The following is a 140,009-nucleotide window of genomic DNA, read 5'->3' as shown; positions in this document are numbered from 1 at the left end:
GAGACCTGGAGCGGCGGGGACGGCAGTGAGCACCCCCGGGGCTGGGCGGGTCCCCCCAAGAGAGCCGAGGGTCTCAGACCTCAGAGTGCTCAACCTGGGAGTGCGGGGGGGGGGGGGGGTTGTCTTGCGCTGAGACGCAGCCCGGAGAAGACCCCGAGCCGGACGCCCCTGCTTGGGACGGCGGAGTCCCCCGAGACTGAGCAGTGGCTCCCCCTGGGGGGAGCGGGGCTGTGGGGGGCAGTCGGGAGCGATGGGGGGGGGCGTGCAAAGGAGCTGCTCGTTCAGCCTTCCGGGGTGCCCTGGCTGGAAGGAGCCGGTTTCTCGGTGTCTGCTGTGATTGTGCTCAGGTGCCGCTCACCTGAGGGTCGTGGCTGCGGGGTTCACTGGCCAAGGCAAAGCCGGGCGGGGGCCGTGGACGGAGGGTGCAGGCAGACTGCTCCTTTTGGGGTTTGCGCCGAACGCCTTCGGGGCTGCCCTGCGGCGGTGACAATGCGGAGCCTGTGGGGTGTGGGCTTAGCCTCGGCTGCCTGAGGGGGGCCCTGGGGAAGGGGCGGGATGCCTGCGCGGCTCACCTGAGCCTGGGGGGCTGCGGAAATGAAGGCTGCGGCCGAGGGCCAGGAGCAGAAGCGGACCCCCGGGGCGCAGCAGCGGAAAATAAGGGAGGGGGCATGCGGAGGGGGGGGCGGGCGGGGTCGAGGGCTCCAGGGACCCAGTCGGCCGGGCTGCGCTTTCGGGGGATCTGGCGCCCCCTACCGACACCTCTGCCGTGGCCCATTTTGTTTGTGCCGGCGTCGGCCGGTGGGGTGCGCGGGCCTTCTGGCCGCACCTGGGGCCGCACCTGGGGCCGCACCTGGAGGCTTCTCGGCTCTGCTCGGTCGTGCGCGGGCTTCTCCCCAGCAGGGATGCCGGTTGCCCCGGGGCGCCTGGGCTGGGGTGTCTGGGAGGTGATTTGCTTTTCCTGGCAGTGGGCGCGGTCCCCCGTCTGCCTGTGGCTAGAGAGGGGGTGTCTTCCCGGAGAAGTGACCTCGGGCCCCCGCCCGCGACGGCTTCGGGGCGCGCGCTGCTCCTGGAGGTGTGAGTGTGTGCGAGGGTGGAGGTGACGCCCGCGTCTGACGCAGCGTGGGCAGGTAATTTTCCATTCGATGCCCCTGTTTCTGCTTTTTCTTGTCATCTCATTCTCAGAATGCGCCTGATCATTGTCCTTTGGCAAGTGCTCTGTACTCGGGATCCCACATTTGCCTTTTGCAAGGGCGAGGTACTGAGATTTGTAGACTTCACCCTCTGACAAGAGATCCTTGGAGCAGAACTTTTGGAGACTTACTAAAATATGTCTTAATTCTCAAAATTGATACATTATTTCCCCTATGTCTAACTCCACTTTCAGGCTATTATGTTTCAAATTTGGGGGGATATTCTTTTCTTCTAGCACCCAATACTATAGTTGTCTTATATTGAAAGTTTTGTAATTGCCTTAATTTTTTCTCATTTTAAGATTTTTCTTTCTCAGCATTATAATTAAGATTTTTGCATTCATTATGCTGAGCACTTGCATAGAGTCCATGGTAAAATTCATTTTATGATATATTTCCATTTTTATTATAGAATTTCAATAAAGTAGATGATTGATACCTCTTTGTTCTACAATTTATTTACCCTGGATGTCAGGGGGAGACCGTAGAAGAGGACAGCCAAAAGGAAATCAGGCCTGAGCCAGCCACTGTGGAAAAGAAGCGCTTTCTGCTGGCTCTTGTGTTAGAAAAGCACCTGTCTGTTCCCCACTGTCAGCTGCTCCTGGGCTCTTGCAGGGGAACAGTGACAGGAGCTGCTCCTTAGACATGGGTTGGCAGCTACAGGTCCCCATCTCAGTTAACACTGTTCCCCAAGGGGCTTGCAGATGAAACAAACACGGTGCTTCTCCTAATTCTACCCAAATCCCGTGTCCCAAAAAATGAACAGGACTTCAAATACCAGATAGCCAACAACAATACGGAATGTTTCCCAATTCCTACTCCCCCAGGCCTGACACACCACAGGAGCCCCAAATTGAGGGAGACTCACAGACTCCCTCCCAAACTGAGGGCAACTGGACTCCCTCCCTGATGGGGACTACACACTCAAATGTGTATAGGCGAAGGACTTGGCCTGCACCCCTGGGGAACTGACAGCAAATGCCAGGGGATCGAGGTTCGCCACCCAGGTTCCATCTCCTCCAAGGTGAATCCAGGGGACAGAGAAGAGCTGTGTCTGTCCTGAGGAGGACTTAGGAAGTTCCCCCAGAGGAAAAAACCCCACAGCTGCTGGGACTACCCCCCCCCCAGGTCACTCCCTCTGAGCACCAGGTCAGGATGCCAGCTGGGATGCCCAGGTAACAGGGTGGCCTGGAGCAGCTGCTCTGCGGGCAACTGCTCAGTCCCCGGGAAGTCAGAGTTGGGGTTGGCAGAGCCCAAGTGGCATCCAGCTCGTGGCTCTGGCCTGCCCCATTGGTACCGACCACAGGCCTCAGTTTCCCTCAGCCAACAAAAGGAAATCAAGTTTGGGGAAAAGGAAAGTGGTTGAATTATTTGTGGACAAAGGAGGGCAGCAGACTCACGTCTGACAGACCACCACCGTCCTGCTCTGGGGCAGAGGGCAGGGGTCTTTATGCAAAAGGGGAAGAGGAGGGAGGGTCTGCAAAGGGGCCAGAGAAGTAGTTGGGGAGAGATGGGTGAGCTCCAGGCTGCTTTTTTCAGCTCCTTGGATGGGAGAAGACAAACCTGTCAAATTAGGGCAGAACTGCAAGACATGGCGGAGACCAACTTGTTCATTCCTTTCTGAGGGACTGGTCACGTGTAACTGCATCTGATGTGCTCCGGCAGCTCAAAGAAAAACCTCAGATTTATAATAAAATGCTTCTCTAGTTACGTTTCCTCCTTGATTTTTTAAGCTTGCTTTCTTTATGCATGCAAGAACTGGGGTGTAGGCCAGAGGTGCAGGGTGTGAGAGGATTCAACAGAGACAGAGTGGGGAGCAGAACTGGTGGATGGACTGAAATCCACAGCTGAGGGGGGGGGGCAGCGGGGAGACTGGGGAGGCCTGCTGCACCCTGTGGGTTGCTCCTGGTCCACGCGGGTGGAACTCATTCTTTAGGGTCTGGCCAGGGCTGGAGAGAGCCGTCTGTAACCACCTTCCACCCCGCCAGCTCCTTCCCTGCACAGGCACTGGCTGCCTGCCTGACCCAGTCCCGCCCCTAGGCCTGGGCTTCTTTGCCCTGACCGCCCTCAGCAGAGGCCTCACCACTCAAGGCCCCCACCTGGCCTGCTACCAGGAGACGCCAGGGGGGATCTCCAAGCAAAGCAGGGGCGCATGCACCCTGCCCAGCCTCCCCAGATCTCCAGCTGCTGCAGCACCAGGACTCAGAACTCTCTTAGCACCTCCCCTGGCAGACCCTCACCCACCTCCCCCTTTTTTACTCCCTTGTCTACAAGCCCCGGCCCTCAGCTCAAGAGCAGGATGGGGTGAGCAGACGCGAGGGGCTGGCTCCCCAGAGCACCCACAGTCACAGGCTTGCTTTCCCCAGCTCTGGCTCCCTGCCACTGGGGAAGAAAGGAGGCTGGAGGCGGGGTCATGGCCTAGGGGAGGTGGAAACCATGGGAAGCTCAGCGCAAACTTGAGAACCATTTCCACCTCAAAAGACACCAGGGCAACACCACAGGGAAGCCCCAGAAGTGAAAAAAGTACCTGCTCACACAGAGTCTGGACTCCAGCATCACATCTACCTTCCGCACACTCACACCTCCAGGAGCAGTGCGTGCCCCAAAGACGCCCTGGGCAGGGGGCTCGAGGTCGCTTCTCTGGGAAGACACCCCCTCTCCAGCCACCGGCAGATGGGGGAAAAGCAGGCATGAGGTGGCAGGCATGAGGGAGGCTGACTGAGGCTAACTGAGGCTGAGCCTAGTGCCCTTGGGGCTCACCTGGCCCAAGCCAGAGTCTTCCTGTTGGGCTGAGGCTCAATCCCAGGTGTTTCAGTTCATTTTCAGGCTTTCCCCTCACCTAACAACAGCAACTCAGCAGAAAACAGTCACCTTGAAGGCCTCCCTGGTTGGCCTAGGGGTTAAGGCTCAGCGCTATCACGCCTACAGCCTGAGTTCGATTCCCCACTCAGGGAGCTGACGAACATAGAGCGCAGCAGGCCTCTCTGTCTTGCCTGCTGCAGCATTATATGTTCTGTCTCTGGTGAATCCTCTCTCGCCTATCCCCCTTCCCGGGCCGCCCCTGGCCCACCCCACTCTCCTCCTCCCACCCCCCCCCAACTCTTTCCCCCACAAAAATGTACCTTGTTGGACTAACCTCATCCTCAGGATCAAGAACCCTGCCTGGGGGACAATGTCTTCAGCAAAATCCCACTCCCTTTAAGGTGAAGCCAGAGAGCGTGCAGTGCCAACAGACCTCCCTAAGCAAGGAAAGGATAAGCCCCACTTCCAACTCCAGAGCACCTGGCACAGCAAAGAATGAGGCAGCAAAGGGATAGACCCAGACCCAGGCTTAGTGAAAATGGAGATGGCTAGAGGAAGTGAAGCCTGTCAGTGCTGGGCATGTGTGGGTCAGGTGTGAGCAACAAGAGGAAGAGGAAGGCCCTTACACCGGTGCAGACAGGGCTCAAGCGGGGCAGTGGGACATTGGGTGAGGCTCCAAGGCATAGGGGAAGAGCTGGCCACCCCACCCCTACTTAACACCAGGAAAGGCTGGCCCCGGCACAAACACTTACGCCTGGGCGAGGCCAGACCTCACTGACAGCACAGGCTGCAAGAGCCAGGTCTCAGCAGTGAAATGCCAAATCCTAGTCCAGAGGACCCTCTACCACATAGTACAATCTCCCCTTTTAATTTTTATTCCACCAGATCTACGGTGCACAGATCTCAGGGTGTAGTCTTAGGAGTCAGTCTTTTTTCAGGGCTACAATGTATGTAAGAGAAGCAACAATTGGGGGGGTGCAATTGTATGGGGAATATAACCAAAATGATAATGCGTACATCGTGCAAAAAATGAAAAATGATGTAAGAATTATATAAAATAAAATATTAAAAAAAGAGAAGCAACAATTAGTCAGCAGCATTGTCCATGAAGGTCCAGTATGCCACTTTCCCATTCCTGGAAAATAGTCCATTATCCAATCCAAAAGGAAAAATAAAAAAACAAATATCTGGAGGCATTAGTCAAAACAAGACAGCAAATATATCAAAATCACAGGGGGAAAAATCTTAAAATTGGTTCAAATTATCTAATATAATGATTTTTTTTAAAGATTTTTTTATTTGTTTATTTATTTATTTATACAAGCACTGGGTACAGTCAGAAGCGCGGGAGGGTGAGAGAATCCACCAGAGCCAGAGCGGGGAGCAGAGCAGGCAGAGTGACGAAGTCCACTGCTGAGGGGAGCAGCGGGTGGCAGGAGAGGTCTGCGTGCCATGTGAGACCCTCGCCAGTGGCCAGGGAATGAACTGGCACTGCAGAGGCTGCGGGCAGCCCAGCGCTCACCTGCTGCACCTCCAGGTGAGGCCCTGTTCAAATTATCTAAAAACAAGTTCTCTCAACCTTGATCCCAAATTGTTTCAACAGCATAGCAAAAGTTTGCAAACTAAATCTACTTTTAATCCATATCGCCTATTTTTGCATACACTCCCAGGGCACAATAGCCAAACAGCAAGGGCAGCTGGCTCTGCCGGAACACTCCACATAGGATCAGAGCGAACTCTTGGCGTCCGGTCCACGTGGGCTTCAAGAACAAAGTTGGTCTCGCCAGACTCCACCTGGGCTTCCTCTTCTCAAGGGTACCAGGGCTTTTGTTTTTTCCAGGTCGTCCAGTCCTGCCCAGGGAGGCAGCTTCCTCACCTCCCTTGGTGGTCTCTGGAGCCCTATGGACAAAGCAGCAGGTTCTCCTCTTCTTGGTCCAGCTCTGTCTCAGCTTCTTGGAAGATCGCCTCTCACAGCCACACAATGACACTCCTCTCCAATTGCTTTTGTTTTAAGCAGACAAAGTCCCTATGGAAGTGATGCAGAAATAGACACTGACCTGAGTAGTAAAAATCACTACCACTCGTTCCATGCTGTGTCGGTATCAAGAGGAACGAAAAGGCAAACACGAGTTAGCCCTGCTGGAAAAAGAAAAAATAATAATTGAACATTGCCACATTCCTAGTCAGTCAAAATAAGCAAGCTTTGTTGAATCAGAACAAAATGCAACAAAATTACCAGTATTATGCCAAAACTTAGTAAAAATCAGTTGTATCTCCAACTGTCTATTCAGTCTGGAACACACTGGAATGTAGGGAAAACAATTTTTTTAACCCATCAAATTCCATCAATAGGAATCTGTTGAGGCCTTTCCTTCCTATTTTCTCCAGAAACAATTGCTGTAGGCATCAAACCATTGACGTATACAATACAAGGCAACAATCACCACTGACAATTTACATACCTGTCAGGGACTGAGAGGTTTATACACGTTTTAGAAAATCAATGTGAACATTTCTGTACATGTCAAAGTTTCCCCATTTTCCCAAGTGACAAGGCTTCCCTTCTAGTTTCACTCTCCTAGGGAAGCCAAATAGGACAAATTCATCTGATGCCTTTCCCAGGAGGAAAGGGAGAAACTCTGTGGGGTGTCCCAGGAGCTCTACTGAGGTTCCACAAGATTTCCTTGTATCAACCAAATGACAGGCTACCAAATTTTTACTTGAATTTAGATTTCTGCCATTTTTAATGGCCAATAAGTTTAGAAATTTTCCAACCAACCTGGCAAGCTTCCTTTACAGCTGACTAGAAAGTTCAAAGTAATTTTGACAAAACCAACTGAGCCTGATCTCAGAAGTCCGGGTGTGATCAGAAGAGGCCGCAGAATTCAGAGGAAGAAAAGGCCTCCTTCAAGTGGAGAACACTCTCTTCAGCTCACTTGACATCCCATTTTCACAGTGACTGGGAGACACTGAATCAGCTGTCTGACTAAACACATAATAAGAAAAATAGCAAATTTTTAAATAACCAAGACCTGATTCCAGACACTTGCTTGAATTCCTTACACAGGCACAAGGTTCAGATTCACAGAGCTATGTGCACAAAGATAGGACCAGGTAAGGGAAGTAGAAGCCCCACTCCAGGCCCACTGCTCTCATGGGGACAACCCAGCCCTTCCAGCCACCTGCCAGTGTTCACCAAGTCAGGGTTATCCCAGGTTGCCCACAGCCAAAGTGCCTGAGCTTACCCTGGATGTCAGGGGGAGAGTGTAGAAGAGGATCCTCACAAGGAACTCAGGCCTGAGCCAGCCAGTGTGGAAAAGGAGCGCTTTCTGCCTGGCTTTTGTATTAGAAAAGCACCTGTCTGTTCCCCACTGTCAGCTGCTCCTGGGCAGGGAAACAGTGACAGGAGCTGCTTCCTAGACATGGGTTGGTAGCTACCGGTCCCCAACTCAGTTAACACTGTCCCCAAGGGGCTTTCAGATGAAACAAACATCCAGCTCTCACCATTTTAACCACATTCCTGGCTTCCAAAAACGAACAGGAAACTCCAAGTACCAGAAACCCAAGGAAAATTCCCAATGTTTCCCAATTCCCACTCTCCCAGGCCTGACACACCGCAGGAGCCCCAAACTGAGGGAGACTCACAGACTCCCTCCTTGACAGGAACACTGATTGCTCCCAAATGTGTGCAGGGGAGGGGCTCCATGGGCGTGCACCCCGGGGAGCTGACACCAAAGGCCAGGGGACCAGGGTTTTCCACCTGGGTTCTGTCTCCTCCAAGATGAATCCAGGGGCAGAGAAGAGCTGAAGAGCTGGGCCTCTCCTGAGGAGGACTTGGCATGTTCCCCGGAGGAAACACCCCACAGCTGCTGGGACTCTCCCTCAGCCTGGAGAGAGGGCGCTCCCTCTGAGAATGGGGTGGGGTCTGGAAGACATCCGGGATGCCCAGGTAATGGGGGGGCCTGGAGCACCCCACTGCGGGGTGGGGGAGGCAACTGCTCCATCCCCAGGAAGTCAGAGTTGGGGCTGGCAGAGCCCAAGTGGCATCCAGCTCCTGGCTCTGGTCGCCCCATTGGTCCTGACGCCGGCCTCAGTTTCCCTCAGCCGATGAAAGGAAACCGAGTTTGGGGAACAAGGAAAGTTGTTGAAATGGTGGACAAAGGAGGAGGGCAGCTGACAGACCCCGTCCTGCGTTGGGGCAGAGGGCAGGGTCTTTATGCAAAGGGGAAAAAAGGGGAAGAGGAGGGAGGGCCCGCCAAGGGGCCAGAGAAGGGGTTGGGCGCTTTGGGGGAGCTCCAGGCTGCTTTTCTCAGCTCCTTGGATGGGAGAAGACAAACCTGTCAAACGAGGGTGACTGCCAGAGAAGGGGGAGACCAACTGGTTCATCCCTACCTGAGGGACGGGTCACGGGTAGCTGCATCCGACTCCGCAGCGCAAAACAAAACCTCAGATTCATAATAAAACGCTTCTTGAGTTACACGTTTCCTCCTTGATTTTTTTTAGCTTTTTTTCTTTATGCATACAAGAACTGGGGTACAGGCCAGAGGTGCGGGGGTGCGAGAGGAGTCACCAGAGACAGCGTGGGGAGCAGAACTGGCGGATGGACTGAAATCCACGGCTGAGGGGGGCAAGCGGGGAGACCGGGAGGTCTGCTGCGCCCTGCGGGCTGCTCCTGGCCTGCACGGTGTGTGTGTGGGATGGGGGGACACGGGACTCATCCTGCAGGGGCTGGCCAGGGCTGGAGAGGCCCCTCTGTAACCACCCCGCCCCCCAGGAGGCCCATGAAGGTGCCCTGAAATGGCCCCCAGTTCTCATGGGGAAGCTGAGCACAACCTGAGCTGCAGGAGAGACGGCGCGGCCTTTGCCATCACCACGGAGTGAAGCAGCTCAGGGCCGCGTCCTCCTGCCCCCAGGGACGGTGCGGGGCTCCTGACCCCCAGCTCCCTCCCCGCGCGGGCTGCTGCTGCCCGCCCTCCGGGTCCGCCCCAGGCCGGGGTTTCTCTCCCCGACCACCCTCCGCAGAGGCTGTGCCACTCGAGGCCCCGCCTGGCCTGCGACCAGGACACGCAGGGGGGGCGCCACTCAGAGCAGGGGCGCACGCACCCCGCCCGCCTCCTGATCTCCAGCCGCTGCATCACCGGGACTCGCCGAACCCTCTTAACACCCCCTGGCCGACCCTCCCCCTCTCCCCTTCTTCGTCCCTGTCTACAAGCCCCGGCCCCGCGCAGGACGGGTGAGCAGACAGCAGGGGCTCCCCGGCTCTCCTCCCCCAGCTCTGGCGGGTCCCGGGACCAGGGAGGGGACCCAGCCGCCGACCTCGCGACGGAAGCAGAGGGAACCTTCACAGAGTCAAGGCAAACCGAGAGCCCTTTCCACCCAAAGACACCTTCGCCGCACAACAGGGACGCCCACACTCGAAAAGAGGACACAGACGCGGGCGTCACCCCCACCCGCACACACTCGCACCCCAGGAGCAGCGTGCACCCCAACACGCCCGGGGCAGGGGCCCGAGGCCACACCCCGGGAAGACACCCCGCCCCCCAGGCACAGGCACACAGGTGACCCCGCCCATGGCCAGGAGGCGCAAATCTCCCCACCCAGGCATCCCACCCGCGAGAGCCTCCTGCAGCCCGACGTCCCTCCGGGGAGAAGCCCGCACTGACCCGGAGCCGAGGAGCCGCCAGGGGGCGCAGCAGCTGCTGCCAGCAGCCCCGGCCGGCCAACTGCGCAGGCGCGAATGGAGACACAGTGACGGCGCGGAAGCGTCGGTAGGGGGCGCCAGAGCCGAGGCGAGCCGGGCCTGAGCCCCGCCTGAGCCCCGCCTGAGCCCCGCCTTGCCCCTTCACCCCCTGGACCCTCTTACCTTGTTTTCAGTTGCTTCGCTCCCATCGGTCCTCTTCTGCTCCTTGCTGTCTGCAGCAATTTCACTCTGGCAGCCCCCAGCTCAGGTGTGCCCCGCAAGCATCCTGCCCCTCCCACAGGTGCCCACCCGCAGGCTGCGGCCCGAAGCCCGCACTCCCGAACACCCCTGTTTTCACCACCCCAGGATTGGCGCAAACCCCAAAAAGAAGCAGTCTTTCCTCACCCCTGAGTCCGCACACCATTTGCTGCCTCCACAGCCCCCACCTGGCTTTGCCTTGGCCAGTGAACCCCGCAGCCACGACCCACAGGTGAGCGGCACCTGAGCACAATCACAGCAGACACCGCAGAAACCGGCTCCTTCCAGCCAGGGCACCCCGGAAGGCTGGATGAGCAGCTCCTTTGCACGCCCCCCCCATCGCTCCCGACTGCCCCCCACAGCCCCGCTCCCCCCAGGGGGAGCCACTGCTCAGTCTCGGGGGACTCCGCCGTCCCAAGCAGGGGCGTCCGGCTCGGGGCCTTCTCCCGGCTGCGTCTCAGCGCAAGACACCCCCCCCCACCCCCAGCTGCGCGCACTCTGAGGTCTGAGACCCTCAGCTCTCTTGGGGGGACCCGCCCAGCCCCGGGGGTGCTCACTGCCGTCCCCGCCGCTCCAGGTCTCGTCCCCCCGCTGCCGGCGGCCCCCGCGCTCAGGCAGCCCTTGGCCGGGGGCACCGCCCGCCTGGGGAGAGCGCGCTCCCCGCGGGCCGCTCCGGGCCCCTCCCCGCCGCGGGCGCCCCCACAGGCCAGGCCCCCCCACCCCGCCCCTGAGGCTCCTCCGCCCTCACCCTCGCTCTCCAGCCCACGGGCCTCGCCCACGGGTGCCGGGAGGAGGATCAGCTGCTCCGGGAGCATCCGCAGCCGCGTCCCCCACGTTTGGGGCTCGAGACCTGGGCGCCCGCTTCTGGCGCGTCTGGGCGGGTTTTTGAGACTCTGCTGCGGGGAACCAACCCCCCACCCCGGCCGCTTCAGGTCACCCCGACTCTCCTCTCCGGGGGCGCACAGAGGATCCCCTCGCACCCCCTCCCCGGGCGCCACGGAGAAAGCGCCCCCCTGCCCCCGCCCCAGCCGCTGGCGTGCTCGGGGGTCCCGCGGTCCGTGGCGGGGGCCCCGTCAGCGACGGGCGAGCAGGTGGGGCGTCGGGCTCCTGCTCCCCCCCGCTGCGTCTGCGGCTCGGGGGTCCCGGGAGGGTCCCGCCGGCAGCTCCCCCCTCCACTCCAGGTCTTCGGCGGCAGCTCCCGGGCCGCGCCTGCCTCCCGGGGTCCGTGGCGCCCCCAGGCTCGCCCTCCCGCCGCGGGCAGAGCTTCCAGGGACGCTCACCCCAGACCTGCTCCGAGCGGGGCCCAAGTCCGTGCGCGGCCCCCGCCAGATCCTGCCGCCCGGGCCGGCTCCGGGGGCTCCGGGCACACGGGCAGAGGGTCCCGGGGCTCCCGGGGGCCTTTCGCGATCTCCCCGACAGCGCAGCTGGGCGCCGGGGGCAGGAGGCCCGGCCCGGGTGAACCCCGACTCTCCGCGCTCTCGGGCGGGCGCGGAGCTGAGGGCCCGGGGACGCGGGGCTGAGGTGGGGGGCTGACGGGCGGGCCCCCCCCAGCGCCCGGGGGATCTGGACTCTCTCCGGGCTCTCCGGCGTTCCCGGGGGGGCGCCTCCAGCCCCGGCCGCTGCTGCGCGTCCTTCCCGCGGCCGCTCGGCTGGGGCCCGAGCCCGCCCGGCCCTCGAGACGCCGCCTTAGAGGCTCCGCCCCGGCCCCAGGTGTGCGCCTCGCCCGCCCCGCCGCGGCGGCCCCGCGGAATGCCCGCATTCAACCCCCGCAGGGAGCTGACCCGCGCGGCGCAGGAGACCTCTCCGGTCTTGCCTGCTGCTCCCCTGGGCAGTGGATTTCAGTCAGTCTGCCTGTTCTTCTCCCCACTATCGCTGCTGAATCCTCTCACTTCCCACACCTTTGGACTATACCCCGGCTCTTCTACGCAAAAATAAATAAAATCTTTAAACAAAATTAAAACAAACTTTGAATTAGAAATTGGTAGAGATTTTACTCCATCAAAATATCATGCCAGTTAGTATTCATCAAATTGTGGAGTAACAGGCGCTCGAGTCTGTGAAATAAACTCTTAAGTAAATTTAGCTGATTTATTGAGTGCAAAATCCATATTCCTAGAGAGTTTTTGCTTGTGTTGCTAAATTTGCTTTCCTAAATGTTCTACTTATTTATATTCCTACCACACTGTTGGCAACACCAGCCATTATCATACTTTGTTTTTGGAAACCTAACATAAATTCACAAGTACCCAGACTGAGAATCAGATACAGGAGCTCCTGTTTTGTGTTATGTGAATCACTCCTCCTCTGCTACACATAGATTAATTTTGTCTGTTTTTGAAATAAATATTATTTAGTGTATACTAAAAAAAAATCATCCCAAGATCTTGTATTCATGAAGAAATAGATGGTTATTTTCAAACACAACTCCAGTTAAAATACAATACTTTCTCTCTTACCATAATTAATATTACATGCATTATAAAATTACCTACTAACAGCTGGGGTTGTTGCTTTAAATTAACAGAAGACTCTGGGTCAATGGTGTCCTCAATTTGAAATCTGGATATAAGCATGTATTTATCAAATATTATCAAATAGGAAAATGAACTCTGAATCACATAAGGTCACTCTTTCCATAAATAAGATATTTCTTTCCGGGCCTCCCTGGTGGCGCAGGTGGTTGAGCGCTGCACTGTGAAGCTGTCTGCAGCCTCTGCAGCACCGGTTCCATCCCAGCTGACCGAAGAGATGCCCACATGGCGGGGAAGACCTTTCCTGTCTCACCCGCTGCTCCCCTTAGCAGTGTACTTTCTCAGTCTGCCTGTTCTGTTCCCCGCTGTCTCTGGTGAATCCTCTCACCCTCCCATACATCTGGCCTGTACCTCAGTTTTTGTATAAAAAAAAATAAATCTTTAAAAAAATTTCTTTCAGTCAGGTTTTTCCTTTGAGACACAGCCCCAATCCCTTGTTCCTTGCTCATGGATCCCTGATCCTGTCCAGAGCATCAATGTGCCAAGTGCAGAGTAATGAATCAATGTTCTTTGTTTTTGGCTTGATTTTTTCTTTTTCTTTTTGAAGATTTATCCATTCATGCATACAAGAACTGGGGCACAGGCCAGAGGTGTGGGGGGTAAGGGGACTCACCAGAGTCAGAGTGGAGAACAGAACAGGCAGACTGACTGAAATACACTGCTGAGGGGAGCAGTGGACAAGCCAGGAGAGGTCTGCTGAGCCACTGTGGGCAGCTCTCTGGCCAGCTGGGATGGAACTCGTGCTGCAGTGGCCACAAATACGCTCATAGCTTGTATCTTAACCCCTTGCACCACCATGGAGGCCCGAATAAATGTTCTTTGATGTCAACAGTTCCTCAGTCCCTTCACCAGTTACAACCAACAAGACATATCAATGCAGGGAAAGGAGTCTGAGAAATCTTCCTCTTTCCCTATAGAGATACATAAACTAACTTACCCCTTTCTTTTCTTCTGTGAAATGGTTGATGTCTGGAGCCTCAGCAGCCATGTTGTGATGATGAGAGCCCAAACACAAAACCAGGACAGTAGAGCAGAAAACAGAAAGAGCTCAGTTCCCGCCGAATGCGCCAAGGAACCCTGTGACAGAGGACTCCATTGTTAAAGCCAGTGCTAGTGTGGTTTCTGTCACAGGTGCTGGACTCGCGCCCCCGACACCAGTTCCCCACACGATGTTAAGGCCTTGGTGATGGTATGGCAGCAATACGGTGTGCAACATATCACAGTCCTAAATGTAATAAGGATGGCTTTTTCCCTTCCTCAAGATGATGACGTTTAGGGTACAGCCCGAAGTGGAGAGGACCAGAGACTAATATAAATAGTGACTGAGACATCATTTTCTCTACCCTCATCCCAATTCTGTAAAATAGTAAACCAAATCTAATTTTAAACGATTTTGCCTATATTTGCATAAACTCATAGGGCAGAACAACCAAGCATAATGTTGCTGGCTTTGCTGATAATTCCACAGGGTCTAGAGTGAGCTTTCTAACGCCCAGTCCCTGCGGGCTTCATCAAAGTCACAGTGATTTTCACCTGTGATTTTCTCTTCACAAGGTTCCCAGGCTTTTTCCAGGGTTTTTCCAGTCCTGGCAATGGAGGCAAGCTCCCTCCCCTTTCATGGAGGTCTGTGGAACCCGGTAAGCAAGGTGGCAGGCTCTTCATGACTCGCTCTTCTCAGCTCAGCTCCAATCTTATTTCCAAAAGCAGCTCAATCAAAGCCTTGTAACAAAACATGTTTTTCATTTTCTAGTTTAAGGAGAAATACATAATATTCCCTATTGAGATTATGCAAAGACAGACAGACACTGTCCTGAGAAGCACAAATATTGCCTACACATCTGGGGGATGAGAAAAGCAAATGTTCCAGTTTGCTCATAAAAAGACACAAATGGCCACTGCTAAGACCACAGCCCAGTTGAAAGACAAGTTCTCTAGAGATAAAAAAAACATTAAAAATCAATATATTTTTTCTTTTTTTCTTTACATATTTTATTTTATATAATTCTTACATCTTTTTTCATCTTTGCACAATGTATGCATTTTCATTTTGGTTATATTCCCCATACAATTGCACCCCCCCCTTATTTTGACTCTAGTCCTTCTTTTCCCCGCCCCTCCCCCCCTTTATAGTTGCTTGTTGATTTTGATTTTTACTTTGTATTAAAATCAATATTTTTAAAAAGTCATTAAATATTATCCAAATCCTCCTCAGTGTGCTTTTCCCCGTGTATTAAGTCTCCATCTTCTGTGGGTAATTTTCCTAAATCCAATTTTTTATAGGATCTCTAGGTATTCTCAGTTCCAAAACATATCTATATTGTCAGTCTCTTTTTGTGAGTTTTTTGAAGACAAAGTTTAGCAAGTAACCTTTAGAAATAACAAAAACTTGAAAATGACCATACCTAAATTTATGGTATAAGAGAAAAGACAAAGATGTTTGCTCAATTTTGTTACACACACACACACACATTTCAGAATAATCAGAATCGTCCTACAATATTATACTGGAACATACTAGGTTTTAAAAATTGCGTACATTTTAGAATACTTTAATCAATTTTTACGTATGCTGAAAAAGTGTAACTTTTCCCCTGAATGACAATGTTATTTCTATGAAGTTTTAACATCTCTGGATCCATCCAATGTGTTTTAGCATTTCACTACAAAGACAATAATTTATTAAGAGTCCTAAGACACATCAAATCATTTGGCTGATCAAAGGCTTTACTATTTCTGAAATTTGACTTCAAGAAAATATTGTCACAGGCTTAATAAATATATGCAGATTTTTATAAAACAACACTAAATTACCCAGAGTGATAACTAGAGAATTTTAAATTTAGATCTGTTGGTACAATGCTCAACAATATTGACTGGACTATATTTTTCAGTTAACCAAGTCTGAGGGTAAAAGAAAACCAAGATTTTAGATTACCTAAACAGTCTTTAATTTGTCATCCAAAACTAGTAAAAGCCGTTGAAGAATACTTGAGTCTTTACTGCAGGTGAAAAAGAAATTAAAGTTTGGTTTTATGTAAGTACACTGCTATAATAAACTTAAAAATATTTAAAGCAAGTCATTCTAACACATAATATGTTTTTAAGATACCTCTCTCATACCTTCAACATTTTTTAGCACCATTTTCTTAAAGATAGCCATTTTGCTTTGACACTAAATTTTTCCAGATTTAGCATATCTGTTTTATTTTTATTTATTTTTTGTAGAGAGGGATTTTTATTTATTTATTTATTTAAATGTAAGATTTATTAATTTATTTATACAAGCACTGGGTACAGTCAGAAGCGCGGGAGGGTGAGAGAATTCACCAGAGCCAGAGCGGGGAGCAGAACAGGCAGAAGGACCGAAGTACACTGCTGAGGGGAGCAGCGGGCGGCAGGAGAGGTCTGCGTGCCATGTGGGACCCTCCTCCGGTGGCCGGGGAGCAGCCGGGGATCGAACCGGCGCCACAGATGCTGCAGGCAGCTTCGCAATGCAGTGCTCAACCACTGCGCCACCGGGGAGGCCCCAGATTTTCATTATTAAACTTAGTAGATCCTTAGTTTTATAGGAGAAATATACCACCATTTAAATAATGATAAAAAGAACAGATTTAAGATAGAGATATCAGCTGTAGTTTTAGTTTTTCTTAGGATAGGAAGTTCAAATTGCAGAGTTACAAAAATAAACAATTTCCTATACCAGAGGTTTTGTTGTTGTTGTTGTTGTTGTTTTTGGCTAGGACAAGGGAAGGAAAAATTAATTAAAGTGCTTACCTGGGGAACAAAGTTACTTCTTTTAACAGGAAGAAACTGTGGGTTAGTCATTTCAGAAAAGAATTTTATCAAAGGAAGTCCGGTTATAAACAAAACTACATTTATCTATCTCTGTTAACATACCAGGTCAATAATTCTTTTTGACTACTCCAAGTTTTTTTTTTTCCTTTTTCTAATTAAACACATTTAAATATACAATATAAGTATTAACTCCCAACATTACAAATTTAAGACATATTTGCTTTAATTAAACCATTACATTTTGAATTAGTTTTTGCTTACAATTTTAAATCACGATCTCAAAATTTATTTTTTTAATTAGAATGTATTAAGCATCATTTATAATTATTTTATTTTTTAAAGATTTATTTATTTATTTATTTATTTATACAGGAACCGGGGTACAGGTCAGAAGCATGGGAGGGTGAGAGAATTCACCAGAGACAGAGTGGGGAGCAGAACAGGCAGACAGACCAAAGACACTGCTGAGGGGAGCAGCGGGCGAGGCAGGAGAGGTCTGCCATGCCATGTGGGTTTCTCCCTGGCCAGTGCGGAATTGAACCGGAGGCTGCAGATAGCTTTGAAAGATGGCGCTCAAAGGCTGCGCCACCGGGGAGTCCCTATAATAATTTTAACACATCAACCCTCTAAAGACAAAAGACACAAAGGCAAAGACACAGACTTAGAGATCTCTTTCATTTAGAATTTGGGCCATTTGGACTAATTTTTTTGTTAAAAGATTTATTTATTCATGCATAAAAGAACCAGGGTACAGGCCAGATATACGGGAGGGTGAGAGGATTCACCAGAGACAGAGCAGGGAATAGAATAGGCAGACTGACTGAAATACACTGCTGAGGGGAACAGTGGGCTGGGCAGGAGAGGTCTGCATGCCATGTGGGACCCTTGCAGGCAGCAGGTAACCGGAGCTGCAGATGCCGCGGACAGCTTCACAGCCCAGCGCTCAACTGCTGCGCCAGTGGGGAGGCTCTCCCTATCAGTTTTGGTTTTTTTTTTTGAAAATTAATGGAGATATTTAATAGACAGTGCAAACCATAATTTCATCTGAATATAAATGTATGCACGTTTCCAATGAGTTATCTATCAGTTATCACAAACAGCAACAAGGACCTTAGAGCCATGTTAGAAAAATGTATAGCTGGAATTTAATTCTAACAATCTCACTTGCTCTCAAGAGAACACCATCCCATTTCAAATCAGTCTCACAAACTCCAAAAGACCAGGGGAGCAGGAGTGAGGAGTGGGCCAGAGTAGTAAACACAGGGGCCAGTCACAGGTGATGGACAGAAATACAGTTCTTGAGGAAACTAAATCAGATGCATTATTACAGCTAAGAACAAGGAAAAGCCTATGGCTTTTAAAAAACGACTTTTCTGCCAGTACCATACAAGTCTTACAAAGAAATGTGGGACAAGTCAATAGACTTAAAAGGACGAGGCTACATTTTCAGATCATTTAAACTGCAAACGGTCGACCCTTTCCATTGAGGTTCAGCAGTGGAGTTAGCTAGTCCAGAAGCTCAATGTTGAATTTGCAAATACAGTTTATTTTACAGAAATTCAACATTATAAACAGCAGGTACCTCCCACCCCTCCCGCTCCTGTCCCCACAACTGGTCCTGCTGGGTGCAGACCATGCTATGCAGAGAGTGAGCAAGATGTGGCCATACTGCTTTGGGGGGAGATTCAAGAGTGAATGGCACCTGCCTGCACCACGTCCTGCCTGTCCTGTACACGCACACGCCCGCCTGCTGCGCAGGCCACCAGAGTCTGTCTGGCCCAGCCTGCACTGGACCAGTTACATGGACCCAGCCCAGGTCTCCAATTCCTTCACGTCATCATCTTCCTCTTCCTTCTTCTTGGTGGGTTTTGATGGAAGGGTTATAGAAGGAACATTTGGTAGAGGGACTGTTTCGGGTCCACTGATTTCCAGCAAATTCTTGTCTATTCCTCCTGTTCTAGTTCTTTTAATTCTGCCATGAGCTCATCCTCATCAAACTCTTCTCCAAACCCAACAGGCTTTGAAAGAGCTGTTGAAATCTCTTCCACCAGTTCTTGCTGGTCAGCAATGTCCTGCATTAACTCATCAACTTTATCGATGTCCATGTTGTCGTGGGCAGCCTTCATGGCTTTGGCGGCATAGCCCATATTCTTGAGCACCTCGGTGTTGATATTAGCGTTCTCTAGGGCCTCTCGCTGGAACTCAGTCGTTGAGAGCATACCATCGATCTGTGCCAGCTGCTTTTCGTACCTCTTCTTGCGCTTCAGTGCCTGGAGGGCAGCGCGCTTGTTTTTCGTGCTGTGCTTCTTGGCGGCCGTCAGCTCCTTCGCGATTTTCTTATAGAGGAATTCCTGCTTCTTACTTAGCATCTCCTCCGTGTCCCGCAGCCATGGATGGCCTCTTGGGGGGTCGGGCCGCCCTTGCCTGCCTTACCCCCTCCCGCCCCAAAGAACTTCCCAAACACCGACAGGTTTGCTGCTCACAGCTCAGGCCTGTGCTGCCAACTCAGGCTCCTCTGGGCTTCGCGCCCTCTCCCGGCCCCCACCCCCACCCCCTGCCTCCGCAGGCCTCTCTCCCTATCAGGTTTTTAAGGCCACATTTTTCCTTAAGTTCCTAGAAGGGATTTTGCATGTGTGGACAGTTTCACCAAAACTATATCCCTTTTCAAGACAAAGATAGACGAATTCCTAAAACAATTTAAGTGTTCCAAGTTTAGTCAATAGAGCTATTTAAGGTTTGCTTGCTGTTTTTTTTTTTTTTGTAATCAAGGTTTCTAATATGAGATGGAAACTAAGGTCCTTACATGTTATAACAGGTATCTCATTTTAATCATTTTAAAACCTCTTAAATCAAAGATTGCAACTATCTTAAAGACAAGCATAGAAAATTCAAATTGCTTTGCAAAGTCCTGGTTTCTGTTTGACCTCACAGATTAGGCCTGGTCCTAGGAAAGATAAAAGATACCTTATCCATGGGCCATGAGAAGGACAGGAGAAGAGATAGATTAAGATCTTACTTTGCAGTTTGTCTGTTCTTAGGCTCTTATCAGAAATTTGATAAGGAATATCATTTACAGAAACCCAAGATGTAGTTTTTGATTACTAAATTGATCATTAAATAAGAAACTTAGATTTTTAAAGAAACCTGTAATATTTATTTTTTAAAGACTTATTTATTTATGCATACAAGAACTGGGGTACAGGCCAGAGGTGTGGAGGGTGAGAGGATTCACCAGAGACAGAGTTGGGAACAGAACAGGCTGACTAACTGAAATACGCTGCTGAGAGGAGCAGCAGGCGAGACAGGAGAGGTCTGCTGCGCCATGTGGGTAGCTCCCTGGCCAGGCTGCAGAGGCTGCTGATAGCGTCACAGTGCTGTGCTACCCTTTGTGCCACCAGGGAGGCCCTAGATGTCTGTTTTGTTTTTTTTTTTTTAACTGGCCCAATTTTATAAAGGATTTTGCAAATTGTCGACAGATGGGGCCAGCTTGTCACAATCCCTGTCTGTGAAAGGCCCAGGAATGGGAAGTTTAGGTGTCAGTGGAGTCTCTCCTGACACACAGCCCAGTGATCCGGAATCGCACTTTAACGGGGAGCTAGTCCCTCAGGCTGTTGATGCGCATGAGCCAGGGCACTGCCCACTGGGGAGAGTCTCCTCCAGGGCAGCTTGGTCGATGCGAGCCTGCTCCGAAGTCCCGAGTGTCCTGGCTCACAGGCCGGTGCACCTGATGGCCGTTTGGAACAACCGAGGGAGCCAACCTGGGGATGCCGCTGCTGTGGAAGCAGCCGAGAGGACTAAGGATATGATTCCAGCCTGAAAGTGCCTCTATGGTGGTTGTGGGGCTCCAGGAAAGCCAGAACGATTTGACTGAAGGGAGAGCTGCCAGCCCGGGGGCTAGTCAGGTGACTGGAATCCAGGCAGGCATATGTGGTTTAATCCAGAAAACTGTTTGGACAAAATGGAAGGAACAATGCAAGGGCTGCCGAGAGTGCCCTTGGAGAAGGTGGTATTATCTTGGGACTATAGGGGAAGAGTTGGAGGAAAAAGACACAAATAGGGAGAGGAAGTGCAGACCTCACAAGCCCAGAGATCTTTCTCCAAAGCCTGAGCCCTTAGATATTCATTACCCTGGCAGGGGCACATTTGCACTCTAAAGCAGGGAGTATAGAAGCTGGAGACTCCAGAGCAGTTCTCTGGGGTGCCAGAGTCAGGCGGGATCTATTCCTCCCAGAAACTTTGAGTCTCAGTCCAGGCTTTGTCCAGCGCCACTTCAGCTGATTCCCAGGTCAGCCTGACAGTTTTACTGGAAGACATTGCAAGACCTGGGATGCGATCATCTCTTTAGGCGAGATAACTTACACAAACACACACTTTTGTTTTCTTTTAGGCAAGATGACATTATATTTTAGTTGCCTTACAATAAGAAGCCAAAAGTAAACCTGAAAGTTGAGTGATTTTATAAAAAATGACTTTAGGGGCCTCCCTGGTGGCGCAAGGGTTAAAGACACAGCACTATCAAGCTATCACCAGCCACTGCAGCATGAGTTTGATGCCCAGCCAGGGAGCTGACCCACATGGCGCAGCAGACCTCTCCGGTCTCACCTACTGCTCCCCTCTGCAGTGTATTTCAGTAGATCTGCCTGTTCTGCTGCCCACTCTCTATGATGAATCCTATCACACACACACCCCAACTCTGATCTACACCCCAGGTCTTGTATGCATAAATAAATCTTTTAAAAAAAAATGACTTTAGGGACCTCCCTGGTGGCACAAGGGGTTAAGACAGAGCACTATGAAGCTACCTGCAGCTACTGCAACACAAGTTTGATCCCTGGCCAGAGAGGTAACCCACATGCTGCGGCAGACCTCTCCTGTCTGGCCTGCTGCTCCCCTCACCAGTGTTTTTGGTCCCTCTGCCTGTTCTGCTCCCGACTCTGCTCCCCACTCTGTCTCTGGTGAATGCCCTCACCCCCACACCTCTGGCCTGTACCCCAGTACTTGTATGTATAAATAAATAAGTCTTTAAAAAAATTGTTGTAGAGCAACCCCAATACAAAACGGGATGCCTGACTGTGGGTCCTCACCTGCGCGCTTAAAAGGACTTATCAATGCTCTACTGCAGGCACATGCGAAAGGTTCATAAAAGGTTTATTGACAAGGGAAGGGGAAATGAGGAAATGTACAGCTCAGGAAGAAAAGTGGGAGACAAAGTTTTAAATGAGTCCTACCCGATCCACCAATCAGGAATCCCAAATGGCGCTCTGAGAGCTGGCCACCAGCCAGGAGCCATGAAGCCAGGAGGCCAGCGATACCGAGCCCCCCAAGGCCCACGTGTTTGGTTTTTATATCCAACCTGGCTGCCCAACTCCACCCTCAGGTCCCAGCCACCTTCCCTTTGGTGGTGATGGGATTTGTCTTTCCCAATGTCTTGATGGCTTTAGTCTGGAGTGGGGGTGGGGTCCACAAAGCCTGTATGGGATTAGCTCAGGACAGCCTTTCCCCCTAACAAAAGGACTTTAAATGCTCAACAAATTCTCATTATAAAGCTTAGCAAAACCTGAGTTGTAGGAGAGATTTAACCACCATTGGAACCATGATTAAAAGAACAAATTCAAGAGGGGATTGGGGCTCACCCAGTGCAGGAGAGACTGGCAAAGGTGGGTTCCACCTCTGCTTTGTTAACCCCTGAGGGTTAGTTGCCATATTATCCTCTCATCGGATTGTCCTTTCTTTTCTTTAAAATCAGAAAGATAAACTTGTTAAATGAAGAGGTAGTGTTACAGGGCAGGGAGAGGGGCAGCCCAGACCCCGCAAACCTGCCTGCTCTAAATGGGTTCAACACAAAGCATGAGACCTTAATGGGAAGGAACTTTAATACAATTAGGAAACAATACAGGAAAGGCAAAAACTAGTTTCTAAATCAAGTACCCAAAGTTACCCGTGCCCTCCGGGTAAAAGTCCACCCAAGCAGGATTGGCCCAGAGCAAAACCCCAAAGCATGCCCCAAGTCTAAAGCACCTTCCAGTGGGGACCCACAGAAAAGGAGCAGAAACAACCAGACAAGTCTGGAGGGAAAAGAGCAAAATCAAAATCAAGATTAAAACCGCCATTGTCACCTCCCCACGGGTCTCACCCAAATCTGTGTCACCCCGTCCCCGACCAAAAGACAAGCGCAGTTTCTTCACGTGTCTCTCGGCCCCACGAGCCTCCTCCAGGTCTCCTCCTGGCTCCATCCTGCTTCCTTCCTTCCTCAGTCTCCTCTGCAGCTTCTTCTCTCCCTGCCCAGCTCCCCCCTCCCTTGGGTGGGGCAGGAACCTGGACCCTCCCTCTTTCCTGGGGACCCCCTTGTTACAACAGGGGTACTTATCAGGTGGGAGCCAGCCCGCCCCTCCCTGCCTCAGCAGCAGGGCCCGGCTGCTGTGTTCTCACAACTCCTTTTGCCTGGGAGGCGCCTCCAAAAGGACCGGCCATTGGAGCAGTGACGCAACGTGCTTCCCTGCGCTGTTTGACACGGCGGCGCTTCTCATCGGGTCGGTGTAAACACCCCAGACCCGGCCCCCCGGGCTTCCTGCCCCCCAGTACAGCGACCCGGGAGTCCTGACTTTCTCCCTGAAATAAACTTTCCACCTTAAAGTTTGCTTCTCTGTGTTACTCACCCGAGCGCCTGCGAATTCCTTGTCACGGCTGGTGGGACGAGACCCCGTGGCGATTCGGGGGCTCCGTCCCCGGCGCGGGGACGCAGCGCCCCGGGGAGTCCGGGAGAGTGTGCGGTGGGGGAGGGGCGGCTCCGCCTTTTCCCCGGGGGCGGGGCCGGAGCGGGCGGGGCCGGAGCTGTCCCGGGAGAGGGCGTTTCTTCTCTCCTGGTGACTACACTGCGCTGAACATTATTCCCGGCGAGCGGGCCCAGGAATCGGCCGCCCTGAGCGCGTCCACAGCCTCCCGCGCGCCGCCGCGATCCTCCCCCCGGCCCCGGCGGGGACGGCCCGGCCCTCACAGGTGCCGTCGGGGGACCCTCCCCACCCGCGGGCGCGGGGTTGGGGGGCGGGGGGAGCCGGGTCCTCCTGCGGGACTGAGGAGGCTCGAGTGGGCGCGGGGTCCTGGGGTTCCCGCGGGAAGGGGTCCCCGGAGCCCCCTCTGCCCGCGGCGAGACCGAGACGCGGCCCCGACGGCGGGGAGGTCACTGCGCCTGCGGGGACGCGGGGCGCGGGGGTCCACTGGCGCCTCTGGGCGGGGAGGCCTCGGCGCTGCGAGCTGTCAGCGGGGTGCTCCTGTGAGAACCGCAGGATTTGAGGGGCCCCGCGATGCTGCCGCGGTCGGAATCTCCGTGTCCAGAGTCCGCGCCCAGGACGCTCGGGCCCCGGCTGCGTCTACCGTATGCTCCTCTCCTCGCCCCGCCCCGGAGCCGGGCTCTGGGCTTGAGGCGCCTCCTTTTTAGGTTTTTGGGTTGTTTTTTTGTTTTTTGTTTGCTTTTTTTCTATTCCCGCCCTCCGTCAGGGGCGCCGCGTGCTGGGCTCTGAGCTCCCGGGCGGGCGCGCAAGGACGGGAGCGGGCGGAGAGCTTGCTGATTTTCTCAATTCTAGTCAAACCGAAAGCCTAACTGTGGAACTCTGCTTCTCACAGTCAGAGGCGCGGGAGGGTGAGAGGATCCACCAGAGCCAGAGCGGGGAGCAGAGCAGGCAGAAGGACCGAAGGACACTGCCGAGGGGAGCGGCGGGCGGCAGGAGAGGTCTGCGCGCCATGCGGGACGCTCGCTATTGACTGAGGATCGAACCAGCGCCGCAGAGGCTGCGGGCAGCTTCACAGCCCAGCGCTCAACCGCTGCGCCACCGGGAAGGAGACTCCAGAGAGAAATAAAGGGCTTATTTAGAAAGGGTTTCCTTTTTTTTTTTTTTTAATAGAGGCATGTTTTATTTATTTATTTGTTTTTGTTTGTTTTGTTTATACATGCACTGGTTTCCAAAGGCAGAGCGCGAGCGCTCCCGCGCGCCGGAGCAGGAGAGCGCGAGATAATTAACAACGAAATTAACGGGCCAAACCCTGTGCGTCCCGCCAGCCGAGGGCCCGCGGCGCCAGCCCGGTCCGCAGACGCCAGAAGCGCCCCAGGGGCTCGTCTCTCCCTCTGGGACCCGCAGAGCGGCTGGTCCGGGCCCCCAGCGCCCCCCGCCCGGGAACCCGGTGCCGTGACCCGGGACTTCCAGGAGGGGAAGGAAGGAAGTTATGGCTGCTGGGGGAGGAGAGGAGCTCATAGTTCCCCTGTCCCCACAATCACACGAACTGGAGAAGGAATTTTATGGTGTTACCCTGAGGAGAAAGGAGACGGTTATTCAAAACATTTTGGGGTTTGTTTTTTCTCTTACCTCGTTCTTAATTTTTGGACAGTGTTTGACTGCCCACCTCTCCTCGGCTGTAGTCCCGGTATTTATCCCTCCACCACAGCAGCCATGACCGTCACCACAGCCCCTGTGCTCTTCACTTCCCACTTTTGTTTTTTTTTTAAATATCTGTTATAGTTAAATACTTGCAAAAGACTTCGTTCCACTGCTGAGCTCTTTCCTAGGTCGTCCCTAGTAATTGGGAGCAGGAATGAATAGTGTCCACTCTGGTTATGTATAAATTCTACCCCAGGTGTGACTCCAGGCACAGGTGACTCTCACCAGTTGCTCTCTCACCCTCTCAGCAGGAATGGCCCTGGCATCTCACACCCTGTGTTTCCTTTTGCTGCTGCTGCTGGGACCAGCCTGGAAGCCTGTGGGCTGTGAGTGTCCTGGGGTCTCCTGCGGAGGAGGGTAGAGGGAGGACCTGAGCAGAGGGACTTGGGCAGGTCTCAGCAGGGGGCGCCTGTTCCCTTCTCTGAGAGAGAGCCAGGGTGTGGTCTGTGCAGACAGGCTCCCCTGGATATTACACCCAGGTCTCCAAACTCAGCCTAAGACACCTTCTGTCCCCTTGAGCTCACAGGAGGCAGCTCACCCTCCTGCCTGCCCAGTCCCACCTTCTCCTCCAGGAGCCTTTCCTGAAATCTGGGACCATCATGAGTTCCACATGTCCTGTGGTGTCTTTTCCTCCTTTCTGTGGAAAGTTCTCTCAGCTAGATTTTAAGTCCCAGGAGAACATACAGGGTCTTATATTTTTGTGCCTCAAAACTCAGAATATGGAGCCTCTCTGATGGCACAAGGGGTTAAGTCACAAACTATGAAGCTATCCACAGCCATTGCCACAGGAGTTTGATCCCAGGCCAGCCAGGGAAATACCCACATGGCTCAGACCTCTCCTGTCTCACCCACTGCTCCCCTAAGCAGTGTATTTCAGTAGATCTGCCATTTATGCACCCCACTCAGTCTCTGGTGAGTTCTCTCAACAATCTCTCCCCGCCCAAACCACCGCTGGCCTGTACCGAGTTCTTGTATGCATAAATAAATAAATCTTTAAAAAAAAAAAAACTGAGACTATGTCACTGAAGATAGTTATCAGTGGAATCCTCCTGGGCACAGAAGCTCTAGGATGAGGGATTGGGGGAGACTCCTCCCTCTGCAGCAGGCCCTGCCCAGGGGTCTTCAGGCCTCACCTGCATTTTTCTCTCATAGATCATCATTCTCTTCACTTCAACCTCACTGTCACATCTCACTCCCCACCTGGGCAGCCCTGGGGTGCAGCCCAGGGCTCAGTGGATGGAAGCCCTTTCCTTCAGTACGACTGTGACAGCCACAAGGTCACGCCTCTGGGTCCCCTGGGGGAGAAGGTAAAGGCCACCGAGACATGGACAGACTTGACCCAGACACAGAGAGAAGTGGGGAGAGAGCTCAGGATGATCCTGCTTGACATCACACTGGAGAAAAACAGGATGAGTGGTGAGTGTGGGGAGGGCCAGGGGGCTGGATTCCGGGGCCAAGAGGGGAGGGAGCAGCCCAGCTGGGGAGGGTCTTTGTGTGAAAACTGAACACTGTCCCACCTTAGACACTCGTGAACCTGATAGGCAAGGAGGGGCAAGACCTGGAGAGAGAAACCCAGGCCCCTAACTGTGCAGAGACACTGACCCCCATGCCCTACTTGGGGGGAGATGGGGCAGCCACAGTGATGCCAGGTGTTTGTGTGTGGATGGCAGGTCCCCTCATCCTGCAGGCCAAGCTGTCTTGTCAGCGTGAAGCACATGAGGCCCTGGTGCATCCTGGGAGTTCAGCATCCATGGACAGAGGGCCCTCCTCTTTGACATGATGAGCAGGATGTGGTCGGCCATTGGCCCTGGAGCCAGCGGGGTCAGGGAGGAGTGGGAGAACAACCAGCAGCTGACAGAGTATTTGAGGAAGATCTCCAGGGGAGACTGCAGTCACTGGCTTCGGGAATTCCTACCACACTGGGAGGATATGCTGGAGCCCACAGGTAACTGAGCAGGGCGGGAGGATGTGGGAACTTAAGGCTCTGACCTTTCTTGGGGGGTGTGAGTGTGTGATTGAAGGTGTGATGGATGGATCATCAGATTTCTTGGTGGACTCCTGTCTGCAGAGTCAGAGACCCCATAGGATTGCACTCCCTCCTGTCTAGAAACATTGGAACTCAAAGTGTTTTCTTGGTTAAAAACCTCTCCCAAATTTCAACTATGCTTCACTTCTGTACCATACAGAATATGGAACAAACTTTTTTCCAACACATTAGTGAAGAGTTGTATTCCTTCCTAAGCATGGGTCAGCTTCCAACATGTCATCCCCTGTGCTTTCACTGTCATGAAATAGATCTGAGACTTTTTAGTGAAAAGAAAGAAAAGACAGGCAGTGCCCAGTGTAGGGTGGGTGTGGAGAGAATGAACCCCATGGCAGGAGAGAGTGTATGGAGATGGAGTCAGTGAGGAGGGTGACAGGTAGTGTGAGGTGAGGGGATGTGTGCTGGGGCAAGACCTGCTTGAAATGTGGACAGTCAGGGATAAGGACCAGGTATTGTCAGATCGATTATGTGCAATTTCCATTTCTAATTCTGAAGAAATTTTGACCCCAGGAAGATATTTTTAAAAAACATCTCTTCCAAGCTTTGCTTAGGGATCTGAGGTCTTGTCTTCTCTCTGGTCCAGCTGGGCAGTGCTGCTCTCCATCACTCCACATTTCTGTGCACTTCTGACCAAAGCTGTGAGCACAAGGCAAGATGAGGTCTGGGGATCATCCACACAGATCTGGCCTCCTCAGCCGGGGTCACTATGTCTTCTCTCCTTGCGCTCATCATTGTTCTTTTTTTTTTTTTAATATTTTATTTTATATAATTCTTACATCATTGTTCATCTTTGCACAATGTACGCATTTTCATTTTGGTTATATTCCCCATGCAATTGCACCCCCCCTTTTACTCTAGTTCTTCCTCTCCTGACCCCTCCTCCCCACCCCCCCACCCCCAGTGTGTCTCTGGTTTATAGTTGCATGTTGATTTTGATTATTGCTTTGTATTGATTAGTCTTTTTCCTGGTCTCTTATTTAGGTTTTCTAAATTCCTGCTATGAGTGAGACCATCTGATATTTTTCTTTTTCTTTCTGACTTATTTTGCTTAGCATGACCCCTTCTAGTTCCATCCATGTTGCTGCAAACTGCATGTGTTTATCTATTTTGATTGCTGAATAATATTCCATGGTGTATATGTACCACATCTTCTTGATCCAGTCATCTATTTTTGGGCATTTGTGTTGTTTCCAAAGCTTAGCTATTGTAAACAGTGCTGCTATAAACATAGGGGTGCAGGGGCCTCCCCGGTGGCGCAGCGGTTGAGCGCTGGGTTGCGAAGCTGCCCGCGGCCTCTGCAGCGCCGGTTCGATCCCCGGCTGCTCCCAGGCCACCAGAGGAGGGTCCCACATGGCGCGCAGACCTCTCCTGCCGCCCGCTGCTCCCCTCAGCAGTGTACTTCGGTCCCTCTGTCTGCTCTGCTCCCCGCTCTGGCTCTGGTGGATTCTCTCACCCTCCCGCGCTTCTGACTGTACCCAGTGCATGTATAAACAAAACAAACAAACAAACAAACAAATAAATAAATAAAATATGCCTCTATAAAAAAAAAAAATAAATAAATAAATAAATATAAACATAGGGGTGCAGGTGTTCTTTGGAATTGATGTTTCTGTGTCCTTTGGGTAAATACCTAGGAGTGGAATTGCTGGATCATATGGAAGCTCTATGTTTAGTAGGTCCAGAAATCTCCACACAGCTCTCCATAGTGGTTGGAAGGGAGTTCAGTGGAGGGAAGGGCCTGCACAGCTTCACCACTTCTGTGTGTTTATTATCTCCCAAGGGCCTTACAGTTGCTAAGTATGTGGAATTTAAGAGAAGTTCATTCCCAGAGTTGGAGGAAGAAGGAAGAGCCCAAAAGTGCTATCAAGACCCAGCTGCTTGGGCCTCCCTGGTGGCGCAGCGGTTGAGTGCTGGGTTGCGAAGCCACCCGCAGCCTCTGCAGCGCCGGTTCAATCCCCGCCTGCTCCCCGGCCACCGGAGGAGGGTCCCACATGGCGCGCAGACCTCTCCTGCCTCTCCTGCGCAGACCTCTCCTGCTGCTCCCCTCAGCAGTGTCCTTCGGTCCTTCTGCCTGCTCTGCTCCCTGCTCTGGTTCTGGTGAATTCTCTCACCCTCCTGCGCTTCTGACTGTACCCAGTGCTTGTATAAATACAAATAAATACAAATAAAAAATATTTAAAAAAAAAAAAAGACCCAGCTGCTTGTCCAAAGGGAGGCGCTGTTCAGCCTCCCTTGCTCCTGCCTCCTGGGCTCCTCCTCCTGCTCCTCATCTGCAGGACACCCCCGCCCCCACAAGGCCCTTCAGCAAGTGTGTGAGTCAGGCCTGAGCAGGGGTGTGCACACACCAAGGGATAGTACTGACCTCACTGTGAGTCAGGAAACCAACCAGAGAATGGGGTCTAGTAGCTCTTCTGAGGTTAAATCATCCTCTGTGGTGTGCCGGGCGGGGTGTGAGGAGGGGGGTTAAGTGAGGTTGTGGTTGTGGGGTGGGGGGGGTCCCATGTCTTGTCTCCCCAGATCTCATCACTGCCAGAGCAATTTCCCATCTCGCCTCCGACATCTCTTCCTCTCCAACACCCTGAGGTCAGCCAATCTGTTCTCACTGCTGGTCCTCAAATCATGCCACAGGCATTCAGTTCTAGCACTTTCCATTGTCAGGCATTCCTGTCCCACTGGACAGGAGCTTGCAGACGTTCAGAGCCCGGCATGCATCACCTCCTGTTGTCTTTCTGACACCCCCGTGCATCAGGCTTCTGCAGATACAGACAGAATATGGGTAGAAACACTGATGTGGGGTGAGTGGAGGGGACACTTGGGGGAGATTCTTGCCCCTCAGCACACATGGGGGACTTGGAATGATCACTGGGGCTGGGCCCTCATGTCTGCAAATCTCATCTACCCTCCATCTGGGGGCAGCAAATCAGGAGGCCACTCTGCCCCTCGTTCCTTTACATGTTGTCTTCGGCAGCCTCTGCACAAGCAGAGGTGTGCTGACCTCGGGTTCTGGGGGCCATGTGAGGGCTTTTGCTGGCTGTGTACTCAGGCAAGAGGGTGAGGTGTGAGGCCCTCAGAATGTTTCAGACCCTCAGGATGAAGATGTGGAGGCCCTGCTGTTCCGGGACCATAGGTGCACCCAGGGCGCCTGTGTCCCTCCCCCCTGCTCTTCTTATCCCCTCTTCCCACTCCGTGTCCTGCCATTTCTTCTGCTCCTTTCCTGGCTGAAGCTCACCTGGGCCACCACCAGTTCCCTGATGAAGGGGGACTCAGAAGAGGGCTGGGCTACTCCAGGCTAGAAAGTTCCAGAGCCTCCAAGTTTCCTTAGGGATCTATCTCAGGGACTCTCACTGAGCTCCGCCTAGGAACACTGTGGCGGATGAGGGAGAAGCAGGACTCAGTGGCTGAACTAGGGCCCCGCCACCATCACCTGCGACCTGCCCCAGAGGGTCCTGAGGGGGCCTCGGCTATCAGCCTTCACATAGGGCCGGGGTCCCTGATGACTCCACTGGTGGCCCCAGCAGGGAGCTCACACACCTGCTGTCCAGCGCATGTTCCTGAAGCGGCAGCCTTTCTTTTCCTGCTCCCGCCTCCACCCCTTGCTAGCCCCATTGTTTTCACTTCCACTCTGGCGGTCAGAGTCCTTCCTTTTCTCTTAAACCTCAGATGTCAGGCCCAAGCACACTCTCCCGAAATCTGTCAGGTTGAACAGCTACTGTCTAGATTCTGTTCTGCTGGAGCCAGACCCTCATGGAGCCAACTGGAGAGCGCTGGGGAGGTGGGAAGAGGGCCATGGGGAGAGGGTGGCCCCACCTCCAGGTCAAGGCCAGTGAACAGCAGCTCCAAAGACACAAAAATGCAAAACTTCCCCCTGACAAAACCCCCCTGAGAGAGAGAACTGAGCCCAACACAACCTCCCCCAGCCCGCAGGGGGCCACTCATGGGAGATGCCTCTGGTGGCAGGAGCTTTGCTGCTTTTGAGTCAAACAGATTTGCTTTGCTTTTGCCTCCAGTACACGTTCGCTGTGCACACCCCACTATCTCTTCTCCTGCTATCAAGGCGCCCACGGGCTCCCCTCCCTACTGCACACTGGGGAGGCCGAGAACTCTGGGGTGAGATGACCAACTGCCGGTGTTGATTTTCACCTTTGCCTCCCTAGAGGCCCCTGATAGCTGCTAATAACTCACCTCCTCTCGCGTTTCCCAGTCTGCAGGCCTGCTTTACTTGTAAGCTACAGACCAGTGCTCAATGTTTAAAATAAAGGACCAAGAAACTATGTAGTGCACATACATAAATCAAGTCTGAGAATGTAAAACAAAATGCTGACGGTGGTTATCTCTGACTAGCGGGTGGTAGGAGGATTATTAGTTCATTTGTTGCTCCACATTTTATCATTTTATACAATAAACATTATTTCCATACTATAAAACATCATTTTGTGCGCATGCTCCCACAGCCATGTCCTGTAGCCCGGGGGTCAGGAAGCCATATTGTCACAGACTGCCCACACGTGAGCCACACCCGGCTCACTCTCCAGACCAGCAGCTGTCCTGGCTCCCCACTCGGCTTCCCCTGTCCCTCCTCCAGGCCTTAATTCCTTCCTCCCCATCCTGCTCCAGGCCTGCCTCCTCCAGGCCTTAATTCCTTCCTCCCCATCCTGCTCCAGGCCTGCGGAGTAGGAAAGGCAAGTCACCAGCCCTGGCAAGGGCCCCAGCCCGAGGCCCCTAACTCCCGCCCCCAGTGGAAGTTTTTTTTTTTTTTTTTTTTTTTTTTTTTAAAGGGGAGGGTAAGAGAATTCACCAGAGCCAGAGCAGGGAGCAGAGCAGGCAGAAGGACAGAAGTACACTGCTGAGGGGAGCAGCAAGCAGGTGGCAGGAGAGGTCTGTGCGCCATGTGGGACCCTCGCCCGGTGGCCAGGGATTGAACCAGCGCTGCAGAGGCTGTGGGCAGCTTCGCAACCCAGCACTCAACCGCTGCGCCACCGGGGAGGCCCACCCCCAATGGAAGTTTAGACAGGAGTCAAGTTCATGTCTTCCCCGTCACCAACTCCCACCATTATGTAGCATGGTTACATAATGCACAGGATCCCCACCCAGCAAACTCCAAAATAAGAAAGGTGGAATATGGAGAAACAGCATTTTATGGCATAATCCATTCTTAGTAAGTACTTAAAAGGTTAAGTAATGACCACAGAGAACATCCAGAAGCCAAAGACGTGCACAAAGCACATGCAAAATGTTGTCTCTTTTTTTATTACTATCTAATTCTTATATCATTTTTCATTTTTGCACATGTATGCATTTTCATTTTGGTTATATTCCCCATGCAACTCCCACCCCCCTTATTTTGACCCTAATCCCTTCTCTCCTCCCCCCTCCCCCAAGCCCCGGCCCAGTGTGTCTCTGGTATATAGTTGCTTGTTGCTTTTGATTTTTTTCTTTATTATAATTAGTCTTTTTCCTGGTCCCTTATTTAGGTTTTCTAAATTCCTGCTATAAGTGAGACCATCCGGTATTTTTCTTTTTCTTTCTGACTTATTTCGCTGAGCATGATCCCTTCTCGCTCCATCCATGTTGCTGCAAATTGCATGAGTTTATATTTTTGATTGCTGAGTAATATTCCATTGTGTATATGTACCACATCTTCTTGATCCAGTCATCTATTTTTGGGCATTTGGGTTGTTTTCATGCTTAGCTATTGTAAATAGTGTAAATAATATTGTAAATAGTGTAAATTGTTTTCATGCTTAGCTATTGTAAACAGAGGGGTGCAGGTGCCCTTTTGAATTAATGATTCTGTGTGTCATTTGGGTAAATACCTAGGAGTGGAATTGCTGGATCATATGGAAGCTCTATCTTTAGTAGATTGAGGAATCTCCACACAGCTCTCCACAGTGGTTGGACCAGTTTGCACTCCCACCAACAGTGCAGGAGAGTTCCTTTTTCTCCGCATTCTCGCCAACATTTGTTGTTGCTGTTTTTTTAATACGTGTCATTCTCACTGGTGAGAGATGGTATCTCATGGTAGTTTTGATTTGCATCTCCCTGATTACAAGTGATGTTGAACATTTTTTCATATGCCTGTTGGCCATTTACATTTCCTCTTTGGAGAAGTTTCTTTTTAGCTCTTCTGCCCATTTTTTTGACTGGATTATTTACTTTGTTTTTGTTGAGTCTCACCATCTCTTTGTAGATTTTTGTGATCAGTCCTTTAGCATTAGTGTTGTGTGCAAAACTGTTCTCCCAGTCAGTGTGGTTTCTCTGTTTTTGTTATTGTCTCTTTTGCTGTGCAGAAGCTCTTTAATTTGATGTAGTCCCAGCTGTTGATCTTTGTCTTCACTATCACTGCTTTGGGTGATGTGTCTTTAAAGATGTTTTTGAGGTGCATGTCATGTAGTGTTTCGCCTATATTTCCTTCCATATGTTTTATGGTTTAAGGTCTTATGTCTAGTTCTTTAATCCATTTTGAGTTGTTTTTTATGCATGGTGTGAGGTAGTAGTCAAGCTTCATTCTTTAGCATGTAGCGACCCAGTTTTCCCAGCACCATTTATTGAACAAACTTTCTTTGCTCCATTGCATAGTCTTTGCTCCTTTGTCAAAGATTAGTTGACTGTAAATCTGTGGGTTTATTTCTGGATTTTCTATTTGGTTCCATTGGTCTGTGTGTCTGCTCTTGTTTCAATACCATGTAGTTTTTATAATTATGGCTTTGTAGTATAGTTTGAAGCCTGGGTGTGATGCCTCCATTCCCTTCTTTTTTTTCTCAGGAGAGCTTTGGCTATTTGCGGTTTTTGGTGGCTCTGTATGAATTTCAAGATGATGTCTTTTGCATCAAGATTTATTTATTAATTTATGCATAGAAGACCTGGGGTGTAGGCCAGAGGTACAGATGGTGAAAGGATCCACCAGAGATAGAGTGGGGAGCAGAACAGATGGATCTACTGAAATACCTGGATCCAACTCAGTCCATAGCATGATAGTGTTGAGACTTAACCCCTATGCCACCAGGGAGACCCCAAGACGATGTCTTTTCTGAAAAGGAATGGAGCCAACTTCGTGAGAAATGGGACTGATGTTGTCCACTGGGAATGTTTTCTTCCCAGGGGAAAACACAGATCCACAGTGATACTTGTGACAAAGGGGATGGAGACTGTATTTGGTCAGTCCCGGTGTCCAAGCCCACAAATTCCTGACAGCAGAAGAAAACCGGTTGATAATGATGGTGACGTTCATTGTCTGGAGTGGGAGTTACATGCTGGTGGCTACCAACAGAGTCTTCCCAGAAGACTGGTGCGTCATTTGCTTCAGTCTAAGCAGCAGGAGTTGCTCTAATTCAGAAATTCTGTTATGGCTACTCTGTGCCAGCAGCAGAACACGGTACCATGAGAGTTTGCGGGAAAGAGCGTGAAAAAGATGCTTTTGATGATAGTTTTATCAGCGATGCTCTCGGTGCCACCGGACCCGAAAGAGCATTCCGGGACCTGCCAGATCTAGGGAGACATTCACATGGGGGAGCAAGGAAACCTTTCCTCGAGCGGACTGTTAGTTGGATTTCCCGCTATTTTTAGAGTCAAAAACTTGGCCCCAGAACATGAAAGCTTCAACTTCAGCGGAGCGTTGGCGTTGGCGGTGTGGGGGTGAGGGCTGGAGGCGGGGTGACCTGGGAGATTCCTCTTCAACCCCAGCAGGAGCTGCCGACTTTATGGGTGATCGTTTGTTAAGATGATTGAATCAAATGGGTCTTGGGGAAGAGCATGTCTGCAGAAAGGAAGGAGGAGGATTTGCCATCGCTGCAGGCTCACTCCAGGCTCCTGCAGGCTCCTGCAGGCTCCTCTCCGGGCGCCGCTGGCCGGGCTCTCCCGCCCCAAGCGCAGGCTCCTCATGGACGCTGTGGCTGGTGCCGAACCGGCGAGACACCCCCTCTCCTGTCTGCCCGCCTAAAATTCAGAGCAGGGTGTTCGAGGCGGGGCTCGGGTGTTTGGCTGAAGTTGGCCGCAGCGCAGCCTGATTTACAAAACGCACAAGGACGCGCGAGGCCTGCAACGCCCTAGAGCGGGTGTTGAACAAGCTTGTTCTCCGGCAAGTGAAGGGCTATTTGGAGGCCACCGCGGAGTTTAGAATTTTACCCAGACATTCCTGCGCCGCGGAACTTGGCGAGTAAGGTTGTCAGTTTACATTGGGATGTATTTTGTTCATGACTTAAAATTCTTATTTCTTAAATAAAGTCTCCGTGATTTAGCAGACTTACTGAATTTTCATGATTTTTTATGATTACAAACCTTCGAGAAAACGCTTGAAAGCAAAATGCATTGCCTCGTCCATCAATCAGCAAGTAAATCATGGCGTTAACAAAAAAAAGTTAACTACGGGCTGGAGGCTGAGACCGTGACTGTGACTGGACAGTGACAACCTGGGGCCAGGGACTCGGCCCCTTCCCGCCACGGTGGTCTGTGATCCTTCCTCTCCGTCTCTCTATCAGCTTCTTTCTGGAATTGCGCTTGAGTTTTGCTTCACTTCTCTCGCATTTCTCTCTCTCTCCAACTCCCCTACATGTTCTTAATTGACTAGTGAGCCCGTTAGGGCAAATAGCGATCTGAAGTATTCAAATAAAAATGTGAAAACTTTTGTACTTTGGATATTTGTTTCATTTCAAAATAACCGCATACAAGACATTTTACAGAACAAGCACGTGGATTTCTTCTGTAGAGTCATCATTTTACTGTATGTGAAAAATGTAAACAGCACTTTAGAGGATTTTAGTCCGGAATAAAATAAGTTTTAAATGACTTAAAATGCACATTTAGAACAATCTGGTTAGGACAGAACGTCATCAGCTCCTGAGTCTGCAAAGCCTGGTCTGGCGAGCGGGCCCTGTTCTTTGGCTTTATTTCCACCTGTCACATGACCGAGGGGGCAGAGGAGGTGCCTGGGCTGCAGCGCATGGCCCACCCCTGCCAGGGACCTTGGCCTTGACCTCAGGGAAGGCAGGCGGACACCTGACTGAGGAGACTGGGATGAGACCTCAGCGTGGCCCAGCTCAGGGTCACTTGCAAGACCTGCTGCTGAACCTCCTTCCTTCCATTTACTATCTTTACAGATGTGGAATTCATGCTTGGGGAGTTTAAGAAACAGGTGCTCTCCAGGTCTTCATTTATACAGGTAGAAACATTGCTCCAGGCAGATCCCACCCCCTCCTGGGGTCATGAGTGTGGGTGCTGGGAGTTGGCTTTGAGGTGAGCCAGAGGTGTCCAGTAAGGCCCATTCTCTGCCCCTGGTGGTCCTGCCAGGTCTCCCTCTGCCTTCCTCCTGTTCTCCCAGTCACATGTCCACAGCACCCAGCCTCATGGGTTGAGTCAACCAGGGTGTCTCCTTCCAGGGACCCAACCAGGTTCCTGTCCCCACCCCTGGGCATGGGCATCTCCCCAATCACTGGCTCACATGGACTCACCAAGCTCTTCCCACTCAAACCTGAGCTCCCACCCGCTGTGTGTATTTCACCTTTAAACCACCCAGAAAAGGTCCTGCTGGGTACTCCAGTGAATGAGGCTACAAACTTCTCATCTCATTTAGACCTGCTAATTCAGTGTGTAAAGACAGACCCTGCACCAGGGCCAGGCCTCCTCCACTTGCCCACATGTATGGTCAGGTGGGGGTGTTGGCAGTGGGGGCTGGTCCTGCCTGGACAGTAAATGTGTGCGGTAGAAGAGCTTCACCCATTTTGCTCACTTAACGGGAAAGGGCTCAAGCTCCTGGGGCACAGTGGGACTCAGGGGGTTTCCCTTGTCTCACACCAGCATCCAGGGGCCCTGGGCCTCCAGTCACCTCACTCCTGCTACACTCACTGCCCACACAGGGCCAGGACAAGGAGGCACTAGGGCTACCCCACAGGGTGATTGGACTGACCACGTGATGAACTAGTGGGGGCAGGTTTCAGCCATGCGGTCAGGGGTGTTGTATCCACAGATGGTTCTCAAAAAAGTGAGCCCCCACATGAAGACATTCCCTCAGCTCAGTTCCCAAGGAAATTCCAATTATCACAGAAGACTGAGCAGCAGCATTTACTAGACCCACCCTGTTTTACAAGGTGACCCAGGCACACATTACTCCAATGGCCACAGGTAGTGTGGAGCACACAGATGGTCGCCTCTCACGAGGCAAGCTCTTCTTCTGTGGGCTCCAGGGCAGGACACACAGAGAAAGTATTTAGCCTAAGAGTGAGGAAGACATAGGAAGTGATCTTTGTGCCCAGCTCTAAAGCAAGACAGTGCTTGCTAACAGAAAAAGGAATAAACACCAGCCAGAGAAATGAGCCAGAGCAAAGCCTGGAGGCCAGATGGTAAGGAGCAGCAGGTGGGCAGTCCAAGGGTCCCAAAGGGGAGAGGAGAGAGATGTCAGGAGTGGGAGAGGGGACAGGGAGAACTGGGGAACCCCCAGCAGTCATGAGGTTCAGGCAGACAAGTCATAGCAATGCACACACTCACACAGATATACCAGACACACACACTCTCTCTCGCTTTCTCTCTCTCTCTCTCTCTCTCTCTCTCTCTCTCTCTCTCTCACACACACACACACACACACACACACACACACACACACACAATAGAGTTTGGCTTAATCTTAGAAGAGCTGCCTCACCCTGTTTTCTGCTTCAATTTCCTCACAGGGAAGGTCTGTCCCGGGGCGTGTGCACATCCTGCTCAGGCCTGACTCACACACTCTAGAAGGGCCTGGGGGCCTGCAGATGAGGTGCAGGTAGCACTGAGGATGCAGGATCACGAGGCTGAGCACCAGGCAGAGCACTATCTGTACACAGGAGCGGGTCCTGAGGAAGAGCTAGGGAGGCTCATAATTGTGTCCCGTCATTGTGTTCATTGTGCTGTTTCCTTTCTTCTATCACAGTTTTTCCGTGGAACAATGCAACAGTGAACAGTCCTGTGTCTCTGTGCATTTGGTTCCTGCGCAGGCCTGGCAGGGAGATTCCATGTTGCAGGAGGAGTGCACTGCCCCCGGGACTAGGTGGCCTGGAATTATGTTCCCACGATGGTTCAACTCAGGCCAACCACGCCAGGGAGCTCCTGATATTTCATCTCTGTCCTGTGCTCAGGGTTCAGGTATTTTAAATATTGGAAATGTCATGGATTATAGGGTATTTTTTGCACTTTCTATTGTCTTAATTCTTTGGGAGATTTTCTGCCTCTTTAGACAGTGTGTTTTCCATCCAAGAACTCCTCATATTGTCCTCCCGTATCTTTGGAGAATTTGAAATGTTCTCACTTACTTATAAGAGCTCTTTATATGTTCTGGATACTCAATCATTGTCATGCATGAATTAAACAAGTTCTAGAAGTGGAATAACTTCTGCTGTGAAGACCTACTTCTCACTGAAGGAGGAGCCCCGAGGTTGAGGCATCACAGGAAGGTCACTGCTGGGGGGTGTGCTGGTAAGAGCAGAAATATTCTCCCTCTTTCAGAGACAGATGATGATCTGAATCCAGTTGTCAGGATAAGGTTTCCAGGAGATGGACTTTTTGATAGTCCATATAAGAGTGGTGCTGACGTTCTGTTTCCATAGGAACTAGCAGGAGCCCCGGTTATTTACTCCACGCTGCAGTGGAGAGATTATGAGTGTCACAACTTCCTGTAGGTTATAAAACACAATTCATAAGTAAAGCCTTTTAATACAATATTTAAAAACAATGATACATTACAAGTAAACATTGTTTAAAAAAAAAAAAAAACAGTAGTGAAAATAGACTCAGCCGTCCTAGTTGGACCTCCCAGTGCCTTGCTCTACAACGGGGACTCTCAGATACTCCCTAAATGAGCACTCCTAACTCCAGGCCAGGCCACTAGCTTCTCAGGAGCAGACAGAGACCAGAGCCACAACCTCGCAGGACCTAGCTATTCACCATGGGCCCCACAGCACCTTGAGAAGCAAGCCACCCAGCGCTCACCACATGCGGCCTCTGGATACAGCAGGAATCTTCAGCAACCCCCTCCTGGCCACCAGAAACAGGCCCTGAGCCACCACTCCTGGGAGGGGTGAGGTCCCAAAGACTCAGCCTCCAGATTCAGCATTCCCCTGCCTCCCAGCCACCAGGGTAAGCCTAGGGGTGCTTTGGGGGCCTGTAATACCCCACTAGTTGTACCAGAACAGGGCAACTCCCAGAACAGGGCCTCCCTGGTGGCGCAAGGGGTTAAGGCGCAACCTATGAAGCTATCGGCAGCCTCTGCAACACAAGTTTGATCCCCGGCCAGGGAGCAACCCACATGGCATAGCAGATCTCTCCTGACTCCCCTGCTGCTCCCTTCAGCAGTGTATTTCAGTCAGTCTTCCTGTTTGTTCCCCACTCTGTCTGTGGTAGATCTTCTCACCCCCCTACCTCTGGCCTGTACCCCAGTTCTTGTATGCATAATGGAATAAATCTTAAAAAAAAAAAAAAAGACCCAGAACACTAGGAGAGAAGCACTCATACATGACAAAAGCCCTAACAAAAGGACAAAAGTCCTAATAAGGTAGGACAAAAGCCCCACCCCATTGCAGACCCAGAGCAAACAATGGGTAGAAGGAAAAATAAAAATAGCTAAGAAAAACCTCAGGGGAGCAATAAACCCCAGCGGAAAAAGTCAAACTCCAGAACCCAGCAACACTGACACAGAATTCTTCTCCTTGTCAGAAGAAGAACTCAAAATTGCCATCATCAAGAAATTCGAGGAACTCAAACAAAACTCAGAAAAACTAATCAGTCTCTACCTCACACCAGTGAGAATGGCCCTTATTAAAAATCTAGAAATAACAAATCTGGTGAAGATGTGGTGAAAAAGGAACCTTCTCACACTGGTAGGGATGTAAACTGGTCCAGCCACTCTGGAAAGCTGAGTGGAAATGCCTCAAATCATTAAAAATGGAAGTACCACATGACCCTGTGTTTCCACTCCTAAGAAGCTACCCAGAAAACATAAAAACACTAATTCAAAAGGAAATCTAAACTCGAGGATCTATTGCAGCACTAGTTACAATAGATAGACATGGACACAACCCAAATGCCCCAAAACAGACAAGCAGGTGAGGGGGATGTGGCCTATATGCACAATGGGATACTACTCAGTGATCGAAAGGATAATCTCTTGCATTTTGGGGAACAAGGATGGAGCTGGAAGGGATGATGCTAAGTGAAATAAGTCAGAAGAAAAAGATAAATATTGGATGGGCTCACTTATGTGTGGAATATAGAGAAATTGAACAAAGAGTCCGGAACAACACAAAACTTGCAAGCTGCTATGTAGGGCTGTGGCCCCAACTCCATCCAGAATTTTGAGTCTGTCTGGGAGTCTTCTCACCCCTGTTCCTGGGACTAGACCCAGCCCTCTCCTCTGAGCCCCTGAATGGAGCCTCCTTCCCTTTGACACATCATCTAGGGACCCCATGCCGCTGCTTGGTGAGCCCAGCAAAGCCTTGTACAACCAGGACCTGTGTGCCTGCTGCCCCCCTTCATCCACCAGGGGCCCCACCCGAGTAGACGTCTGACCCCAGTCAGGAGGGACTCGCTAAACCCTCAAAACATCCATAGGCCCTAAGCCTTGGTGTCCCCTTCTCACCATGGGCTTTACAGCAAGGGGGGCTCAGCTCTCAGGGCTGAGCTCCTGCAAGTTCTTCCTCAAGTGACACGAGCCCTTCTCACCTGCTCTCCTTTTCATCCTGAGCAGGTTTGGGGAGCAGAGGGGCCCGACTGGGGATTCCATGCCCTCCTCACACTAGACTCCCACCTCACAGAGTGGCAGCATTGGGAGCGAGGCAGGACAAGAGAGAGATTACTCCAAGTCCAAATGGGTTGAAGCCATGAGAAGCCTGGAGGGGCTACGACGGAAGCCATGCGCAACCCCGGTGCAAAGGCAGTCTCCTGTTTGTTTAGAACAAGTTCAAAAAAGTGGGGCAAGCACCTAGGGAGTGCACACGCATGAGGATGCTGGGGATGCTACCATCCCGTGCAAGCTAGGGTGGGGTGACCAGCTGCGATTGCTTGGGCACCCCATCGTTTCTGCTCGTGGAAGCACATTGCTTCATTCTCTACTCTCCCTAACTTTCTGCACCTTAGGAGCCAGGCATTGTAGCTGATCTTGCCAATCTGGCCAGAATGTCTGCCTGCTGTTTTCAGCGGATTCTGGTTTCCCAATACGTTCCTCATACCAGGACTTCTGTCCTTGGGGAGAGGCCCCTGCCTGATTGTACATCCGGCTGACCAGCAAGAACTCCAGGAGCCAAGACAAGAGCCCCAAGAACAAGGCCTGGGATCCCACACCAGGCCATCCGCCTCCCGCCCCACCAGCCTGCACACGACGCCTTCATTACTGTGAAGACCGGGAAGCCAAGGAGGATGGTCACAGGAACGAGCCAGGGCAGGGACCCATCCCCGGGCCTTGGGTGCGACAGTGCCTGGGCCCTGCTGGGTGGCGCTGAAGGAAACACAGAGGGAAACCCTGGCCCGGACCCCACATGGCAGGAGAATCCGCCCAGCCTCGCCTGCCCTAGCTACCCAAACACGCAGAACTTCTCTTCCCTCTGGCAGCTGCTCCAGCAGGTCTGGGGGGGAGCAGAGAGAGGAGCAGTCCCCTCCCCAGGGCTAAGCAAACGCGCTCCAGAGACAAGGCAGGGAGTCCGGGAGGAACTAACCACATGCGGTTAACTCTTGAGAGAACAGCCCTGAGCCCGGGCGGGGCGCTCTGAGGGGAGAGCGGGGGAGGACGCGCCCCCGGAGCAGAGCCGCGGGAGACAGCGCCGCCCCCAGAGCAGGGTGATGGGAACAGGGGAGAAAAGGGTAAACACCCCTAGACCCGGCCCCCCGGGGCTTCTGCCCCCCAAGCACAGCGACCCGGAAGTCCTGACTTTCTCCCTGGAATAAACTTTCCATCTTAAAGTTTGTTTCTCTCCGTTACTCACCTAAAATGTCTGCGAATTCCTTGTCACGGCTGCTGGAACGAGACCCTGCGGTGATCGACCTGCTGGGTGACAGCGCGGCCGGGAAATCCCCGCGGGGACAGGAGACAGCCTCGGGAAACCACAATTTCTCTTGCAGCAGACTCGTAGAATAACGTGGTTTTCCTTGTGTCCAAGCGGAACCCAGGGGCGGGCCCTGCGCTCAAGGGGTTGGTCAGTTCTGTTAAACGAGGCCCAGTTAGCCCAGCGATTGGCTGGCGCGGCGTCATATCTGCAGCCGCCCGCCGGGTTCGCGGCACGGACGGCGCTCGCGGCACGGGCTGCGCTGCACCCAGACCTCGCGCCGCTGCAACCGCGCGGCCCTCACAGGTGCAGTAGCGGGACCCGCGCCCCTCGGCCCGGGACAAAAGCGCAGCGCCCCGCGGGGGTGGGGTTGGGGGGGGCGGTGAGCTGGGGTCCTCGCCCGCCCGATCGCCCCTGCTGGGCTCCGAGCCCCCGGGGACGCGGGTGAGGACGGGGCGGGCGGGGAGCAGCCCCCCGAGTCCAGCCCCGGGCGCGTCCCCCCGAAGCGCCCACCCGAGGGGGGCCGGGAGGGCGGGGGCGCGCCGGGCGCGGGGGAGCCGCCTGGACGCGGGTGCGGGTGGTCAGCGGAGAGGAAGGTTCTAGACTTTCTGCTGGGATTCTGCTCCCCGGCGCCTGGAGGGGTCGCCGCGGGCGGGGCAGGGGCGGGAGGAGCGTCTTCCTCGCCTGAGCCCCGGGGCTGTCCCGGGGCGCCTCGCGGAGACGGGGTGACTGGGCGCGAGTTCTCAGCCTGGGATTCCAGGCAAGACCAAAGCCACTCCAGAGAGAAATAAAGGGTTAATTTAGAAGGACTTAGAAAGACAGAGCAGGGAGCGCGGACCCAGGCCGGGGAGTCCCCGCGCAAGGGCGGGTCACTGAGCTGGGGAACATGAGGCAACAAGTTCATTGGTCACACACGGTGCGTCCTGCTGTCCTGTGGCATCGCGGCGCCAGCCCGGTCCGCGGACGCCAGAAGCGCCCCAGGGGCTCGTCTCTCCCTCTGGGACCCGCAGAGCGGCTGGTCGGGGCCCCCAGCGCACCCCGCTCGGGAACCCGGTGCCGCGACCCGCGACTGGCGGCTCCAGCGGCCGCGTCCACAGGAGGAGGGTCCCCCCAACCCCCCGCGCCCCCCGCGCGCGAGGCCGGCTCTGCGGCCCCCACCCCGGCTGCGCGAGGACGCGGCGCTGCCGCCTCAGCTGGGCTGACGGACCCTGGGGAGCCTTGGGGAGAGAAAATCCTCCTCACTGAGGAGAAGAGAGTTGGGAAGACCCGGAGTGGGGGAAATAGATGGGGAGATGGAGGAAGTGGAGGGAGGATGGGGGAGGGGAAGAAGGAAGCTGTGGCTGGTTGGGGGGGAGAGGAGCCCTCAGATTCCCCCACCACAATCACACCACTGGAGAAGGGGTTTTATGGCGTTACCCTGAGGAGAAAGGAGAGGGTTATTCAAAGTACATTTTGGGGGTTGTTTTTTCTCTTACCTTGTTCTTAATTTGCACAGTGTTTGATTTCCCGCCTCGGTGCAGTCCCGCTACTTTTCCCTCCACAGTAGCTCCCATGAGCCCTCACCACAGCCCCTGTGCTCCTCACTCCCCATTTTTTTAAAAATTTCTGTTATAGTTAAATATTTGCAAAATACTTCGTTTACACGGCTGAGCTCTTTCCAAGGTCGTCCTTAGTAATGGGAGCAGGAATGAAGAGTGTCCACTCTAGTTGTGTATAAATTCTACCCCAGGTGTCACTCCAGGCACAGGTGACTCTCACCAGTTGCTCTCTCCCCCTCTCAGCAGGAATGGCCCTGGCATCTCACACCCTGTGTTTTCTTTTGCTGCTGCTGCTGGGACCAGCCTGGAAGACTGTGGGCTGTGAGTGTCCTGGGGTCCCAAGGGGAGGAGGGTAGAGGGAGGATCTGAGCAGAGGGACTTGGGGCAGGTCTCAGCAGGGGGCGCCTGTTCCCTTCTCTGAGAGAGAGCCAGGGTGTGGTCTGTGCAGACAGGCTCCCCGGGATATTATACCCACTTCTGGAAACTCAGCCTAAGGCACCTTCTGTCCCCTTGGGCTCACAGGAGGCAGCTCACCCTCCTGCCTGCCCAGTCCCACCTTCTCCCCCAGGAGCCTTTCTTGAAATTGGGGACCATCATGAGTTCCACATGTCCTGAGGTGTCTTTTCCTCCTTTCTGTGGAAAGTCCTCTCAGCTAGATTATAAGTCCCAGGAGAACAAACAGGGTCTTATATTTTTGTGCCTCAAAGCTCAGAGTGGGAACTCCCTCATGGCGCATGTCACAGACCATGAAGCTATCCACAGCCTCTGCCACAGGAGTTTGATCCCCAGCCAGACAGAGAACTACCCACATGGCTCAGACCTCTCCTGTCTTGCCTGTTCCTGCCCCCAGCAGTGTGTTTCAGTGGATCTACCTGTTCTACTCCCCACTCTGTCTCTTCTCATCCCCCGCCCCACACCTCTGGCCTGTACCCCAGTTCTTGTATGCATAAAAAAATAATTCTTTTAAAAAAAACCCTCAGAATATGTCACTGAAGATAGTTATCAGTGGAATCCTCCAGAGCACAGGAGGGTCCATGGTGGCTTCAGAGTATTTAAGCCCCAGAGAGTTCAAGGTGGAGCAGCACTGACATGATGAGAGGCTGGAGGACAATTCCTCCCTCTGCAGCAGGCCCTGAACAGGGATCCCCAGGGATTCACTGGCATTTTTCACTCGCAGATCATCATTCCCTTTGCCTCAACCTCACTGTCACATCTCACTCCCCACCTGGGCAGCCCTGGGGTGCAGCCCAGGGCTCAGTGGATGGAAACCCTTTCCTTCAGTACGACTGTGACAGCAACAAGGTCACGCCTCTGGGTCCCCTGGGGGAGAAGGTAAAGGCCACCGAGACATGGACAGACTTGACCCAGACACTGGGAGAAGTGGGGAGAGAGCTCAGGATGATCCTGCCTGACATCAAACTGGAGAAAAACAGGAACAAGAGTGAGTGTGGGGAGGGGCAGGGGTTGGAGACAGGGGCAAGAGGAGAGGGAGCAGCCCAGGGGGGAGGGGCTTTGTGTGAAAACTGAACACTGTCCCACCTCAAACACTCCTGAACCTGATGGGAAAGGAGGGGCAAGACCTGGAGAGAATAACCCAGGCCCCCAACTGTGCAGAGATATTCACCCCCCCATAGTACTGGGTGAGATGGGACAGCCACAGTGATGCCAGGTGTTTGTGTGTGGATGGCAGGTCCCCCCACCCTGCAGGCCAAGCTGTCTTGTCAGCTTGAAGCACACAGAGGCACTGGTGCATCCTGGGAGTTCAGCATCAATGGACAGGCAGTCCTTCTCTTTGACACGATGAGCGGGATGTGGTTGGCCATTGATCCTGGAGCCAGCGGGGTCAGGGAGGAGTTGGAGAACAACCAGCACCTGACAGAGTATTTGAGGAAGATCTCCAGGGGAGACTGCAGTCACTGGCTTCAGGATTTCCTACCACACTGGGAAGAAATGCTGGAGCCCACAGGTAACTGAGCAGGGCGGGAGGATGTGGGAACTGCCTATAAAGCTCTGGCCTTTCTTGGGGGGTGTAAGTGTGTGATTGAAGGTGTAATGGATGGATCCTCTGATTTTTTTGGTGGACTCCTCCTTTCTGCAGAGTCAGAGACCCCGTAGGATCCCACTTCCTCCTGTCTGGAAGCTTTGGGATCAAAGTGTTTTCTTTGTAAAAACTGTACCAAAGTTTAAACTATGCTTCACTTCTGTATCATACAGAATATGGAACAAACTTTTTTCCAACACATTAGCGAAGAGTTGTATTCCTTCCTAAGCATGGGTCAGCTTCCAACATGTCATCCGGTGCTTTCACTGTCATGAAATAGATCTGAGATATTGAGTGACGAGAAAGAAGAGACAGGCAGTGCCCAGTGTAGGGTGGATGTGGAGAGAGTGAACCCCCTGGGTTGTGCGGGAGAGTGCACAGAGATGGAGATAGTAGGAGGGTGACAGACAATGTGAGGTGAGGGGGGTGTGTGTTGGGGCAAGACCTGCTTCTCAGTGACCTTGGAGGTTCCAGAGTGAAATGCGGACCCTTAGGGATGAGGAGCAGGTATTGTCAGATCATGTGGAGTTTCCATTTCTAATCTGAAGCAATTTCCACCCCAGGGAGGAGGTGTTTTTTAAAAACATCTCTTCCAGGCTTTCCTCAGGGATCTGAGTCTTGTCTCCTCTGTGGTCTTTCTGGGCCGTGCTGGTCTCCATCACTCCACATATCATGACAAAAGCTGTGAGCACAGTGCAAGATGAGGTCTGCGAACCAGCCACACAGATCTGGCCTCCTCAGCCGGGGTCACTATGTCTTCACTCCTTGTGCTCATCATTGTTCTCAAGTGTTGTGTCCAGTCTGTCCTTGAGTGGGATTTCGTAGAGATAACCACTTAATGGCGACTGGCAGGGGTAGAATCTAGATGATGGTGTTCCCAGTGTAGAGCAGACGTGGAGAAATTGAACCCCCTGGGTGGCTGGGGAGAGAGTACAGAGATGGAGAATCAGTGAGGGTGACAGTGTGAGGTGAGGGGGTGTGTGTGCCTGGGCAGACCTTCCTGTCCCTGACCCTGGAGATTCTAGAGTGAAATGTGGACCCTCAGGGATGAGTTGCAGGGAGGGACTTGTGCTAGAGAGCTCGTCGGGGATCAGCTTCCTTGGCTTGTCCAGTCCTTCATCACTTGATGAACTAGAGTGGCTTTACAGGGAATAACATTTTATTTGTTGCATTGTAATTATTTCATTTATTGTACTGAATTATTTTATCTCTTATGTTTCATTTATTTTAATTATTTTATTTGTTGCTTTATTTTTATCTAGTTTTGCGTTGAACTAGAATGTTGGCCAGAGGTTGGGAGGTGAAAGGATTCACCAGAGACAGTGTTGGGAGCAGAACAGATTCATCTTCTGAAATACACTGCTGAGGGGACTAGCAAGGAAGACAGGAGAGGTCTGCTGCCCCACGTGGGTCTTTATCCCTGGCCGTGGATTGAACTCAGGCCATCCTGTGGGCCTTCTGGGTGGTAGGTCACCAGGGAGGCTCTATTTTAGCTCTTATATGATTTTATTTATTTTATTGATAGGATATTAAGGATTTCTTTTTGAGTTTTCAGTTCTTTTTATCCTAATATTTTATTTTATTTCATTTTCTTTTATTTGGTTTTCTTTTCTTATCCAAGTTACATGGGCCCACCAGATGACTGACCAGGGTGATAGTGGCTGGTGCTGAGTCCCAGGGCAGTTAGGGGTGATCAGGCAGCTGTAGGGACAGCACAGGCAGGGCCTCTGGAGACTTAAAGAGGCTTCTGGATAAGGACAGAGACATGAACAACTTACTCTTGAAGATGTGGCTTTGGCAGGTGGCAGTGCATGGGGAGATGCCAGGGATGATAGGTATAGGGAGGAAGTGTGGTTTTCTGAGATCAGTGTGCATGAGTGTGTGTGTGTGTGTGTGTGTGTGTGTGAGAGAGAGAGAGAGAGAGAGAAACTGGGTGTGAGTCTGCCTGTGGGAGCAGCTGATCCTGCACAGGGAGCGGCTCTCAGGAGACCCTGGTCACAGGGGTGTTCTCCCTCCTTCCCCTTCTCCTCCCGCCATCTCTCCCCCTGGGACATTGCTCTGGGGATTCTAGCTGACCCCACACACGGGGGAGTCATGCTCTTCTCAGAGGTTTCCTTCTGACTCTCCCTTCTCTGAGAAACCCTCCCTCTGTCTCACCTGCTGTGTGTCTGCAGTCCGTCCTGTCCGCCTCGCGTGCCAGCTCCTGAGAGGACTCTCTGCACCCTCTCCTGGGCCCTCCTCTGTCACAGCAGGGATGACTCATTAGAGGTCACCCTAGTTCCCTTCACTGTGTGAGCCCCTGGGGGACCCATCTCCTGTCTCCGGCCCACCCCTAGGCCTGTCACTGTGCCCCCAACAGCACAGGAGTAGAGAGTGGCCTCCTCTGTGCTGGACCTGGGCCAGCAGGAGGCGAGGCAGCCTCTTCTCACCGTGGGGTCTGCTCCTGCTCCAGGCTTCCACTCTTGCCTTTCCATTTCAGCATCGCCAAACAGGGCCCCAGGTACCGTCACACCCAAGGCCGGGACTGTCAGCCACATTCCCTGGCCCATCCCTGTGACCCTCCTCCCCTGCGCCATCCTACTTGGCATCATGGGGTTACACTGAAGGTACTGGGGGCAGAATAGGTGGGGTGGGATGGGCAGGTCACTGGGTACAGGAGGAGATGGAATTCCAGTCCTCCCACCTTCCCAGAATCCACTCGTGGTGGATTGAAACCAGGCGAGAAGAGCTCGTGTCACCTGAGCAAGAACTTGGCCCAGCTCAGCCCTGAGCGCTGCGTCCCCTTCCCTGGAGGCCGGACACACCAAGGCTTAAGGCCTGTTCATTGCCATGAGCTTGAGCAACTCAGCTCTGGGAGGATGCCTGTGGGGTGGAGAGGGGGGTGGGGAGTTTGGGGACACAGGCACACATATATATACTCCTCAGTCCTTGTTTGGGGACAGTGCCGGAGTGTCCAAAGGAGTGTCTGGGGCCAGGTACTGAGAGGGGAGGGGCTGCGCGGAATGCCAGGTGGAGGCTTAAAGGCTTGGCCTCTAGTCACAAGACTGGAATGAGGATTCTGTTCCCAGAGACCTGTCTGGGTGACTATAGGGGAGGCAGGAGCCACTAGGGAGGGATCAAAGGACATTTGCTCTCACTGGACCTTGGAGAGCATCGAGGCTCAGCCTGGAGCAGTCCCCTGTCAGCCAGCCTCCTGCACACCCCAGATCCTGCAGGGATCCTGGGGACCCTGCCTTGAGCAGAGGTGGGCTGGAGAGGGGGTGCAGGGCCAAGCTTCCTTAGTTGCTCAGAACTGAGCTGGATCAGGAGAGATGGGGAGAGGGGCAGGGAGAGTCATAGTGAGCGCTGTGTCCTGCCAGCTGAGAGGCTCAGAGAGAAGGGAAGAGGGATGTTGGCCTGCAACCCTCCATGCCCTGGAGGTGTGGGCATGTGCACCCTCTTCCTCTCTCACAGCCTGACCCTGCAGGCCCTCCAGTTATATGGAGAATCAGCACTGAGAATGGGGAGTTGAGGGGTTCATTACTGCCTTTAGCGGGGCCAAAGCCTCGGTACCAGGCCTGGGGCTGAATCTGATGTGGAAAAATGGGGAGGAGATGGCACAGGCTACTGCACCCAGGGTTGGGGTGCAGATTAGGGAAGTACCTGACCCTCAGGGAGGGAGGGCTGTGAGATGGGGGTGACAGGGGAGGGGTAAACCCTGGAGAAGGGACCCAGGATCTCTCAGCCCCTGGGACAAACATTTGTTCTTCTCCGAAGGCCCGTCCTGCTGCCCGAGCCCCAAGCCCGGGGTCCTTCTCTAGACTCTGCCTCTGTGACCCACCGTGGCTCCCCTGCTTCATCCTCTACCCCAGGACACAGTGGATCCAAATCTGGAGGAGTCCCCAGTCACCACTCCCAGGGTCTCAACATGGCCTGTCCTCTGTGGCCTTTGGTGTCACAGCTTTTCCTTAACACACAATGCCACTTTCTCTGGTGCTAAGGGGCAGATTCTTGCACCTCAGCATTGAGAGGTGAAGGGATCATGTTCCATCCAAACCGAGTGGTGGACAGAAGTGGATTCACCGAGGTCCTGACGTCCCGCAAACTCCTAGAAATGTAATCCTGCTTGGATGCGAACTTCCCCATCTCAGTGCGTGGACAGTCCCCAGTGGACGACTGCAGGGTGACACGCCCCACGCCCAACACAGCCAGCCGCACAGCAAGTGTCCACCTGCACTGCAAGTGTTCGGGACCCAAGGGACGATGGACAGGCCGCCCGGGCTTCTGCGCCGGGCAGGTGGGAAGGAACACATCTGTAGAGTGACAGCCTAGGCCCTAAACCTACGGGGACTTAAATCCGCGTGTCCGCAGTAAATACACTTGAGAAATTCTACATGTTTACAAATGAGGTTAATAAAAACCACAACCCACAACTTTGTCTTTTCTTAAAAGGCTAAATACCTGAATCCATCCTTCCTGTGACCACAAGCACATTTTGGAACAACCGCTGAGACGTGACTCTGGACTGAGGATGAGGTGGTGACGGGCTGAGGGGAATCTGCCGTGAGCGTGTGTGTGTGTGTGTGTGTGTGTGTGTGTGTGTGTGTGTGTGTGTGAGGGGGGTGGATGCAGGATCGTGTCCTGCTGTGCAGGAAACAGGTGCTCAAGGATGTGGCATCAGAGGCCGTCACCACCGCGGGGGACATCGGGTGACAGCTCGCTGCCCTGTGGCTCAGAGAGGGAAGGGCCTGCACAGCTTCACCACTTCTGTGTGTTTGTTCTCTCTCGAAGGTCTTACAGTTACTAAGTATGTGGAATTTAAGAGAAGTTCATTCTCAGAGTTGGAGGAAGAAGGAAGAGCCAAAAAGTGCTATCAAGACCCCAGCTGCTTGTCCAAAGGGAGGCGCAGTTCAGCCTCCTGTGCTCCTGCCTCCTGGGCTCCTCCTTCTGCACCTCATCTGCAGGACCACCCCAATCCCCAGGCCCTTCAGCGAGTGTGTGAGTCAGGCCTGAGCAGGGGTGTGCACACCCCCGGGACAGTACAGACCCTCACTGTGAGCCAGGAAACGACCAGAGAATGGGGTCTAGTAGCTCTTCTGAGGTTAAATCATCCTCTGTGGTGTGTGGGGAGGGATGTGGGAAGGAGGTTAAGTGAGGTTGTGGTTGCAGAGGGGGAGAGAGTGTGTCCCAGGACTTGTCTCCCCAGATCTCATCACTGCCAGAGCAATTTCCCATCTCACCTGTGACATCTGTTCCTCTCCAACACCCTGGGGTCCACCGATCTGTTCTCCCTGCTGGTCCTCACATTGTGCCCCAGGCTTTCAGTTCTGGCGCTTTCCACTGTCAGGTGTTCCCGTCCCACCAGACAGGAGCTGCAGACATTCAAAGCCGGGCATGCATCACCTCCCGGTGTCTCTCTGACACCCCCACATATCAATCAGACTTCTGGGGATACAGACAGAATATGGGTAGAAAGACTGACGTGGGGTGAGTGGAGGGGACAGTGGGGAGAGACTTGGAGGAGAGAGAAGGGGGAGGGGGAGCTAGAGAGGCACCAGCGCTGGGGCTGTGAGGAGTGAGACTGAGTCCCACCACGCTGGGATCCTCACCCCTGTGGGCAGGTGAAGCTGAAGGGGATCCTGCTCTTTGTGGGGGGCAGACTCGGGTTCTTTTACCACCTTCAACTTGCCCATGCTGAGGCCTCACCAGGCCTCCTACTACAGAGGTCAGGGGTCAAGGTCGAGAGACAGATGACCCAGAGCTGGAGTCCAAGGGCTTCCTCCTCACTGGAGGTGACTCTGCATGTGTGGAAATAAAGCAGGAGGCGCAGCCCCTGCCCGCGAGGGAGCGTCTTGCTCAGGCCCAGCAGGTCCCACCTGTCTGGAGAGCGGGACGGGGTCAGGGGCCTGCGGGGGTGCTGGTTGGCTGCCCGGAAAACTTTGGGCCTGGAAAATGGAAATTCCTGCTGGAAATTGACGTGGCTGAGGCCCCGGAGCGGAGCCACCTGGAAGCCGGGAAATGGGGGGAGAGGGGCGAGTTTGAGGCACGCAGCTGAGGGGGGGCGGAGACCCGGGAATCCAGCCCCGCGCATCACTGAAGCGGCCCAGTGGGCCTCTGAGAGCCGGGGAGGGTGGGAACCAACCTTCCCCCGGAGAGGGACGTGCCGCATGCGGCTTCCTCCTGGAGCATCTGGCCACCCCCCCGCCCCCTCCCGACACCCAGATGCCTCCTGCAAACCACTGCCAAGGTCCTCACATTTCTGCTGATGCGGCCCTCCCGCCTCTTCTTCCGTCACAGGGAATCTCACCTTCTACTCCCTAGAGGTTTAAAAAGGAAAGTGCAATTTGACAGGCGGTTTTCTCAGCACACCCTTTCCTTACCGCCACCCACTTTCATGGGACTCTGTCCTCTCTGTATCTAACACAGCGATCCCTACACACTCTGCACCCAGCTCCCACAGCTCGCCAGGCTTCTCAGAAATCTTGCATGAGCAATTTTTCCTTTCAAACATGTTACTGGGTTATCACGATAAAGTGGGTTTACGTCACCGTATCTGCTTGAGTCTGTGTGTGTAACCTCTGCACATGTATGTTCTCACAACACACCCGCTACCAGTGCCCCAGGAAACTTTCCTGGGGTCCCTCCCCTCCCCCACACCCACCCTGCTTGTTTCCTGTCTGGTTGCCTCAGGGCTGCAGTCAGATGCTAAAAGTTTATTGTTTCATTTGGACTAACCCTTGCGTTTGTTTCTCTATATTCTACATATAGGTGAGACTCTCCAGTATTTGTCTTCTTTTGTCCATGTTGTCACATAGCAAGAGTTCATCATTTTTTGTAGCTGAGTAACATTACACACACACACACACACACACACACACACACACACACACTCCTTCTAATCCATTTCTCCATACTTGGGTACTCAGGCTGTTAACATAACTCACCTATTATAAGTGTGGCTGCAATGACCATAGGAGTATATACACACATACATACATACACACACTACACATACACATACATACATACTATTTTTTGAATTTTTGTATTTTCGTATTATTCAAATAGATACCTGGGAGTAGAATTTCTAAGCCTCTTGGTCAGTCTAATTTTTTTAAAGATTTATTTATTTATGCATACAAGAATTGGAGTATAGGCAGAGGTGTTTGAATGCAGTGGGAGGATCCACCAGAGAGAGAAGTGGGGAGCAGAACGGGCAGATCTACTGAAATCCACTTCTGAGGGGAGCAGCGGGGAGAGTCAGGAGAGGTCCACTAGCCATGTGGGCTGCTCCCTGGCCGGGGACAGAACTGGAGCTGCAGTGGCTGGAGATAGCTTGATAGCGCTGTCTTTAACCCCTGGGCCACCCAGGAGGCCCCCTCCTGCTCCTTCTTTAAAGAATCCTAACCTGACTCATGTTCTCTCAGCCTTTTCCCAAGGAACAGATAAGCAGAACTCACTGAACTGTCTCCCCCCAGCCAAGTCAAAGCAACACCTGCCTCTTGTGCTGGTCCCACACCTGCCACCAGGTGGCCCTTCCTAGATAGAGATCCTGATAAGTCAGGCTGGACCTTTCATGTTCCTTTATACATAAATACACACTAAGTTTGCTGCTCACCCACCACCTGGTTCTTAGGCAGAAGTGACTGTGAGCCTTGGTAGAGGCCCCCCACTTCTCCCTAACTGTGACGCCTGGTGACATAGCTGAGCACATCTGTGTGTGCTGCTGTGTGGGGCAGGAGGCATCTTCAAGTTCCTTCAGCTCAGTGGGAAAAGGCCAATCCTCAGATCGGCCAGGCAGGCAGGCAGGCAGGCAGGCAAGTAGGCAGGAAGGAAGGCAGGCAGGCAGGTGACAATACAGAGATGTGTCCAATTTTCACAGGAAAGGTGAAGGTGGAAAATGACCTTGCCTTTGAAAAGTGTTGTTCAAGTACCAAGAAGTTCAAGTGCAGAGACGCCCACAATCAGCGCCAGGAGAAGGTGGCCTCTGTGGGGAGGATGCAGTGTTGGGTGATCCCCAAGCCAGTAAGGTGCTGACTGTGGCCTCCCCTGTGTCAGCCCCTCTCAGCAGGTGTACAGAGTTGTTGCAGGACTGAAGCTCTGGGGGTCAGGACAAGCAGCTGGAGATGGAGAGGTGGCCAAGAAGGGGAAGTGCCCAGAAATCCTCACTTTCGGGCACTCCTTACAGCATTTCTGCATCAGAAAAGAAACCTCAGTTTGTGCCAGCAGTTCAGGAAATCCTGGTTTCCTTCTGGGTCTGTCCCTCCGCAGCAGCCCCATCCCCAAGCCCGCCTTCTCTGGGCTGCAGCCTGTGGAGGCTCCTCCCTCCTTTCCACAGCAGAGCCAGCCCCAGGCTGAGGGGGGCTCAGGACTTAAGGCTCAGTGAACTGCCTGCGCCTGCTCCTGAGGTCAGACTGGGAGCCTCTGGGAGGGCGGCCTGGCTGCTGCTCCCTCAGGCCTGGGAGGCTGCGGGCTAAGAGCCTCTTCCCTGGGTCTCAGCCTCGTCTCACACTTGGGGTGCACACAGGCTCTAAGGGTCCCATACCCCTTCTGACCCATCCAGCCCAGCTGTCAGCATCCCCTCACAACAGCACAGCCCCCATCCCCTGTTCCCCTCTGCTCAAGACAGGGCACCTGGCTGGGGGCCTGGGGTCTGCGGGAGGCTGGATGCCAAGTGATAGCACAGAGCTGAGCCGGGATCCCTGGGGCTCCTCAGAGTTAGGGCCCTTCTGACCTGCTCTGCCACCATCTCTGCTGTCCCTCCCACCACCTGCACCAGCCAAGCTGCTGTCTGCGGGGCTGCCGCTGGATCTCCAGACTGCTGAGTCTGTCTGTGAGGTCTCCTCACCCATTTTCCTGGGACTTGACCCAGTCCCTCTGCTCTGAGCCCCTGAAGGGAGCCTCCTTCCCCTTGACACATCATCTAGGGACCCCATGCCGCTGTGTGGTGAGCCCAGCAAAGCCTTGTACGACCAGGACCTGTGTGCCTGCTGCCCCCTCCACCCACCAGGGGCCCCGCCCCAACAGACATCTGACCCCAGTCAGGAGGGACTCGCTAAACCCTCAGAACATCCACAGGCCCTAAGCCTTGGTGGCCCCTCCCCACCACGGGCTTTACAGCGAGGGGGCTCAGCACTCGGGACCGAGCTCGTTCAAGTTCTTGCTCAAGTGACAAGAGCCCTTCCCGCCTGGTCTCCTTTCCACCATGAGCAGGGGCAGGAGGGGAGGGGCCCGACTGGGAATTCCATGCCCCCCTCACCCCCGGCCCCCCTCCCGTCCCCTCATCCTGCACACGGTACCTTCCATATTATAAAGCCGATGATGCCAGGCGGGATGGCGCAGGCGAGGATGATCCCAAAGATGAACCAGGGTCCCTGCATGACACTCGTGGTTGCAGACCTGCCTGGGGCCGTGCTCAATGGTGCTGAAATGGAAAATCACAGTGAAACCTGGGTCCAGACCCACAAATGGAGAATTCCCTGAGCCTCTGCCACCCCAGGTATCCCCAAATGCAGAATTTTCTTCGCTCTGGCAGCCCCTACAGCACATCCTGGATGTACAGACAGAGAAGGTCCTGACTCCAGGGGCACAGCGCTAAGGGGGAGTGAGGGGGCTCACTAACCAGTCTCTCCTGCAGGGACAGAGGAGCAGGGGCGGGAGGAGGGTGACAGATGCCTCTCAGGAGCTGGCGCTGAGGTGGAACGGAAGACTTTCCAGATGCAGACCAGGCGAGAGGAGGAGAACAGATGCTGAGAAGGAGAGCAGTGGGAGAAAGGTCTGGAAACGGAAAGAGGCCCCATGTTTGGATCAGCAAAGAGTCCATGGAGTGAACAAAGGTGTGTGCAGAGAGGAAGAGGCGTCAGGAGGGGACAGGGGACAGGCAGGAGGCACAGCACACCTGTGTCCTAGCCACTGTCTCCTGAGAAGAACTCAAGGGGGCGGTGCACCCCCCAACATGCGTACAAACAAAAACACAAAAACACACAAACATTCACACACAAACATACTCATGTAAGAAACCCACCACTCCTCCCCACCCCACCCTGCAGTTACCTGGGGTCGCCGGCGTCTCCCAGTGCGCTGCAACCTCCTGCAGCCATGTCCTCCAGTCTCCCCGGGACATCCTCCAGAGAGTGGCATTCATGTCTCTGTCCTCCTTCCACGTCTCCAGCATCCACCTGTCTCCAGGATGATCCGCTGTCCAGTTGCCGGTCACCAAGTCCAAACGCAGGGAGATGCGTCCACTGATGACAAGCTGCCAGGATCCTCGGCTGAGCCCACTGGCTTCCACCTGAATCACCATCGTGGCCTGCAGAGAGAGGGGCCCTGCCCGGGGAGAGGGCTCATTCTCTGCTCCTGGTGCCCACAGCATTGGTCCCGCCCCCCTGCCCCGCTCTGCCCTCCGTGTCCTCCCTGCCTGCTGCGACAGGAGACTTTCACTTAAACACGACAGCGCCCTGACCTTCACGTGTCCCCGCTCTCCCTGGGCCCTCAGACTCACCGCTGCCTCGGGAATCCTTGGGTTCAATGTCAAGAAGCTTCTCGTTGAACTTTTCCGCCAGGTCTTTCAGATTTCCTCTCAGGTCCTCCTTGAGTGCAGCCTCCACCTTCTTCCCGGGAACACAGACAGGCGTGACCTCGCGGCTCTGGCAGTTGTAGGTAAAACAGCGCTCCCCATGCACCTGCACTTCAGCCTCACACCATGGCTGCGTCTTAGGAGTGACAGCGATGTTAACACCGAGAGAGTCTGCAGATGAGAAGGAAAAACCTAGGTGAGGGTAGGACTGAAAAAAGAGGCTCTTACACAGCCTCCCCCATGTTTGAGACACAGGGATTCCCTGAAGGGGTGAGGGGGGGGAATCACAGCATTTAAACAGCCCCTGGAAATGCATCAGAGCTGGTAGAGATGAGGCCATGGGCCTTGGGGGTGGGGGCGCAGGGAGGGGTATGAGCTGGAAAGGGATAGTCCGGATGCCTCAGGACTCATCTAAGTGTCTGTGGTGAGGTCAGACAGGCCCAGAGCTCACGACAGTAGTGACTCTGGCACTGGCATGGGCAGGCCCACGGGGAATTAATAAGCCACACAATGGTGGCCCAGGCCCAACACCAGACATGCTGAGCACCCAACTCAGCTCCCTGCTGCTGCTTCCTGCAGAGTCCCTCAGGATGGGGGTGGGAGACTGGGAGGGGTGGGGGTGGGGAACTAGGAGGGGTGGGGACAAGGAAGCCTCCACACATAGCAGGGGCAGTGGCTGAGAACCCCATGATCCAACCTGGCAGAGTCCCTGCAGCCAGAAGCCCCAGGCAGCCTGTGGAGGAATCTTAGAGGAAGGACCTGCCCCTGAGGTCAGCACCCCAGGAGGCCAGCTCTGGTCCCTGGGCCTTTACAGGTTGTCCTGGGGCCTCTGCTCTCCCAGGGAGGGGCAGCTGGGGTGCACACTGAGTGGCCCCTGACATGCAGACAGCACCCCTTCCCCACAGAGAAGAGTGGGGATCCCATGCCCCTCCGGTACCCTCAGGAGGGGCTGTCCCCTGAGTATGGACACTTGGAGTTGGGCTGTAGGGTGGACGTGGGGTGTCCTTCCTCAGCCTCACACAGGGAGCGATCTGGGAAACTGCTCCTGCCCTCCCAGTCCTGAGCCCAGAGCTCTCCCCGGGAATATCCTGGGCCAGGGAACACTGTGGCCTCCTGGGGCAAGAGGTGACCAGGGGACCCCAGACCCGGGAGGAAACTGGAGTCCTTGGGGTTGGGGGAAGGAGAGGAAGGAGCTTAAAAGGGGAAGGAGAAAGCTTTGGAAAGGAAGAGGCTGGGGGTAGCTGGATTATCTGGATGTTTGAGGCGCGGGACCCCATCTTTGCGGGCACAACCCAGGCCAGGCCAGGTCCCAGTTGGGGGGCGGGGCTGGGCTCCCACTTCCCGAGGGGCGGGCTGCGGGGTTCGGCAGAACTTCCCGAGTCCGCTCTGTGGCCCTCCTCCTCCAAGCCTCCCTTGTCATTTGTTCCGGAGACAGAAAAGACCACCCGCCCGCCCGCTCCCCCCACCCACCCCCCCATCCGCGAGGAGGCCGAGATCCTCACACAAACGGAAACGGGGGGCGGGGTGTGGCGGCCGCAGACGGGGTCCCGGAGCCCACGGATCTCCTCTCCCCGACTCCGGGTCTTCAGCCCCCTCCCGCCCCGACTCCGCCCTCACCCACCCCTCGGTGCGCCCGGCCCCCAGGAACTCACTGAGGCGGGGCGCCCCCATCCGTGCCGCGGCCGGCGCCGGGGAGCCGCTGCGCAGACACAGCAGGACGCCCAGCAGCCCGCACAGGGCGCCCGCGGCGCGCGCCATGGCCCGGGTGTGGCGGGTCGCGCTCCTAAATGACCCAAGTTCGGAGAAGCGGCGCCGGAACCGACGGGTCCTAGCGCCTGTCAATCACTGCCGGACGCGACGCCAGGCCCCGCCCCGCCCCGCCCCCCGCGGCTGCAGCGACCGGGACGTGCCGCGGTGAAGCGCCGGGTCTCAGGGGGCGGGACGGGACCGAGGTGGGGGTCTTGGGGACGGGAAGAGAAGACGCGGGCCGGCGCCAAGAAAGGGCGGGGCGGGGCGCAGACGGCGCGGGGCAGAGGAGCTTCCGGAGAGGGGCTGACGAGCCCCACGAAACCCCGACCCCGGCGCCGAGTCCCCAGTCGGGCCGGGGCCACGGGCCTCTGACTCGCGGGCGGGACGGGGAGACGCGGATCCCCTCGGGCTCAGGGAGCCCCCATTGCTCCCCGCTTGGCCGCGCTGTCACCCCTCAGCCCCCCCACGACACCCGCCCTCCCGGCGTGAAGGTCCATCTCCCGGGTCGTGGCGGAGGGGCGGGGGCAGGACGGGACAGTCCCGAGAGGAGAAGCCGCCATGGCCCCCCGAGGGCCCCCCCCGCCCCCCCGCGTCCCCCCCCGCGCCCCCCCCCCGGCTTGCGCAGCACGGGTCCCGCCGCCTGCCGGGCGGTCCGGGCCTCCGGGTCCTCTGGCCGCCTGGGCGGGCCCGCCGGAGCCGCGAGGTCTCCTGCTCCCGTCAACCTGGGCTGCCCCCCGCCGGAGTCCGCCCGCACCCCGCAAATCACCGCCGGGGGCTTAAGGTGGGGATGGAGCTGGCCAAAGACGCCCGCAAACGGGGAGCCTGGGGGGGAAATGCGCGGGGCCACCAAGCAGCAGGCCGAGAGCAGCACCAGACCGCAGAAAAGGAAAAGTTGATTCGCAAAAAAAGGCGCCCCACCTGCTCCCCTCGGCCTCACCGCCAGACGCTGAAGGGCTCCCCGGGAGCCCAGAGCCCCGCGGCGCTCCCCGGCAGCCCCCACACAGCGCCCCCTGCCCGGACTCCCCACGCGAATCTGCAGCAGGAGAAAGACCAAACCTCCAAGGCCCAGCTTTTGTCCTGAAAAGTACCTTAAAGAGGGCCTTCCTGGTGGCGCAAGGGGATAAGCAAGGCACTATGAAGCAATCTGCAGCACGAGTTCGATCCCTGCCCAGCAGACCTCTCCTGCCTCACCCGCTGGTCCTCGTAGGATTTCAGTGGATCCGCCTGTTCTGCTCTCCACACTGTCTCTGGTGAATCCTCTCACCCCCTACGCCTCTTACCTGTACCCCAGCTCTTGTGTGCATAAATAAATAAATCTTTAAAAATTTTTTCTAAAAGGAAACATGAAAGAATGACTCCTTCGGGGACCATGTGATGGTAGGTTCTATGGCATGAATTGTGTCCCCACAAAGGAGACGGTGAGTCCTAAACTCTGGTATGTATGAATGTGACCTTGAAAGCAGGTTCTCTGAGGACAAACCATAATCCCACACAACTGACATTCCTACAAGCAGGGACACAGGACACAGGAGACCACACGTGAAGACACAGACCAGGGAGGACCAGGACCCTGGGACAGAGAAGTGGACATCAGTGAAGCACCTTCAAGACAAAATACCCCATCCATGGCCAGAGGCCGGGAGGGAGGGAGTCTGAGGACCCCAGAGGGGTACTCCAAATTTTATTGGGATGTAACAACCAATTTTCCAAGTTCCCCAAGAACGCAGATGCAGCCAGTTACTCATGAGCAGGCCCACAGGAGACAAATAAGCTGCACCACCACCTGGCCTGACCCAACACCAGAAATACCCAGCACCCTCTCAGCTCCCACCTGTAGCTTCCTACAGAGTCACTCCAAGGGGGCGGGGGGTAGGGGGGGTTGGACCTAGGAATTCTCTGCAGAAAGGAGGGGGCAGGGCCCAGACCTTAGGACACACCATCCTGTCATGCTCACCCACCCATGAGCCATGAACAGGACAGTGTGTTTCTGGCCGTTCAACACACAACCAAGGCACCTCTGCACTCCGTGTTCTTTCCAGGCCTTCAACTGATGTGAAAGGACCACCAACATTACAATCTCCTTTATTGAATATTCACACATTTATGTGTTAATCTCATCCAAGACATTCTCCATTGGACAGTAAATTAACCCTCACAATCCCCAGCATCATTAATCATCCCTTCTGCCTTCCTCTGTGTCCTAACACTCAAGCCCACAGTAGGCACATCGCGGGCATTTGATTGTATGTGTGCTCCACACTTCATGGGTTGGTAGAAGTAGAATGTGTCTTTTTTTTAGAATAAATTATTTTTTTTTCAAAGATTTATTTATTTATTCATACAAGCACTGGGTACAGTCAGAAGCACGGGAGGGTGAGAGAATTCACCAGAGCCAGGGCAGAGAGCAGAGCAGGCAGACTGATGAAGTACACTGCTGAGGGGAGCAGTGGGCGGCAGGAGAGGTCTGCTCGCCATGTGGGACCCTCGCCCTGCGGCCAGGAATTGAACCGGTACTGCTGAGGCTGCGCACAGCATCGCAGCCCAGCACTCAACCGCTGCGCCACCAGGGGAGGACCAAATTTCTTTTTTTTTTTTTAAAGATTTATTTTATTTATACAAGAACTGGGGTACAGGACAGATACAAAGGAGGGTGAGAGGATTCACTGGCAATAGAGCCGGGTACAGAACAGGCAGACTGATGAAAATCACTGCTGAGGGGAGCAGCAGGAACAACAGGAGAGGTCTGCCAGCAGAAAGAGAAAAAACAGAAATTCTGGCCTCATTGCTCCAAAGCTTTTTCCAAAAAGGAGTTCCCCTGACTGGCAAAAGCTCCTGGTGTCCACCAGAGTGAAAAGGTAGAAAGCACCCCTGATGACAGAAGGCAACAGCTGTCTTCCACAGCTTTCTCTAGTGTGTGCAGGAGAAAGAAATGCTGAGTCATTTAAGAAAAGCAGACATGACAGTGAATGCAGAAATGACACAGACAGAAGGGCAGAGCGTGGTGTGTGTATAGGTGGTGAGGGCGCGCGAAAAGAATGGACACTTATCACCTATCAGGATATACAGCCCAGGGAGCTGGTGGGCAGCCAGGGGCCCAGCTACGGGCTGGGAGTGTGGGACACCAGGGCAGGTTGAAACTCCAGGATTCCGCCTGGGGCCTACAATGTGTGTCAGCCACGCTGGGTCCCCAGATGGTGATGGGGCGGACCTGGACACCAAGTTCACGGTAGCTTTCTTGGACCTATGTCTACTGCTGAACTGTGTCTGGGCAGAGTGGGGGAGGTGAAGACATGGGATGGGGATGGGATTCCTGAACCTTCTTGCCTGTGGCTCACCCTGGTGCCAAGCTTGGCAGCGTAGTCATCTGTGGTTCCAGCGCACCTCTCTTGTGCACGCAATTGGACGGAAGAGATATGACTTCCAGAAAAAAGTAACCCCAGGAAGAAGAGAGGGCAGGGGAGGCGATCACGCTACAGGAAAATCTGCTGAAATCCCCTAGTTGCCTGCACCCTGCCCCTGGATTAGTGGGTGCCAGAGCTGCTGAGGTGTAATCACGACAGAGGTGTCCCCACAGGGGCAGGACCCTGTAGCCCTCGCAGTCCCCTGCCCCCCAGAAGCACACACCGCCCTTGGCTCACACATTCCCTTCACCATCTCCACTGCTCTGCTCCCTGAACCCCCAACTCACTTTGCCACACAATGATAGAGGTGCACCCCAGGGCCTCCCTTTGCCAGACCCTCCCTGCCACCACCCCCAATCAACTCCCCTCCACCCCAGCTCCCAGAGCTTCCAGCCCATCTCACTTCCTCAGTGCATCCAGGGCCACCAGCTCCAACCCACAAAAAGGTGATCCTAACACTTTCTCTCCAAAGGGCTCCAACCCTCTGCCTGAGGACACACTCCAGGAATGCCCCAAACCTGGCCCTCGGGACAGAGAGTAGGAGGGGCGGGTGTTTCCCCAAGTGAGACCTGGATGTGAGGGGAGGCACCTCCCACTGTCCCTTTCACCCCAGGCATGATTTTACCTACTGAGGAGACAGTATCATTGGATTAGGAGTTGGGAGTCTTTTGCTTCAGGGTCAGAGAGTATTTCTGCCTCCAGTGCCATTTGGATCTATCCTGCGACTGACTCCCTCCACCTTGCGCTGCAACAGCAAAGACATCCTACAAACCCGCGGGGGCAGATCTGGCCCTGTCCTAACTTGCTGACTCCAGATTTAAAGTGTATAAGGTGTCCCACATATAGTCCCCCGTCCTCTAGGGGATCCTCTCGAGCACTGCCCAGTTGGGTGTTGACAGCCAGAAACCTGCTCTATCCATGGCCTCTGGGTGGAGTGAGCATGACAGGCCCACTGTCCTGGGCCTCTGTCCCTCTTTCTGTGGAGGAGATCCCGAGTGATACTGCAGGAAGCTGCAGGGCAGAGCTGAGGGGTGGTAAGGGGTGGTACAGCTTTCTCTTTGTTTGAATTATTTAATCAAGTATGCTGTGAGCTGCCCATCTGGGTTGTGTCCGTGCTCTTGCTGTCTATCAACCATCCTCACAGCTCTCAGGACCTCCTGGCACTTAGACCACTATAGTCCTCTCAATCATTCACCTGCTGTGCTCCTGACACAGAGCTCCTACATCCGGCATCTGTGTTCCCACATTCTCCAGCCCATTACTACTGTGAGTCCCTTTTGGGAATGCCATCTGCTCTCACCATTACTGACCTTCAGGAATAGCCGTCACTAGCTTCTGGAGAATTCTGATGCCCTTCTCATTCATATTTGCCTTGTAGGCTTAAAAACCTGGACAGTGGGTCATGCGGGAGGCATACTGATGAAAGAGAAGTAGGAGAGGGACAGGGATGTGGCCAAGTTCTTTAAGTTCTCCAGGGGAGAATGCAGAAGCCAGCTTGAGAAGTTTTGGGGGAACCGGGAGAAATGCTGGCGCCAAATGCTGGAGAGGAGAGAGAAGGATATGGTGGCTCCATGGAGACATGACCTACCTACGTGTGTGTGTGTGTGTGTATGAGAACCCTTAAGTGACACATTAAAATTTACATATCTAGGGTGTAATAAACTTCACAATATTATTTTTTTAATATTTAATTTCTTTTTTTCTTTTAAGTTTTATTTATTTATTCATACAAGCACTGGTATAGTCAGAATCGCAGGAGGGTGAGAGAATTCACCAGAGCCAGAGCGGGGAGCAGAGCAGGCAGAAGGACCGAAGTACACCGCTGAGGGGAGCAGCGAGCGGCAGGAGAGGTCTGCGCGCCATGTGGGACCCTCCTCCGGGGGCCGGAGAGCAGCCGGGGATTGAACCCGCACTACACTGAGGCTGCTGGCAGCTTTGCAACCCAGCACTCAACTGCTTCGCCACCGGGGAGGCCCCACAATGTTATTTTATAACAAAAGAATTTTTGGGATCATTATCTTCTACATCATGGAGTAAATAAAACCATAGATTCTGATATTCTTCTATGGAAACAGAAAATGTAATGATCCTCCTTACATTAACTATCAAGAAGTCACCCTCAGCCTCGAGGCACATATCTCAAGCTGGTATTTAAAAAAAAGTCTGGACCTTAAATAATGTGAAATTTTCTGATTTACCAAACACACTCCATCCCAGCAGTGGACTGGACAACCTGGCCAATGAAAAAGTCCTGGTACCCTGGAGAAGAGCAAAGCCCAGGTGGAGTCTGATGAGACCAACTTTGTTCCTGAAGCCTACATGGACCGGATGCCAATGGTTCGCTCTGATCCTATATGGAGTATTCCAACAAAGCCAACTAAAATTGCTGTTTAGTTATTCTGCCCTGTGATTTTATGCAAAAATAGGTAAAATGGTTTAAAAGTAGATTTAGTTTGCAAACGTTTGCTATGCTGTTAAAAAGTTTGGGATCAAGGTTGACAGAATTTGTGTTTTACATAAGTTGAACCATTTTAAAATTTTTTTCCTGTGATTTTGACATATTTGTTGTTTTGTTTTGGCTAATGCCTCCAGACGCTTTTTTTTTTTTGGCTTGCACCGATAAACTGTTTTTCCAGGAATGGAGGACTTTTGCTTTCCACAATGGACAATACCTGGAGGGACTGGTTTTCTTTCACATTCAAAAAATGGTTAGAAAGCTCACTGCCTTATGGTTCAGAGAAGGAAGGACTCACCACTTCTAAGTTCAGTCTTCCCTCAGAAATCTCATGGTTACTAAAAATATGGAATCAGAAAAACTTAATTTTCATAATAGGATGATGAAGGAAAAGAGCACAACAAGCGCAATCAAGACCCAGCTGCTTCTCCAAAGGAGGTGCCTGCTCAGCCTCCCGGGCTCCCACCTCCTGGGCGCCTCCAACTACGCTCATCTGCCGGGACCCCCAGGCCCAGGCAGAGTGTGAGTCAGGCCTGAGCGGGAGTGTGCACACGCCCTGACCGCACTGTGAGGCAGGAGCCTAGAAGTGACTCCCTCACCAAAGAACAGGGCCTTGGAGGTCCTCTGAGATTAAATCTGTGTGGTGAGAAGAGTGGGGGAAGAGTAAGATTAAGTGAGGTTGTGGTTCAGGGGAGGTGTCCCATGACTTGTCTCCCCAGACCGCATCACTGCCAGAGCAATTTCCCATCTCACCTCCGACATCTGTTCCTCTCCAACACCCTGAGGTCAACCAATCTGTTCGCCCTGCTGGTCCTCAAATCATGCCCCAGGCATTCAGTTCTGGCACTTTCCACTGTCAGGCGTTCCGTCTCACTGGACAGGAGCTTGCAGTTGCTCAAAATGGGCACATAGCTCCTCCCATAGTATCTTTCTAACACCCCTGCATAGTCAGGGATCTGAGGGATACAGACCAGAATATGGGTAGAAAGACTGATGCAGGGTGTGTGGAGGGGACACTTAGAGGGAGAGGAGGAGGGAGGGGGCTTCAGTCCAAGCACAGTGTGGGCTGCATACTAAGCCCAGGGCCTGTGAGCAGATGAAGCCTGAAGGAGAATTCCTGTTCTTTGTGGAGGGCAGACTCATGTTGTGTTTTGTTTTGTTTTTTTAACACCTTCAGCTTCCTTTGGGAGCTTGGATTATTCTGTGCCTCAACTACCTGTGTCTTTGCCTTGATTATTCTGTGCCTTGACTGTTCTGTGCCTTTCACCCAAAGTATGAATAGGGAAAGTTTGAGATAATGAACCTCTTAGGGCAAAAGTCCTGGTATGAAGATCAATACATGCTGAAAACAGCAGAGGATGTTATCTTTAGAGTAACAAAACACCGAGGCTTCCCCTTTCTCCCTGATTTGCCAGCTTTGGCTGAGGCCAGATGGCTACTTGTCACCATTTCCTATGTGCCTGCTTGCTTCTTTGATCTTTTTCTTTCCTTCTGCTTGATTCTAAACTAAAAAATGAGACTGCCCTTGGAGCTGCACTGCACCTTCATGGTGGAGTCCCTCTAGGCTTCTCATTTTTTCATCCCACGCCACAATTCCTAATGAGATACTTGCTCGTGCTGAGGCCTCACCAGGCCACCTACTTCAGGTGTGTGTGCTGAATGCACAGCAGAGGTCATGGGTCAAGGTCGCAGACACAGAGATGGGCCAGGCACTGGAGTCCAAGGAACTTCCTCCTCACTTTTGGTGTCTTTGAATGTGTGGAAATGAAAGCAAAGACGAGGAGCCCCTGCATATGACTGAGGCGTCTCTCTCCACCTCAACTGGTCACTTTACTCTTCCTCCCAGAGGAGCCCAACAGTTTAAATGCTGCTGGTTCAGAGGTGGGGAATCACCTGCCTGGTGTGCAGGGTGTACTGTGAGCTGCTTTCCAGGGGCAGTGGCTGCCTTGGAAAACTTACAGATGAGAAAACAGAAATCTCCGCCTGGGTATGGGCATTTCCCAGGAGACGTGACTTTGCTTGACAAGAGGGCTAGAGCCGGCAGCCATTGAAATGAGTAGATCTCGGCCTCGTTCCTTGAAGAGGGAACAACTAAGGAGGTCTGTGCCCCTTTCATCACAACCTGGTCTAAGTCCTCTGAGCAGAACAGGAAGGACTGAAAGTGGCCATGGAGACAGCAAGTGGAAGGGATTAGTGGGAGGGGCCAGAATGGGAGTGTGGGGAAAAAGGCAGAGCCTAGGAGAGATTGGAGACCTCGAACCTTGCCAGGAGGGGTGGTGAGCTGGCCACAGGTGAACATGGGGGGAGTGGGCAGGTTCATTAGAGTCACCTGGTTTTTCACATTTTCCTAAGTGTCAACACCATGGCATGGTTTGCCCCAACTTTTGGTCTCTGTGTCCTGGTGCTGCTGCTAGGCAGTTAGTGTTGCTGACGGGGTGGCAGCAGGCAGAGAGTTGAAGCCATGGAACTGTCACCAGCATTGCGGGTTTACCAGAGTCAACACTGAGGGCTGCACACCCTCCCTACTCGCCATGCCCAGAAGTACAGGAGAAGGGCTGGCGGCCTTGACTCTCCACTTACCCCCAGAAAGGAACTTTGGGAAAGACCAGGAGTTGAAAGCTGTCTCCTCCCTGCAGCGTGGCCTCTTTCAGCAGAGAAATGGCTCAGTTCTAAAAACTGGCAGAGGCCCAGGTATGTGCTGGGATGGGGGTTTCAGGCTCCCAATCACCCCTCCTTGTGTTCCATGTTGATTTTACTTAGGAAATTAAGTGCTCAGCACTGGGAGGGCTGCCCAGCCTGGCTGTCCTGCCTGGCACCACATGTGCTGGCAGCCACGCCCATGGGTCTCTGGGGCTACTCCAACCCGACCTGCTGCCTCCTGACCTGGAACCTCCACATGCATCCTCCCTCTCGCTGCTGGGGCCATTCTGGGGATAGCCTCTGGCTCCCTGACCACCTTCAGCAGAAGACCTCACTGAGCCTGAAGAATTCAGGGCCCTTCTCACCCAGCCTTTCCTCGGCGCTGATGCCAGAGTCTCCAGCTTCCCTGGGAGCCTGGGTGACTAAGGAGGTGTCTGCGTGTGTCCTGTCCTCTCCACCCTGACTTCTCACTTCTCTCAAGCATGTGGTCATCCCCGCCTCCACCCCCTGCCTCAGACATTCTCTGTTTTCCCTGCCTGGACTGTGACTTTTCCCAGCTCTCAGAGCACCTGTGAGCAGATCAGTCCCATCTGCCTGGGCCTGCAGGAGACCATGACCCAGCACTGCAAATTCTCCTTCTCCACCTTGGGTTCTGTCCCAACCCACCCTCCCCTTGACCAGCTTCCTCAGGAGCAGCCCCCCACCCTCTGCAGGCCCTTTCCTGTACTGCAAGGTCACTAGGCTGCCATTCTCACCAGTGCTGCCTGGCATGTGCCAGGGCAGACTCATCTGTGAGCTGAATGGAACTGGGGGTGGCAGGGGACATGTCCTGAAATCTAGGGAGAGAGAGGGGTCATCCGGGGAAGCCAGCTCTTCCAGCCCAGCCCTTCAGAGAGTCTCTTGTGTCCCACAGATTGAGAGGGGAGCCTGTGTCCCTTCCCTCCCCCTCTACCCCCTCCCCACGACCCCATGGTTCTCATTCACAGCTGTCCAGTCCCTCTGCTACAACTTCTCCATCATTCCTCAGCCCGGACCTGGACAGCCATGGTGTGAGATTCAAGGCCAGGTGGAGGGATGAACACGAACAAAGACCATGTAGAGAGGGGGTTTTACTGTAGTGTGCACGTGTGTGTGTGTGTGTGTGTTTATGTTAGATGGTAAGATATCCCTAGGGCCAGGCCCCCAGCACCCAGATCCCCAAGGCCACACTTGTGTGCCAGCCTCCCTGGCTGGGCACCTGCCAGTCAGGACCTGCATCGGCTTCTGGTTAAGTGAGGATAATGGCTCCAGTGCAGGACCCTGCCCAGTGCCTCTTTCTTTCCCTTCTGGTCTCAGCTGCTCACCCTGGGTGTGGTCATCGGGGTTTGGAATTGTGGGCATTGCAGGTCTGATGCCCTGCCCTCCCTGTCCCCAGATTCTCCAGGCCCTCTCAAGCCCTCTTCTCCTGGCAAAATCCTGGGCGCTGCCCAGGAGGCCTCCCCTCCTATAAAGCAACTTTTTCCATTTTCATAAACTGTCTTAAACTAGACAATCTGAACTCAAAGGATGATTCAAAATCTTAAAACTAGAAATTTTTCAGAAGAATCATCTATCCTAAGGTTTTCAAAATATGTTCTACTGAATACTAATAATCCATGGAGAAGATCAGGGCTCAGTAAAATAAACTTTAATTTAATTTAAAAATGTTTTAATTAATCTAGAAATAATTCCCATCATATAACCTTTCCTTACCTAATTCTAATATACTCTATATCACCACTGCATTATTTATGTTTTCATTAATTTTAGAATGTTTAATTATTTTAGTATTTAAACTTAATATAAGGAAATTTATATCAATAAAATATAGCTTATATAGGGCCTCCCCGGTGGCACAGTGGGTTGAGTGCCACGCTATGAAGCTGTCCTCAGCCTCTGCAGCATGGGTTCGATCCTGGCCGGCCAGTGAGAATCCCACATGGTGCAGCAGACCTCTCCTGCCGCGCCCACTGCTCCCCTCAGCAGTGTCTTTGGTTAGTCTGCCTGTTCTGCTCCCCGCTCTCTCTCTGTTGAATTCTCTCACCCTCCCGCTCCGCTGACTGTACCCCAGTTCTTGTATAAATAAATAAATCTTAAAAGAAAATGTGACTTATATAACGGACTAGAAAGAATGAGTGTCATTGATAAGAAGCAATTTAAATCACTTTCCCAATGTAGTTAAGGGAAAAAATAATATTTGCAACTTACCAATAAGACAGAAAAGTTACACAGTGTGTTAACATACATTTGTTTTTTAGAATTGATGCTTTCAATATAAACAAATAAAGAAAAATATAAAAAATAATAAAATAAAGAACAAAAATAAATTAAAAAAGAAGAAAAAATATAATTGATGGTTTCAGTATCTTAATATAAACAGAAGAAATTATGAAGGATTAAATAACAGGTGAAAAGTTTACTAAATATATAAATATGTAATTCAAGAGTAAAAACAAATATGTTTTAGTTCCTAAGTTCCTGGACAATGACAGGAAGGCAAAAGATGCTAAAAAGTCATTAGTTTGGCCTTCTGATTACTTACTAGTTCAAAACTGCTCCGTTAATTAAAAATTTTAAATTATTGTAAAGAAAATTATTGTACACCCACACATGCTTCCTCTGCTGGTATCAGAAGTTAAGTCATGGGAAAAGAAGCCAGGGAAGGAGCACATACGGGCTCACTGCTCCTCCCCACACCTCTCATGTCTGTTCTCATAATCTGCTTTCTCTGTACCAGACTGAACGCAGAATGACTACAATAGGGCTGGTTCATCTCATGAGACAAATGGACAAGGAATGTGTGTTTTTTTTTAAATATGAGCTGCTGTCTAAGACTAACAATAGTCTGCTATAAAAATGGATGAGGAAAGGTACGGTTGCCCGTGTGCATAGATTATCAATTCAGCCCCATTTCACTGTGGCGAACGTCACAGAAGTACATGAGAACAACAGTGCAGCCCAGGGCGCTAGAAAGGCCAACTCCTAGCAAAGCAGCGAACACAAGTGACGAGGAAACAGACTACAGACCTGAGAACAATAAGGGTGATGAGGAGACGGAACATCACCGGGAGGCAAAAGTTAGAGTCGTTTCAGAAAAGTTCTTTTGTCCTTAGCCTTTCCATGTTCTTTTTTTCTCTCTTTTTCACTTCTTTCCTCTTTGCTTATTTCCTGGAATACATCCACGTGCACAGTGGGATGCCAAGGCATCCGCAAGGCCTTTATTTTCCGCAGGTGGATGTAGCAGCTCATGGGATTCAATGACTCAGGGAGGGCTGCCACCATGTAAGGCCAAAGTCGCCCTCTGAGTGGTGGTTCCTGGATTTGAGCCCAGGGTCCTCGCCAGAGCACACCCCTGTCTGCTTTACACCACCAAGTCCTACCACAGACCTGAGAGGTGAGACCTCCTCTGGGAGCTCACACAGCACGCGCAGCTGAGGTGGCAGTAGCAAGTCTTGACATTTATAGGGCAGTAAGCCTGACCTTTTATGCCCATTTAGATGCCTGGGAGAGGGACCCTTTCCGCCTCCTGCTTGGATTCTGAGTCTGAGTCAAGCATAACAGAGAACATCTTTTAGGGTTCTGTGTGACTCTGGGACTCTCAGTCCTGATTCCGACGACATTTCCAGGAAAATAAGATTGAGGTCAAGACAAAAGAATTAACAAATAAACAATAACAAAGATTTATCAAGTAAACAATACTTAGCTTGAATGAACCTGAAAACCAAAAGTCTTTGTTCGGGGTTTGCCTGCAGTGGTCACAGTTCCCAGGTGCAGCACCTGGCAGATCGCCTCCTTCCCCGCCTTGGGGTCTTTGGCATTGAGGACACTGGTAACAGGGGTGGTCCCACTGGGGTGTGAGAGTCTCAATACTGTTCTCAATCCCTGACCTGGAGATCCAAAATATGCCTGCCCTGAATATTGGCTGAGCAAGTGATACCTAGAAGGTCTTCAAGGCATTTGCAGCTAAGGATTCTGTGGCTGTATCTCACATGACATCTCTGCTACCCACATCCAAATCAGCCTCTAGGTTGGAAAACAAAGAGAAGCCTTCAGGACCCTAGTTTCTCCATCCTCCTTTCCAAACAGTCCAGTTATCTGCTTCAGTCAGAAGCTGGGTGTTTGTTCTCCAAAAATGCTAGCGCTGGGAGCTCTGCTCTAGCAATGCCTCTCTGCCTCCCAGCAGGCCCAGGCCACCAGCTACATTAACAGCACAAACAACAGAATTTGTCGCAGTCTTGTTTCACACCAGCAGCCCCATTCCCATGTTCACATACTATTTTATAATTTTTGTCAGTAGATTTTATTTTATTTTAAGATTGGAACTATGTGTTTCAATGTAATTATTATTTTTACAGCATTGTCCATTTTTGTACAATATTTGATCTCACTCCTCAGGTATAGTCCCCATAAAACATGCTCTTCAGAGAAGCTGCCAAACCCAAGTTTTATTATATGCTGAAAGTTTAATGTTTAACAGAAAACACAAAGTCTCATAGGCAAGTATTTAAACGTTTGAAGTGCTAAGGAACATCATAATTCCATTGTAACAACTTGAGAGTATGTCAAAGCAAATACAGTGAAGCATCATGAAAGACAAATTATCTTCCAATTTTCAGAGATAATATGGTTAAAAAATACACTTTTTTTTCCTTAAACTAAAAAATTGGGTGACTTTGGGACCCCAGGAAGATTCCTTCAAGTTAAGAAATAAAAGCACAATAAGCCAGTATTGAATGGAATTTATTATAATTGGAAATTCACACTTTAGGGCCTATGATGAAGAAAACTTTCCTTCTGAAATTCTAAGGCGAGTACTATCAGAAGCACTTTAGAACCAATCCCACCTGTGGGAAAGCACTTCCAGAACAGCCAAGAAGATTCCCCACCCAAAAATCATTTGCAAGCCAAAGTCATGTCCATCATTAGAGTCCTCACCCAAATTATAAGCAGGAAGGGAAAGAATTTTCATGTAAAAAATATGTAGTTCCAGTGAAAAAGGAACTACATTGCTGGTGGGAGTGCAAACTGGTCCAACTACTATGCACAGCTGTCTGGAGGGTCCTCAGTCTACTAAAAATGGAGCTACCATACAACCCGGCAATTCCACCCAAAGGACACAAAAACATTGATTCAAAAGGGCACCTATAGGGCCTCCCCGGTGGCGCAGCGGTTGAGCGCTGGGTTGCGAAGCTGCCTGCAGCCTCTACAGCACCGGTTCCATCCCCGGCTGCTCCCCGGCCACCAGAGGAGGGTCCCATATGGCGTGCAGACCTCTCCTGCCGCCCGCTGCTCCCCTCAGCAGTGTACTTCGGTCCCTCTGCCTGCTCTGCTCCCCGCTCTGGCTCTGGTGAATTCTCTCACCCTCCTGCGCTTCTGACTGTACCCAATGCTTATATAAATAAATAAATAAATCTTTATTATTCAGCAATCAAAAAAGATAAACTCATGCCATTCGCAGCAACGTGGATGGAACTAGAAGGAATTATGCTCAGTGAAATCAGCCAGAAGGAAAAAGAAAAATATCGGATGGTTTCACTTATAACAGGAATATAGGGGAGCCCAGTAAGACATCAGTGTAAAAAAAAATAGTAACAGTACAAAACAGAAAAAGCAAAAATAGACAATTATAAATCAGAGACCTGCAGGGGAGGAGGAGGGAGAGGGATCAGAGGGAGGGAGGGAGGGAGGAGCCCAGGGGCCTGAGGTGATGGTGCAGGGGTGCCTTGGGGAAGGAAACTCTATGGGGACTACACCTGAGGGGGTGGGGGGAAGCAAATATTGTTTAAAAATTAAAATAATAATAACTTTTAAAATATATATAGTTCCAAAACACACTGCTAAAGTTATGTAATAACTGTGCATCATTGTGAGTAAAAATTAAAGAAGCAATAAATAACCACAAAGGGCATGCATACTCCTGAGAACCAGCAGAAAGAAGGAGGAGTAGCATGCACATTGCTGTATTCTACATTGCCAGTCATTTAAATTTTTCTCTCAAGTGGTTACGATTTTTTCACATTCAAGGTTTACTTGAAAACAAAATAAATCAAAATATGCCTACCCTGAAAAACAGTACTGTTTCAGAAGCCTCTGGAAATGTTCCTGTTACTCCTGTGCAATTAGTTCTAGTAAGTACTAGATAAATAAAAGGGGGAAGTGGTCTAAAACAGTAGCAAATATTATTTTACTATTTGTGGAGACCTGGAAACTTTATCAACAGAAATAAGACAGGGGCCTCCCTGATCATGCAGGGGTTAAAGACAGCGCTATCAAGCTATCACCAGCCACTGAGAATGAGTTTGATCCCCCACCAGCCATGAGAAACCCACATGGCACAGCAGATCTCTCCTGTCTGGCCTGCTGCTCCCCTCAGCGGTGGATCTCAGTGAATCCCCCTGTTCTGGTCCACACTGTCTCTGGTGAATCCTCTCACACACACTGCCAACCTCTGGCCTATTCCCCAGTTCTTGTATGCATAAATAGGTAATTTGTCAAAAAAAAAAAAATCAAGGTGGGATAAATTGATTTCTCTGGGTCTTGGCACAACAGCCCTGCTTTCTTCCCCTATGACCAAAGTATTTGTAGCCCACAGTTGCAAGAGAAAACCTTTACCCCAAGGTTACAACCTACTGGGCTACGTTGCCTTATCAGTCATGTTATGAACATAGCTTAGCTATAACATCGTCTGTGGGTGCATCTGATACTACCGAAAATTAATTTTTTAAAAAAATTTATTTTATTTATTTATGCGCACAAGAACTGGGTTGTAGGCCAGAGGTGCATGGGGTGAGAGGATTCACCGGAGACAGAGTGGGGAGCAGAACAGGCAGATCCCCTGAAACACACTACTGAGGGGAGCAGTGGGCTAGGCAGGAGAGGCCTGCTACCATGTGAGTTGCTCTTGGCTGACAGAGGGTATCAAACTCCTGCTGCAGTGGCTGGCAGTCCCTTGATAGTGCTGTGTTTAACCCCTGCACCACCAGGGAGGCTCAACTTCTAGGCTTTCTTGACCATTATCTACAATTCTCCTTGTGGTTCATCTTCCTGTCATTAGCTGTCTTAGAACAAGATGGCACAGATTTGAAGGGGTAGTCCGTCCACCAACAGACATGGCAAAAAAAGGAGTGAACTCTATTTCAGAAGAGGAAACTCCCCCTCCAAAGATGGAAATCCACAGAAAGCAGAAAACCAAGGTGAGGAGGGGGTGGGGGCAGCATGTAGGGTTGGCTGGAGTGTAGCAGTCTCATCTTTGTGGTCCTGCTGGGCCCCTGGTCTTGATCACTCCACATTTCCATGCACTTCTGACAAAAGCTGAGAGCACAAGGCAAGATGAGGTCTGCAGACCATCCACACAGATCTGGCCTCCTCAGCCGGGGTCACTATGTCTTCTCTCCTTGCATTCATCATTGTTCTTAAGTGTTGTGTCCAGTCTGTCCTTGAGTGGGATGTCACAGAGATAACCACCTAACGTAGACTGGCAAGGAATGTCAGTGAGGGTGAGGGGTGTGAGGGGCGTGTCCCTGACCCAGGAGGTTCCAAACTGAAATGTGGACCCTCAGGGATGAGGAGCAGGAGGGGATGGTGCTAGAGAGTTCAGTAAGGACCTGCTCCGTTGGCTTGTCCAGTCCTTGATCAGACAGACTAGAATGGCCTCACAGGGAATAACATTTTATTTGTTTTATTTTAATTATTTCTTTTATTGTACCTTACTAATTTTATCTCTTGTATTTCATCTATTTTATGTTGTTTTATTTTTAGTAAATTTTAGTTCTTTTTTATTTTTGTGCAGAAGAACTGAGGTACAGGTCAGAGGGTGGGGGTCATGAGAAGATTCACCAGAGACACAGTGGGAGCAAAACAGGCAGATCCAATGAAATACACTGTGTTGGGACACTCCCTGGTTGGGGATCTAACTCAGGGCATCCCATGGGCCTTCCAAGTGGTAAGTGGCAGTAGGGCACCAGGGAGGCACTATTTTAGTTTTACAGGATTTTTATTTAAATTATTTTATTTATAATATTTTAACTATTTCTGAGTTTTTCGGAGTTTTTTCTTTTCTTTTCTTTTTTTATTGGGTTTTCTTTTCTTATCCAAGTTACATGGACACACCAGATGACTAACCAGGGTGATAGTGGCTGGTGCTGAGTCCAGAGCAAGTTAGGGGTGATCAGGCAGCTGTAGGGACAGCACAGGCAGGGCCTTCTGGAGAGTTAAAGAGGCTTCTAGACAAGGACAGTAGATTCTAAGAGGTGCAAACCAAAACATACTCCAGAGATGAGGCAGAAAGTCCAGGAGGACCAAAGAAATGCAGTTAACACTTCAGAGAATAAGGCCTTAGATAGGACAGGTAAACTCTAAGGTAAGAGCTGGAAAAATGGACACATCTGCGCCAGGAGTAGAGCGACTAGGAGAAAGAGCCAATCACAAAGTCAGACAATGAGGATACAAGAAAAAAAGGTTTAAAATCCCTAGACACAGCCAACAAAGGGTAGCTTGCCCCTCCCAAGTACAGCACACCTACAGTCCTTACTTTCTTCCTTTAAATAAACTTTATTTAAAGATTTATTTATTTATGCATACAAGAGCTGGGGTACAGGCCATAGGTGTGGGGGATGAGAGAATTCAAGAGACAGAGTAGGGAACAGAACAGGCTGACTGACTGAAATACACTGCTGAGGGGAGCACCAGGGACACAGAAGAGGTCTGCTCTACATGGGTAACACCCCGGCCAGCCAGGGATCTACCTCAGGCTGCAGAGGCTGCAGACAGCTTCATAGTGCAGTGCTTAACCCCTTGTGCCACCCCAGGGAGGCCCCCTTTACATTCTCTTTTTTTTCTTCAAAGATTTATTTATGTATGCATACAAGAACTGGGGTACAGGTGAGAGGTATGGAAAGTGAAAGGATTCACCAGAGACAGAGTGGGGATCAGAACAGACAGATTGAGTGTTAACACTTCTAAGGGGAGCAGTGGGCCAGTTAGGAGAGGTCTGCTGCACCATGTGGGTATCTCCCTGCCCGGCTGGGGTTTGAACTCGTGCTGCAGAGGCTGAGACAGCTTCACAGTGCTGTGCTTAACCCCCGCACCACCAGGGAGGCCCCCTCTTTACTTTCTTAAAGTTTGTTTCTCTTTGCTTACTTATCTAAAATGTCTGCAAATTCCTTTTTATGGCTTTGCACTCTAAGAACGTGTCCTGATTTAAGGGCTAAAATAACAGAGCAGGGCCTCCCCTGGTGGCGCAGGCGATTGAACACTATGCTGTGAAGCTGTCCACAGCCTCTGCACAGCAGGTTCAATCCTGGCCAGCCGTCCAGGTCCCACATGGAAGACCTCTCCTGCTGCGCCCGCTGCTCCCCTCAGCAGTGTATTTCGTCAGTCTGCCTGTTCTGTTCGCCGCTCTGTCTCTGGTGAATCCTCCCACACATCTGGCCTGTACCCCGGTTCTTGTATAAATAAATAAATGAATATTTAAAATAAAATAAAATAAAATAAAATAAAATAAAATAAAATAAAATAAAATAAAATAACAGTGCACACGTACTCAGCGCACACAGAGGTCAGTTAGCCTGGAATCCCTGCTGTGGGAAATGGCTCAGCCACGAGCCCAGTGGTTCAGTGGTGGGCAGGTCCGCGGGCCAGGAGGGCCCGGGAAGGACAGGGTGGCTAGCCAGACTGCCTGAGGCTTGGCCCTGAGACTGTGCTTGCTGGCCCGCAAGGCCAGGGTGCTCAGAGGCGGAGCTGGGCAACACGGGGGTTGGCTTGGCCTCCCACCTTGCCAGCTCAGGTCTGGCTCTGCCAGGCAGCAGGGAGGACTGGCCTGTCTCACACTCTACTCCCCTCAGAAGGGTATTTCAGTATCCTCCTGTTCTGCTCCCCTCTCTATCTCTGGTGAATCCTCTCACCCCGACCCTGAAACCTCTGGCCTACACCCCAACTCTCATATGCATACATAAATAAATATTAAAAAGAAAAAGAAATGTTGGCGATCAGGCGCCGCTGGAGGAGAGCAGCAGGCTGGCCTCAGGGTCTTGAAAGGTCACAGCCTGGTCAAGACTCAGGAGAGAAGTCGTCCTCCCACACGGAAGGGCAGTGGAGCTGAGTGCGCTGCAGCTGGCAGCAGGTAGATAACAGAAAACCAAGAACATTAACCAAACATGGCCTTTGTATTTTAGACTTTCTTGGATTAACATAAAGTCCTCCAAGTCCCGTCCAGCGCTGCACAAGGAAATGTGGCAGTCCCAGACATGTTTTATGGATTCTGGGGTCCCTTAGTGATGGTTCAGGAAATAGGCCAGGCCCACCTTACATGCTACTCCCTGGGCCTTCAATGCTTCCTAGGGCAGTGGGTCTCAAACTTGTACATGCAAGAGAATGACCTGGAGGGCTTTTTGAAACAGTTTTCTGGATCTAGAGATTCTGACTCAGTAGGTTGGGAAGGGGGCCATAAACCTACAGCTCCACCAAGTACACAGGTGAGGCCACACCCAGCAGCCAGCCCAGCAGGAAAGGCAACAAGGAGCAAGGGCAGCTCCTTTTGGCAAGATCCAAGTATCTATTGCTACTATGCATGGACCATTCTGTGAAAATATCTTTATAAAATTGGCATTACTAGAGTACAGTTACAGAGCTATACTCGCAGGGACAGACTCCACGAGCCAAGCCATGATGCTCTATGTCAGTTCTCTCTCTGTCCTGATTCTCCTTATCTTTGAGAAAGATAGAATCCATCCCTGTGAGCCATGTTCCAACTCAGTGACTCACATCAGCAATGACACCAGTGGTCACTTTCCAAGGATGCTGGCTGACAAAGAGCAGTTCCTGTAACATCACCGCTCACTCAGCAAACCATGACCGGCTAAGTGGAGAAATGCAGACACGTGAATTCAGCCAAGGAAGGTGAAGCTGGAAAGCCCCAAAAGAAAGTGGATGTCTTGATTTTAGCTCTTCTCTCTACAAATTACCAGGCTGTTTTAGGGTGTCACAGTAATGGCTACTATTGTAAAGATAACTTTGTGTCTATCTGTTATACAAAATGAATTTTTGTCTTGGTTAAATGTAAAAGATGCTCCTGGGGGGCCTCCCAGTGGCGCAGCAGTTGAGCACTGGGCTGTGAAGCTGCCCGCAGCCCCTGCAGTGCTGGTTCGATCCCCGGCTGCTCCCTGGCCACCAGAGGAGGGTCCCACATGGCGCGCAGACCTCTCCTGCTGCCTGCTGCTCCCCTCAGCAGTGTACTTCGGTCCTTCTGCCTGTTCTGCTCCCCGCTCTGGCTCTGGTGAATTCTCTCACCCTCCCGCGCTTCTGACTGTACCCAGTGCTTGTATAAATAAATAAATAAAGCTTTAAAAAAAAAAAAAAGATGCTCTCCTGGAACAATGGTAACACAAACGACAAAATCATATAAAAGCAGCTGCCACTGAAAAATCCAATGACCATACTTCATATTATTTCAGTTTCTAACATGCATGTAAGTTAGAAGCACGCAACTTTTATCCAAGAAAGGCAGACCATGTTGCTAAGGGAACATGTCTATCAAGATACCAAACACTGTACAGAGAGAAGACAAGTCAGAATGAAAGGTGGTCCTGAAAGCCCAACTTTTCATGAAGTGAAGTGACGTGGTAATCCAGCACGCCTGATGGTCACTCTAAGATGCTGCGACCCACAGCGGCAGACACTGTGCCCCAAGCAGGCTGGGTCCCCCACCTAGGCCCATGCTCTGAACACCAAGCTCCCTTGCTGGAACGACGCTCACAGAAGCTAGACATGACTGTATGAAAACATCTCATTAACAACACAAGTGTAAATCTGTAAACCAATGGATAGCAAGTCCCTTCTTTCAAGTTCCTCTGTTTCTTGTTTAAATGATGCCCAACTACATCATCTTATGTATCATCTTCTCTTTCAAGGTTAAAGAACCTGAGCGGAAAGTGAAGAAGAAACTGGCTTGACTGTTAGACTTAGAAAAAGTTTTAGGTGCCAACAAAATCACGCTCACACATCTTGTCAAGTCTGTGGGGTCAATTATAACAAAAATCATTGGGTGGGGGCCTCCCTGGTGGCACAAGAGGTTAAGCATCAGCACCATGAAGCTAACGGCAGCCACTGCAGCACGAGCTCGATCCCCGGCCAGGGAGGTAACCCACATGGCTCAGCAGACCTCTCCTGACTCGCCTGCTGCTCCCCTCAGCAGTGTCTTTCAGTCAATCCGCCTATTCTGCTCCCCGCTCTGTCTCTGGTGAATCCTCTCACCCCCCTGTACCTCTGGCCTGTACCCCAGTTCTTACATGCATAAATAAATAAATCTTAAAAAAAAAATCATTGGGTGAGTCAGTAACATTTCCATGCATCATCATTTTGCCTGTAGCACAACAAACTAACAGAGGCAGATGGGTTGAAGGGATACAAAACTCATATTCTGATAAAGATTTCTATAAAAATACAATATTAGGATGATACATTCGTCTTTTATTGCCTCAGTACAGGAATAACAAAGTCATCAACTGGTGGCACTGACAAGAGTCCACTCAGAACATCTCTGATAACCACAGCACAGCACTAGCACGGGTCAAAGTGCTGACCACAGCTCTGTCTTTCCTGGAACTTTCTAGGAATGGTGAATGGACAGGCATACTGTTGCTGGAACAGGAAGTATAGAGAGACACAAGAAGGCCGGGGATGCCCATGCGAGCTGCTCTCAGTCCTTGGTGCCCACCACAGCCTCCAGGTACTTGGGCCCTCGAGATGGTGGCCACTTCCCTGAAAGGGAGATTCAGTGTTGGCTGCACATGGATCAATGTGGACAGCTGATGGGTGACTATCAATTCCGGTAGGTAGAATCTACCCAGAAACTCAACTAACTCACCAACATCAGTCCCTCTGGCTAGGGCGCCCTCCTTCTGGACTAGAAGGCCCCTGTCTTCCCCTCCATTCCTTCTAGGGGTAGGTGTGAACAAGCATTCACTGGGAAGCATTTGCCCAGAGGTTAGTTAATAATGAAAAACAAGACATAACTGTGGCTATTGTCCAAATGGAGCTGATTTATCAATAACTTCATCACAAATTATAAGTGCCGGTCAGTAGTTACTCAGTGCAGGTAGCATAGTCTTTATTGGGTTTTAGGAAATGTGACCATCAACTGTCACTTGGACAATGGAGCTCAGCTCCACACTCAGGCCTGAGATGATCGCACCAAGGGTGGCTCTAAACCTCTTCACAGAGAATTCAGCATCTCCTGAAGGAATTCTGAGGATGACAAAGTCAATCATGAAAAATAACACGACACACCCACCACCTCCTGTCCTACACTGCTTTCTTCCATCCTTAGGCTAAGCTTAAGTATAAAAAGCTAAATTCTGATCATGGACTAGACAGCAACAGGCCAGAGTAGGAGCCTGAAAGCTGGGTCTTGGGATTTCTGAAGAAATTTATGTTTCGGGTTTCTATTTTGTTACATTTTAGGTCATCATATATGTTCTATGTACTGAGCAATTAAAATGTGATGAGATATAAACTATTTCACAGGTGACCGTAGACGGATGAGGTATGGCCACCTGGTAGGATCACCCTCTTTTGATGGCTGAGGAGGCTGAGATCCAGAAAGGTTTACACAACTTGCTCAATTTCTGGTAATTAGCTACTAAAAATATTTATATTTACATAACTCTTAAATGTTATTCCTAAAGTGGTGTTTTAAAATACAGACCTATGATTTTAAATGCTTGAATTAGAAACTCCAGGGTGAGATGTATGTGAAAGTTTATATACTTACAGGAAAAGCCCAGATCCTCCAATATCCATCCTATAATTTCAAAATCATGAAAAGAAATCCCTTTCTAAAGAGCTCCTTTTGCCTCTGAAAGTCAGCCACTTCCTGCCCCCCCCCCACCACTTCCTGTCAGCCTAGGTTGCCTAATGACACAGAAGCAGACAGACCAGTTCTGTCTGTCTCACTCAGAGCAAGCCAGGCCCTGGAGAAACCAGGGCCCAGTGAGCAGGCGCTTTTACTTTCAAACTGGCTGGGAACAGTCTGTGCTGGTCTCCCCACCACCCCTAACCCCCTTCCCAACTCTTCCTCTCTCTCTCCCTGCCCCCAGACCTACTGCCCGTCATGAAGCCAGAAGGTGGGGGCAAGGCCAGGGAGGTGGGGGCATGGGGCTGACAGGCAGGAACAGGGACACTAGACCAGGGCGGGGCGGGCAACCAAGCACAGGGCCCAGCAGCCCAGGTCTCTCCTGCCTCATACTCTGCTCCTCTCAGCAGGGTATTTCAGTATCCTCCTGTTCTGCTCCCCTCTCTGTCTCTGGTGAATCCTCTCACCCTAACCCTGGAATCTCTGGCCTATACCCCAACTCTTGTATGCATACATAAATAAATATTTAAAAAAAAAAAATGTCTGCTATCAGGTACCCTGGAGGTGAGCAGCAGGTGGCCTCCAGGTCTTGGGAGGACAGAGTATGGTCATGACTCAGAAGTCCCAGGCCTCACTGAAGCCCTGTCTCCTGACTCACCTCTGCACAGAAGGATGCGCTTTCAGATCTACTGGGCCCCCTCCTGCTGTTGGGGGGACCAAGAGCTGGACAGTGTGGGGAGGGACAGAGTCTCCACTCCCGTGTGGGGCAGGTGCAAGCCTCCAAGGCCTGGGGTGGGTGCTGTTTCCCTCTAAACCAGGGTCCCTCAGACCTTAGATGACAAAAAGTCTTTGTTCTGAAACCATAGTGTGATTTAGCTCACGTTTTCTTACTGATGTAACATTTGTTCCATTTTTTGGTGTTTCCTCTCTAGACCAGGAGAAAGTAAATGGTCAATCCCTGATGATAAAAAATGAAGTTACTAGTCTACCATACAATGTCCTGCAGAGGTGGGTTTGCAAAGAGCTATGAAGATTTTGGTTTTGAAGCTAATGAAGTTTAATCTTCAGACCAGCCCCTCAATTGCAGAAGCCCCTCCTGGGCCCTTGAAGAGCCCTGTGTGGACTTCTGTGACTTGATCCTTTTGAAAATTGGCGGAAGTGGACTCTAGAAAAAGGGCGGAGCAACATGGCGGCGAGGAGACGCTGCGAGTAAGATCTCCCATTAAAAAAAAATTAATAGGGAGGAAAAGCGGCAGGTCCCAGTGAGAACTGGGACACGGAAGATAAACGGACGACTCCAGCAAACTACCCGAAGAAGAAAGTTGCCATAAAGGAGGACTAGAAGGGAGGAAAGCGCAGAACCCTGCTCCCCTCCTCCACCCACAAAGTCGGCACTCTCCGACCAACAGAAAGGAGGAAAAAACAAACCAAAACGACCAACAAGAACAAACTATGCATCAAGCGGGACTGGGAGTGGAAAGGAACTATTTCAGCCACCACACCCCGTGCGGCGGTGAGCGAATGGCTCCAGGTGCCATTAGAGAACAACAGAGACTCTGGAGACCTGCACACAGCCCCGGGCCGGCCGGTAAGCTTGCGCGGAAAAGTGGCGCGCTTGAAAAGGAAACACAGATCGGGATCACGGCTGCCCAGGTCCCCACGCCTGCGACCTAGGCTTGCGGGGAGACGCGCGGAGGCCCTCACTGAGGTGAAAGTCCCTCACTGAGTAATCAGGAACCAGACGCCCAGGCACGGGAGCGGGGTGCAAAAGGCGCCATTCCCGCGCCACTGAACAGGGCTACAGCCCACGTCCTGGACCTGAGGGCTCTGGAACTCAGACCTGGGGCACAAAATTCGGGGCGTGGGTTCTCCAGGACGGTGGGGCACAAGGCAGACACAGCACTCCAAAGCCGCTGAGGTTTACCCTACCATTCCCACTCTGTTCCCTGTCCCACGGGGTGAAAAAACACCCCCCCAAGGACAATAGGAGAGATCTCTGATGCCACCTAGCAACCAGAAAAAAAAGTCACTAACACCCCATAGAACAGGGAAATTTCTTCAGAAAAGACTGCTTGAAAAGGGCAGAAGGCTCCCGGAGGAGCCAGTGGCCAGCTGGGAAGTTAGCCCACGCCAGGCCCCTTCCGACCAGCAGTCTGAACCCACAGGGGGAGCAGGCACCCACGGCTGGGGCAGACCGGGCGCGCAGAAGAGTGTGCCTGAGACTGGATGCGCAGGGACTGCATCCCGCATCGCCATTTTAGAACAGGGACATTTCTTCAGTAAAGACTGCCTGAAACCAGCAGAAAGCGCCCTCAGAAGCCAGAGATGGCTCCTGGAGGAGCCAGAGGGGAGCAGAGAAGTTCACCCAAGATGCCGGCCAGTCCCAGCAACACAGTGTCCCAATGCATACGACAAATTAGAAAACAGACAGTAGGGAGTAGAAGAACCACACGCAACCTAACAACTTCTCAGGAAAAAAGCACACCACAAAAAGAAAACCACCCCCCAGATTGCAACGACAGTAACTTGGAAGGACTTCTGAGTCTTCCAGAAAGAGAATTTAAAACTGCCATGATTAAAAAAGTGACAGAACTCATAAAGGAAAACAATGATATGAGAAAAATAATCAAATCAGAAGAATGTAATTGAGTCCCTAAAGGGGGAAGCAAAAGAAACACAGGGGATCAAAGAATTAACGGAGGAACTAAAGAACTCTGGGAAAAGCAATGAAAGCAGAATAGATGAAATGGAAGAACAAATAAGTACTCTTGAAGACACAGAAATAAAAAGAACCAAAACAGAAAAGGAAAGAGAAGTACGAAGGAAAAAGACCGAAGAAAGACTTCGGGAACTATCTGACTCCATGAGGAAAGGAAATATAAGAGTCATAGGAATTCCAGAAGGAGAGGAGAGAGATGTAGGAACAGAGAAAATATTCCAGGAGATAATTGAAGAGAACTTCCCAAATGTGAAGAAGGAGCTGAAAATTGATATACAAGAAGCAAGAAGAACACCAAACTTCCACGACGAAAGGAAAAATACAGCAAGACACATAATAGTAAAGCTCCCAAGAAACCAGGACAAGGAAAAAATAATGAAGCTGACAAGAGGGAAGAAACAGATAACATTCAAAGGAAAACCAATCAGGCTGACATCAGACTTCTCTGAAGAAACACTACGGGCAAGGAGAGAGTGGAGGGACATAGTCAACAGACTCCAAGAAAACAGATGCCAACCAAGAATACTCTATCCCGCAAAGCTCTCCTTCCTCTATGAAGAAAGAATAAGGACCTTCCCAGACAAACAGAAACTCTGGAATTTCATTACGACTAAACCCCCACTCCAAAAAATACTACAAGGAATCCTAAAGCCAGAACCTCAGAGGGACGAATAACAATGAAAGAAGGCCAAAAGAAAAAAAAGTTATTAAAAGAATAAATAAAATCAAAGGAAAGACAAACACAATGGCAAATACAGATGCTAACATATCAATATTAACTCTAAATGTAAATGAACTAAACTCTTCAATAAAAAGACACAGAGTTGCAGCCTGGATTAAGAAACAAAACCCAACCTTTTGCTGTCTCCAGGAAACACATTTAGCTACAAAAGATAAAAATAGGCTCAAAGTTAAAGGATGGAAAACAATCCTACAAGCAAATGGACCAAAAAAGAAAGCAGGAACAGCTATACTTATATCAGATAAAACAGATTTCAAACTCAAAAAGATAAAAAGAGACCCCAATGGTCACTACATTATGATCAAGGGGGCAATACTTCAAGAAGAAATGACACTCATTAACATATACTTACCAAACGAAGGAGCACCAAAATATATCAGACAACTGTTGTCCTCTCTGAAAACAGACATCAGAGAAAACACATACGTAGTGGGAGACTTCAACACACCACTATCAATAATGGATAGATCAACAAGACACAAAATAAGTAAAGAAACTAAAGCTCTAAATAAGGACCTAGAGCATTTGGGCTTAACAGCCATCTATAGAACACTAAACCCCATAAAAACGGAGTACACATTTTTCTCAAGCGCACACGGATCATTCTCCAGGATCGATCACATACTGGGGCACAAGACAAACATCAACAGATACACCAAGATTGAAATCATAACAACCATCTTTTCTGACCATGAAGGCATCAAACTAGAAATAAACCATAAAAAGAAGGCAAGGAACTTTCCTACCTCATGGAGATTAAAAACCACACTACTGGAAGACCACTGGACTAATGAGGACATCAAAGAAAAAATTAAAAAATTCTTTGAACTGAATGACAAGGAGGACACCAATATCCTAAATGTATGGGATGCAGCAAAAGCAGTAATAAGAGGAAAATATATAGCAATAGACGCTCACATCAAGAAACAAGAAAGAACTCAAAGAAACAAGCTAATCTCGAAGCTCAAAGATCTAGAAAAAGAACAACAAAAAAAACCCAAAACCAGTAGAAGAAATAATAAAAACCAAAGCAGAAATAAAAGAAATTGAAACTAAAAAAACAATCCAAAAGATCAATGAAACCAAGAGCTGGTTCTTTGAAAAAATCAATAAAATAGACAAACCCCTAGCCAGGCTCACAAAGGAAAAAAGGGAGAAAGCACAAATAAACAGGATCATAAATGAAAGAGGAGAAATCACAATGGACACAGCAGAAATCAAAAGAATAATCAGTAACTACTATGAACAGTTATATGGAAAGAAGTTCAACAATCTAGAGGAGATGGACAAATTTCTACAACTCTACAATCACCCAAAGCTAGATAAAGAAGAAATAGAACACCTAAACAGACCAATTACAAGCAGCGAAATTGAAATGGTAATCAAAAACCTCCCCAAAAACAAAAGCCCAGGACCTGATGGATTTACAAATGAATTCTACCAAACATTCAGAGACTAATTAGTGCCTGTCCTTCACAAACTCTTCCAAAAAATTGAGAAGGAAGGGACAATACCAAACACGTTCTATGAAGCCAACATTACACTAATACCAAAACCGAACAAGGACAACACAAAAAAGGAAAACTACAGGCCAATCCCCCTAATGAACACTGATGCAAAAATCCTCAATAAAATTTTAGCTGTCAGAATCCAACAATGTATCCATAAGATAATTCACCACGACCAAGGAGGATTCATTCCAGGGACACAAGGATGGTTTAACATCTGAAAATCAATCAACGTTATCCAACACATCAACAAAAAGAAATATAAAAACCGAATGACGGGGCCTCCCTGGTGGCGCAGTGATTGAGCACTGGATTGCGAAGCTGCCCGCAGCCTCTGCAGCGCCAGTTCGATCCCCAGCTGCTCCCCGGCCACCAGAGGAGGGTCCCACATGGCCCGCAGACCTCTCCTGCCGCCCGCTGCTCCCCTCGGCAATGTACTTCGGTCCTTCTGTCTGCTCTGCTCCCCGCTCTGGCTCTGGTGAATTCTCTCACCCTCTGGTGCTTCTGACTATACCCAGTGCTTGTATAAATAAATAAACAAATCTTTAAAAAAAAAAAAAACATATGATATCAATAGATGCTGAGAAAGCTTTCAACAAAGTGCAACACCCACTCTTGATAAAAGCCCTTGAAATTCTTGGGATACGAGGAACATACCTCAACATCATAAAGACCATATATGACAAGCCAACAGCCAGTATCATTCTCAATGGTGAAAAGCTGAAAGCAATTCCATTAAGATCTGGAACAAGACAAGGATGTCCACTCTCACCACTGCTTTTCAATATAATACTGGAAGTCCTAGCCAGAGCAATAAGACGAGAAAAACATACAAGGAATCCAAATAGGAAAAGAAGAAGTCAAACTATCACTATTTGCAGATGATATGATAATATACATAGAGAACCCCAAAAACTCCACAGAAAAACTAATTCAACTCATCAATCAGTTCAGTAAAGTGGCAGGATACAAAATCAACACGCAAAAGTCAGTAGCCTTCCTATACACAAACAATAAATCTGAAGAAGAAGAAATAAAAAAAAAACCATCCCTTTTATTATCGAAACAAAAAAAAAATCAAATATTTGGTAATAAATCTAACAAAAGAGGTAAAGGACCTATACAAAGAAAACTATAAAACACTGTTAAAAGAAATAGAAGAAGACACAAAGAAATGGAAAGACATCCCCTGCTCATGGATTGGAAGAATAAACATTATTAAAATGGCCATCCTACCAAAAGCAATATACAGATTCAATGCTATTCCAATCAAAATCTCAATGTCATTCCATTCTTCAAATAAATAGAACAATTATTAATGAAATTCATATGGAATCACAAAAAACCCCGAATAGCCAAAGCTCTCCTGAAAAAAAAAAAAAAGAAGGGAATGGAGGCATCACACTCCCAGACTTCAAACTATACTACAAAGCCATAATCATCAAAACTGCATGAACAAGAACAGACATACAGATCAATGGAATCGAATAGAAAATCCAGAAATAGGGCCTCCCCGGTGGCGCAGTGGTTGAGCGCTGGGTTGAGAAACTGCCCACAGCCTCTGCAGCACCGGTTCGATCCCCGGCTGCTCCCCAGCCACCGGAGGAGGGTCCCACATGGTGCGCAGACCTCTCCTGCTGCCTGCTGCTCCCCTCAGCAGTGTACTTTGGTCCTTCTGCCTGCTCTGCTCCCTGCTCTGGCTCTGGTGAATTCTCTCATCCTCCAGCGCTTCTGACCATACCCAGTGCTTGTATAAATAAATAAATAAATAAATAAATAAATCTTAAAAAAAAAAAAGAAAATCCAGAAATAAACCCACAGATTTATGGTCAACTAATCTTTGACAAAGGAGCAAAGACTATGCATTGGAGCAAAGAAAGTTTGTTCAATAAATGGTGCTGGGAAAACTGGGTTGCTACATGCAAAAGAATGAAGCTTGACCACTACCTCACACCATACACAAAAATCAACTCAAAATGGATTAAAGAACTAAACATAAGATCTGAAACTATAAAATACATAGAAGGAAATATAGGCGAAATATTACATGATATGCACATCAAAGACATCTTTACAGACACATCACCCAAAGCAGTGATAGTGAAGGCAAAGATCAACAGCTGGGACTACATCAAATTAAAGAGCTTCTGCACAGCAAAAGAGACAATAACAAAAACAAAGAGAAACCCCACCGACTGGGAGAACATTTTTGCACCCAACACTAATGATAAAGGACTGATCACAAAAATCTGCAAAGAGCTGATGAGACTCAACAACAACAAAGAAAATAATCCAGTCAAAAAATGGGCAGAAGAGCTAAAAAGAAACTTCTCTGAAGAGGAAATGCAAATGGCCAACAGGCATATGAAAAAATGTTCAACATCACTTGTCATCAGGGAAATGCAAATCAAAACTACCATGAGATACCATCTTACACCAGTGAGAATGGCACATATTAAAAAAACTGGCAACAACAAATGTTGGCGAGGGTGTGGAGAAAAAGGAACTCTCCTGCACTGTTGGTGGGAGTGCAAACTGGTCCAACTACTATGGAGAGCTGTGTGGAGATTTCTGGACCTACTAAACATAGAGCTTCCATATGATCCAGCAATTCCACTCCTAGGTATTTACCCAAAGGACACAGAAACATCAATTCCAATGAACACCTGCACCCCTAGGTTTATAGCAGCACTATTTACAATAGCTAAGCTTTGAAAACAACCCAAATGCCCAAAAATAGATGACTGGATCAAGAAGATGTGGTACATATACACCATGGAATATTACTCAGCGATCAAAAAAGACAAACACATGCAATTTGCAGCAACATGGATGGCGCTGGAAGGGATCATGCTCAGCGAAATAAGCCAAAAAGAAAAAGAAAAATACCGGATGGTCTCACTCATAGCAGGAATCTAGAAAACTTAAATAAGGGACCAAGAAAATGAATAACTATAAGAAAGTGAAAATCAAAATCAACAAAAAACTATGAACCAGAGACACTTTTTGGGGAGTTGGGAGCGGGAGGGGAGGGATTGGGGTCAGAATGGGGGGAGGGTTGCAATTGTATGGGGAATATAAAAATAAAATTTTTTTAAAAAAAAAAAGAAAAGAAAATTGGCGGAAGTGAGACCTTTGCCTTTCACCAGACAGGACAGCCACTATACCTGACGCTCCTCCCACCGGACCTGCCTCTGCATCTCTAGAGCTGGAGCGGCTGCTGCTAATTCATTTCAGTCAGTGAGGTGAAGACCAGTTAGAAATATATTCTTATATATTGTGTTGAGATATTTATAATGTAGTAACAATGTGCAAATACTAACATTTATGTATTCACAGTTCCTCTGTGTGAAGGTAGTTATTGCTGTGCAGAACCCACTTGTCCACAGCACTCATAAGCCTGTGAAAAGGTGCTGGGCATCATTAGCCTCCAGGGAAATGCATATCACACCACCCAGTGAGATGCCCCACATGCTCCGGGGTGGGTGGCACCAGAAAGACAGTGCAGAACATTTGAAACTCTTACTGCCGGTTACACAGGGATGTGAACAAGCTGTAGAACTAATATTTAGCACCCTGCAACTTAGACTAGAAGCACTGGGAATCAAAGTGTTTTCTTAGTTAAAAAAGCATTCAGGGCCTCCCCAGTGGCGCAGCGGTTGAACGCTGGGTTGGGAAGCTGTCCTCAGCCTCTGCAGCACTGGTTCGATCCCCGGCTGCTCCCCGGCCACCAGAGCAGGGTCCCACATGGCCCGCAGACCTCTCCTGCCGCCCGTTGCTCCCCTCAGCAGTGTACTTCGGTCCTTCTGCCTGCTCTGCTCCCCGCTCTGGCTCTGGCGAATTCTCTCACCCTCCTGCGCTTCTGACTGTACCCAGTGCTTGTATAAATAAATAAATAAATCTTAAAAAGAAAAAGAAAAAGAAGTTTTAAAAAAAAAAGTATCCAAATTTTAAACTATGCTTCACTTCTGTATCATACAGAATACGGAGCAAACTTTTTTCCTACCCTTAGCAGAGAGTTGTATCCCTTCCTAAGCATGGGTCAGCTTCCAGCATTTCATCCCTTGTGCTTTCACTGTCATGAAATGTATCTCAGATATTTAGTGACAAGAAAGAAAAGACAGGCAGTGCCCTGTGGATGTGGAGAGAGTGAACCCCTGGGTGTCTGGGAGAGTGTATAGAGATGGAGTCAGTGAGGAGGGTGACAGACACAGTGAGGTCAGGGGGTGTGTGTTGGGCAAGACCTGTTTGTCCGTGATCCTGGAGCTTCCAGAGTGAAATGTGGATGGTCAGGGATGAGGAGCAGGTATTGTCAGATCATGTGGATCTGAAGCAATTTCCACCCCAGGAGGGGGCGTTTATTAAAAACATCTCTTCCAAGCTTACCTCAGGGATCTGAGGTCTTGTCTCCTCTCTGGTCCTGCTGGGCTGGCTGGTCTCCATCACTCCACATTTCCGTGCACTTCTGACAACAGCTGTGAGCACAAGGCAAGATGAGGTCTGCGGACCATCCACACAGATCTGGCCTCCTCAGCCGGGGTCACTATGTCTTCTCTCCTTACATTCATTATTGTTCTTAAGTGTTGTGTCCAGTCTGTCCTTGAGTGCGATTCCACAGAGATAACCACTTAAAATCGACTGCCACGGGTAGAATCTAGAAGACGGTGTTCCTGTTAGGGGGAAAAGGATGTCCTGAGCTAATTCCATACAGGCTTCGTGGACTCCACCCCCACTCCAGACCAAAGCCATCAGGACATTGGGAAAGACAAATCCCATCACCACCAATGGGAAGGTTGCTGGGACCTGAGGGTAAAGTTAAGCAGCCAGGTGTGGTATAAAACCAGACACGTGGGCCTTGGGGGGGTTCCCTTTTGCCTCTCCACCAGCTCGGGGCTCTCGGCCAGCTCTCAGAGTGCCATTGGGTTTCCAGGTCAGCGGATCGGGTAGGACGTATTTAAGACTTTATTTCCCTATTTTCTCCCTGAGTTGTACATTTCCTCATTTCCCCTTCCCTTGTAAATAAACCTTTTATTAACCTTTTGTGTGTGCCTGCAGTAGAGTATTCATAAGTTCCTTTAAAGCGCGCAGGTGAGGACCCACAGCCAGGCAATCCGTTTTATATCGGGGCTGCCCTGTAACATTCCCAGTGTGGAGGGGATGTGGACAAAGTGAACCCCCTGGGTGGCTGGGGAGAGAGACCAAAGATGGAGAGTCAGTGAGGGTGACAGTGTGAGGTGAGGAGGTGTGTTTGCCTGGGAAGACCTGCCTGTCCCTGACCCTGGAGGTTCCAGAGTGAAATGTGAATCTTAGGGAAGAGGAGCAGGAGGGGATGGTGCTAGAGAGCTCGGTGGGGACCTGCTCCCTTGGCTTGTCCAGTCCTTCATCACAGACAGACTAGAAAGCCCTCACAGGGGATAACATGCTATTTTATTTGTTGCATTTTAATTATTTCATTTATTGTACTTAATTATTTTATTTCTTGTATTTCATTTATATTAATTATTTTACTTTTTGCCTTATTTTTAGTTTATTTTAGTTCTTTTTTTATTTAGTTTTGCATAGAACTGGGAAGTAGGCCAGAGGTTGGAGGATTCACTAGAGACAGAGTGGGGAGCAGAACAGGCAGATCTACTGAAATAAACTGCTAAGGGGAGCAGCAGGGAGACAGCAAGATCTGGAAATTGAACTCAGGCGCCATCCTGTGGGCGATTGCGGTGGCAGGAGATGGAAGTCACCAGGGAGGCCCTATTTTAGTTCTTGTATGATTTTATTTAAATTATTTTATTTATAATATTTTAAGGATTTCTTTTTTAATTTTTCGTTCTCTTTATCTTAGTATTTTATTTTAGTTCATTTTCTTCCTTGTATTCCCAAGTACAGCACACCTAGGAGTGCTTACTTTCTTCTTTTAAATAAAGTTTTCTTTACTTTCTTTTAAAGATTTATTTATTTATGCATAAAAGAACTGGAGTACAGGCAGAGGTGTGGCGGATGAGAGGATTCACCAGAGACAGAGTGGAGAGCCGAAGGGGCAGACTGACTGAAACACACTGCTGAGGGGCGCAGCAGGGAGACAGGACAGGTCTGCTGCACCACTAGGGCAGCTCCCTGGCCGGCCTGGGATCTTCTGCAGGCTGCAGCCTGTGCATAGTGTCACAGTGCTGTGCTTAACCCCTCGTGCCACCAGGGAGGTCCTCTTAACTTAACCAAAGTTTGTTTCTCTTTGCTTACTTATCTCAAATGTCTGTGAATTCCGTTTTATGGCTTCGTAGGATAAGAACCTGCGCTGATTTAAGGGCTAAAACAACAGGGCACATGGACTCCGCCCACACAGAGATCAGTTAGTCTGGAGTCCCCACTGTGGGAGTTGGCTCAGCCCCCCAGTGACCAACAGCGACCAACAGCAAAGGGTGGCTGGAGGCCAGGGCGAGGCCTGGCAGCAGGAGGCTTGGCCCGAGACTGCGCATGCGGGGTGGGCAGGGGGGGGGAGGCGGCGGGGGGGGGGGGGGGGGGGGGGGGGGAGGCGGCTGGGGGACGGCGGGGGGGGGGCGGGGGGGGGGGGAGGCGGGGGTGCGGGGGGGGGGGGTGCGGGGGAGGGAGGCGGGGGGAGGCGGGGGAGGGGGGGGAGGCGGGGGGGGAGGCGGGGGGGAGGCGGGGGGGGGGGGGGCGGGGGGGGGGGGGAGGGAGCCGCACTGGGGTCGGTGCGTGGAGGGGGCACGGGTGGGGGTGCATATCCATGCACTCTGGGAGGCTGGTGGGGTGGCAGCGCCCTGGATCAGGGACTTAAGGCCCTGGTGGAGCTGGTGACAGAGCTTGGGGCCCGCAGCCCAGGCCTCCCCTGTCTCACACTGCTCCCCTCAGCTGGGTATTTCAGTATCTGTCTGTTCTGCTCCCCTCTCTGTCTCTGGTGAATCCACTCATCCTGACCCTGAAACCTCTGGCCTGCACCCCAACTCTTGTACGCATACATAAATACTTGAAAAAGAAAAAGGAAATGCTGATGATCAGCGCCACTGGAGGTGGGCAGCACACTGGCCTCCTGGTCTTGGGAGGACACAGTCTGGTCAGGACTCAGGAGAGAAGTCTCGGGCCTCACCCAAGCCCTGACTCCTGATCCACCACTTCCTGGCGGGGAAGGAAAGCGGAAGCGCCCATTGGCCGTGGGGGGGCAAGGGGGGAGAAGGGAAGCAGGGGGGGTGAGGGAGGGGAAGAGCCTGGAGGGGCCAGGGTGGGGGCAGGGGGAGGAGAGCCACTTAAGGTGGGGGGGGGAGGTGGTCATGCAGGGGGGTGGGGGAGGGGAAGTGGTAGGGGAGTGGAAGTGGGGGGGGCAGGGCGGCCTGGAGCAGGGAGGTAAGGCCCTGGCTATCAAGCTCTGGGCAGCAGCCCAGGCCTCTCCTGTCTCACACTCCGCTCCCCTCCGCGGGGTGTTTCAGAATCCTCTGCTCTGCTCCCCTCTCTGTCTGGTGAGTCCCCAGCAGAGCAGGCCCGTCTTGTGAACACCCTGCTGAGGGCGCGGCGGGGAGACACAGAGGTCTGGGGATGGACTCAGGCCACCCCATGGGTTCCCCCCGGGAGGTGGTGGTAGTCACCAGGGAGGCCATTTTAGTTCTTGTACGATTTTATTTAAATTATTTTATTTATAATATTTTAAGGATTTCTTTGTGATATTTTCATTCTTTTTATCTTAATGTTTTATTTTAGTTCATTTTCTTGTGTTGGGTTTTCTCTCCTCACCCAAGTCACATGGACCCACCAGACGCCGGGCCAGGGTGACGGGCTGGGGTGAGTCCAGGGCAGGTGGGGGTGACCGGGCAGCTGCGGGGACGGCGCGGGCAGGGCCTCGGGGAGTTCCAGGGGCTTCTGGATCAGGGCAGGGGCGTCTGAGAGGCGCCCACCAGACACCCCAGAGACGAGGCAGAGAGTCCGGGAGGAGCAAACACAGCAGGTGACCCTGGAGAGAACAGCCCTGAGCTCGGGCGCTGAGGGGAGAGCGGGGGTGGGAGTAGGGATGGGGGGAGGACGCGCCCCCCCGGAGCAGAGCCGCGGGAGACAGCGCCGCCCCAGAGCAGGGTGCTGGGAACAGGGAGAAAAGGGTAAACACCCCCAGACCCGGCCCCCCGGGGCCTCCTGCCCCCCAATACAGCGACCCGGAAGTCCTGACTTTCTCCCTGAAATAAACTTTCCACCTTAAAGTTGCTTCTCTCTGTCACTCACCTGAGCGCCTGCGAATTCCTTGTCACGGCTGGTGGGACGAGACCCTGTGGCGATTCGGGGGCTCCGTCCCCGGCGCGGGGACCCAGCACCCCGGGGCGTCGGCGTCCGGAGTCCGGGAGAGTCCGGGAGAGTCTGCGGTGGGGGAGGGGCGGGCACCGGCTTTTCTCGGGGGCGGGGCCGGAAGCGGGCGGGGCCGGCGAGGAGCTTCTAGAGTCTGGGGAACAATCCTCGTCGGGTGCGCGGGATTGTCCGGCGCGAGCGCGCAGCAGCAGCCCCCCCGCCCCCCCCGCCCCCCCCCCGGGATCCTCCTCCCCGCCTCGCGCGGGGACCGCCCGGCTCTCACGGGTGCAGTCGCAGGACCCGCCCCGCTCGGCCCCGGACAAAAGCGCAGGCGCCCCGCGGGCGTGGGGTTGGGTGACGGGGGAGGAAGTTTCCAGACTTTCCGCTGGGATTCTGCTCCCCGGCGCCTGGAGGGGTCGCCGCGGGCGGGGCAGGGGCGGGAGGAGCGTCTTCCTCTCCTGAGCCCCGGGGCTGTCCCGGGGCGCCTCGCGGAGACGGGGTGACTGGGCGCGAGTTCTCAGCCTGGGATTCCAGGGAAACCCTAAGCCACTCCAGAGAGAAATAAAAGGTTATTGAGAAGGGGGTGCAGAGCAGAGGGCGACGGCGCGAAGGCAGGGAGCAGGCGAGCAGCGGGAGGTCAATCACTCAATACACATCTCGCCAACGTGCGGCATCGCGGCGCCAGCCCGGTCCGCGGACCCCAGAAGCACCCCAGGGGCTCGTCTCTCCCTCTGGGAGCCGCAGAGCGGCCTGTCCCGGTCCCGCCCACCCGCCCTCGGGGAGTCCGGCTCGAGCCTTCCGGGTCGTGCGGCTCAAGGGCCGCGTGTGAACAAGGTGACCCCAGGGATTCCCTCCTCGGGAGGCGGCGCTGGGGCTGGGCCTCAGCTGCTATGAGGGGCGGGGGTGCTGCCGCCTCAGCTGGGCTGACGGACCCTGGGGAGCCTTGGGGAGAGAAAATCCTCATTTAGAAGAAGAGTTGGAAAGACCAGGAGTGGGGGAAATAGATGGGAAGATGAGCAAGTGGAGGGAGGAAAGGGGGGGGAATAGAAAGTTGTAGCTGCTGGGGGAGGAGAGGAGCTCACAGATCCCCCCTGCCCCCCCCCAACACACACAACCCTGCCAACTGGAGAAGGGGTTTTATGGCGCTGTGCAGAGGAGAAAGGAGAGGGGTTATTCCAAGTACATGTTAGGGGTCGGTTTGTTCTCTTACATCGTGGTTAATTTTTGGCAGTCTTTGATGTCCCTCTGCTGTACTCCTGCTACTTTTCCCTCCACCACAGCAGCCATGAGCCCTCACCACAATCCGGGTGCTCTTTGCTCCACGTATTTGTTTTTTTAATGACTGTTATAGTTAAATACTTGCAAAATTCTTTGTTACCACTGCTGAGCTCTTTCTAAGGTCGTCCTTAGTAATTGGGAGGAAGAGTGAATAGTGTCCACTCTAGTTATGTATAAATTCTACCCCAGGTGTCACTCCAGGCACAGGTAACTCTCACCAGTTGCTCTCTTCCCCTCTCAGCAGGAATGGCCCTGGCATCTCACACCCTGTGTTTTCTTTTGCTGCTGCCCCTGCTGGGACCAGCCTGGAAGACTGTGGGCTGTGAGTGTCCTGGGGTCTCCTGGGGAGGAGGGTAGAGGGAGGACCTGAGCAGAGGGACTTGGGGCAGGTCTCAGCAGGGGGCGCCTGTTCCCTTCTCTGAGAGAGAGCCAGGGTGTGGTCTGTGCAGACAGGCTCCTGGGGATATTACACCCAGGTCTCCAAACTCAGCCTAAGACACCTTCTGTCCCCTTGGGCTCACAGGAGGCAGCTCACCCTCCTGCCTGCCCAGTCCCAACTTCTCCTCCAGGAGCCTTTCCTGAAAATGGGGACCATCATGACGTTCCTCATCTCCTGTGGTGTCTTTTCCTCTTTTCTGTAGAAAGTCCTCTCAGTGAGATAGTAAGTCCTAGGAGAACAGACAGGGTCTTGTATTCTTGTGCCTCAAAACTCAGAATATGGGGCCTCCCTGGTGGCACAAGGGGTTAAGTCACAGACTATGAAGCTATCCACAGCCACTGCCGCAGGAGTTTGATCCCCAGCCAGACAGGGAACTACCCACATGGCACAGGCCTCTCCTGTCTCACCTGCTGCTCCCCTCAGCAGTGTGTTTCAGTGGATCTGCCTGTTCTGCTCCCAACTCTGTCTCTAAATCCTCTCACCTCCCTCCCCACACCTAGCCTATACCCCCCCCCAGTTCTCCTATGCATTAATAAATCTTAAAAAAAAAAAAAACCTCAGAATGTGACTGAAGCTAGTCATCAGCGTTATCCTCCAGGGCACAGGAGGGTCCATGGTGGCTTCAGAGTATTTAACCCCCAGAGAGTTCAAGGTGGAGCAGCACTGAGATGATGGGGGGCTGGAGGGAGACCCCTCCCTCTGCAGCAGGCCCTGCCCAGGGCCCCCAGGGCCTGAACTGAGTTTTTCTCTCATAGCTGCTGCTCATTCTCTTTGCCTCAACCTCACTGTCACATCTCACTCCCCACCTGGGCAGCCCTGGTGTGCAGCCCAGGGCTCAGTGGATGGAAACCCTTTCATTCAGCACGACTGTGACAGCCACAAGGTCATGCCTCTGGGTCCCCTGGGGGAGAAGGTAAAGGCCACCGAGACATGGACACACTTGACCCAGACACTGGGAGAAGTGGGGAGAGAGCTCAGCATGATCCTGCCTGACATCAGACTGGAGAAAAACTGGAACAAGAGTGAGTGTGGGGAGGGGCAGACAGGTGGAGACAGGGCCAAGAGGGGAGGGAGAAGCCCAGGGGGAATGTGCTTTGTGTGAAAACTGAACACTGTCCCACCTTAGACACTCGTGAACCTGATGGGCAAGGAGGGGCAAGACCTGGAGAGAGAAACCCAGGCCCCTAACTGTGCAGAGACACTGACCCCCACGCCCTACTTGGGGTTATGGGGCAACCACAGTGACCGAGGTGTTTGTGTGTGGATGGCAGGTCCCCCCACCCTGCAGGCCAAGCTGTCTTGTCAGCGTGAAGCACATGAGGCTCTGGTGCATCCTGGGAGTTCAGCATCAATGACATAGGGTCCGCCTACTTGATGTGATGACTGGGAAGTGGTCGGCCATTGGCCCTGGAGCCAGCGGGGTCAGGGAGGAGTGGGAGAACAACCAGCAGCTGACAGAGTATTTGAGGAAGATCTCCAGGGGAGACTGCAGTCACTGGCTTCGGGAATTCCTACCACACTGGGAGGATATGCTGGAGCCCTCAGGTAACTGAGCAGGGCGGGAGGATGTGGGAACTTAAGGCTCTGACCTTTCTTGGGGGGTGTGAGTGTGTGACTGAAAGTGATGGGTGGATCATCTGATTTCTTGATGGGTGGACTCCTGTCTGCAGATTCAGAGACCCCATAGGATCACACTTCCTCCTCTCTAGAAGCATTGGGAACAAAGTGTTTTCTTGATTAAAAACCCATCCAAAGTTTAATTATGCTTCACTTCTGTATCATACATAATATGGAACAAACATTTTTCCTATGCATTAGCAAAGAGTTGTATTCCTTCCTAAGCATGGGTCAGCTTCCGGCATGTCATCCCTGTGCTTTCACTGTCAGGAAATGTATCTGAGATGTTCAGTGAAAAGAAAGAAAAGACAGGCAGTGCCCAGTGTAGGGGGGATGTGGAGAGAGTGAACCCCTGGGTGTCTGGGAGAGTGTATGGAGATGGAGTCCAGTGAGGAGGGTGACAGACAGTGTGAGGTAAGGGTGTGTCTGCTGGGGAAGACCTGCTTGTCCATGATCCTGGAGCTTCCAGAGTGAATTGTGGACCATCAGGGTTGAGGAGCAGGTATTGCCAGATCATGTGGAGTTTCCATTTTTAATTTTGAAGCAATTTCTATCACAGAAGGTGGTGTTTTTAAAAAATACCTTCCAGGCTTTCCTTGGGGTTCAAAACTATGGTCTCCTGGTTCTCGATCAGTCCACATATCAGTGCCCTTTTTTTTTTTTTTTTTATAGAGGCATGTTTTATTTATTTATTTGTTTGTTTGTTTGTTTTGTTCATACATGCACTGGGTACAGTCAGAAGCGCAGGAGGGTGAGAGAATTCACCAGAGCCAGAGCGGGGAGCAGAGCAGGCAGAAGGACCGAAGTACACTGCTGAGGGGAGCAGCGGGCGGCAGGAGAGGTCTGCGCGCCATGTGGGACCCTCCTTTGGTGGCCGGGGAGCAGCCGGGGATCGAACCGGCGCCACAGAGGCCGTGGGCAGCTTCGCAACCCAGCGCTCAACCGCTGCGCCACCGGGGAGGCCCATATCAGTGCACTTTTAACAAAAGCTGTGAGCACAAGGCAAGAGGAGGTATGAGGACCATCCACACAGGTCTGGCCTCCTCAGCCGGGGTCACTGTGTCCTCTCTCCTTGCATTCATCATTGTTTTTAAGTGTTGTGTCCAGTCTGTCCTTGAGTGGGATTTTTCAGAGATAACCAATGTTGATTGGCAGGGGTGGAATCTAGATGATGGCATCCCAGTGTGAAGCGGATGTGGACAAAGTGAACCCCCTGTGGCTGGAGAGGGAGTCTGGAGATGGAGAGTCAGTGAGGGTGACAGTGTGAGGTGAGGGGGTGTGTGTGTCTGAGAATTCCTGCGTGTCCCTGACCCTGGAGGCTCCAGAGTGAAATGTGGACCATTAGGAAAGAGGAGCAGGAGGGGATGGTGCTAGAGAGCTCAGTGGGGACCAGCTTCCTTGGCTTGTCCAGTCCTTCATCACAGTCAGACTAGAGTGGCCTCACAGGGAAAAATATTTTGTTTTATTAAATTATTTCATTTATTATACTTAGTTATCTCTTCGTTTTCATTTAATTCTTTTACTTGTTGCTTTATTTTTTAATTTTAGTTATTTTTTATTTTATTTAGTTTTGTGTAGAACTGGGGTGTAGACCAGAGGTTGGGGGGTGAGAGGATTCACCAGAGACATAGTGGGGAGCAGAACAGGCGGATCTTCTGAAATTCACTGCCGAGGGGAACATCGGCTGAGACAGGAGAGGTCTGCTGTGCCATGTGGGTAGCTTCCTGGCCAGAGATTCAACTCAGGCCATTCTGTGGGTGTTTGCTTTGGCAGGTGGTGGTAGGTCACCAGGGATCATATCACTTATATGATACTATTTAAATTACTTTATTTATAGTATTTTAAGGATTTTTAAAAATTTTTCATTCTTTTATCTTAATATTTTATTTTATTTCATTTTCTTTTACTGAGTTTTCTTTCCTTACCCAAGTTACATGGACCCACCAGATGACGGACCAGGGTGATAGCGGCCGGTGTGAGTCCAGGGCAGTTAGGTGTCATCAGGCAGCTGTAGGGACAGCACAGGCAGGGCCTCTGGAGAGTTAAAGTGGCATCTGGGTAAGGACAGAAACATGAGTGACTTACTCTTGAATGTCCCAGGGGGACTGCAAGATGTGGCTTCAGCAAGTGGCAGTGCACCAGGAGATTCCAGGGAAGACAGGTGTGGGGAAGGAAGTGTGGATTTCTGACATGAGTGTGTGTGTGTGTGAGAGAGAGAGGGGGAGACTGGGTGTGAGTCTGCCTGTGGGAGCAGCTGATCCTGCGCAGGGAGCGGCACTCAGGAGACCCTGGTCACAGGGCTGTTCTCCCTCCTTCCCCTTCTCCTCCCGCCGTCTCTCCCCCTGGGACATTGCTCTGGGGATTCTCGCTGACCCCACACACGAGGGAGTCATGCTCTTTTCGAGATTTTCTTCTTACTCTTCCTTCTCTGAGAAACCCTCTCTCTGTCTCACCTGCTGTGTGTCTGCAGTCCGTCCTGTCCGCCTCGCGTGCCAGCTCCTGAGAGGACTCTCTGCACCCTCTCCTGGGCCCTCCTCTGTCACAGCAGGGATGACTGATGAGAGGTCACCCCAGTTCCCTTCACTGTGTGAGCCCCTGGGGGACCCACCTCCTGTCTCTGGCCACCCCAGGCCTGTCACTGCGCCCCCAACAGTAGAGGAGTAGAGCGTCCTCCTGTGTGCTGGACCTGGACCAGCAGGCGGCGAGGCGGCCTCTTCTCTCATATGGGGTCTGGTTGAGGGTTTTCACTCTTGGGTTTCCATTGCAGCAACACCCACCACAGCACCTGTCACTGTCACTTCCGAGGCCACAACTATGAGCCACATGCCCTGGCTGTTCCCTGTGATCCTCCTCCCCTGCATGTTCCCACCTGGAATCATGGGTTTACACTGAAGGTACTGGGGGCAGAATAGAGTGGGATGGGATGGGCAGAGGACTGGGTGTGAGGGAGGGTGTGGAATTTCCAGTCTTACCCCATCCCCTCCCTGAACCTGCTCATGGTGGATTGAAACCAGGTGAGAAGGGCTCATGTCACCTGAGCAGAACTTGGACAAGCTCAGCCCTGAGTGCCTAGGTGTCCTCACTGTAAATCCAGAGGGCGGGATGGGACACCAAGGCTTATGTAGTTCCAAAACACACTGCTAAAGTTATGAAATAACTGTGGATCATTGTGAGTAAAAATTATTAAAGAAGTAATAATTAAGCACACAGGGCGTGCATATTCCTGAGATTCCAGCAGAAAGATGAAGGAATAGCACGCACATTCCTAGTCATATTCATATTTTTCTCTCAAATAGTTACAATTTTTTTCACAATCAAGATTTATTTGAAACAAACAAATTCCAAAATACTTCTGCCCCGAAAAACAGTAGTGTTTCAGAAGCCTCTAGAAATGTTCTTGTTGCCTCACTACAATTAGTTTTAGTAAGTATTAGACAAATAATAGGGGAAAATAGTCTAAAACACTAGCAAATTTTAATTTACTGTAAGTGGAGACCTGTAAAGTTTATCAAAAGAAATAGGACAATTTGTCAAAAAAAAAAAAATCAGGGTGAGGTAAATTGATTTCTCTGGGTCTTGGCACAACAGCCCTGCATTCTTCCCCCATGACCAAAGTATTTGTAGCCCACAGTTGCAAAAGAAACATTTACCCCAAGGTCACGGCCTATTGGGCTAAGTTGCCTCATCAGTCATGTTATGAATATAGGTTATCTATACCATCCTCAGTGGGTGTATCTGATACTACCGAAGATTCCCTTTTTTTTTAATGAATTATTTTATTTATTTGTGCACACAAGAACTGAGGTGTAGGCCAGAGGTGTTGGAAGTGAGAGTATTTACCAGAGACAGAGTGGGGAGCAGAGCAAGCGCTGAAATACTGCTGAGGGGAGCAGGGGTTGAGACAGGAGAGGTCTGCTGTGCCATGTGAGTAGCTCCCTGGCCTGAATCAAACTCAGGCAGCAGTGGCAGGTGATAGCTTGATAGCACTGGGACTTAACCCCTGGCCACCAGGGAGGCCCCTGAAGATTCATTTACTCCACTCATCTGTAGACAACTAGTAGGGCAATTCCTGCGTCAATCACTCCATTTATTTATTTTTCCCACTGAGGAAAGAATGCACCAAATACATTACAATGACAAAGATTCAGTTTATCAACTTTTAAACCCAAACTTCACATTATTTTTTTAAACAATTGTCAAAACTTACTAAGTTGCCAGCATTGGTGCACAACTAAAACATCCTCAATTTATATCCAGCCAGAAGTGTAGTGTCTCAATGCATTCATAACTTCACTAAATACGGGGCGGGGTGGGGGGGAGTATAATTATTTTTATGGAAGATTTCCACTCCTGGCAATGCTGACTTCACAGCAGCCTGACACTACTTGGCTCACATGTCAAACACAATGGAAAAGCAGGTCCTGGCTGAGATCAGTGCATGAAAGAGTCACGGCCACCTTGGATCATGCTTAATAAAAAAATCAAAGGGCGTGCAGAGATTTACAACTATTTTAAAGACAAAAAATTATGATACTATTATGTGGTCTCAATAATGAGTTGTTTAAAAATACTTTAGATTAAGTACAATTATACAGAAAGTTGAGTTCATTTGAAATCTTCAAAAACTGTCCCTGTTAATCCTCAAACGATGCATGTGATCTTTCACATTTCTGTTTAATGAATGCTTTGAATTATTTTTCTCCAAACACAGGAACTGCTCCACCTTCTTCAACTTCTACTCTCTTGACCATTCTCTACAATTCCCCCGTGGTCTTCTTCTTGCCATTAGCTATTTTAGTGACGTTGGCACATATTTGCTAGGGGCGGTCTCTTCCACCAAAAAGAAGTGAGGTCACCACCTAGTGACACAGAGGAAGTGAACTCTGTTTCAGAAGAGGAAACTCCCCTGCAGAAGATGGAAATCCACCAAAGCAAGGATGAGGAGGCAAAACAAGGATGAGGAGGGAGGGGTGTGTGTAGGGGTAGGGGGGTGGGGTGGGGGGGTGGCTGGAGTGTAACAGTCTCATCTTTGTGGTCCCGCTGGGCGCGCTGGTCTCAATCACTCCACATTTCTGTGCACTTCTGACAAAAGCAGTGAGAACAAGGCAAGACAGGTCTGCAGACCATCCACACAGATCTGGCCTCCTCAGCCGGGGTCACTATGTCTTCTCTCCTTGCGTTCATCATTGTTCTCAAGTGTGGTGTCCTGTCTATGCTTGAGTGGGATCTCGTAGAGATAACCGCTTAACGTGGACTGGCAGGGGTAGAAGAATCTAGATAACGGTGTTCTGAGTGTGGAGTTGATGTGGGGAAAGTGAACCCCCTGGGCGTCTGGGGAGACAGTAAGGGGATGGAGTCAGTGAAGGTAACAGTGTGCGATTGTAGAAGGTGGCAGACCCCTTAGGGCCCTAGCTTCCGCAGCTTCAAGCAGGCGTTAGACAAAAGGGACGTTCCAGTCCATGTTCAAGACAATGAGGGGCCGAGTTCCCCGTAACACCCGCCCGGGTTTTGTGTGAGCGCGCGAGGGCGGGCGGGGCTGGTGTCTCTCTGTCCCGGGGCGGGTGTGTCCCCCTAGGGGCGGTTCTGAAGAAATTAAGGAGGCGTTTCCCTGCCCTTGTCTGGGCCAATGCACAGCTAGAGACTCGCCTGGCGCCAGCTGCCCGGTGAGTCCTTCCCCCGGCCTCGCGGGGGACCCCCGGCCCTCACAGGTGCCGTCGCGGGACCCGCGCCCCTCGGCCCGGACGGCGGCGCTTCGCCCCGCGGGCGTGGGGTTGGGGGGCAGGAGGGGAGCTGGGTCGACTCGGCGATTCTCACATTCCTAGAGGCCCCCCCCCCCGTATGGCGGAGTTTGTCCCTCGCGTCGGGCTCCAGATCCTGCTGCTGCTGCTGCTGCGGCGCGGTGCGTGGGGGGGCTCTCGGCGGTGAGTGTCGCGGGTGGGGTGTCGGGACGCGGGGTGTCGGGGGCGGGGTGTCGGGGCGCGGGGTGTCGGGGGCGGGGCGGGCGAGTCCCAGTCAGAGCCGCGGGGCGAGCCCCGGCGCTGCGGGTTCACCGAGCGCGCCCCGGAGTCGCGCGGGACGGGGCACCCCTCGCCTCTCATCGCGCCCCAGGTCGGGGCCCGCGACTCTCCCCTGCCCCCGGGAAGGGACTCTGGGAAAGGCCGGAACGTGCGCTCGCTCCGCTGACAGCGGGACACGGCCCCCACCAGCCCTGCTGTCCGCGGGGACTTGGCTCCGCTCTGGACACGGGCAGAGGCCGGTGTGGTTGGGATGGGGTGTCAGGCTCCCCACCACCCCGCTAGTGCTCCATGCTGGTCTTACTTCTGGAAATGAAGCGCTCAGCACCGGGAGGGCCCCCCCACCCCAGTCAGTCCTGCCTGGCCGTTTCCGATGCTGCAGCGACGCCCACTGGCCACTCCGGCACAGGCATCCGCGACAGACCTCAGGTTCCCCATCAGTGGTTCCTGTCCTTAGCTCCACACGTGCCCTCCCCTCGCTGCTGGGCCCTTCTGGGGACGCCTCTGGCTTCCTGACCGCCTTCAGCCCAAGTCCCCACCCAGCCTGAGCCCAGGCTTTCCTCAGGGCTGACACCAGAGTCTCCAGCTCCCCAGGGAGCCTGGGTGACCGAGGGGGTGTCTGCGTGTATCCTGTCCTCACCACCCTGACACCTCACTTCTCAAGCATGTGGTCATCCCGCCTCCACCCCCTGCCTCAGAAATTCTGGAGTTTCTGTTTTCCCTACCTGGACCGTGGCTTTCGACAGCTCCTGGAGCACCTGTGAGCAGATCATTCCCCCTGCTGGGCCTGCTGGAGACCATGACCAGCTCTGCAAACTCTCCTTCTCCACCTTGGCTTCTGTCCCACCCTCCCTCCCCTTCCTCAGGAGCAGCCCCCACTGCAGGCGCTTCCCTGTCCTGCAAGGTCACTCAGCTGCCATTCTCACCAGGGCCGCCTGGCATGTGCTGGGCAGACTCCTCTGTGGCTGACTGGAGCTGGGGGTGGCCTGGAGGGCACAGGGGACATGTCCTGATTTCTGGGGAGAGGGAGGGGTCACCCGGGGAGCCTTGCTCTTCCAGCCCAGCCCTTCAGAGAGTCTCTTGGGTCCCACAGATCGAGAGGGGAGTCTGTGTCCCTTCCCTCCCGCTCCAGCCCCCCCTGGTTCTCATTCACAGCTGTCCAGCGCCTCTGCTACAACTTCTCCATCATTCCTCGGCCCAGGGCCTGAACGACCATGGTGTGAGATTCAAGGCCAGGTGGAGGGGTCCCTCTTCCTTCACTATCGCTGTGGGGGGCAGGAGGTGAAACCAGTCTTTCCTCTGGGGACCAAGGAGGACGCCACAGAGGCCTGGGAGGGACAGACTGAATCCCTCAAGGACCTGATGGAGGAGCTCAAGAAGAAACTGCTTGACCTGCAACCAGGGATGGTGAGAAGCAGTGGTGAGTGGGGAAGCCCCAGGGCAGAAAAACATCCCCGTGGGCCCAGGAAACCATGAGGTTTGTGTCAAACTGTGGTGTTTGTGTGGAGTTGGTTCCTCCCCAGAGACCCCAAGGAGGGAGGATGTGGAGGACAGAGCAGGGCAGGGAGTCAAGGGCCAGGGGGGTGGGTACCGGGTGGGCCAAGGCTGTGGAGAGCAGAGACCCAGCTCTTTCCCCGGGGCAGGGCCCCTCTCCCTGCAGGGCACGGTGGTGTGTGAGGGGGAGGCCCGTGGACAGAGCCGCGCATCCTGGCGCTTCGTCGTCCATGGACACATCTCCCTGCGCCTGGACTCAGAGACCAGACTCTGGACGGGGGACCCGCCCGCAGACACGGGGAAGCTGGAGAGGTGGGCGGAGGACAGAGACCTGAACCACTTGCTCTTGAAGATGTCCCTCGGGCACTGCAAGATGTGGCTTCGGCAGGTGGCAGCGCACCGGGAGATGCCAGGGACGACAGGTAGTGCTGTGTGGGCAGGAAGCCTGGTTTTCTGACATGAGTGTGTGTGTGTGTGTGTGTGTGTGTGTGAGAGAGAGAGAGAGAGAGAGACTGGGTGTGAGTCTGCCTGAGGGAGCAGCTGATCCTGCACAGGGAGCGGCTCTCAGGAGACACTGGTCACAGGGGTGTTCTCCCTCCTTCCCCTTCTCCTCCCGCCCTCTCTCCACTGCCGGGGACCAGCGCAGCAGTAGACTGGCAAGGCCGTCCCAGCGATGAGAAACTGTGCAGGATGGTCAAGGATTCAGCGCATAAATGACAGACAGACACACTTCAAGAGTGAAGACCTGAATGTAATGTGCTCAAAATCATCATCCATTTTTATACCTTTTTTAACAATGGATGATTTCATACAAGTTAAATTTTTCTCAGCGTGAGATGATTACTAATACATAAGGCCTCATGCTATCTATCGTTATAGATGTGACCAATGTTGCATAGTAAAGGACAGATAACAATCTCAAGGTAATGATTACAGCAATCTAAGCCTACACAATTATTCATGATTGCACAGAACAGCATTCTTTAAGCTAGTTTTTCTTGTTCTGTTTCCAAGGCTACAGCTTATCAGTTATTGTAGAAAGTATAATATTTCACTGGTTCTACATTTTACTTTATGTAATCACAAACAATTTTTATATATGTAAGCATTTTTATATTTGTAGTATTGTCTCATGTGAGAAGTAGTATAATTACTTGAAAACTAACATTAGCACAAGTTATATTCTTTGTCATGCATTTCCAAGACAAAGATTTCACAAGTATAGAAAAGATAAAGTAGTTGAGAAAACAGTATAATTATAGAGTGGTTGCTAAGTTGCTTCTTATGCAGGAACAATGACCAACTGGTTAATAGTTAAACTGCTTTGTCGGTAGCTCCATCAGGCTTGTTTTCTGGTGACGTTCTGCGGCAGCCATGTTCTCAGGCAAAGGAGGGGTTTTTACTGCGGGCTTAGTGCCTGGATTGGGTTTACAAGCATTTAGGCATTTGCCAGAGTTGAACGGCAAAGATTTTCATGATGAAGCCCCTCGGGGACTGCGCCTGTCTTAGGTCATCAGGAGACACAGACATGCAGCTAGCCAGTGCCATCTTTAGTCTGCCCCCGATCTTACCCGTCATTGACTGTCCAGTCCAGCGCACAGGGGAAAGGGTCTTATTTACTCTGACTTACTGTGTGTCTGAGTAAAAGCCTCCCTTTTTCCATTAGGTTCACATGCGTTCAGCGGCAGAGGCAGCCGCATCTCCCCCTGGGACATTGCTCTGGGGATTCTAGCTGACCCCACACACAAGGGAGTCATGCTCTTTTCAGAGGTTTCCTTCTGACTCTCCCTTCTCTGAGAAACCCTTCCTCTGTCTCACCTGCTGTGTGTCTGCAGTCTGTCCTGTCCACCTCGCATGCCAGCTCCTGAGAGGACTCTCTGCACCTCTCCTGGGCCCTCCTCTGTCACAGCAGGGATGACTCATTAGAGGTCACCCTAGTTCCCTTCACTGTGTGAGGCCCTGGGGGTTCAGGGCCCAACTCCTGTCTTAGGCCCACCCATCACCCCCTACCCAGGGCCTGTCACTGTGGCCCAACAGTAGAGGAGTAGAGCGTCCTCCTCTATGCTGGAGCTGGGCCAGCAGGCGCTAGGCGGCCTCGTCTCACCTGTGGGGTCTGGCTGAGGGTTTTCACTCTTGGGTTTCCATTTCAGCATCGCCCACCACAGCCCCCTCACATCCAAAGCCAGGACTGTCAGACACATGCACTGGCTCATCCCTGTGACCCTCCTCCCCTGCACCATCCTACTTGGCATCATGGGTTACATTGAAGGTACTAGGACGTGACGTGCAGATGGCTGGTTGTGAGGAGGGGGATGGAATTTCCAGTCTTACCCCTGAACCTGCTCATGGGGGATTGAAACCAGGTGAGAAGGGCTCATGTCACCTGAGCAAGAACTTGGACAAGCCCGGCCCTGAGTGCCAAGGTGTCCTCACTGTGAATCCAGAGGGAGGGAAGGGCCAGCAAGGCTTAGGGCCTGTTCATGCCAATGGACTTGAGTCATTCAGTCATGACTTGGGTCAATACCTCTTAGGCTACTGCACGCAGGGTGGGGTTGGGCAGGTAAAGGGAAGGGCCTGACCATGAGAGAGGGTAAGGCTCTGAGTTGGGGGGGGGTGTTCCTGGAGAGGGGCAGCCCCAGGAGAAGGGACCCAGGATCTCTCTGAGACAAACACCTTATTCTTTTCAGAAGGTCCGCGGTGCTGCCCGAGCCACTGAGACTGGACCTGGATCAAGACTCCGCATTTTGAAGATTTATTTTTATTCTTCATTTCTGCATTCAAGAACTGGGGTGTAGGCCAAAGGTGTGGGAGGTACGAGAATTCACCAGAGAGAGTGGGGAGCAGAACAGGCAAATCTACTGAAATACACTGCTGAGGGGAGCAACAAGGGAGTGGGGAGTGGTCTGCTGGACCATGTGGGTCACCTCCCTGGCTGGGGATGGAACTCGTGCTGCAGTGGCTGTGGATAGCGTCAAAGTGTTGAGTCATAACCCTTTGGGCCACCAGGGAGGCCCAATACTGCACATTTTCTTAACACATGATGCCACTTCCTCCTGGTGCTGAAGATGAAATTCCTGTTCTCCCAACAACCTGAACAAGAAATCCTACTGCACAAACATCCATTCGGCTGTTATATCGTGGCAGAAACATGAACAAAGACCATGTAGAGAGGGGATTGTCCTGTAGGGTGCAAGCGTGCGTGTGCATGTGTGTGATAGTAAGATATCCCCAGGTCCAGAAACCAAAGTTTAAACTATGCTTCACTTCTGAATCATACATAATAGGCAACTAACTTTCTTCCTACGCATTAGCAAAGAGTTGTATTCCTTCCTAAGTGTGAGTCAGCTTCCATTGTGTCATCCCTTGTGCTGTCACTGTCATGAAATGTGTCTGAGATATTTAGTGACAAGAAAGAAAAGACAGGCAGTGCCCAGTGTAGGGCGGATGTGGACAGAGTGAAACCCTGGGTGGCTGGGGAGAGAGTACAGAGATGGAGAGTCAGTGAGGGTGATAGTGTGAGGTGAGGGAGTGTGTGTCCTGGGGAAGACCTGAATGTCCTTGACCCTGGAGGTTTCAGAGTGAAATGTGGACCTTAGGGATGAGGAGCAGGAGGGGATGGTGCTAGAAAGCTCAGTGGGGACCTGCTCCCTTGGCTTGTCCAGTCCTTGATCATAGATGGACTAGATGGTCTTACAGGGAATAACATTTTATTTGCTATATTTTAATTATTTCATTTATTGTATTTAATTATTTTATCTGTTGTATTTCATTTATATTAATTATTTTACTTATTGCTTAATTTTTTGTTTATTTTAGTTCTTTTTTTCATTTTATTTAGTTCTGTGTAGAACTGGGGTGTAGGCCAGAAGTTGGGGGGTGAGAGGATCCACCAGAGACAGGGTGGGAGCAGAACAGGTGGATCCTTTCAAATACACTACTTGGGGAGCTGCAGGCAAAACAGGAGAGGTCTGCTGTGCCAGGTGGGTCAGCTCCCTGGCAGGTGATCCAACTCAGGCCATCCTGTGGGTCTTCTGGGTGGCAGGTCACCAGGGAGGCCCTATTTTAGTTCTTATATGATTTTATTTAAATTATTTTATTTGTAGTATTTTAAGGATTTCCTTTTGACTTTCTCGATCTTTTTGTCTTAACATTTTAGTTTATTTTCTTTCATTGGGTTGTTTTTTTTTTATGGAGGCATGTTTTATTTATTTGTTTGTTTGTTTATTTGTCTTGTTTATACATGCACTGGGTACAGTCAGAAGCGCGGGAGGGTGAGAGAATTCACCAGAGCCAGAGCAAGGAGCAGAGCAGGCAGAAGGACCGAGGTATACTGCTGAGGGGAGCATCGGGCGGCAGGAGAGGTCTGTGCGCCATGTGGGACCCTCCTCCAGTGGCTGGGGAGCAGCCGGGGATCGAACCGGCGCCACAGAGGCCACGGGCAGCTTCGCAACCCAGCGCTCAACTGCTGCGCCACCGGGGAGGCCCGGGTTTTCTTTTCTTATCCAAGTTCCATGGACCACACTAGATGACTAACCAGCGTGACAGTGGCTGGTGCTGAGTCCCATGGCAAGTTAGGGATAATTAGGCAGCTGTAGGGAGCACAGGCAGGGCCTTCTGGAGAATTAAAGAGGCTTCTAGACAAGGACAGTAGATTCTAAGAGGTGCAAACCAAAACATACTCCAGAGATGAGGCAGAAAGTCCAGGAGGACCAAGCAAATATAGTTAAAACTTGGGCGAATAAGACCTTAGACACGGGAGGTAAACTGTAAGCTAAGAGCTGGGAAAGTGGACACATCTGCCCTGCAGTAGAGCCACTGGGAATAGAGCCAATCACAAAGTAGGATGATGAGAATAGGGGAGAAAATGGTTTAAATACTCCGAGACAGGGCCCCCCAAGTCTTCCTTGCCCCTCCCAAGTACAGCATGCCTGGGAGTCCTTACTTTCTTTCTTTATTTTTTTTAAGAGCTAAAAAATGAATTTTATTGTGTTTTTATAAAGGCCACTGCTCCAAATGAAATCAAATGCTTCATCTTCTTACATTTTTTAAATGATTTTTTTAAAGATTTATGTGTTTATGCATACAGGCCAGAGATGCAATGGATGAGAGGATTCACCAGAGACAGAGCGGGGAACAGAACAGGCTGAAGTACACTGCTGAGGGAGCAGCGGGCGGCAGGAGAGGTCTGCGCGCCATGTGGGACCCTCGCCAGCCGGCCAGGATCGAACCGGCGCTGAAGAGGCTGCGGGCAGCTTCACAGCGCGGTGCTCACCCGCCAGGGGAGGCCCTAGGGAGATAAATGTTTAAATGCGTCCTCCCGTCCAGCTGACTGGAATGCCCAATGACCCCCAGACCGAAGGCTGTCTGACCAAGAGCACCAGCCAAGACAGCGAGACCCCCTCACCTGGCTGAGAAAATCGGCTGCTTCACTCCACCCTCAAGTCCTCACACCCTCCCTCTGGTGATCATGGGGGTTGTGGTCCCCAGTGTCTTGACGGCGTGGGAACGGAGTCCCCAAAGCCTGTGTGGGGTTTGCTCAGGACATCCTTCCCCCCAACATTCCCCCACCAATGCAGCATGTCCCTGGTTTACAGGTGCCTGGTGATCTTGATTTTGATTTTTCCTTTAAATAAACTTTACTTTCTTAAACGAAGTTTGTTTCTCTCGCTTACTCATCTCAAATGTCTGAATTCCTCTTTATGGCTTCGTGGAACAAGACCCTGCGGTGATTCAAGGGCTCAATTAACAGCGCCTCCTACTCAGTGCAAAGCACGTTAGCGACCCTGGGCGCGCGCCGGCGGGTCGGGTTGGGGGCGGGGCGCCCTGACTTCCAGCGGGGCTCGGGGATGGGTGGGACCGGCTGGCGGGGGCGCCGCAGGGCGGGCGGGGGCGGGGGCGGGGCCGGGATGAGGCGAGAGGCCGCGCGGCGCTGATTCGCAGGTGGAGTGCGTGGGAAGCTGCAACGCCCCGCCCCGCAGGGAGCTCAGTCCACACCCCGGCCAGTCTGGAGTGTATAAATTCGCCGGCGGAGGCGCGCTCCGCCCGCAGACCTGGGACGAGTGCACGTTCCAGCCTCGTCCCGCCCCGACCCTGCACGGGCCTCTCCTCCATCCGCGCCCGCCGCCGAGATCCTCCCCCGGCCTCGCGCGGGGACCCCCGGCCCCTCACAGGTGCTGTCGCGGGGCCCGGCCCCCTCGGCCCGGACGGCGGCGCATCGTCTCGCGGGGTGGGCCTGGGGGAGAGGGGAGCTGGGGTCCTCCCCGCCCGGACGCCCCTGTTGGGTTCCGAGCCCCCCGGGGACGCGGGTGAGGGCGGGGCGGGCGGGGAGCAGCCCCCCGAGTCCAGCCCAGGGCGCGTCCCCCCGAAGCGCCCACCTGAGGGGGGGCCGGGAGGGCGGGGGAGCCACCTGGACGCGGGGCCGGCGGTCAGTGGGGAGGAAGGTTCTAGACTTTCCGCTGGGATTCTGCTCCCCGGCGCCTGGAGGGGTCGCCGCGGGTGGGGCAGGGGCGGGAGGAGCGTCTTCCTCGCCTGAGCCCCGCGACTGTCCCGGGGCGCCTCGCGGAGACGGGGTGACTGGGCGCGAGTTCTCAGCCTGGGATTCCAGGACAACCCAAAGCCACTCCAGAGAGAAGTGAAAGGTTTATTGAGAAAGGGGGTGCAGAGCAGAGCCGGGGGCCCGAAGGCGGGGAGCAGCCAGAGATCAATCACTCAACGTGCGCCTGCTAACCTGTGTCGTCGCGGCGCCAGCCCGGTCCGCAGACGCCAGAAGCACCCCAGGGGCTCGTCTCTCCCTCTGGGACCCGCAGAGCGGCCTGTCCCGGTCCCGGCCCACACCTGCCCAGGGAGTCCTGCTGAAGCTTCTGGGCCTTGCAGTTCCAGCCGCCCACTGCACAGAGGGCGAACTCGGTCCCGCCCCCCCCCACACCTCGCGCGAGGCCGGCTCTGCGGCCCCCACCCCGGCTGCGCGAGGACGCGGCGCTGCCGCCTCAGCTGGGCTGACTGACCTTGTGGGAGCCTTGGGGAGAGAAGATCCCCATCACTGAGGAGAAGAGAGTTGGAAAGACCCGGAGTGGGGGAAATAGATGGGGAGATGAGCAAGGGGAGGGAGGAAAGGGGAGAGGGGAGAAGAAAGTTGTGGCCGCTGTAGGAGAGGAGCTCAGGGATCCTCCCCCCCCACACACACACACCCCACACACAATCCTGCCAGCTAGAGAAGGGTTTTATGGTGCTATGCTGAGGAGAAAGGGGAGAGGTTATTCCAAGTACATTTGGGGGGAGGGGGGTGTTTTTTCTCTTTACCTCCTTCTTAGCAGAGAGTTGTCTTCCTCCCTAAGCATGGGTCAGCTTCCAACGTGTCATCCCTTGTGCTTTCACTGTCATGAAATGTATCTGGGATATTGAGTGACAAGAAAGAAAAGACAGACAGTGACAGTGTAGGGAGGATGTGGAGAGAGTGAACCCCTGGGTGGGGTGTCTGGGAGAGTGTGTGGAGATGGAGTCAGTGAGGAGGGTGACAGACACAGTGAGGTGAGGGGGTGTGCTGGGCAAGACCTGCTTGTCCGTGATACTGGAGTTTCCAGAGTGAAATGTGGACGGTCAGGGATGAGGAGCAGGTATTGTCAGATCATGTGGAGTTTCCATTTTTAATTCTGAAGAAATTTCTACCCCAAGAAGTGGGTGATTTTTAAAACATCTCTTCCAGGCTTTCCTCAGGGATCTGAGGTCTTGTCTCTCTCTGGTCCTGCTGGTCCGCCTTAGTCTGGATCACTCCGTACATCAGTGCACTTCTTCTTTTTTTTTTTTTTTTAAGATTATTTATTTATTTGTTTATACAAGCACTGGGTACAGTCAGAAGCGCGGGAGGGTGAGAGAATTCACCAGAGCCAGAGCGGGGAGCAGAGCAGGCAGAAGGACCGAAGTACACTGCTGAGGGGAGCAGCGGGCAGCAGGAGGGGTCTGCGAGCCATGTGGGACCCTCCTCCGGTGGCCGGGGAGCAGCGGGGGATCGAACCGGCGCGGCAGAGGCCGGGGGCAGCTTCGCAACCCAGCGCTCAAGCTCTGCGCCACCAGGGAGGCCCATCAATGCACTTCTGACAAAAGCTGCACGCACCAGGCAAGATGAGGTCTGCGGACCATCCACACAGATCTGGCCTCCTCAGCCGGGGTCACTATGTCTTCTCTCCTTGCAGTCATCATTGTTCTTAAGTGTTGTGTCCAGTCTGTCCTTGAGTGGGATGTCACAGAGATAACCACTTAACATCAACTGGCAGGAATAGAATCTAGACCACCGTGTTCCCAGTGTGGATCGGATATGGACAAAGTGAACCCCCTGGGGGGCTGGGTAGAGAGACCAGGGATGGAGAGTCAGTGAGGGTGAGGTGAGGGGCTATGTGTTGGGGAAGACCTGCTGGTCCCTGACCCTGGAGGTTCCAGAGTGAAATATGGACCGTCAGGGATGAGGAGCAGGAGGAGAGGGTGCAGGTCGGTGGGGACCTGCTCCCTTGGCTTGTTCAGTCCTTCATCACAAATGGACTAGCATGGCCTTTTGGGGAATAAAATTTTATTTTATTTATTGTCCTTTAATTATTTCATTTATTGAACTTACTGACTTTATCTCTTGTGTTTCATTTATTATAATTCTTTTACTTATTGCTTTGTTTTAATTTTTTTAGTTTTGTTTAATTTTATTTATTTTGACATACAACTGGGGTGTAGGCCAGAGCTTGGGGAGGGGATGAAAGGTTTACCAGAGACAGAGTGGGGAGCCAAACAGGCAGATCTTCTGAAATACTCTGCTGAGGAGAGCATCAGGCCAGACTGGAGAGGTTCTGCTGTGCCATGTGTGTCACCTCCCTGGCTCAACATGGAACTGAGGCCATCCCATGGGCCTTCACAGTGGCGGGAGATGGTAGTCACCAGGGAGCACCTATTTTAGTTCTTATATGATTTTATTTAAATAATTTTATTTATAGGATTTTAAGGATTTCTTTTTGAGTTTTTCATTCTTTTTATCTTAATGTTTTATTTTAGTTCATTTTCTTGTATTGGGTTTTCTCTCCTCACCCAAGTTACCTGGACCCACCAGACGCCGGGCCAGGGTGACGGGGCTGGGGTGAGTCCAGGGCAGGTGGGGGTGACCGGGCAGCTGCGGGGACTGCGTGGGCAGGGCCTCGGGGAGTCCCAGGGGCTTCTGGATCAGGGCAGGGGCGTCTGAGAGGCGCCCACCAGACACCCCAGAGACGAGGCAGAGAGTCCGGGAGGAGCAAACACGGCAGGTGACCCTGGAGAGAACAGCCCTGAGCCCGGGCGGGGCCGCTCTGAGGGGAGGGGGGAGGACACGCCCCGCCCCGGAGCAGAGCCGCCCCCCCCCACCCTTAAAGTACAGCGCACCTGGGAGTCCTGACTGTCTTCCTTTAGTAAACTTTCTTTCTTTTTTTTTTCTAACTTTCTTTCTTAAACAAAGCTTGTTTCTTTCTGCTTACTCAGGTAAAATGTCTGCGAATTCTTTTTCAAGGGTTGGTGGGACAAGAACCTATGGGAACTTAAGGGAAAATAACTGCACACGAGGGGCCTCCCTGGTGGCACAAGGGGGTGAAGCACTGCACTAGGAAGCAATCTGCAACCTCTGCAGCACAGTTTTGATCCCCGGTGGCCAGGGAGAAACCCACATCAGACAATCCACATGGAGCCGCAGACCTCTCCTGTCTTGCCCGCTGCTCCCCTCAGCAGTGTATTTCGTCAGTCTGCCTGTTCTGTTCCCCACTCTGTCTCTGGTGAATCCTCTCACTGCCCGCACCTCTGGCCTGTACCCCAGCTGTTGTGTGCATAAATACATAAATCTTAAAAAAAAAAAAATAAGTGCACACGCTGGAGTTGGCTGCTGGGCTGGTCTGGCCTTTCCCGCAGAGCCTGCCCGCTCCAGAGAAGTGGGAACACGGCCACCACACCCCTTGTCTCTCCTCCCGGCAGATGCTCACTCTCGGGTGTGAGTCATCGCTCCAGCTCAATCCTCAGGAGAGACGGGGTTCAACTTCCCCGCGCCGCGCCCGCCCCGCCGAGATCCTTCCCCCGGCCCTGGCCCTCACAAGTGCAGTCACGGGACCCGCGCCCCCATGGTTTTGGAGTGGGGGGGACAGGGGAGCTGGGCTCCGAGCCCCCCGGGGACGCGGGTGAGGGCGGGACAGGCGGGGAGCAGCCCCCCAAGTCCAGCCCCGGGGCGTCCCCCCAAGCGCCCCCTGAGGGGGGGCCGGGAGGGCGGGGGCGCGCCTGGCGCAGGGGAGCCGCCTGGACGCGGGGCCGGCGGTCAGTGGGGAGGAAGGTTCTAGACGTTCTGCGGGGATTCTGCTCCCCGGCGCCTGGAGGGGTCGCCGCGGGTGGGGCAGGGGCGGGAGGAGCGTCTTCCTCGCCTGAGCCCCGCGACTGTCCGGGGCGCCTCGCGGAGACGGGGTGACTGGGCGCGAGTTCTCAGCCTGGGATTCCAGGACAGCCCAAAGCGACTCTAGAAATGAAAGGTTATCGAGAAAGGGGGTGCAGAGGCAGAGCCGGGGCCCCAAGGCGGAGAGCAGGGGAGCAGCCAGAGATCACTCACTCAACATGTGCCTGATAACGTGTAGCCACGCGGGCCAGCCCGGTCCGCAGACGCCAAAAGCACCCCAGGGGCTCATCTCTTCCTCTGGGACCTGCAGAGAGCTTGTGGGGGTCCCGGGCCACACCTGCCCAGGGAGTCCTGCTGAAGCCCCCGGCGGTCAGAGGGCGAACTCGGTCCCTCCCCACCCCCCCCCCGCGCGAGGCCGGCTCTGCGGCCCCCACCCCGGCTGCGCGAGGACGCGGCGCTGCTGCCTCAGCTGGGCTGACGGACCCTGGGGAGCCTTGGGGAGAGAAAATCCTCCTCATGGAGGAGAAAAGAGTTGGAAAGACCCGGAGTGGGGGAAATAGATGGGAAGATGGAGGAAGTTGTGGCTGATGGGGAGGAGAGAAGCGCACAGATGCCGCCCCCCCCCACACACACACATACACAATCCCTCCCACTGCACAGAGGGTTCTTTGGTGCGATGCGGTGGAGAGAGGAGAGGGTTATTCAAAGTACATTTTTGTGGGTTTTTTTCTCTTACATCGTTGTTGCTTTTTGCACAGTGTTTGATGTCCCACCTCTGCTGCAGTCCTGGTGCTTTTCCCACCACAGTAGCTCCCAAGAGGCCTCAGCACAGTCCCTGTGCTCTTCCATCCCCGTTTCTGTTTTTTCTAAATAACTGTTATAATTAAATACTTGCAAAATACTTCATAGCCGTTGGTGAGTCCTAGCCAAGGTCGTCCTCAGTATTGTCCACTCTAGTTATGTATAAATTCTACCCCAAGTGTCAGTCCAGGCACAGGTAACTCTCACCAGTTGCTCTCTCCCCCTCTCAGCAGGAATGGCCCTGGCCTCTCACACCCTGTGTTTCCTTTTGCTGCTGCTGCTGAGACCAGCCTGGAAGACTGTGGGCTGTGAGTGTCCTGGGGTCTCCTGGGGAGGAGGGTAGAGGGAGGACCTGAGCACAGGGACTTGGGGCTGGTCTCAGCAGGGGGCGCCTGTTCCCTTCTCTGAAAGAGAGCCAGGGTGTGGTCTGTGCAGACAGGCTCCCCAGGATGTTACACCCAGGTCTCCAAACTCAGCCTAAGGCACCTTCTGTCCCCTTGGGCTCACAGGAGGCAGCTCACCCTCCTGCCTGCCCAGTCCTACCTTCTCCTCCAGGAGCCTTTCCTGAAACCTGGGACCATCATGCAGTTCCTCATGTCCTATGTGTCTTTTCCTCCTTTCTGTGGAAAGTCCTCTCAGCGAGATTATATGTCACTGAAGATAATTATCAGCGGAATCTCCTGGGCACAGGAGGGTCCATGGTGGCTTCAGAGTATTTAACCCTCAGAGAGTTCAAGGTGGAGCAGCACTGAGATGATGAGGGGCTGGAGGGAGATGCTTTCCTCTGCAGCAGGCCCTGCCCAGGGTCCCCAGGCCTCACCTGAGTTTCTCTCACAGCTGCTGCTCATTCTCTTTGCCTCAACCTCACTGTCACATCTCACTCCCTACCTGGGCAGCCCTGGGGTGCAGCCCAGGGCTCAGTGGATGGAAACCCTTTCCTTCAGTACGACTGTGACAGCCACAAGGTCACGCCTCTGGGTCCCCTGGGGGAGAAGGTAAAGGCCACTGAGACATGGACAGACTTGACCCAGACACTGGGAGAAGTGGGGAGAGAGCTCAGGATGATCCTGCCTGACATCAAACTGGAGAAAAACAGGAACAAGGGTGAGTGTGGGTTGGAGGGCCAGGGGTTGGAGACAGGGGCAAGAGGGGAGGGAGCAGCTCAGCTGGAAAGGGTCTTTGTGTGAAAACTGAACACTGTCCCACCTTAGACACTTGTGAACCTGATGGGCAAGGAGGGGCAAGACCTGGAGAGAGGAACCCAGGTCCCTAACTGTGCAGAGACACTCACCCCCCTTCCCCATCTCACTACTGGGGGAAATGGGGCAGCCACAGTGATGCCAGGTGTTTGTGTGTGGATGGCAGGTCACCCCACCCTGCAGGCCAAGCTGTCTTGTCAGCTTGAAGTACAAGGAGGCACTGGTGCATCCTGGGAGTTCAGCATCAATGGACAGAGGGCCCTCCGCTTTGACACGATGAGCGGGACGTGGTCGGCCATTGGTCCTGGAGCCAGCGGGGTCAGGGAGGAGTGGGAGAACAACCAGCAGCTGACAGAGTATTTGAGGAAGATCTCCAGGGGAGACTGCAGTCACTGGCTTCGGGAATTCCTACCACACTGGGAAGAAATGCTGGAGCTCACAGGTAACTGAGCGGGGCGGGAAGATGTGGGAAATTAAGTCTCTGACCTTTCTTGGGGGTGTGAGTGTGTGATTGAAATTGTGATGGATGGATCGTCTGATTTTTTGGTGGACTCCTGTCTGCAGAGTCAGAGACCCCATAGGATCCCACTTCCTCCTGTCCATCCACCACCTCCCTCCCCTCCACCAAGGCTTTCCATCTTCTGTTTTAGTTTTCCTTTAACCAGCTCAGAAGTCTCTTCTCATGAAGCCTTCACCATCTTCCCCAGACAGAACTGAACACCCCCAAGCTCTGTTGTCCTCAAAAAGTCAACCCCCAATAAACAAGTCAAACTGTGAGAATCAGTGGACATTTGCTGTCTCCCTCAGCTGTAATCTGGTCTCCACAAGGACAGGGCACAACCCCCTAACCTTCATACCCCAGGACCTGTAAAGTGGCTGTCCCATGAGTCAGGAATGTGGGGGGGACATGTGCTGCCTGGGAACACAGGTGCTGAGGGGGTACATTTTCAGATTGGACAGGGCTTTTGGTGTTTTCTTCTGGTTTCTTTTAGTGCCACTAACAAAAACCCCAGAGACCAACCAGTCCAACTGGATGATGATTTTGATCTCCGTCTCTCCCCTATTTGTCATCGTCGTCATTGGCAGCATCATCGGCATCAAGGTGAAGTCATGTAGGAGGAGATCAGGCGCCATTGGAGGTGAGCAGCAGGGGCCTCAGGTTCTTGGGACCCGAGGTCTGGTCAGGACTCAGGAGAGATGTCCTGGGTCTCCCCCAAGCCCTGTCCCCTGATCTACCTCCTCACAGAACCCTGTGCTTTCAGATTGGGGCTGGGCTCCCTCTTGCTGTTGGGGGGAGGAGGCCGGTACTAAGAGCAGGATGATTTGGTGAGGGGCAGGGCAGAGTCTCCATCCTGTGTGGGGCAGGTGCAGGTCTCCAAGACCTGAGGTGGGTGTTGTTTCCCTCTAAACCAGGGTTCCCTCAGACCTTAGAGGAGAAAAAGTCTTTGCTCTGTAATCATAGTGTGAATTAGCTCAACAGTTTTCTTATTGATGTAACATTTGCTCCATTTTTTGGTGTTTCCTCTCTAGACCATGAGAATGTAAATGGTCAACCCCTGATCATAAAAACTGAAGTTTGAAATAAGAGTCTACAATCTCCTGCAGAGGTGGGTTTGCAAGGAGCTATGAAGTTTTTTTGGTTTTGAAGCTAATGAAGTTTAATCTTCATACCAGCCTCTCACTTGCAGGACCCCTTCTGGGGCCCTTGAAGAGCCCCCTGTGTGGACTTCTGTGACTTGGGCATTTTTTAAATTGGCAGAAGTGAGACCTTTGCCTCTCACCAGATAGGACAGCCGCTGTTCCTGATGCTACTTGCGGCAGGCTGCGCCTCCCATACTGTCTCTTGACAAGGTCTGGGCATTGGGGGAGACTCCCGAGAAGTGGGGAGTTCCTGTGCTCCCCCAAAGAGGGAAAGTTGTACTTCCCAGAAGAAGGAAGTTCTTGCACTTCCCAAAGAAGATCTGAACTAGGGAGTCTCCATGGCAATGCCTGCTAATGCTCTCCTCTTTGTTCTTGGTTAATGCTGGAGTAAGTTAGTTACAAATTGGCCTGTGAAAACCTAATTTGGACCCAGGTGACAATTGGCTTATTGCTCTTACGCATGAACTATCACAAAAGAAGTAAAAAAATTGTTTAACACTACGTGATTTGCACATCAAAGACATCTTTACAGACACATCACCCAAAGCAGTGATAGTGAAGGCAAAGATAAACAGCTGGGACTATATCAAATTAAAGAGCTTTTGCACAGCAAAAGAGACAATAACAAAAACAAAGAGAAACCCCACCAACTGGGAGAACATTTTTGCACCCAACACTAATGATAAAGGACTGATCACAAAAATCTGCAAAGAGCTGATGAGACTCAACAACAACAAAGAAAATAATCCAGTCAAAAAATGGGCAGAAGAGCTTAAAAGAAACTTCTCTGAAGAGGAAATGCAAATGGCCAACAGGCATATGAAAAAATGTTCAACATCACTTGTCATCAGGGAAATGCAAATCAAAACTACCATGAGATACCATCTTACACCAGTGAGAATGGCACATATTAAAAAAACTAGCAACAACAAATGTTGGCGAGGGTGTGGAGAAAAAGGAACTCTTCTGCACTGTTGGTGGGAGTGCAAACTGGTCCAACCTCTGTGGAAAGCTGTGTGGAGATTTCTGGACCTACTAAACATAGAGCTTCCATATGACCCAGCAATTCCACTCCTAGGTATTTACCCAAAGGACACAGAAACATCAATTCCAAAGAGCACCTGCACCCCTATGTTTATAGCAGCACTGTTTACATAGCTAAGCTTGGAAACAACCCAAATGCCCAAAATAGATGACTGATCAAGAAGATGTGGTACATATATACCATGGAATATTACTCAGCATTCAAAAAAGATAAACACATGCAATTTGCTGCAACATGGATGGCCTGAAGGGATCATGCTCAGCGAAATAAGCCAAAAAGAAAAAGAAAAATACCGGATGGTCTCCTCATAGCAGGAATCTAGAAAAACTTAACAAGGGACAGGAAAATGAAAAACTATAAGAAAGTGAAAAATCAAATCAACAAAAAACTATGAACAGAGACACTTTTAGGGGGGCGGGGGCGGGAGGGGAGGGATTGGGGTCAGAATGGGGGGCGGCAATTGTATGGGGAATATAACAATAAAATTTATAAAAAAAAAAAAAAAAATTGTTTAAGGTATAGTTAGGAAAGAAATGTTTTGGCCCTGAGAACTATGGAGAACAAGCTGACCTGAACCAGCTTTGCTTGGAAACCATCGCCTAACGTAGCAGGTACCTGTTTGTGGCAATAATACATATCCTGGTATATGAGGTCAATAATTCGCAGGCCGTGTGGAGGCTAGGAATTTCTAGTTAAAAGTTAGACTTCAGTAGAACTTACGTAGATCTGATGAATTGTTTTAAACCACTTTGAAGGAATTAATATATTAACCAAGTTAATTGAGTGCTAGGAAATAATTGATTTTAGTAATTGAATATAGAATAGGAACTTTACACCCATGTTTTGTAATGGAAAGTTTAAATGTTGCCAAATGTTATACCGTTGATCATGCTAGTAAATGAGCTGTACCTAGGAAACTAATTGTTCTTAGGTTACCAAAAAATGGCCTACAGTGTAAGGCCAAGGGAGTCTTTACATGATCATGAGAAAATATGTATTGTCTTTGCTCTGCTTCAATGCTTAACGCTGATGTAATCCCACCGCTCGCCTTAAGGTATAAATAAAGACCCACTGGGACCCTCAGTAGGAGATACTTGCACGAACTAAGGTGTCTGTGTCTACCTCACTCCTACCTCGCTCCACTTCCCTTCAGTCCTCCGAGAGAAAACTTGGCCGATGCCGTCCTCTCCTCTCTGAGACCCCTGACACAACTTCTAGCTGGGGCTGGTCTCCAGCAGCTACTCCCACCAGACCCGCCTCTGTGTCTGGGCAGCTGGAAACACTGCTGCTATTTATTTTAGTTGGTGAAGTGAAGAGCAGTTAGGAATATATTCTTATATATCATGTATTGAGATATTTATAGTGTAGTAACAATGTACAGATATTAACATTTATGTATTCACAGTCCCTCTGTGTGAAGGTAGTTATCTCTGCAGAACCCAGAGTCCATGGTGCTAATAAGCCTATGAAAAGGTGCTGGACATTAGCACCAGGGAAATGCAGATCACTCCCCACAGTGAGATGCTCCACATGCTCCAAGGTGGGTGGCACCGAAAAAAGTATAAAACATTTGAGACTCTCTTACTGCCGGCTATTCAGGGATGTGAACAAGCTGTAGAACTAATATTTACTACACTGCCAATTTGACTAGAAGCATTGGGACTCAAATGCTTTGTTAAAAACCCATCCAAAGTTTAAACTATGCTTCACTTCTGTATCATACATAATATGGAACAAACTCTTTCCCTACGCAGTAGCAAAGAGTCGTATTCCTTCCTAAGCGTGGGTCAGCTTCCAACATGTCATCCCTGTGCTTTCACTGTCATGCAATGTATCTGAGATTTTTTAGTGACAAGAAAGAAAAGACAGACAGTGTCCAGTGCAGGGCGGATGTGGAGAGAGTGACCCTCCTGGGTGGCGGGGAAAGAGCATGGAGATGGAGTCAGTGAGGAGGGTGACAGTGTGAAGCGAGTGGTGTGTGCTGGGGCAAGACTTGCTTCTCGATGATGCTGGAGATTCCAGAGTGAAATGTGGATGGTCAGGGATGAGGAGCAGGTATTGTCAGGTCATGTGGAGTTTCAGTTTCTAATTCTGAAGCAATTTCTACCCCAGGAAGCGGTGTTTTTTAAAAACATCTCTTCCAGGCTTTCCTCAGGCATCTGTTCTAAATCCAGCTCCAAATCTTCTGAAGCGGATTGTAGGGGTGAAATGGTCAACGTGTTTGGCATATTTATGGCACATTTTGATACAGGAAGTCTACAGACCACCTGCTGAAAAGTCCTAGGGTCTTTTTTGGAGACAGTTTGCCTGGTTGCGATGCCGGCTCTAGGACTTTTACGAAACATATTTATTGACATGTAATTCGAATGACACCAGTGACAGGGCACCCGAGTGATCTGAAGCTGTTTAAACATAAAGGCTATTTTTTTTTTACAACTTTTGAAGATTTAAAAGCCTAGATCCTAAGTTCAATGTTTGTTGTAAAATTTGGAAGGATATTTTAAATTTTGATATTGAATTTTTAGTCCTAAGACATGGTAAAATTTTTTAAGCCAAAGTTTAAGATTATTGTTTTTGACAAACCTTTATCCTATGTATATTTTTCTTCAATAAAAAAAGTAAACAAAAGCAAAATATTTAGTTACCTGTAAATCATGTATGTGTGGTGGGCCGTCATTTCTAGTCAGTTGTTCTGTAAATTTCCAACTATTTGAGAGTGAGAAAATCTAATGCACACATTATTATCATTACATACAAGTAGACTATAAATATTAACTCTAGCAATTAAACAATTACAAGAATTATGCTTTATAGATAATTAATCAAGTGTGTCCATTTCTGTTTTGGAGTTTGCCTTTTGAACACTGTATCCAAATCTGCACAAGAGCTGACACTTCCCTTGGCCGCCCGCTCCTCTGATCCTTTACCTCTCTCAGGACTCGCACATGAAACACCACTTAGGTCTGAACCATTTTCATGTCCTTGTTTCTTTTTTCTTTTGAATTGTTTCTATTATTTTGCTTTTTTTTTTTTTTAAGATTTTGCTTATTTATTTTTGTGTGGAAGAACTGGGGTGTAGGCCAGACATGCGCGGGTGGGGTTGAGAGGATTCACCAGAGACAGAGTGGGAAGCAGAACAGCCAGGTATACTGAACATACTGCTAAGGAGAGAAGCAGATGAGACAGGAGAGGTCTGATGCACCGTATGTGGGTTAGCTCCCTGCTCTTGGATGGAACTCAGGCCCTCTCAGTGATAGTACTGAGAGTCAACCCGTAGGCCACCAGGGAGGCCCCTTGAATTATTTTCTTAATGTTTCCCATGGTATAACAATTGGCATCTTAGCCTCCTTAAAAAACAAGTCACTTGAGTATTTAGAAATCTAATTGGCTCTATTAAGTGACTCATTAGTCCAGCAGCACCCACCTAGCAAGCAGAAAGTCTCCCAGAGAGGTTGCACAAATGGATGGTTTTTCTAGTCAGAGATAAGGTGGGACAATATTATCAATAAAGCAAAAGAAAGATTATCTCAGGCAAAGCCACCTTCCTCAAGTGGAGTCAGGGGTTTCTTATCATGCAGATGACATCACCAATGCTTAGTTTAGAATTCCACTTTTGGGGAAGGCAGAAACTGCATTTAGCTTAGGTATTGGTCTTGGCAGAACCAAGCATGCCCCATCTTGAGCCTGTTGTGTTTCTCTCCACACAAATCTGTCCCTTCACCTCACTGTGGAACCATCAAATAGGTTTATGATTAAGGTTATGGAATTATCCTTGAAATGAGAAAGGCAATGTACAAATGTTTATGAATCACTATATTATAACAAAGTTCTTGTAATGCTGTATGTCAGTTACACATAAAGAAAAATCAGGAAGTAACTTTTACAAAGCAAATCTGTACCATCATTCATGTTTGTGCAGTTACCTTTACCAGTGCTCCTTATGTCCTCCTGTGTATCACGGTACAACTTAAGACTTAAGTCTTAGGCCTAGGCTTGGTGTTTTATCAGTTTCAGGATCTCCAGAGCACTAACTTCCATGAAGCAGAAGACTTTTACTTAAAATGGAAACCAAAGGCACATAACTGATGGAGGAGAGAATAGAAAACCTAAAGGAGACATGACAAGACTAAAACCTGATTCACACAAGGAGGTGGGGGTGGAGGGAACTCACGTGACCATTAAGCCAACTATAGAAGCCAAGATCCTTAGGCGCCAGTGCCTTATCACAAGGCATAAGGCCCAAGCAGGTATCAAACTGCTGTAGGGAGTGTCTGGGACACACAGACCTGAGGGTAAAGATGCAGAGATTGGGCCCATCCCGGAATATCCACTCCCTTTCTGATTCTCAGTTATTCAAAACCAGCAACAAACAGGCCACTCCACAAAGGAGTGAGCCCCTCCCAAACAGAAACAGACTATCAGTGCAGTCTCTGCACTGGCACAGGGCAGCAGTCCGTTTGCCCACCTGTGACTATGCGGGTGCTTCTTTTCACCAACTCTGACCCTCTGCAGAACAGCAGCTTCCTGCCTGCCGGTGACCTGTACCAGGCCGGGGCTTCTCCTCACTGACCTCCCTCAGCAGAGGCAACTCCTCAAGGCCGCCCGCCTGCAACCACTCAGGCCTCTCAGCAAACCTGTCCCTTTCTGGGCAGCTCTTCCTGCCCTCTGGTGTCTGCAAGTGTCTTTACTTTTCTGTCCCTTTACCTAATAAACCTGCTCTTTATGTATAACTACTGTCTCTGTCTCATGGAGAAACTCGCCTGAGAAACTCCCTGCAAGCCGCTGAAAGGGGAGCTCTGGTGACACCTTCCCCAGAGTGAACCCAGGGACCCCGCGCACTCCAAACTCCAAAGACCACATCATAACCACAGTATGGATTAATTGTGAGGGGGGGAGAATCCATATTACAATGCAAGCATGTAATTCAATTGGCAGAAAAGGGGAAGGTTACACATCTCAGTAGAGCTTCGGAGACTGGCAGGGCAGAGCGGGCAGATCCTGGCCTGGAGCCTCCTGGCAGCCACCCGCTGCAGCGAGGGGAGTGCCATCTCTTAGCCCAAGAGTCCCTGGGGGCTCTTGTCAAAACCTAGAGAAAGCTTCAAGACTAGGGGAGTGGAGTCATAGATGCCTCAAATTGCCTCAAATTTGGTGCCATACATGTTTCAAAGACATAGTATCAGGACCACCTGCTAATTGTAATTTAAGCATAATTTCTCAGGGCAGCTAGATTTTTTTCTGTCCTTGCCTTTTGCATGTCTGCTCATCAGTGTCTTCATAAAGATGGTGGCTTTTTATGGACTGATAACCTAAGTGCTCTGTTGTTAGAGGAGCAATTCACGCCCTGACATTTTTTTTAATTTTATTTTTATATTCCCCATACAATTGCAACCCCCTTATTTTGACCCCAACCCCTCCTTTCCCTGCCCCTCCCCCATAGTGTGTCTCTGGTTCATAGTTGTTTGTTGATTTTGATTTTTTCTTTCTCATAGTTATTCTTTTTCCTGGTCCCTTATTTAGGTTTTCTAAATTCCTGCTATGAGTGAGACCATCCGGTATTTTTCTTTTTCTTTCTGGCTTATTTCGCTGAGCATAATCCCTTCCAGCTATATCCATATTGCTGCAAATTGCATGAGTTTATCTTTTTTGATTGCTGAGTAATATTCCATTGAGTATATGTACCACATCGTCTTGATCCAGTCACCTACTTAAAAACTAGCAACAACAAATGTTGGCGAAGATGTGGAGAAAAAGGAACTCTCCTGCACTGCTGGTGGGAGTGCAAATTGGTCCAACCACTATGGAAAGCTGTGTGGAGATTCCTCAACCTACTAAACATAGAGCTTCCATATGATCCAGCAATTCCACTCCTAGGTATTTACCCAAAGGACACGCCCTGAGATTTTTTACAGACTCTTAAGTGCTGAGAACAACCACTCCCAGCAGGATAGGAACCTCACTTCCTGAGGGGGGAGAGAGGGGCAGCTGGGCAGGAGCAAAGTGAATCTAGAGAGGGAGGCCAGCCCAGGGGAAGACACGTGGAAGAAGGCATGTACAAGAGAGACATGCAGAGACACTTGGAAGAGGCCCGTGGGGCGGGCTGCTTCTGGTCCTTGGCAGAGACAATGGCGGCCGTTGTCTTGATGTGATATAGTATGAATTTTGAGTCTGTCCTGTCCCAGCTCTGAGACCTAACTCCTTTCTTGGGGTTTCCCACCAGAAGATACCTGAGATGTGTGACAGACTTTCCAGTTTCAGTGGCCTGAGCTGGGGCTGAACCTCTTTGGCTGTTCATCGCCTCACCTGCAGGGGGCAGTGGAGCTGCGCTGCTCCTGGTGGTGACCTCCTGCCCATAGGGTGCCCTTATCGCCACCACCCTGAGTTTCCTTGAAAATACTCTGATGTCACAATTGAGTGTCTGCTCTGTTTTGGTGCCCAGGGCTGCCAAGCTTGGCATGCTCTGTGCCAGGCAATAACTCAGCTGTCTCTCATCGAAACCCAGGAGACCCGGCCCGGCAGTGGGTTGGCTGAGTGGCCAGGGAGGGCTGACGCACCTTCGCTGACCTCTGGGCACCTGTGCAGGGAGCTCAGAACAGTGCTGGTACCCATAACTATTTTTTTTTAGATTTTGACCAACATTGTCAAGTGGTAGAACTGAATCGTAAGTGTGTCTATTAATAGCTGTGCTGTCTTAAAAGGAAAATTTGACCGAAGGAGTCTCCTCCCGGAAGCCAGCAGCCTGCTCAGGGCAGTGCTGGCCAACAATGCCTGTTAGGTAGGGTGCCCTTGGGTGGGGGAGGAGAGGGGTATCCCCCAGAACAGGAAGTCCTCTAACAAAGCCTCCGATCTCTTACTGTTCCCCTGTGGTACTGTTATAGGACAGGGAGAGGGGCACCCCAGACCCCCACAAACCTGCCTATTCTAAATGGGTTCTGCCATCCGCCGCATCAACACAAAACATATGACACTTTAATGGGAAGGAACTTTAATAAAACTAGAAAACAATACAGGTAAGGCAAAGAGTCTAGTTTCTAAATGAAGCACCCAAAGTTACCCATCCCCTCGTGGGTAAAACTCCATCCATATGGGGTCGGCCCAGAGCAAGGCCCCAAAGCCTGCCACAAGTCTAAAACATCTTCCAGTGGGGACCCACAGAAAAGGGTCACAAACAACCAGACAAGCCCGGAAGGAAAAGAGCAAAATCAACATTAAGATAAAAGCTGCCATTGTCACCTCCCCACTGGTCTCACCCACATCTGTGTCACCTAGTCCATGACCAAAAGACAAGCGCAGTTTCTTCACGTGTCTCTAGGCTCCATGTGCCTCCTCCAGGTCTCCTTGCTCCATCCTGCTTCCTTCCTTAGTCTCTTCTGCAGCTTCTCTTCCTGCTCAGCTCCACCCTTCCTTGGGTGGGGCAGGGAACCTGGAACCTCCCCCTTTACTGGGGACCACCCTGTTACAGTACCCTTGCTTGGGTGGGGCAATAGATGCCAGTGGTCCACAATGCCACCGATCTTGACTCTGGAGCTCCTTATTGCTGGCTGGTGGGAGGACTGGCAGGTTCCCTGCAGGGGGATCTTGTCATGAGGCCCTGACCTCTTCTAAGAGGCCAGTTCCCTAAATCTCCCTAAACTTCTGACCAGTTCAGGGAACAGAGGCCACTTTCCTAAGTCTGCAGCCCTTTGGGAACGCGCCTGCTGAGCAGACCCTTTGGCCAGCAGCACTTGTAGGGCCCGGCCTGGCAAGCAGTTCCTTTCAGCTGTCTCCTTCCTGTTGTCTTGCCCTGCACCTGGAGGCTTCTGCCCACAACCCGAGGCAGCTTTTCCTGGCCCCAGGACCATGGCGCTCCTTCACTCCTGATTTCTCAGCACAATAAAGGGTGTTCTGGCCTCTACCTGCTCCCAGCCCCAAGGTGTCTGGGGTTCTGGCCCCTGGGTACTGTGAGTTGGTGATGCTGACACTGGCTCTGTGACTTCAGCTTAAGGTGGTTCTGGATACTAAGCAGGCATGTCAGGGCTTGTCACCCACACCAGGAGCAGACACAAGGGTGGTGCCTTCTTCTGGTGGGTGGTGGCCCCAGGAGCCACCAAGTGCCCATCTCCACCGTGTTGCACTGTGTGAACCTGTTAGGGGGAAAGGGTGTCCTGAGATAATCTCATACAGGCTTTGTGGACTCCACCCCCACTCCAGACTAAAGCCATCAGGACATTGGGAAAGACAAATCCCATCACCACCAAGGGGAGGGTGGCTGGGACCTGAGGGTGGAGTTGGGCAGCCAGGTTGGATATAAAAACCAAACACGTGGGCCTTGCTCGCTCTCTGGCTCGCAATCGCTCGCCTCCTGGCTTCACCGCTCCTGGCTGGCGGCCAGCTCTCAGAGCGCCATTTTGGGATTCCTGATCGGCGGATCGGGTAGGACTCATTTAAAACTTTGTCTCCCACTTTTCTCCCAGAGCTGTACATTTCCTCATTTCCCTTTCCCTTGTAAATAAACCTTTTATTAACCTTTCACGTGTGCCTGCAGTAGAGCATTGATAAGTCCTTTTAAGCGCGCGGGTAAGGACCCACAGTCAGGCACCCCGTTTTGTATCGGGGTTGCTCTACAACAAACCCAAATGCGTATTAAACTCTTGAACCCACAATAAAACAGAAAATGTTATCCTCCTTAGCACACATTTTAACTTTGCAATTGACTTTGTGTACTCCAAATTGCAATTCTTTTATTCAAAATAAACATGTTTTGACATTTGTATTTCTTCCTGGATTTTTAGGCAAGATAAGATGTCAGAAATGGGATCTGGGGCCTGCCTGGTGGTGCAGGGGTTAAGTCTCAGCGCTATGAAGCTATCTCCAGCCCATGTGGTCTGAATTCAAATCTCTGGCCAGGAAGCTGACCCACATGGGGCAGGGACTGGCCAGAGCTGGAGCTCTCCATCTGTACACCCCGCCCTGGGAGGCCCACGAGCATGACCGGAAATGGTCCCCTAGTTCTCATTGTGAAGCTGAGCACAACCTGAGCTGTAGGAGAGATGGGGCCGCCCTTGGGATCATGATGGAGAGAATGAGCTCAGGGCAGAGTCCTCCTGTCCCCCCCCACCCAGGACAGTGAGGGGGGGCTCCTGACCCCCAGCTCCCTCCCTGCATGGGCAGCAGCTGCCAGCCCTTCCCAGTCCTGCCCCAGGCCAGGGCTTCTCTGCTGGACCGCCCTCAGCCAGGGGGCTCCAAGCAGAGCCGGGCGCAGCACCTGCATCACCCGGACTCACCGAACCCTCTTAGCACCCCCTGGCCCTGGCCGACACTCACCAGGGGGTACAGGGTTCCCGGCCTAGGGAAGCCTCCACCCCCTCTACCCTTTCGGACCTCGGACCACGCCTCCTTTCCCCTCCCTTATTTTCGGCTGCTGCTCTCCCGTGGGTCCGCTTCTGCTCCTGGCCCTCGGCCGCAGCCTTCATTTTCGCAGCCCCCCAGGCTCGGTGAGCCGCGCAGGCATCCCGCCCCTTCCCTAGGGCCCCCCTCAGGCAGCCGAGGCTAAGCCCACACCCCACAGGCTCCTCATTGTCACCGCCGCAGGGCTGCCCCGAAGGCGTTCGGCGCAAACCGAAAGGACGCAGTCGGCCCGCACCCTCCGTCCACCCGCCTCAGTCTCTGGACAGCCCCCGCCCGGCTTCTCCTGGCCTCGCACCCTGCGGCCGTGACCCCACAGCCGAGCGGCGCCCCCAGCACCACATCGCGACGGACTCCGCGGAGACCCGCTCCTCCCAGACAGGGCGCCCCCGAGGGCGGAGCGAGGAGCCCGTGTGCAGGCCCCCCATGGTCGCTCCCGACCGCCCCCCACAGCCCCGCTCCCCGCGGGGGAACCCCGCTCAGTCTGGGCGGCCTCCGCGGCCCCGGGCAGGGGCGTCCGGCTCCGGCCTCTCCGGGCCGCGGGCTCAGCGCCAGCCACAACCCAGCCTCACCACCCCCCACCCCTCCCACCCCCGCGCACTCTGAGGTCTGAGACCCTCAGCTCTCTTGGGGGGACCCGCCCAGCCCCAGGGGTACTCACTGCCGTCCCCGCCGCTCCAGGTCTCGTCCCCCCGCTGCCGGCGGCCCCTGCGCCAGGCCCTGGGGACCAGCTGCCCGCGGGCCGCTCCGGGCCCTGCTCCGCCGCGGGCGCCCCCACAGGCCTGTCCCGCCCGCCCCGGAGGCGCCTCCGCCCTCGCCCTCCCGCTCCAGCCCGCGGGCCTCACCCCCAGGTGCCGCGAGGAGGCGCAGCTGCTCCGGGAGCCCCGCGGCTGCCTCCCCGCATTAGGGCTCCCGACCCCGGCGCCCACTTCTGGCGCATCTGAGCGTCTTCTTGAGACTCTCCCGCCTGCTGCGGAGAACACCCCCTCCCAGGACGCTTAAGGCCACCCCGACTCTCCCCTCCCGGGGCGCACAGAGGATGCCCTCGCTGCCCCTCCCCGGGCACCACGGAGAAGGCGACCCCCGCCCCCAGCCGCTGGCGTGCTCGGGGGTCCCGCCGTCCGTGGTGGGGGCCCCGGTGCGGCGGGCAGCGGGTGGGGGGTCGGGCTCCTGCTCCCCCGCTGAGTCTGCGGCTCGGGGTCGCGGGCGGGTCCCGCCGGCAGCTCCCCCCTCCCCCAGGTCTCCTCTGGCAGCTTCCGGGTCGCGTCCGTCTTCGGGTTCCGCGGCTCCTCCAGGGTCGTCCCCCCCCCACGGGCAGAGCTTCGGGGGACGCTCACCCCAGACCTGCTCTGAGCGGGACCCAAGTCCGTCCGCGGCCCCCGCCGTGCGCACCGTCCCCCCCGAGGGTCCCAGAGAGGAGCCGCGCCCCCCGCTCCCACCCGAGGTCTTGGGGCCCGCGCGGGGTCCCCTGTGGGGGGCTCCGTGCACGCGGGCAGAGGGTCCTGGGGCTCCCGGGGGCTGGCGGGGGCCTTTCGCGTTCTCCCCGACGGCGCCCGGGGGCAGGAGGCCCGGGCTGGGGGGAAGCGCCCGGCCCCCGCGAACCCACACTCTCCGGGCGCTCCGGGCGGGCGCGGCGCGGGCGGGCCAGGGGCTGAGGGGCCGGGGAGCGGGGCTGAAGTGGGGGACTGAAGGGCTGGCAGGCCCCCCCAGCGCCCGGGGGATCTTGACTCTCCCTGGGCTCTCTCGGGCGTTCGCGCACCATCTCCTCCCCTCCAGGCCGCTGCGCGTCCGCTCCCGCTCCAGCAGCTGGGGCCCGCTGCCCGCCCCGCCCGCGGAGACGCCGCCTCACGCGCTCCACCCCGCGCTGCCCGGGTGTGCGCCCTCCCGGCCCAGCGCCTCCCCGGCCAAGGGCCAGGTAGTGCCGCAGAGGCCCGGGCGCCGGAGCCGGAGCGGCTGCCTGTACCCACAGACTCCCGCTCTGGCCCTGCGCCCCGCCGCCGTGCGCGCCCCGGATCCGCTCAGGGCTCCCCGCAAAGGATCGCAGTGTCTTGTGTGTTTCGGGAGAGATGTTGGAAAAGTAACTCACCCTCTGCGGTGGCTGCAAAGCGCGGGAGACTTTACCAGCCGCCCTGGTGCTCCCCACCCACTCTCAGAACCCCCTCACCGCGGGGTTAACCTCGCCTGCAGCGCCCCGCTTGCTCGCGTCACAATCCTCCATTTCTCATGCAACCAAAATATTCCAGGGACCCGGCACATCGCCCCTCCCCCCAAATAAATCATCTCGGTTCCCATGTGGAATCCAATCCTCCCCCCTCCCCCATTTCAACCCTCAACACCTGCTCCCACTGGGTGAGAGCATCTTCTTCCATCTGATGGCTTTTCCCCTTGGCAACTGTTCCTGACAAGGCTCCTCCTTTCACGCCATGACGGGTTTAGGGTGTGCACCTGCCTGCACTGTGGGGGTGTGTGTGTGTGGGGGGGCTTTTCTAATTTTTTTCAACAGTTATTTATTGTGTATACACGCACTGGGGTGTAGACCAGAGGTGGGGGCGGGGAGAGGATGCACCAGAGAGAGTGGCGGTCAGAACAGGCGGATCTACTGAGGTACCCTGGTGAGGGGAGGCTGGAGAGGTCTGCTGCGCCCTTCTCCAGGCCCTTCTCCAGGCCACGGGGTCCATCTCTTGCTGCAGTGGCTGGCAAGAGCTTGATGGCGCTTTCTTTAACCCCTGCGCCCCCAGGGAAGCCCCGTGGGAGTCTTTTCTCTCGACTCTTACACTTTGGATTTCATGTCTGTGCAATTATTTATTTATTTCCCTCATGGCTGCTGATAATTTGCTTCCCCAGACATAGGGCTGACTTCCCAGGGGCTGGTAAACCGAGGGGAAAATCAAATTTTCATTTCCAAGGCAGGTGACAATCAAATAACCATGACATAAACAGGGCAGTGTTTCAGCTTTCATTCCACTCTACACCCCCCTCCCCAACATACACACACAGGCCCTACTACCTTCGCATTTTCAGGGTCGGGACTTACGGGAGGTTCCCTCTGCTTGAAGCAACCACTGTGTCACTTTATTCAGGTCATTGTTCAGTAACTGCTCCGCAGAGAGACCCCCCATCACTCTGTGAAGACCCCCCATCACTCTGTAATAGCACACCCCCGCCCCTCCTCAATCTATTTTCCAGACCTTTCCTTCCTCACACCTGTTAGTCCCTTTGGCCCTTCCTCTCTCCCTTTCCTCTGACCCTCAGCAACCCCGTTGGCTCCTTAGAGTCCAATTGTTTTTCTAGGAATTTTACTTTGTTTCCTCACCTGCTACGGCAGGTATTTGTCTTTGTCATTCTCACTTGCTTTACTACAAAGTGCTGTAGGGCAGGGTGACCCCATCACCCCAAACCTGCCCATCCTAAATAGGTTCTTCCATCCAGTGCATGGAGACAGGACATCCTCTAGGGCAGGAGACCTGTCATAGAAATGAACATTAATACAATCAGTGTGCAAGGAAGAAAAGGGGAACAAAGTTTGCAAATCCAGAGCCCAGAGTCCCCCGGCTCCTGGTGGGGAAAGCCCCAGCCCAACAGGGTTGGCCCAAAGCAGAGCCACTGAGGCTCAAGGGCTGCCCCAAGTCAGAAGAGGGTCCAAAAGAGCCAGAATGCTCCACCCTGGGTCCTGGGGGCAGGGGTCACTCTGTAAACGCTCCAGCTCCCCCTCCTGTGCCTCTGGGCTCACCATCCTTGTTTCCAAGGCCCGTGTTCACACTGGGAGGTGTGTGGGGTCAGCTCAGCTGTTGTCAATTGGGTCCACCTGCTGCTGCATTTCAGGCGTCATGGAATGTTCTTTCTTGGACCACCTCACAGCGGTCAGGCTCATCTGTGGTTCATTTGATTCTTCCTATAATAAGGTGTCAAAGTGTCCGCACATGTCTACAGCGATGGGGTCTCTTCTCTGAGAAGTGACTACAGGGTTCCTTTCCCTGCTGTGTTTTGGGGGCATTGAGAGCCTGCCTCACTCTAAGGCACCTCCTGGTGGGAACCCATAGGAAAGGGTCAGAAAAAGCGAGACAAGTCTGAGAGGAAAATAGCAGCATCAAAATCAAGATAAAAGCTGCCACTGTCACCTCCTCATGGGCCTCTCACCCATGTCTGTTTCAACCAGTCCAAGACCACCAAGCAAGCGCAGCCTCTTCAAGTGTTTCTCTTCTCCATGTGCCTCCTCCAGGCCTCTTCCTGTGTCTCCATTCTGCTTCCTTCCTCCTCCATCTCCTCTCCAGCTATCACCCCTGCTCATCACCACCCTCCAGATATGATGCAGGGAACCTGGAACCTCCCCTTTCCCCCAGGACCACCCTGTTACAAAGAAGTCCCTCCAAGTCCTTGCATCTAGTTGTCAACGGGAATAGTTTGTCTCTCCACATGGCTGAATAGTGTTCTGTTGTGTGGACAGAGCACGTCTTGTTGACCCGGGCCTGACAGTGGGCACACAGCCTGCTGCCTTGGCTTAGGTGTAATTGGGTTGTAAGTGTGCGGAGGAGGCGCACTGGGCATCTCCACTCCGCAGAGCCTTTTCATCCCCCCCCTGAAACCCCACCCAGGAAGCAGTAACTTTCCACCCTTCTCTCCCCTCCTCTTCTGGCACCCACATTCTCACTTCTGTTTCTGAATTTGACTGGTGGACACTCACCTAAGTGGAGTTTCTCTACTTTTGTCCTTTGGTATTGTGCAAGTGACTGTACTTTTTATAATGACTCTGCGTTTCCTACAAGCCGTCTTCAGTATCAGAACTTCCTTGTTTGAGAGTGAATGTGACATTGTCTCTGCGCCACATTTGGATGTTACATTTGTTCAACCCATGGACACCAGTGTTTCTAGATACTGCTGGATGGTGACTGATGCTGCTGTGAACATGGGGGTGCAGATCATCTGTTTGAGGGGCTGCTTTCTATCGTTTTGGGCACATTCCTTAAGTGGAACTGCTGGATCCCACGTGAATTTTATGTTTAGTTGTGAAGGGAATCGCAGTAGGGCTCGCAGCAGCTGCTCTGATCCACTTTCTTCCTGCAATGGCAGAATGATCTTGGAGTTTAGGCATCTACCACATTCTGCTGCTCCATTCACCCACTGGTGGACATTTGCACCATTTCTACCCTTGGCTCTGATGAACAGTGCTGCTATTAATATTTGTGTACACAATTGAGCTTGAACGTCTGTTTTCAATCCTTTGGGGTATATATCGAGGTGTGGACACGTTGACGCACGTGGTACTCTTATTTGTAACATTTTTGGGAAGTGACAAACTGTTTGAAGCGAGGGCTGGCTCATTGTAAAATCACAAAATCAAAGCCTAGGTCTTGCCTCGCAAAGTCTGGACGCAAGGCCTTGCTGCCTCCGTGCGCAGAGCGTCTCCCTTCGCAGGCCAATACAGCCGGCAAACCCGATCAACCCGGCGCCAGAGCCCCCTCCTGCTCTCCCCACTGCTTGGCTGGGCCGCCAGTTGCCTTAAAATAACAAAACCCAACAGCCTGGAGACCTCGGCCTGGAGGAGCTGCCTTTCGGGCAGGGCTTCTACATTGTTCCGTGCGAGCTTCTGCTCCACGGGAAGGACACGGATGCCCGTGGGCACGACAAGCACGGCCGCTGCCCAAGACCCCAGCGGACACGCGCGGGGCTGGGACCCACGTGGACAGACGCGGGCTGCAAGCTCTGGGCGCCCCAGTCCCACGAGCGCCCGCGTGTCATCCGCATGGCGGCTGCTCCACGCGAGAACGCACCCCGGGCCGCGCGGGAGTGTGGGCGCCCTGCCGAGGGACAGGGGCAGGCTGGGGTCCGCGGACGCCTGCACGGCCACCCGCGGGGGCAGGGCCCGCCGGGACCCACCCTCAGGCCAGGGCTCCGGTCTGCGGGGGGCGCCATTCCCGGAGGGACAGAAAGCTCCGGGGAGAGGACTTGGGCTGGCCCGGGGCAGTTCCGGCGGGGCTCGGGCGGCTCTGCACCGACACCCCACGCACCGCGTCCCACCCAGGTCTCCCCAGATACTGTGCCGGCCACGTGGGCGAGCCCCCCGCCCCCCAATCTCGGCCACCGCTTCTCGGAGACTTGCAAGCCGGACTCGGGTGCCTGAGGCCCGCGACCACGCGAGGCCCCCCACCCCCATCTCGCCTCCGAGCGCCCCTGAGGGGCGAGATCACGGGAGGTCTCGGCCGCCCACTCAACCGTCGGGGCCGGGGTCGGGGCCCGCAGACTGGAGAGGAGACGTGCTCCGCGGGCCCGGGCGCGCCATCTTGGCGAGCTGCGCGAGGCCAGAGCCGCGAGGCGTCGGCGGGGGCTCAGCCAGACGGGCGGCCCCGGCCCGCGACCACGCGAGGCCACTCCACCCCACCCGCCCCCGCGCGACCTGGGCACTGCCGGCCGCAGCCGGCCTCCCCGGGGCAGGACCGGCTTGAAACCGCCCGCACAGCCTTCGTGGCCTCGGCGTCCCGCGGCGGCCAGGCGGGGCTCCGGGGCTGTGGACGCGGTGGGCCCCGTCGGGGTCTCCGAGCGGCGGCCTCAGCGGGCTGCGGGAAACCGCCCTGCGCCTCGCTAAGGGGGAAGCCGGGTCGGGTCGGGTCGGGTCGGGTCCGGCTTGGCTCCCCGCTTCCCTCAGTCGGTCCCCCCACCCCCGCCCCCTCAGGCCGGCCCCCGCCCGCCTTCCTCTATCTTCAGGCCGCACCTCCCTCCGTCGCCACCAGGGGGCGCTGCGCCCCGTCCCTCGGCCCCACCGCTTCTCCTTCCTCCGCCAGTCCCTGGGCGCCCGGGGGTTTCCGTCGGGCCCGGCCCTTGGCCTTCGCGGCGGTCGGGACGGCAGAGGGGGAAGACCCGGGCGGGGTCGTCAGGGCCGAGGAACGAGAAGCTGCTGGGAGGCAGCGGGCGCGGGAGGAGCTGCCCGAGGTGGGGGGGCTCGAAGGGGCGGTGGGGCCAAAGCTGAGAAGAACGAGACCCGGGGGCACCGGACCCCCCAGCCCCCCTCCGAAGCGGAGAAGGAGGGGACCCGGGTCGAGCCCTGGCGGAGGAGGCAGGGAGGGGAGATGAGCACGGAGGCTCGAGGGGCGGCAGCAGGCCCAGCGGGAGGCAGGCGGGAGCGGGGGGAGCAGCGAGGGGCTGGGGACGGAGCTGGGCGGGGAGAGGTGTGGGTGTCAGAGCCTTGGAGAAGGCGCTTGGATGCAGCAAGCGGCACAAAGAAGAGCTGACCCCGGGACTCCGCTCATTCCTGGGCGTCCACGCCTGCCCCTTCTGCCGGGGGCTCCAGGCAGTAATGGAAGTGGCGCTGGGTGTTTGGGGAGTGACTTCGAACACATAAAATCTTGATGCGTGAAAATGTTCCCCGGCACTTTCTTTACAGGAACAAATGATTGGAAACCATCTCAGTGAAAACCCAGGATACCGGCCAGTAGCTCTCACAGGCAGATCAAATGTTGCAGTATCCAGTGAAATACAGTGGAATGTAAAACTCTGCAGATAGTGCTATTCCAGCAGGTAGAAAATATGAATGAAATCACCTAGTGTGCATATGGAACAGAATGGAGAAATTACTTGGCATTGGGCCTCCCTGGTGGCGCAAGGGGTTAAGACACAGCCTATGTAGCTGTCCGGAGCCACTGCAGCATGAATTTGATCCCCAGTCAGGCCAGGGAGCTACCCACATGGTGCAGCAGATCTCTCCTGTGTCACCCGCTGCTCCCCTCAGCAGTGTACTTCAGTCAGTCTGCCTGTTCTGTTCCCCTCTCTTGTCTCTGGTGAATCCCCTCACCCCCCACACCTCTGGCCTGTACCCCAGTTCTTGTATGCATAAATAAATAAATCTTTTTTTTAAAAAAAGAAATTACTTGGCGTCCAGTAGAATAATACACAGCACTGACAACATGAGGCCCATCCTGTGGATCATCTTGCCCACATCTTGTTGAGTGAAGGAGTCTAGATAGAAAATGAATACAATAGGGTTGATTTCTATTTTTAATACCAGACAAAATGAAAACCATGTTTTAATGACAGATTTCATTATACATCATTATATGATAACTTGTGAAGAACATGGGAAACAACTATTGAAACGGTTACCTATTGGTGCGAACTCAGAGAAATTGTTGATATGTGATGGTATGTTTCTTCTCCCAGTTCATGGGAGTTCATTTTGAGATTCTTAAACTCTACATGTATAGGACCTTCCCTTATACATGGGTGTTGTAGTTCATAATTCAAAATAATGGAAATCACCGGAAAGAAAGTCCACTAACTTATAAAAGTACTTCTCTTTGGATGAAAAATCAAGACTGTTGGTCATTTTACTTTATTCTACTGTTCAAATTTCCTAGAATGTACATGGCTCTCTCTTAGGATCAGAAGCAGTCAACTAAAGCTAATAAGTCATTGGTGCACTCACATCCCTAATCCTTGGCAGGTGAAAAGGAAACACTCAAATTATTTTTGAAGTTAATCATTCCATTGTGGTCATAGAAAAACTACTTTTGAGGGAGAAAATATGGCCTTCCTGCCCATCAAGCAGGTGTGGGCAGTGCAGCTCCATTCAGAGTGAATGTTAAGTTCACCTCGTTGATTTTTAGTGATGGGGTTTGGGCTTTTGGGCCAAACCTAGGCTCCTGCTCCTTTGTAAATCCAAACTAACACATTTTGCCCTTCTTTTAACTTTTAAAATTTAAATGTATTCTGTCTAACCAAGTAGCTTTATATTGCTTTGATTTAAAAAGAAAAAAGTGAAAATAAGACACTAATTCAAAGTCCAGACCCTTCCATCTTTCAAATACAAGAGCTCTGAAAGTTGTACGTACCAAGGGAAAGAAAAAAAAGCAAAATGATGGAGCCATGACATTTCATGTCGCATTGGGCAACACCACACTGATAAAGAAATGGGAGTCGTGGAGCAGGCTACATAATGCAGAATGCTGCTGAAGAGCAAGATCCTGGCCTTTTTATTGATACACAGCATAAGGCAGAGGAGAAAAAGGAAAGGGAAAGGAGATTAAAGAAAGGGGAAGAGGGCCTCCCCAGTGGCGCAGCAGTTGAGCACTGGGTTGTGAGGCTGCCCGCAGCCTTTGCAGCCCAGTTCGATCCCCGGCCACTGGGTGAGGGTCCCACATGGTGCACAGACCTCTCCTGCTGCCCGCTGCTCCCCTGAGCAGTGTACTTCGTCGGTCTGCCTGTTCTGTTCCCTGCTCTGGCTCTGGTGAATTCTGTCACCCTCCTGTGCTTCTGACTGTCCCCAGTGCTTGTATAAATAAATAAATAAATATATATATATATATAAAAAAAAATGGGAAAGAATGTACTAGATCAGGGATTGTGAGTCTGCCCAAAGAAACTTTCCTTGCGTTGGTCACCATAAGTGCACTAGGTCCACAGGACACACAGTGTAATCTTTGTCTCAAGTCTTGAATAGTCTGTTTTTACCTTGCGTACAGCTCTCTCTTGTGGGTGTGTTTTTTGCCTAAACATGGCCTCAACCATAAGCTTACACAGTTTCATCTCTTGCTTGAGTTCTTTCCTAAATTGAAGACACACTGTTCCCTCATACAGGCAGGCTCCTAAGAGGATGGCAAACCTGTTTGCCTGTATCTTCCTCTCCCACCGCCCTAACTGGAAGACATACAGTCCATGCTACGAACTTTGCTGTCTCTGGGCGAGCAGAGAATGGTATTCAGGAAAGCCAGGGAGGAGGCTGATCATCTCCACCAACAGGACAGAGAATCCCCAGAGCCAGAGATGGTTGTCCCAGAGGTAGATCCAGAATGGGACCCCAACAATGGAGGAATGGCGATGTTAGAGCTCTACAAAAAATGTTTATTGATAGGACTGCAGCAGGGAATCCCCAAACAAAAAAATTTTAACAAAATATTACAACTTGAACAAGGAGCTAATGAGGATCTGTTACAGGGCAAGCCCGATATAAAACGGGTTGCCTGACTGTGGATCCTCACCTGTGCGCTTAAAAGGGACTTATTAATACCCAACTGCAGGAGCACACAAAAGGTTAATAAAAGGTTTATTTACAAGGGAAGGGGAAATGAGTAAATGTACAACTCAGGGAGAAAAGAGGGAGATAAAGTCTTAAATGTGTCCTACCTGTTCTGCTGATCTGGAAACCCAATGGCACGCTGAGAGCTGGCAGCAAGCCAAGAGCCGTGAAAGCCAAGAGAGAGAGCCCCAAGGCCTATGTGTCTGATTTTATACCAACCCTGGCTGCTTAACTCTACCCTCAGGTCCTAGCAACCCTCCTTTTGGTGGTGACAGGATTTGTCTTTCCCAATGTCTTGATGGCTTTGGTCTGGAGTAGGGGTGGGGTCCACAAAGCCTGTATAGAATTAGCTCAGGACATCCTTTCCCCCAACAGTTCCTCGTAGTTCCTTGCAAGAATTATTCAGACATAAACCAACCGCACGGATATAAAACCAGATGCTCCAGAAAATACTCACCTGATCACTATGGTGTTCATTACACATAGCGCCCCAGATATAAGAAAAAAGTAAGCAAAGGGCCTCCCTGGTCGCACAGGCGGTGAGAGCCGCACTGTAAAGCTGTCCACAGTCTCTGCAGTGCGGGTTTGATCCCGGCCAGCCGGCCAGCCAGGGAGCAACCCACATGGCGCAGCAGACATCTCATTGCTCTGCTCGTGGCTCCTCACTGCTCTGCTCAGCAGTGTATTTCAGTAGATCTGCCTGTTCTGCTCTAGGGAACAGGCAGACGGACGGAGGGACCGAAGTATACCGCTGAGGGGAGCCGCGGGCAAGACAGGAGAGGTCTGTCCCGCTATGTGGGTTTCTCCCTGGCCGACCGGGAATCGAACTCATGCTGCAGTGGCTGCAGATAGCTTCATAGGTTGTGTCTTAACCCCTGCGCCACCAGGGAGGCCCCGAGGTCTTGACATTGCTGAAGCAGAAGGGTGGACTTACGTTGACCGCTGGGCAAATGGGAAAATATCAAGCAGCTCTTAGACAAACCAAATGTGAAACTTCAGGTTTCTAGTTCCCCAAATCCTGCCACACTGCTTCCAAGCAATACAGATGGACCTGAGGATGAAAATTTAATCCATAACTGTTTAGAAACCATAGACACAGTGTATGCCAGCCGACCGGATCTAACTGACCAGCCTCTGCCGGATCCAGAGTGGGAGCTATTTACAGATGGCAGCAGCTTCATGGACCAAGGCCGTCGATGTGCGGGATACGCAGTGGTGACACTCCAGAATACCATAGAAGCCAAGGCTCTTCTGGCAGGTACATCAGCACAGAAAGCCGAATTAATAGCCCTGACCCGTGACTTGGAACTCTCAAAAGGTAAAAGAGTTAATATATTTACTGACTCCAAGTACTCTTTCATGACTCCCCACATGCATAGCACCATTTGGAAGGAGCGAGGCCGCCTTACCACCAGTAACAAGGACATCAAACACCCATTAGAAATCCTGGCCCTGTTAAAGGCAGTAGCTTTACCATCAGCTGTTGCCATGATGCATTGTCCTGGCCACCA

At 52.2% G+C, this 140,009-nt stretch overlaps 4 protein-coding genes, 2 long non-coding RNA genes and 1 pseudogene across 8 annotated transcripts in view; 4 read left to right on the top strand and 3 right to left on the bottom strand.

Moving 5' to 3' along the window:
* LOC119251550 (translation initiation factor IF-2-like) overlaps window positions 1-11,689 on the bottom strand; it is a 12,660-nt gene extending 971 nt beyond the window's left edge. Inside the window, exons 1-3 of the mRNA XM_037518792.1 lie at window positions 11,211-11,689; window positions 827-986; window positions 359-475 (exon numbers count right to left, since the gene is read on the bottom strand). Coding sequence (XP_037374689.1) covers window positions 359-475; window positions 827-986; window positions 11,211-11,689 — 756 coding nt within the window. The remainder of the gene's footprint in view (window positions 1-358; window positions 476-826; window positions 987-11,210) is intronic.
* A 6,317-nt stretch (window positions 11,690-18,006) lies between these two features.
* LOC119251549 (charged multivesicular body protein 4b-like) lies at window positions 18,007-20,399 on the bottom strand (annotated as a pseudogene).
* A 4,003-nt stretch (window positions 20,400-24,402) lies between these two features.
* On the top strand, window positions 24,403-28,874 carry LOC119252976 (retinoic acid early transcript 1E-like). The gene is given in 5 exon segments (XM_054697920.1): window positions 24,403-25,011; window positions 25,838-26,101; window positions 26,356-26,414; window positions 26,417-26,630; window positions 28,510-28,874. Coding segments are annotated over 5 exon segments (627 nt in total). The 5' UTR covers window positions 24,403-24,938; the 3' UTR covers window positions 28,527-28,874.
* A 13,123-nt stretch (window positions 28,875-41,997) lies between these two features.
* LOC119252975 (retinoic acid early transcript 1E-like) lies at window positions 41,998-49,705 on the top strand. The gene is made up of 5 exons (XM_054697919.1): window positions 41,998-42,028; window positions 43,507-43,581; window positions 44,438-44,701; window positions 44,951-45,226; window positions 49,058-49,705. Exons 2-5 carry the CDS (start codon window positions 43,509-43,511, stop codon window positions 49,099-49,101), a joined length of 657 nt encoding a protein of 218 aa, XP_054553894.1. The 5' UTR covers window positions 41,998-42,028; window positions 43,507-43,508; the 3' UTR covers window positions 49,102-49,705.
* Window positions 49,706-52,323: 2,618 nt separating this feature from the next.
* Window positions 52,324-93,274, bottom strand: LOC119252974 (UL16-binding protein 1-like). 3 transcript variants are annotated; one of them, XM_054697916.1, is made up of 6 exons: window positions 57,509-57,542; window positions 55,782-56,027; window positions 55,334-55,589; window positions 54,903-55,057; window positions 54,580-54,704; window positions 52,324-53,473 (listed from the first exon to the last, which is right to left on the bottom strand). In XM_054697916.1, the coding sequence occupies exons 1-6, from the start codon at window positions 57,525-57,527 to the stop codon at window positions 53,345-53,347; spliced, it is 930 nt and encodes a 309-aa protein (XP_054553891.1). In that variant the 5' UTR covers window positions 57,528-57,542; the 3' UTR covers window positions 52,324-53,344. The 3 variants fall into 3 exon arrangements, 2 of the variants coding, with proteins under 2 accessions (XP_054553891.1, XP_037376464.1); XM_037520567.2 differs by lacking the exon at window positions 54,903-55,057 and having other exon boundaries at window positions 52,329-53,473; window positions 55,334-55,606; XR_005126958.2 differs by lacking the exons at window positions 52,324-53,473; window positions 54,580-54,704; window positions 54,903-55,057; window positions 55,334-55,589; window positions 57,509-57,542 and adding exons at window positions 89,324-89,607; window positions 93,152-93,274 and having other exon boundaries at window positions 55,990-56,027.
* A 409-nt stretch (window positions 93,275-93,683) lies between these two features.
* Window positions 93,684-95,945, top strand: LOC129146253 (uncharacterized). The gene is made up of 3 exons (XR_008552815.1): window positions 93,684-93,779; window positions 94,734-94,811; window positions 95,684-95,945. It is a non-coding gene; the product is annotated as an uncharacterized LOC129146253 (long non-coding RNA).
* Window positions 95,946-96,205: 260 nt separating this feature from the next.
* Window positions 96,206-101,491, top strand: LOC129146252 (uncharacterized). The gene is made up of 3 exons (XR_008552814.1): window positions 96,206-96,473; window positions 99,313-99,439; window positions 101,257-101,491. It is a non-coding gene; the product is annotated as an uncharacterized LOC129146252 (long non-coding RNA).
* Window positions 101,492-140,009: the final 38,518 nt, after the last annotated feature.

The sequence above is a fragment of the Talpa occidentalis genome, unplaced genomic scaffold (genome assembly GCF_014898055.3).
Source record: "Talpa occidentalis isolate TD23 unplaced genomic scaffold, MPIMG_talOcc4v2.1 talOcc4.2, whole genome shotgun sequence".
Classification (NCBI taxonomy): domain Eukaryota; kingdom Metazoa; phylum Chordata; class Mammalia; order Eulipotyphla; family Talpidae; genus Talpa; species Talpa occidentalis.
Note: the sequence above shows the minus strand (reverse complement) of the source record. Positions and strands in the feature narration are given on the sequence as shown.

What these genes read in the sequence shown, in the direction of transcription:
- LOC119252974 (XM_054697916.1), bottom strand. An exon ending in TGTCCCTGCAGGAGAGACTG is followed by an intron (nt 54,705 to 54,902) that starts GTTAGTGAGCCC and finishes TTTCCATTTCAG; the next exon opens with CACCATTGAGCACGGCCCCA. An exon ending in TCGGCTTTATAATATGGAAG is followed by an intron (nt 53,474 to 54,579) that starts GTACCGTGTGCA and finishes TTTCTGATGCAG; the next exon opens with AAATGCTGTAAGGAGTGCCC.
- LOC119252975 (XM_054697919.1), top strand. Translation starts at nt 43,509, where the DNA reads ATGGCCCTGGCATCTCACACCCTGTGTTTTCTTTTGCTGCTGCTGCTG. An exon ending in GGAGAAAAACAGGAACAAGA is followed by an intron (nt 44,702 to 44,950) that starts GTGAGTGTGGGG and finishes TGTGGATGGCAG; the next exon opens with GTCCCCCCACCCTGCAGGCC. An exon ending in AGAAATGCTGGAGCCCACAG is followed by an intron (nt 45,227 to 49,057) that starts GTAACTGAGCAG and finishes TCTTCTCCGAAG; the next exon opens with GCCCGTCCTGCTGCCCGAGC.